Source organism: Oncorhynchus nerka, linkage group LG7 (genome assembly GCF_034236695.1).
Source record: "Oncorhynchus nerka isolate Pitt River linkage group LG7, Oner_Uvic_2.0, whole genome shotgun sequence".
NCBI lineage: Eukaryota > Metazoa > Chordata > Actinopteri > Salmoniformes > Salmonidae > Oncorhynchus > Oncorhynchus nerka.
In genome coordinates this window covers 83,781,192-83,910,306 of record NC_088402.1, presented here as the reverse complement: position 1 = coordinate 83,910,306, position 129,115 = coordinate 83,781,192, and the positions used below count along the sequence as shown (strand labels likewise).

Genomic DNA, 129,115 nt, shown 5'->3' with positions numbered 1-129,115 from the left:
CTGCTCTAACTTCCACCATTGCCTACCGTACTGCATAGAGATACTATTATATGGGCTACTGTACCTCTTGGAAGGTCTCATGTTTTCCTTCATGTGTCCTCTGGACTCTTTTGCCTCACAACATAATACTGGAAGAGACAAATGAATTTGAATACTGTCTTACATTCTTTGAATTTCCAGTTGTACATGCTCCTTAAATGAATTAGAAAATACTGTAAGTTACAATTTAAATTACAGTAAAGTGTATATATGTGACATGTAAGGATAACACTGTATTATGAAGCCAAGATCAATAATATAAAGAGCGATAGAAAAAAACTTTGGAATATGAAATTATGGGCAGAAAGACAAATTCAACTCACAAAACCAATTCATGTTGCCAATTATTTTAATGATTACTTCATTGACAAAGTGGGCAAACTTAGTCAGGAAATGCCAAAAATGAACATTGAGTCATCGTATTCATGCATTAAAAAATAATGAAAAAAGTATTTGTACTTTTTTTTTTTAATCTAAAGTTAGTGTAGGAGAGGTGGAAAATTTGTTATTGATCAATAATGATAAATCTGGTCGAGTTTGTCCTCAGGCCTGGAGGGAAGCCAAAGTCATTCTGTGACCCAAGAGTGGTAAATCAGCCTTTACTGGCTCTAATAGCAGACCTATCAGCTTGCTGCCAGCTCTTAGCAAACCATTGGGAACAATGGTGTTTGACCAAATACAGTGCTATTTCTCTGTAAACAATCTGACAGACTTCCAGCATGCTCATGTACTGCACTGACACCAATGACTGACGATTGGTTGAAAGAAATTGATAACGTTGTTGGAGCTGTATTGTTAGATTTCAGTGCAGCCTTTGATATTATTGACCATAACCTGTTGAGAAAACATATGTTTTATGGCTTTTCAACCTCAGCTCTGAATCCACTATATGACAATCTAATACAACTCAGAGGGTTTTCTTTAATGGAAGCCTCTCTAATGTAAAACATGTAGTAGTGTGGTGAACCGCAGGGCAGCTCTCTAGGCCCTCTTTTCTATTTTTACCAATGACCTGCCACTGACATTAAACAAAGCCTGTGTGTCCATATGCTGATTCACCCATATAAGTGTCAATAACCACAGCTAATGAAGTCACTGAAACCCTTAACAAGGAGTTGCAGTCAATTTTGGAATGGGTGGCCAGTAATAAACTGGTCCTGAATATCGTATTTGGTACAAATCATTCCCTAAGTTCTAGACCAATGCAAAATCTGGTAATGAATGCTGTGGTTGTTAAACAAGTTGAGACTAAATTACTTGTAGATTCAACGGTTGTAAAGATGGGGGAGAGGTCTGTTCATAATAAAGAATTACTCAGCTTTTTTGACACCACATTCCTAAAGCAAGGCCTGCAGGATCTAGTTTTGTCTAACCTTGATTATTTTCCAGTCTTGCAAAGAAAGACCTAGTTAAACTGCAGCTGGCCAAAAACTCAGCGGCACGTCTTGCTCTTCATTGTAATCAGAGAGCTAATATATATTCACTGCTCAAAACATTTTAGGGAGCACTAAAATAACACATCCTAGATCTGAATGAATGAAATATTTTTATGAAAATACTTTTTTCTTTACATAGTTGAATGTGCTGACAACAAAATCCCACAAAAATTATCAATGGAAATCAAATTTATCAACCCATGGAGGTCTGGATTTGGAGTCACACTCAAAATTAAAGTGGAAAACAACACTACAGGCTGATCCAACTTTGATGTACTGTCCTTAAAACAAGTCAAAATGAGGCTCAGTAGTGTGTGTGGCCTCCATGTGCCTGTATGACCTCCCTACAACGCCTGGGCATGTTCCTGATGAGGTGGCGGATGGTCTCCTGAGGGATCTCCTCCCAGACCTGGACTAAAGCATCCGCCAACGCCTGGACAGTCTATGGTGCAACGTGGCGTTGGTGGATGGAGCGAGACATGATGTCCCAGATGTGCTCAATTGGATTCAGGTCTGGGGAACGGGCGGGTCAGCCCATAGCATCAAAGCCTTCCTCTTGCAGGAACTGCTGACACACTCCAGCCACATGAGGTCTAGCATTGTCGTGCATTAGGAGAAACCTAGGGCCAACCGCACCAGCATATGGTCTCACAAGGGGTCTGAGGATCTCATCTCGGTACCTAATGGCAGTCAGGCTACCTCTGGCGAGCACATGGAGGGCTGTGCGGCTCCCCAAAGAAATGCCACCCCACACCATGACTGACCCACCGCCAAACCGGTCATGCTGGAGGATGTTGCAGGCAGCAGAACGTTCTCCACGGCGTCTCCAGACTGTCACGTCTGTCACGTGCTCAGTGTGAACCTGCTTTCATCTGTGAAGAGTACAGGGCGCCAGTGGCGAATTTGCCAATCTTGGTGTTCTCTGGCAAATGCCAAACGTCCTGCACGGTGTTGGGCTGTAAGCACAACCCCCACCTGTGGACGTCGGGCCCTCATACCACCCTCATGGAGTCTGTTTCTGACCGTTTGAGCAGACACATGTACATTTGTGGCCTGCTGGAGGTCATTTTGCAGGGCTCTGGCAGTGCTCCTCCTGCTCCTCCTTGCACAAAGGCGGAGGTAGCGGTCCTGCTGCTGGGTTGTTGCCCTCCTACGGCCTCTTCCACGTCTCCTGATGTACTGGCCTGTCTCCTGGTATCGCCTCCATGCTCTGGACACTACGCTGACAGACACAGCAAACCTTCTTGCCACAGCTCGCATTGATGTGCCATCCTGGATGAGCTGCACTACCTGAGCCACTTGTGTGGGTTGTAGACTCCGTCTCATGCTACCACTAGAGTGAAAGCACCGCCAGCATTCAAAAGTGACCAAAACATCAGCCAGGAAGCATAGGAACTGAGAAGTGATCTGTGGTTATCACCTGCAGAACCACTCCTTTATTGGGGATGTCTTGCTAATTGCCTATAATTTCCACCTGTCTATTCCATTTGCACAACAGCATGTGAAATGTATTGTCAATCAGTGTTGCTTCCTAAGTGGACAGTTTGATTTCACAGAAGTGTGATTGACTTGGAGTTACATTGTGTTGTTTAAGTGTTTATTTTTTTGAGCAGTGTATATACTATGCATGCAAGTCTCTGTTGGCTAAGAGTTGAGGAGAGAATAGCTGCGTCACTTCTTTTTATGAGAAACTTTGAGTTGAGAATTTCAAATTGTTTGCATAGTCAACTTACACACAGCTCTGACACACACACTTACCCCACCAGACATGCCACCAGGGGTCTTTTCACAAATCCGTAACAAATTCAAGAAAGTGTACAGTATTTTATAGAGCCATTATTGAATGGAACTCCCATCTCATATTGCTCAAATGAAAAGCAAACCTGATTTCAAAAACAGCTAAAGCAACACCTCACGGCACAACGCCTCTCCCCTATTTGACCTAGATAGAATATGTGTATGTATTGATATGTAGGCTGTTTGTGACATTTTTTCATTGATGTAGTTCTGTCCTTGAGCTGTTCTTGTCTATTAATGTTCTGTTTTATTTCATGTTTTGTGTGGACCCAAGGAAGAGTAGCTGCTGCATTCACAACAGCTAATGGGGATCCTAATAACATACCAAAATGATCATGCTAGCACATGTGGCACACTATCCCTCATATAATATGACATTTAGGCAGTCTAGATACAAAATTTGGAACAGAAATGCAATGGTTCATTGGATCAGTCTAAAACTTTGCACAGTCACTGATCAAGTCTAAATTGCACCTGGGCTGGAATAATACATTATGGCACTTCTCTTGCATTTAAAACATGGTACAAAAAGATACAAAATAATGTTTTTTTTTTATTTGTGTTATCTTTTACCAGATCTATTGTGTTATATTCCACGACATTCCTTTCACATTTCGATAGACTTCAAAGTGTTTCCTTTCAAATGGTACCAAGAATATGCATATCCTTGCTTCGGGGCCTGAGCTACAGGCAGTTAGATGATGCTGTCATTTTAGGCAAAAAATAAATAAAAAAGAGGTTTTAAACCTATTTGTACTCTCTTGGCAACTCCGAACAGTCATTGTCATGTGAAACAGATACAGTACACAGTGCATTTGGAAAGTATTCAGACTTTTTCCTCATTTTGTTACGTTAAAGCCTTTCTAAAATTTATGGAGAAAAAAAATTCCCCCTCAATCTACCCAATAATAATAATAATAATACCCAATAATGACAAAGCAAAAACAGATTTAGACATTTTTGCTAATTTATTACAAATAAAAAAACTGAAATATTACATTTACATAAGTATTCAGACCCTTTACTCAGTACTTTGTTGAAACACCTTTGGCAGTGATTACAGCCTCGAGTCTTCTTGGGTATGACGCTACAAACTTGGCACCCCTGTATTTGGGGAGTTTCTCACATTTTACTCTGCAGATCCTTTCAAGATCTGTCAGGTTGGATGGGGAGTGTCGCTGCACTGCTATTTTCAAGTCTCTACAGAGATGTTCGATCGGGTTCAAGTCCCTGCTCTGGCTGTGCCACTCAAGGACATTCCGAGACTTGTCCCGAAACCACCCCTGTGTTGTCTTGGCTGTGTGCTTAGGGTCGTTGTCCTTTTGGATGGTGAACCTTTGTCCCAGTCTGAGGTCCTGAGCGCTCTGGAGCAGGTTTTCATCAAGGATCTCTCTCTACTTTGCTCTGTTAATCTTTCCCTCTGTCCTGACTAGTCTCCCAGTCCCTGCAGCTGAAAAACATCCACACCGTATGATGCTGCCACCACCATGCTTCACCGTAGGGATGGTGCCAGGTTTCCTCCAGACGTGACACTTGGCATTCAGGCTAAATAGTTAAATCTTGGTTTCATTAGACCAGAGAATCTTGTTTCACATGATCTGGGAGTCTTCAGGTACCTTTTGACAAACTCGAGGTGGGCTGTCATGTGCCTTTTATTGAGGAGTGGCTTCCGTCTGGCCATTCTACCATAAAGGCCTGATTGCTGGAGTGCTGCAGAGATGGTTGTCCTTCTGGAAGGTTCTCCCATCTCCACAGAGGAAGTCTGGAGCTCTGTCAGAGTGACCATTGGGTTCTTAGTCACCTCCCTGACCAATGCCCTTCTCCCCCGATTTCTCTTGAAGAGTCTTGGTTGTTCCAAACTTCTTCCATTTAAGAATGATGGAGGCCACTGTGTTCTTGGGGACATTTAATGTTACAGAAATATTTTGGTACCCCTCCCTAGATCTGTGCCTCGACACAACCCTGTCTCGGAGCTCTACGGACAGCTCTACTTCAACCTCATGGCTTGGTTTTTGCTCTGTCAACCTTATATAGACAGGTGTGTGCCTTTCCAAATCATGTCCATTCAATTGAATTTACCACAGGTGGACTCCAATCAAGTTGCAGAAATGACTCAAGGATGATCAATGGAAACAGGATGCACTTGAGCTAAATTTTGAGTCTCATAGTAAAGGGTCTGAATACTTGGCCCCTTAGTTCCAGTGAAGGGAAATCTCAATGCAACAGCATACAATGACATTCTGGATGATTCTGTGCTTCCAACTTTGCGGCAACAGTTTTGGGAAGGCCCTTTCCTGTTTCAGCATGACAATGCCCCTGTGCACAAAGCAGGGTCCATACAGAAATGATCGGTGAGGAAGAACTTGACTGGCCTGCACAGAGCCCTGACCTCAGCTCCATCAAACACCTTTGGGATGAATTGGAACAACGATTGCAAGCCGGGCCTAATCGCCCAACATTAGTGCCCAACCTCACTAATGCTCTTGTGGCTGAATGGAAGCATGTCCCTGCAGCAATGTTCCAACATCTAGTGGAAAGCCTTCACAGAAGAGTGGAGGCTGTTATAGCAGCAAAGGGGGGGCCAACTGCATAGTAATGCCCATGGTTTTGGAATGAGATGTTCGACAAGCAGGTGTCCACATAGTTTTGTCCATGTAGTGTATATCCTGATGTTGTGGGTAGAATGCAAGGATATACACTGAGTATACAAAACATTAAGAACACCTGCTCTTTGCATGACAGACTGACCAGGTGAATCCAGGTGAAAGCTATGGTCCCTTCTTGATTTAACTTGTTAAATCCACTTACTTCAATCAGTGTAGATGAAGCGGAGGAGACCGGTTAGAGAAGAATTTTAAAGCCTGGAGACATTTGAGACAATGATTGTGTATGCGTGCAGTTCAGAGGGTGAATGGATAAGAAAAATATTTAAGTGCCTTAGAAGATGGTATGGTAGTATGTGCCAGGGGCACCAATTTGTGCCAAGATCTGCAACGCTGTTGTTTTTTTCACACTCAACATTTTCCCGTGTGTGGTTTCCATACATATATTTTGTCTAAAATGTAGAGTCCTATGGGATGTTCATTGAAGAGGTCAGGGACGAGGATGGTAAATGGGATCTTTATATGCCTCCTTGTCTGTGTACCTACAGACACAAAAGTAAGAAGTTCAGTCATCTATAGCTTTCAACATATTCTTATAGCATACATATTCTTACCTCTTCGTTGATTGATTTCCATTGAATTGTGTCCATTTTCTGTTTTAGAAAGATTTGCACAAATATGAAAAGATACCTGGTATCATCATAAAACAATATATATATTTAGGTCATACAAAGGGGTCATACAATTTAACTTAAATTGAGGAGATCTTAACATGTTTTCAGTTAAGTGCCTACACCTGCTGTCCTTTCAAATCCAAACGTTTCAGTTGGGCAGTTAGGTTCCTGCAAGAACCCCCACCAACTAAGGATGTTCCTCGATGAACCCAACCTCCTATGGGGTTCTTGGAAGAACCTTTTGGGAGGAATTTTCAGTGCCAAGAACCCTGAGTTTCTTCAAAGAACTTTGAGGATCTTAGAAGAACCTATGTTGAACCCCTAATTTTTAGAGTGTATTAATAAATAACCATGAATAATCCAAATGTGTGCTGATAAAACCATCCTTTATTATTGGTCGAGACAAGTCATTAAGATGGGCAAACTTGCATGCCTTTAAAATGTGTGATCTAATCATGTAATTGATGTGCTAATCCCTCCCACATCCAGCTACTGTATACATTGTGTCCACAGGAGGTCGGTGGCACCTTAGTTGGGGAGGACGGGCTCGTGGTAATGTCTGGAGCGGAATAGGTGGAACGGTATCAAATACGTCAAACACATGGTTTCCATGGTTTCCCTGTGTTTGATGCCATTCCATTGACTCCATTCCAGCCATCCTCCCACGTCCAACTAGACATTGTTTGTGTCATATGATCTGTTACTGTGTAAACTTAATGAGGGGACAGTCACTGTGATGTACAGTACCAGTCAAACGTTTGGACACACCTACTCATTCAAGGGTTTTTCCTTCTTTTGACTTTTTTTCTACATTGTAGAATAATAGTGAATACATCAAAACTATGAACAAATCAAATGTTAAACAAATCCAAATAAGATTTGAGATTTGAGATTCTTCAAAGTGGCAACCCCTGGCCTTGATGACAGCTTTGCACACTCTTGTCATTCTCTCAACCAGCTTCATGAGGAATGCTTTTCCAACAGTCTTGAAGGAGTTCCCACATATGCTGAGCACTTGTTGGCTGCTTTTCCTTCACTTTGCGGTCCAACTCACACCAAACCATCTCAATTGGGTTGAGGTCGAGTGATTGTGGAGGCCAGGTCATCTGTTGCAGCACTCTCACTCTCCTTCTTGGTAAAATAGCCCTTACACAGCCTGGAGGTGTGTTGGGTCATTGTCCTGTTGAAAAACAAATGATAGTCCCACAAAGTGCAAACCAGATGGGATGGCGTATTGTTGCAGAATGCTGTGGTAGCCAAAGGACAGATTTCCACTGGTCAAATATTAATTGCTTGTGTTTCTTGGCCCAAGAAAGTCTTCTTATTGGTGTCCTTTAGTAGTAGTTTCAAATGCTCAAATGCTTTAAGAAATTCCAGAAATCAACTTTTAACAAGGCACACCAGTTAATTTAAATGCATTCCAGGTGACTACCTCATGAATCTGGTTGAGAGAATGCCAAGAGTGTGCAAAGCTGTCATCAAGACAAAGGGTGGCTACTTTGAAGAATCTCAAATTTAAAATATATTTTAATTTGTTTAACACTTTTTTGGTTACTACATGATTCCATATGTGTTATTTCATAGTTTTGATGTCTTCATTATTATTCTACATTGTAGAGCATAGTAAGAAAAATAAAGAAAAACCCTGGAATGAGTGGGTGTGTCCAAACTTTTGACTGGTACTGTATATTTAGCCCAGAGTTGTGTGTGTGTATGTGTGTGTGTGTGTGTGTGTGTGTGTGTGTGTGTGTGTGTGTGTGTGTGTGTGTGTGTGTGTGTGTGTGTGTGTGTGCGTGTGCGTGTGTGCGTGTGTTATGCGGGGGGGGGGGGGGACCAGGGGGTAGTGTCTTATAAAGCTGGTGCCGTTACCATTCTCTCTCTGAGTTGCAGGGTATCAGCCATAGGAGAGTATCAGCCATAGGAGAGTATCAGCCATAGCCGTCTCCTTTCCTTCCTTAGTGCCACCACCTGGTTGGAGTTGAGCCCTGTAGACACCATGTCACATACAAGCATGGATCCAACCAAGATGGGTATCGGCCGGTCTGTCGCCGTGCTGACCTCAGGAGGTGATGCCCAAGGTAAGAAGTGTATGTGTGTGTGTCATCAGAGAGACAGTGTGGGTTTGTTTGTGTGTGTGTGACTGTGTGCGTCTGTACACATATTTGTGTGTGTGTGTACGTGTGCTTCAGTATTAGAAGTATTAGATGGTGATTGGGAGCATATACAGTCTGTTCTTTATTATGTCAACTTTACTAACCCAGCACCTGTTATTATGTCAACTTTACTAACCCAGCCCCTGTTATTATGTCAACTTTACTAACCCAGCACCTGTTAGTATGTCAACTTTACTAACCCAGCACCTGTTAGTATGTCAACTTTACTAACCCAGCACCTGTTAGTATGTCAACTTTACTAACCCAGCACCTGTTAGTATGTCAACTTTACTAACCCATCACCTGTTATTATGTCAACTTTACTAACCCAGCACCTGTTAGTATGTCAACTTTACTAACCCATCACCTGTTATTATGTCAACTTTACTAACCCATCACCTGTTATTATGTCAACTTTACTAACCCAGCACCTGTTAGTATGTCAACTTTATGAACCCAGCACCTGTTATTATGTCAACTTTACTAACCCATCACCTGTTATTATGTCAACTTTACTAACCCATCACCTGTTATTATGTCAACTTTACTAACCCAGCACCTGTTATTATGTCAACTTTACTAACCCATCACCTGTTATTATGTCAACTTTACTAACCCAGCACCTGTTATTATGTCAACTTTACTAACCCATCACCTGTTATTATGTCAACTTTACTAACCCATCACCTGTTATTATGTCAACTTTACTAACCCAGCACCTGTTATTATGTCAACTTTACTAACCCATCACCTGTTATTATGTCAACTTTACTAACCCATCACCTGTTATTATGTCAACTTTACAAACCCATCACCTGTTATTATGTCAACTTTACTAACCCAGCACCTGTTATTATGTCAACTTTACTAACCCAGCACCTGTTATTATGTCAACTTTACTAACCCAGCACCTGTTATTATGTCAACTTTACTAACCCAGCACCTGTTATTATGTCAACTTTACTAACCCATCACCTGTTATTATGTCAACTTTACTAACCCATCACCTGTTATTATGTCAACTTTACTAACCCATCACCTGTTATTATGTCAACTTTATGAACCCAGCACCTGTTATTATGTCAACTTTACTAACCCATCACCTGTTATTATGTCAACTTTATGAACCCATCACCTGTTATTATGTCAACTTTACTAACCCATCACCTGTTATTATGTCAACTTTACTAACCCATCACCTGTTATTATGTCAACTTTATGAACCCATCACCTGTTATTATGTCAACTTTACTAACCCAGCACCTGTTATTATGTCAACTTTACTAACCCAGCACCTGTTAGTATGTCAACTTTACTAACCCAGCACCTGTTAGTATGTCAACTTTACTAACCCAGCACCTGTTAGTATGTCAACTTTATGAACCCAGCACCTGTTATTATGTCAACTTTACTAACCCAGCACCTGTTATTATGTCAACTTTACTAACCCAGCACCTGTTAGTATGTCAACTTTACTAACCCAGCACCTGTTAGTATGTCAACTTGACTAACCCATCACCTGTTATTATGTCAACTTTACTAACCCAGCACCTGTTATTATGTAAACTTTACTAACCCAGCACCTGTTAGTATGTCAACTTTACTAACCCAGCACCTGAGTGTACAAAACATTAGGGACACCTTCTTAATATTGAGTTGCACCCCCTTTTCCCCTCTGAACAGTCTCAATTCGTCGGGGCATGGACTCTACAAGGTGTCAAAAGCGTTCCACAGGGATGCTGGCCCATGTTGACTCCAATGTTTCCCACAGTTATGTCAAGTTGGCTGTCCTTTGGGTGGTGGACCATTCTTGATACACACGGGATACTGTTGAGCATGAAAAACCCAGCAGCGTTGCAGTTCTTGACACAAACCAGTGCACCTGGCACCTACTAGCCTACCCCGTTCAAAGGCACTTAAATATTTTGTCTTGGCACACATACACAATCCATGTCTCCTGAGTGGCGCAGCAGTCTAAGGCACTGCATCTCAGTGCTAGAGGCGTCACTACAAACACCCTGGACCGAATCCAGGCTGCATCTGGGAGTCTCATAGGGTGGTGCACAATTGGCCCAGCATCGTCCGGGTTTGGCCGGTGTAGGCCGTCATTGTAAATAAGAATCTGTTCTTATCTAACTTGCCTAGTTAAATAAAAGTTTAATATATATATATTTTTTAAATGTCTCAATTGTCTCAAGGCTTAAAAATCCTTATTTAACCTGTCTCCTCCCCTTCATTTACAATGATTGAAGTGGATTTAACTAATGCCATCAATAAGGGATCATACATTTCACTTGGATTCACCTGGTCATTCTATGTCATGGAAAGAGCAGGTGTTCATAATGTTTTGTACACTCAGTGTACAAAACATTTTGCTGTTAATTAAATAACTTTTGCGGTTAAATTCCCATGTACCGAATAAATAATACAAGTTAAGTGAGTTTTCTTTTGCATTTTCAACTGTGCTAATGATTTTGTCACAAAAACGATTGCGTTATCAAGCTAATGTGATCACTGTGGTCTTGGCACGTGCACTCTAGCCAACAGCTGGCAGAGACAGTGCGGGTAGCCTACCTACGTTATGACATTATTAGGGGTAGGGGATATTATTTGTATTTGTCAAACGGCAGCCAAGCATCTATCATCATGACACCAGAATATGATGTATTTATTGGAAAGGACCATCAAGCTCATCACGTGCACTTTCACCACCCTGTGAAGTTCATCACGTGCACTTTCACCACCCTGTGAAGTTCATCACGTGCACTTTCACCACCCTGTGAAATTCATCACGTGCACTTTCACCACCCTGTGAAGTTCATCACGTGCACTTTCACCACCCTGTGAAATTCATCACGTGCACTTTCACCACCCTGTGAAATTCATCACGTGCACTTTCACCACCCTGTGAAATTCATCACGTGCACTTTCCCCACCCTGTGAAGTTCAAAAAGATCCCATCGTGTCCAACAAACAAATGATCTGTCGGCATTTATACAATTCTACCGAAATGTCCTGTTTCCATCACGGATGTTGTTATTTTTTATGCAGTTGTATTAGTTATGACACGCATAAAAACTGTGGATGGAAATGTGGTTACTCATACATATTCCAACAGTCATCTTCTGGATACTGTAGAGAGAGAGACATAGGCCTACATTTGGGCCTCTTGACGGGGTAAGGGCTGACTGGTCCTAAAGGCATTGTCTTGGGCCATTTCCCATGCGGCTGGAGGTGACAGAGCACATCATTTAGGTCCGAGCCTACACTAGCATTATTCTCTGATGTTGACTGACCTCCAGCTCTCTCGGTTGAACTGACACAGTGTCAAAGGAGTTTATATCAAACTCAACACCCTGAGTTGAACTAAGAGTTAGGGCTAGAGTTATTCTGTCTGAAGGGCTTCAAAAAGCATGCGTAAGGCAGACAAAAAACTGAAAGGGCAACTGAGATCAGCTATGCCAGTCAGATGCTGGAGGGGCTTGTGTTCTTGGTCGCTCAGTCCCAGGAGCCAGGTGTCAGTTGCAGATGGATGTCTTTGGCTTTTACCTTCACTGTGGTGGGCAGGGCAGGGAGGAGAACGTGATAAGTATAGTATGATAGCTATCCTGTACTCTTAGAGCCATGGGACTTTGGGACGTGTAGGCTGACATCCCATACAAATAACTGCACTTCTTGGCCATGATTTCACGCCCAGTCAACAGCTAGCATGTAAACAAAGATTTTTATACACTTGATCTCGGTTAACTGTGATTTGTTCAGATGCTCTATGTCCACAAGATATTATTATATAGTAGACTGCATCTTCCCCTAGCAGAGTTGCAGAATAATATGTCTAATTACTCTTTACACAACAGTGAATAGATATCCTGGTAATATCCTACGCCACTCTCTTCTTTCACTTGGTCCCTGAACAGTGGTGTACATTACAGTTTGTCTATAGTATGATGACTGATGTTAATATTGCTGACTTGTATCATTCCAATTCCAGGATTCCTAATGTGACCCCTGACCTTTTCCTTTGAGTCACTGTTGTCTCCCGCCTGTTCCTCCTCTGTCTTCCCCTCCGTCTCCCCCTTGTGATCCTATGTCCCCCCAAAAAATGTGGGTCTAATTTTAGACCTTCTGACCTTTTTGTGGAATGTCATGTTATGGAGGCTTTCTTCCACAGCTGCTCTGTTGAAACTAGAGACCATCCTGTCCATGCTTGTGTATGGAGCAACCACAACACACATAGACGCAAGGGTGCACACACACACACCGTGGCCTTTACAGTGTTCTGAGCATGGAGGGAATATAGAGTAGAGTCAGACAGATCTGTTTACAGACATGACACCCTCTCTATTCTCACTCTGAAAATATGTGCAGGAGCCATTTTGAATGTTGTAGCCAAAACACTCTGAACCCAAAACACAAATGTCAAGGGACTTGATACCCATATGTCCATGCTTGATAACACATGAAATTTATGTGTATAAAGCATTGACATATGGGTATCAAGTCACTCTGGAGCTATAAAAGTCACTTTAATGTGTTTAACCATGTGTCATGACTCTCCTGACAGTGGATCAAAGGACCCATCAGCTAGGCAAATGTTTGAAGATAGCCAGAACCTCTCTCTCCCACAAAAGAGGGATGGGGGGGGGCTATGCCAGTCTTGACACCTCTCCACTGGGTCGTAAATTTAGAGAGAACTTTCTCTTCCTTTCCCTGCAGTATTGGGAGACTGAAACGCTCTTTGTTACAGAGAGACTTTTGCCACCAAAACCTTTTTTCCAAGAGAGTGAACAATATTCATAAGATAGGAATGTTAAGAATGGTCCGGGGTGGTCTAAAGAATAATTCTGTCACATTGTTTATTATTTTGTGATGTCATTAATGATGGTATAACACAGTAACTGTAAGTTAGGAAGGAAACACATTATCTATCAAGTTTACATCTAAATGTTGTATAAAATATGTGATTACATATGAGAATACTTTTGTGAAGATAGCAATGTGATTTTGGCCTTCTAAATGAGGTAATTGTTTTTCATATAAACTTGTGCCCAGTCAGTAACCGCCTACCCTAATGAAGTCAGAAGAGCGTGTCAGCGTCATGGAACCGCCTTTCCGACCAGAGTGCTTAAAATGACAGAATTAACATATCAGACCAGCCTGATGGACAGTGTGAGCTGAACATTACGAAATGGTTTAAACTCTACAGACCAGCCTGACAGACAGCGTGAGCTGAACGTTACAAAATGTTTTCAACGTTTCAAATGGTTAAAACTACTAGCAGTGGCTACACAGTGGCTACACAGTGGCTAAAATGGTGAGACCTGTATATTGCCAGGATACTACTGGTGTGTAAAGTGATTGGCAGCTGAAGCCTGAATAATCAACCATTGATATCAAAAGACATGAGACGTTTGTCAACATGTTGAAATGGTGAGAAGCTCTGAAGCTCTCAACCTCAACACTAGAAGATAACTAAACACACCACTACCAGAGAAGCTCTACAAAGGACATTGTGACCTCTGGTGGACAAACCAGAGCCTTACAGACATCGACAACTTCACCATAGGAGTTGTCGAGTTCAACAGAGATGTAACAATGATCAAGGACAGCTACGCATAAATATATATAGCATTTCCAATACAAATGAGCGGTGGTTAGGGTGCTAATCTAAGTGTTGTCTCTCTTTGTCTCTCTCTATCTCTCTTTACTTACCCCTCACTCTCCATATGTGTTATAAGCTGTCATACCTTGTCTTTTTTTTACCCCCTTTTTTCACCCCAATTTCGTGGTATCCAATTGGTAGTAGTTACAGTCTTGTCCCATCACTGCAACTCCCGAAACACAACCCAACCAAGCCGCATTGCTTCTTGACACAATGCACATCCAACCCGGAAGTCAGACGCACCAATGTTTTGGAGGAAACACCGTACAACTGGCGCCCTGGTCAGCCAAACCCTCCCTAACCCGGACGACGCTGGGCCAATTGTGAGCCGCCCCATGGGCCTCCCGGTCGCGGCCGGCTGTGACAGAGCCTGGGCTCGAATCCAGGGTCTCTGGTGGCACAGCGAGCACTACGATGCAGTGCCTTAGACCACTGCACCACCCGGGAGGCCCCGTCATACCTTGTCAGTCCACTAGGGACATTTATCTCATGTAAGTGTGTATGTCTATTCTGTGTCATTATTTAGTTAGTTAATGAATACATTATTAAATCAATTTGTGCAGTACTGAATATTCAGAAGGGCTAAGGTTCTTGCGGATCCAAAGATTATGTGACGTTCAGAATGAGACTGATGAGGTAATCATTCATAATTGACTGTTATTTATGTAAGAGATATCTGTATCTGTATATCTTTAGAGTTTAAGTCGGGAAATAGTAACTCGTTAAACAACTTTTCCCGTGGTGCCCCAAATTCCTTGTCATATTGATGAGACCAAGGCGCAGCTTGATAAGCATACATTCTTCCTTTTAATGAAGGAAAAACACTAAACAAACTAACAAAGAAACCAAACGACCGTGACGCAATATAACACGAGTGCTGACAGGCAACTACACATAGACAATAACCCACAAAACCAAAATTGAAAATGGCAACCTAAATAGGATCCCCAATCAGAGACAACGATAAACAGCTGTCTCTGATTGGGAACCAATTCAAGCTCCCATAGACCTACATTTACCTAGACAATACCAAAACCCCATAGATATACAAAAACCCTAGACAAGACAAAAAACACACATACCACCCTCGTCACACCCTGACCTAACCAAAATAATAAAGAAAACAAAGATAACTAAGGTCAGGACGTGACATTCCTAATGAGTTAATTGTTACGTGATTAATTTAATCAAGTAACAATTAAACGTAGTTCATTTATAAAATAAATAACAGTTATCAGATTAATGATAGTCACGTCACAACAGATGACAACCCTGAATCCAAAGGTAAACTTGATTGTAAACTTGATTTAGTATTAAATGTTAGCATTGGTGAAAAGGGTTGTTTTATGCCATAACTACTGTACTGCCATTGTGAGCTGTGTGTGTGTGTGTGTGTGTGTGTGTGTGTGTGTGTGTGTGTGTGTGTGTGTGTGTGTGTGTGTGTGTGTGTGTGTGTGTGTGTGTGTGTGTGTGTGTGTGTGTGTGTGTGTGTGTGTGTGCGTGCGTGCGTGCGCCTGTGCCTGTGTGCGTGCGTGCGTGCGTGCGTGCGTGTGTGTCACTGTAAACTTTGACAAGCTATTCTTTTTTTGTGCAGTGTATTGACCCTCAGGGCAACACTTTACTGAAATGTGTAAGGCTTTATAACTTGTTATATACTTATATGAGCCTTCAGGCAGTCCTGACAATCCCATGTTTGTCTGTCTGTGTCTCTCAGGTATGAACGCAGCTGTGAGGGCCACAGTCAGAGTTGGTCTCTACACTGGAGCCAAAGTCTACTTTGTTCATGAGGTAAAGACATACAGTAGAATATAATACAATCACAATCACAGTTCTGTGATTCAAGTTTATACACTTGATAATGTGTTGTCTATCATTGCTGATCACCCATACTATAGTGTCTCCTACTATTAATTCATTCCTGATCTGACTGAAGGTTTAAGAAATTCACCGTCAAGAAATAGATTCTATCACAAACCACATAGAGAGCAAAGTTGTGTCGCTGTAGTAGCATGCTGTTGTCTCCCATTTCAGAAGGCAGTGTTCCTCGTGTGTGGGTGAAACCCCGTTGAAGATAATAGTTTGTATTCGTGTTGATGATGTGTGTCTCCAGGGTTACCAGGGTCTGGTGGACGGAGGAGACAACATCAAACTGGCCACCTGGGAGAGTGTGTCCATGATGCTGCAACTGGTGAGTCCTGTTATCAGACTCACACCCACTGATGCCAATACAGGAGTCAGGACACAACTGTCATAAACTCACTGTCTAGAGAGGGTATTACAGTAAATGAATGACAAGAAACCAAGAGTTCTGCTTTATTTGAATATTAGAGACAGATACAGACTCACAACCAAGAGTGTTCATAGATGATGATGATGACGATGATGCCTACTGTAACTAAGAGAGAACAGCGGTCGGCTCCAGTAACACAAACTGACCTCTGCGCCCACAGAGTATTTGGATAGAGTCGGGACCTGGCCAGGCGCCATGGGAAGATCAAAGCAGGGAGGAATTACAGAGCTGCTTCTCTTTCCTAATAGCCTGACATATTGTCAGTAACAGAACACAGTGTTCAAACCGACCTAATGTTGAGGTGCAGACGAGATGCAAGATGCACACGCTTCACTGAATGGCGTATAATGACATAATCAGAAAAATCCTTGATGTTTCGGCCATCAATTAACTATAGTATAATTACTGTAGTAAAATAAAACTTGTAGTACTATATTAATTAATGTAGTGTTTTGCAGACTGAACTATACTGTAGTAACTATACTGAACTATACTGTAGTGGGTGGGCGGGCGGGGGCGGGCGGGCAGGAAGGAAGGAAGGACTGGGTTCTGAACAGATAGTTTAGGGCTTCTGCTCTTTTCTATAACCTGTAGGAACACCATATATGGACTATACTTGCCATTTAGGTTTCTCAGTTATGCGTGACACAGATTGCTATATGGGGGGGGGGATTTGCAGGGTATAAACAAATGAAATACTGTAGTATTTACTATAGTTTAAAAAGTGTAGTGTTTTTACATATAATACTTTAGGATTTACTATAGTATTCTACAGTATTGCACCGATCTGAGGGACTTTGTCTTTCTTCTGATTCAATGAGTCTCTCTCTACCAGGGTGGCACGGTCATCGGCAGTGCCCGCTGCATGGACTTCAGAGCCAGGGAGGGCCGCATGAAGGCTGCCCTGAACTTGGTCAAGCTAGGTATCACCAACCTGTGTGTGATCGGGGGTGACGGTAGTCTAACCGGAGCTAACCAGTTCAGGACGGAGTGGTCCACTCTGCTGGTCGACCTGGTCAAAGCCGGTAAGGCTGACAAACCCCACGGGGACTATGGAAAACCCCTAAGAACTGGGAAGGGTCACAAAAAAATCTATGTCCACATGGAAACACTTCATTTAAATTGGATAATTCATTGAAATGGGATAGTTCATTGAGATTGGATAGGTCATTGAAATGGGATAGTTCATTGAAATGGGATAGTTCATTGACATTGGATAGTTCATTGAGATTGGATAGTTCATTGAAATGGGATAGTTCATTGAAATGGGATAGTTCATTGAAATGGGATAGTTTATTGAAATGGGATAGTTCATTGAAATGGGATAGTTCATTGAAATGGGATAGTTCATTGAAATGGGATAGTTCATTGAAATGGGATAGTTTATTGAAATGGGATAGGTCATTGAAATGGGATAGTTCATTGAAATGGGATAGGTCATTGAAATGGGATAGGTCATTGAAATGGGATAGTTCATTGAAATGGGATAGTTCATTGACATTGGATAGGTCATTGAAATGGGATAGGTCATTGAAATGGGATAGTTCATTGAAATGGGATAGGTCATTGAAATGGGATAGTTCATTGAAATGGGATAGTTTATTGAAATGGGATAGTTTATTGAAATGGGATAGGTCATTGAAATGGGATAGTTCATTGAAATGGGATAGGTCATTGAAATGGGATAGGTCATTGAAATGGGATAGTTAATTGACATTGGATAGTTCATTGAAATGGGATAGTTCATTGAAATGGGATAGTTCATTGAGATTGGATAGTTCATTGAAATGGGATAGTTCATTGAAATGGGATAGTTCATTGAAATGGGATAGTTCATTGAAATGGGATAGTTCATTGAAATGGGATAGTTCATTGAAATGGGATAGTTCATTGACATTGGATAGTTCATTGAAATTGGATAGTTTATTGAAATGGGATAGTTCATTGAAATGGGATAGTTCATTGAAATGGGATAGTTTATTGAAATGGGATATTTCATTGAAATGGGATAGTTCATTGAAATGGGATAGTTCATTGACATTGGATAGTTCATTGAGATTGGATAGTTCATTGAAATGGGATAGTTCATTGAAATGGGATAGTTTATTGAAATGGGATAGTTCATTGAAATGGGATAGTTCATTGAAAGTACAAAATGCTTCTTTATTATTAAGACCCAATACAGGGTTTATTTACTTAACCACTGATGCAGTTTCAGCATTCTTTGTCATTTCTTTTCACAATAAAACATTTTGAGCGATCCCAGATCCTTACATTCGTGGAATTGCTGTTGAATATAACTGACAGAAGTGTGGGACTTCTCTGTCTCCAGGTAAGATCAGTGATGACGAGGCCAAGACGTCGTCTCACCTCAACATAGTAGGCATGGTGGGTTCTATCGACAATGACTTCTGTGGCACAGACATGACCATCGGGACAGACTCCGCCCTCCACCGCATCATAGAGGTGGTGGATGCCATCACCACGACCGCACAGAGGTGAGGAGAGGAGAGGTCATCGCTGTCACACACGGTTTCTGTTGTCTCTTTGGCACCTGGTTTATAACAAAGAGGTTTCCTCTGTTGTTCTCCTCAGTCACCAGAGGACCTTCATCCTGGAAGTGATGGGTAGACACTGTGGCTACCTGGCTCTGGTGACTGCTCTGGCCTGCGGTGCTGACTGGGTGTTCATCCCAGAGATGCCCCCAGATGAGGGATGGGAGGGGCATCTGTGCAGAAGACTGGCTGATGTATGTTTACAATCACAGACTGACTGACACTAGCCTTCTGGACAGGATTCTCTTCTCGTCTTCTCTTCTCCTATTCTCCTCTTCTCTACTCCTCTTCTCTACTCTTCTTCTCTTCTCTCCTCTTCTTCTCTACTCTTCTTCACTTCTTCTTCTTTTTTTCTCATCCTCTTCTTCTCCTCCTCTTCTTCTTCTCCTCTTCTTCTTCTTCTCTTCTTCTCCTCCTCTTCTTCTTCTCCTCTTCTTCTTCTTCTCCTCATCTTCTTCTTCTCCTCTTCTTCTTCTCCTCTTCTTCTTCTCCTCTTCTTCTCCCCTTCTCCTCTTCTTCTTCTCCTCTTCTTCGCTTCTTCTTCTTCTCTTCTTCTCCTCCTCTTCTTCTTCTCCTCCACTCTTCTCCTCTTCACCTCTTATTTTCTATTTTCTTCTCCATATTGAAGTACTTTTTAAATACAACACATTACACCACAATCTTTCATTCCAGTTATCTGTTTCCACCCTTGGTACCTAATCACCAAACTGACGTATTGTGTCTCTGACAGCAAAGGGCCAGAGGATGTCGTCTGAATGTGATCATTGTGGCAGAGGGAGCTATGGGCAGAGATGGAAAACCCATTGGCTCTGAAGACATCAAGAAGGTCAGCAAGCTCTCCCTCATATTACTGTACCTAGCAGTTCAAATGGTTTTGTTTGCTTGTTTGTTAAGACCTCTTTTAGAGTAGTCTCGTCCACCAACCATTTCACTCTATGTGGGCAAGGTTACTTTTAGCCCATTTCCCAAATATTACCTCAGAGTTAAAGCATTAATATTCTACTGCGTTGTCTACCATGGGTTGAATAGGGTTAAACAGTCAGTTGCTAGCAGCTCTCTGTGTGTTTACATTTGTAGTTGGTGGAGAAGAATTTGGGCTTTGACACCCGTACCACTGTCCTGGGACACGTGCAAAGAGGCGGTACCCCCTCCGCCTTCGACAGAATCCTGGTAGGTCTCTCTCTCTCTCTCTCTCTTCTCTATTTCACCCTGTCTCTTTCACCCTCTCTCTCTCTCCCTCTCTCTCTCTCTCTCTCTCTCTCTCTCTCTCTCTCTATGCGTATGAGCAAAAGCATGTCTGACTGTGTAATGGTGTAATGTGATGTGTTTGTGTGTGCGTGTGCGTGTAATGGTGTTTGTGTGTGTGTGTTCTTCCCAATCCCCATTGCAACAGGATTTGTGTGGAGGCTCTGTTGGTGTGTGTGTGTGTCTCTCTGATGACGGTGTGTTGTGATTGTGTCTGACTGTGGTGTCTCTCTAATCCTGGTGTGTGTTCTCCCCCAGGGCAGCAGGATGGGTGTGGAGGCTGTGATGGCCCTGTTGGAGGCCACTCCAGAGACCCCAGCCTGTGTGGTCAGTCTGTCCGGTAACCAGGCTGTCAGACTGCCCCTCATGGAGTGTGTCCAAGTGGTCAGTATCAGTAACTAAGCCCCATCAACTGTTGTATGTGTGCCATTCTAATGTGTTCACCTATATCTGAGCACCCCCCCCCTCTCTCTGTCTCCTCAGACTAAGGATGTGACTACTGCCATGGCTGAGAATAGATGGGATGATGCTATCAAGCTCAGAGGAAAGTAAGAACACTAGCCTACTTTTACCAATCTAACAATGTCTTCCCTGTTACTGAAACTACTACATCCGAGTGGGATGTTACATCACTATTTTTGTTGGCCCTGTCCAGGAGCTTTGAAAACAACTGGAACACATACAAGATGCTAGCCCACATCAACCCTCCAGATACCAAGGTAAGGGACAACACCTACACAATTAACACAGGAGTTGCATTAAATTAGTTACAAAACTAGAGCACTAACAGATCAATATGTCACCATTCTCTCCTCTCCTCTCCTCTCCTCTCCTCTCCTCTCCTCTCCTCTCCTCTCCTCTCCTCTCCTCTCCTCTCCACCTCCACCTCTCCTCTCACCTTCTCTCCTCTCCCATTCTCTCCACCTCTTCTCGCCTCTTCTCACCTCTCCCCCTCTCTCCACATATCCTCTCCTCTCCCCTTCTCTCCTCCTCTTATCCACAACTTTTTTCCTCTTCTCTCCACCTTTCCTCTCCTCTTCTCTCCACCTCACCTCTTCTCTCCACCTCTCCTCTTCTCTCCACCTCTCCCTTTCAGAGCAACATTAATGTGGCCATAGTTAACGTCGGTGCCCCCTGTGCTGGTATGAATGCTGCCGTGCGTTCTGCAGTGAGGATTGGAATCATTCAGGGACACAATATGCTGGCCGTTCATGACGGGTTTGAGGGTCTCGCTCACGGAAATGTACGTACACATTACTAACTATGCACTGCACTCTACGCAGAGCCCATTCGTCTCAGCCTAAACTCCTCTATTGATCAGGGCCTGTACTCATAAATCATCTCAGAGTAGGAGTGCTGATCTAGGATCAGGTCCCTTTTGTCCATTTAATCCTATACATAATGGTATATAAGGCTCGGATGCTTTGTTGTTTACAGAACCAGGCCATCTATAATCTAAAGATAGAACAAGGCCTGGTACAATAATTATTGTCCAGTGAAGCTTGAAACCTCTGACCACTGATCTTTACCCCTTGACCAGATCGTGCCCATCACCTGGACAGGAGTGTCAGGCTGGACTGGGAAGGGAGGCTCTGAGTTGGGCACCAAGAGGTATTACATCATATCTCTTTTTCAACTCAGTTTGTATTGTCAACTGGGGTGGAACCAATGATTTATATATACACTAGATGACTGACAGGTGTCTTGTTTTGAAGCCACTGCGCCTCCATCTTGGCATCCCCTACCATAGTAAAAAAGTATATCTCTACTTGTTTTTACCATGTTTATTCTATTACAGACACCTTAATGCATACTTTTAAATTATTTTATGTGAGCTAAACATACAAATAAAAATGAAAAAATATATAAAAACATTTTCCTTATAGTATAATATTTTGAAAGTACTAATGTTACTGTCCCCACTGCAACAAAAAAAAACATTTTGTCCTTGAAACATTTAATTGAAATAGAGCTAGCCAGCTTGTAGTCCTAAAACACATAAATAAGTTACCTCTGATTTGTTCAGACATCCTAATGGCAAAATTGAATGTGGAAAAAAAATGTTTTTGAAAATAAGGTCTGAGGTTAAAACAGGCTTAGGAGATCTTATACGTTTTGCTCTATGAGATAATAGCAGTCAGTTAACATGACCTTTATGATGCCTTTATGTGATGTATGTGTTGTTCATTACTATGTACACTACCAGTAAAAAGTTTTAGAACATCTACTCAATCAAGGGGTTTCTTTATTTGTATTGTTTTCTACATTGTAGAATAATAGTGAAGACATCAAAACTATGAAATAACACATATGGAATCATGTAGGAACCAAAAAAGTGTTAAACAAATCTAAATATATTTTATATTTGAGATTCTTCAAATAGCCACCCTTTGCCTTGATGACAGCTTTGCACAGCATTTTCTCAACCAGCTTCATGAGGTGGTCACCTGGAATGCATTTGAATTAACAGTTGTGCCTTCTTAAAAGTACATTTGTGGATTTTTTTCAGTCTTAATGTGTTTGAGTCAATCAGTTGTGTTGTGACAAGGTAGGGGTGGTATACAGAAGATAGCCCTATTTGGTAAAAGACCAAGTCCATATTATGGCAAGAAGAGCTCAAATAAGCAAAGAGAAACGACAGTCCATCATTACTTTAAGACATGAAGGTCAGTCAATCCGGAAAATGTCAAAAACGTTGAAAGTTTCTTCAAGTGCAGTATGTCGTGGAAATTTCCTCTATATAAAAATAGAAAATAGTAAAAAATAAATAAAAACCATTGAATGAGTAGGTGTTCTAAAACTTTTTACTGGTAGTGTAAATTCCCCAAAATTCCCAAAAAGTGACGTTAGCTGATAAAAGATTATCTCATTGAACAAAATATTTGAAATCTCCTAAGCCTGTGTTTTCCACAGACCTTATTTTTCGCCGTTTATCCAAAAACTGCATTCAATTTTCTCATAGGCTTTGTCCAACGAACCGTGTCGGAGTTAGTGCCTACCAAAAGACGCCATTACTATTTCTCTCTATACTGTAGAATCCCATTCATTCCTATGGAGGACTGCTCCTACTTGGGAGTGTCAATATGACCGACTGTTGGCTTCAAAGCCTCTCATTGGCCAATACATATTATCAGCAATCCAGGGTTTATGTAAAAAATGTACAAATATTTTTTGAGCAGAGATTCAAAAAGATAAACCTTTCCCCTGCTTGTGAGTACTGTATATCACTGATGTTTCACACAATAACTGCTGTCTGCTTCTTCATTTGAAGAGTCCTGCCTTCTAAGTACATTGAGGAAATCAGCTTGACTATTGCTAAATTCAATATCCACTCTCTGGTAATAATTGGAGGGTTTGAGGTAAGAGTCCTAAGACTACCCCATCACATGCATGTCTTCTTTTTGATATGTGGTTGTCTTACCTACTTCAGAACATTAAATTGAAATTGATAAATGACTAAGGTGTCAATGTAATGTATAACCACAAAACCACAAAAGACAAGTAGTCCCGGTACCTCAGTCTCCCACTGCTGCACTTCCCCTCCTTTCACCTATCTCTCAAAATCAAATCAAATCAAATTGTATTTGTCACATGCTTCGTAAACATCAGGTCTAGTCTCTCCCCTCTCCTCCTGTCCCCTCCCCAGGCGTTTATGGGTGGTCTGGAGCTGGTGACAGCCAGGGAGAAGTATGAGGAGCTGTGCATTCCCATGGTGGTCATCCCCGCCACTGTCTCCAACAACGTACCCGGCTCCGACTTCAGCATCGGAGCTGACACCGCCCTCAACACCATCACCTCGGTGAGTACCGTAATACATCAACACCCTCACATAGGTCAGTACTGTAATACACCATCACCTAGGTCAGTACTGTAATACACCATCACCTAGGTCAGTACCGTAATACACCATCACCTAGGTCAGTACCGTAATACACCATCACTTAGGTCAGTACCGTAATACATCAACACCATCACCTAGGTCAGTACCGTAATACACCATCACCTAGGTCAGTACTGTAAAACATCATCACCTAGGTCAGTACTGTAAAACATCAACACCATCACCTAGGTCAGTACTGTAATACACCATCACCTAGGTCAGTACCGTAATACATCAACACTCTCACATAGGTCAGTACTGTAATACACCATCACCTAGGTCAGTACTGTAATACACCATCACCTAGGTCAGTACCGTAATACATTAACACCATCACCTAGGTCAGTACCGTAATACACCATCACCTAGGTCAGTACTGTAATACACCAACACCATCACCTAGGTCAGTACTGTAATACACCAACACCATCACCTAGGTCAGTACTGTAATACACCATCACCTAGGTCAGTACTGTAATACACCATCACCTAGGTCAGTACTGTAATACACCATCACCTAGGTCAGTACCGTAATACATCAACACCATCACCTAGGTCAGTACCGTAATACACCATCACCTAGGTCAGTACTGTAATACACCAACACCATCACCTAGGTCAGTACTGTAATACACCAACACCATCACCTAGGTCAGTACTGTAATACACCATCACCTAGGTCAGTACTGTAATACACCATCACCTAGGTCAGTACTGTAATACACCATCACCTAGGTCAGTACCATAATACATCAACACCATCACCTAGGTCAGTACCGTAATCCATAAACACCATCACCTAGGTCAGTACTGTAATACACCAACACCATCACCTAGGTTAGTACCGTAATACAACAACACCATCACCTCGGTGAGTACCGTAATACATCAACACCATCACCTAGGTCAGTACTGTAATACACCATCACCTAGGTCAGTACCGTAATACATCAACACCATCACCTAGGTCAGTACCGTAATACATCAACACCATCACCTAGGTCAGTACCGTAATACAACAACACCATCACCTCGGTGAGTACCGTAATACATCAACACCATCACCTAGGTCAGTACTGTAATACACCAACACCATCACCTAGGTCAGTACTGTAATACACCATCACCTAGGTCAGTACTGTAATACACCAACACCTAGGTCAGTACTGTAATACACCATCACCTAGGTCAGTACTGTAATACACCATCACCTAGGTCAGTACTGTAATACACCAACACCTAGGTCAGTACTGTAATACACCAACACCATCACCTAGGTCAGTACTGTAATACACCAACACCTAGGTCAGTACTGTAATACACCAACACCATCACCTAGGTCAGTACTGTAATACACCATCACCTAGGTCAGTACTGTAATACACCATCACCTAGGTCAGTACTGTAATACACCATCACCTAGGTCAGTACTGTAATACACCATCACCTAGGTCAGTACCGTAATACATCAACACCATCACCTAGGTCAGTACCGTAATACACCATCACCTAGGTCAGTACTGTAATACACCAACACCATCACCTAGGTCAGTACTGTAATACACCAACACCATCACCTAGGTCAGTACTGTAATACACCATCACCTAGGTCAGTACCGTAATACATCAACACCATCACCTAGGTCAGTACCGTAATACATCAACACCATCACCTAGGTCAGTACCGTAATACAACAACACCATCACCTCGGTGAGTACCGTAATACATCAACACCATCACCTAGGTCAGTACTGTAATACACCAACACCATCACCTAGGTCAGTACTGTAATACACCAACACCTAGGTCAGTACTGTAATACACCATCACCTAGGTCAGTACTGTAATACACCATCACCTAGGTCAGTACTGTAATACACCAACACCTAGGTCAGTACTGTAATACACCAACACCATCACCTAGGTCAGTACTGTAATACACCAACACCTAGGTCAGTACTGTAATACACCAACACCATCACCTAGGTCAGTACTGTAATACACCATCACCTAGGTCAGTACTGTAATACACCATCACCTAGGTCAGTACCGTAATACACCATCACCTCGGTCAGTACTGTAATACACCATCACCTAGGTCAGTACCGTAATACACCATCACTTAGGTCAGTACCGTAATACATCAACACCATCACCTAGGTCAGTACCGTAATACATCAACACCATCACCTAGGTCAGTACCGTAATACACCATCACCTAGGTCAGTACTGTAAAACATCATCACCTAGGTCAGTACTGTAAAACATCAACACCATCACCTAGGTCAGTACTGTAATACACCATCACCTAGGTCAGTACCGTAATACATCAACACTCTCACATAGGTCAGTACTGTAATACACCATCACCTAGGTCAGTACTGTAATACACCATCACCTAGGTCAGTACCGTAATACATTAACACCATCACCTAGGTCAGTACCGTAATACACCATCACCTAGGTCAGTACTGTAATACACCAACACCATCACCTAGGTCAGTACTGTAATACACCAACACCATCACCTAGGTCAGTACTGTAATACACCATCACCTAGGTCAGTACTGTAATACACCATCACCTAGGTCAGTACTGTAATACACCATCACCTAGGTCAGTACCGTAATACATCAACACCATCACCTAGGTCAGTACCGTAATACACCATCACCTAGGTCAGTACTGTAATACACCAACACCATCACCTAGGTCAGTACTGTAATACACCAACACCATCACCTAGGTCAGTACTGTAATACACCATCACCTAGGTCAGTACTGTAATACACCATCACCTAGGTCAGTACTGTAATACACCATCACCTAGGTCAGTACCGTAATACATCAACACCATCACCTAGGTCAGTACCGTAATCCATAAACACCATCACCTAGGTCAGTACTGTAATACACCAACACCATCACCTAGGTTAGTACCGTAATACAACAACACCATCACCTCGGTGAGTACCGTAATACATCAACACCATCACCTAGGTCAGTACTGTAATACACCATCACCTAGGTCAGTACCGTAATACATCAACACCATCACCTAGGTCAGTACCGTAATACATCAACACCATCACCTAGGTCAGTACCGTAATACAACAACACCATCACCTCGGTGAGTACCGTAATACATCAACACCATCACCTAGGTCAGTACTGTAATACACCAACACCATCACCTAGGTCAGTACTGTAATACACCATCACCTAGGTCAGTACTGTAATACACCAACACCTAGGTCAGTACTGTAATACACCATCACCTAGGTCAGTACTGTAATACACCATCACCTAGGTCAGTACTGTAATACACCAACACCTAGGTCAGTACTGTAATACACCAACACCATCACCTAGGTCAGTACTGTAATACACCAACACCTAGGTCAGTACTGTAATACACCAACACCATCACCTAGGTCAGTACTGTAATACTTCAACACCATCACCTAGGTCAGTACTGTAATACATCAACACCATCACCTAGGTCAGTACTGTAATACATCAACACCATCACCTAGGTCAGTACTGTAATACACCAACACCATCACCTAGGTCAGTACTATAATACATCAACACCATCCCCATTACATCACCAACATCTGGTTTGTGTTTAGTAGGGAGAAAATGTTTTGAAACTGTGAGATGCTGTACCTGAGCTTGTCCCGTAAGAAAACAAATGTTAAATTCTCCATTACAAAACATTTTCCTATGATGTGAGTCACACATCACATCAACCAACTCAATGCCACAGTCCAAACCATAACTACCACATTCTGTAACACCTGTGAGACCTGCTTAAAATGTATGTAATGTCTGTCTTCAACTGAAGCAGTTTAATATGTGCTTAAACTGTCATCAAATTAATCATCACTATGCCCCTATCCTCGCTACGCTCACTTTTGCTTCTTCCCTCTCTCCCCCTCTCTTGATTCCTGATTCCCCTATAACAGACCTGTGACAGGATCAAGCAGTCAGCAGCAGGCACCAAGCGTCGTGTGTTCATCATTGAGACCATGGGAGGGTACTGTGGTTACCTGGCTACCATGGCAGGTCTGGCTGCAGGGGCGGATGCTGCTTACATCTATGAGGACAAGTTTGGAATCAGGGACCTCGAGGTGAGATGATGGATACTCTCTCTCTCTTTTCTCTCTCTCTCTCTCTCTCTCTCTCTCTCTCTCTCTCTCTCTCTCTCTCTCTCGCTCTCTCGCTCTCCCTCTCTGATGACATTGAGAGCTTTAGACACCGTGTACATAAAGAACACTACAGTATGCTAGCTGGTGAAAATCTTTGGGCCAGTTTCCCAGACACAGATTAAGTTTAGTCCTGGACTATCCCATATATATATATTTTTTAACGACTATAGTGTACTATTCACTGTAGTGTTTCTGTGGACTTGACTGTAGTATTCAGTGCAGTATACTGTAGTATGTACAGTTAAATATAGTATAATTACTGTAGTAAAATAAAACGGTAGTATTTTTGCAGACTATACTAGTAGTTACTGTAGTGTTTTTGTTTTATTATCTTTGACATAGAAGTGGAGGCTTTCTCCTTCAGGAAACCTACTGGAAGAGCATCTTTCCATTACCTGTTGGTAGTTAGGACTGGGGTCTGAACAGATAGTTCAGAGATTCAGCTCTTTTCTATAACCTGTTGGTAGTTAGGACTGGGGTCTGAACAGAGAGTTCAGAGATTCAGCTCTTTTCTATAACCTTTAAGAACACAATATATGGTCTATACTTGCATGTAGGTTTCTCACACAGATTGCTATATGGGGGAGGGGGATTTGCAGGGTATATACAAATTAAATACTGTAGTATTTACTATAGTTTAAAAAAGTGTTGTGTTTTTGCGGACGTTACTGTAGTATTTACTACAATTTATTTTCGCATATAATACTTTCGTATTTACTATAATATTCTACAGTATACTACAACATTTTATAGTAAGTACTACAAATGATCGAGGGATACTACAGTGTGTACACTACAGTGTGTACACCTTAAAAAATATATATACATATTTTTTTGAATATTGGTTTCCATGTGTTTGATGTCATTCCATTTGTGCCGTTCCTGACATTATTATGAACTGTCCTCCCCTCAGCAGCCTCCACTGGTGTGTAGTATAGTACTCTGCAGTATACTACAGTTTACTATATAATTCTATAGTAAGTACTATAGTATACAATAGTATACTTTTACTATAGTAAAATATAGTATTTTTTGGGGCGTCAGGTAGCCTAGTGGTTAGATTGTTAGACTAGTAACTGAAAGGTTGCAAGATTGAATTCCTGAGCTGACAAGGTAAAAATCTGTCGTTCTGCCCCTGAACAAGGCAGTTAACCCACTGTTCCTAGGCTGTCATTGAAAATAAGAATTTGTTCTTAACTGACTTGCCTAGTTAAATAAAAGTTTTTAAAAATGTGAGCACTGTAAATCTTCATTGAACATGATTTCTAGTCCAGGACAAGGCTTAATCTGTGTCTGTTAAACCAACACTTTTCCTATATATGATATATAATTATTGACGATACATCTATATAAAATCAATCAAAATAAAATAAAATAATATTTGTGACATGCGCCGAATACAACAGGTGTAGTAGACCTTACCGTGAAATGCTTACTTACAAGCCCTTAACCAACAATGCAGTTTTAAGAAAATAAAGTTAAGAAAATATTTACTAAATAAACTAAAGTAATTTTTTTACGTTAAATGAAAAGTAACACAATAAAATAACTATAATGAGGCTATATATAAGGGGTACCGGCACTGAGTCAATGTGTGGGGGTACGTTCGACCCTCCTTTTCCTGTTGTCCACGATCATCTTCTTTGTCTTGCTCACGTTGAGGGAGAGGTTGTTGTCCTCCCACCACACTGCCAGGTCCTGACCTCCTCCCAATAGGCTGTCTTATCGTTGTCAGTGATCAGGCCTACGGTACCACCGTAGTGTCGTCAGCAAACTTAATGATGGTGTTGGAGTCGTTCTTGGCCACACAGTCGTGGGCGAGCAGGGAGAACAGGAGGGGACTAAGTATACATTATATAAATGTTTATAGGATTCCTCTATATAAAAGTATACATGATATGAATGTGACTGACTGGCTCCGGTTTACAGATGAACGTAGAGCATCTCGTGCAGAAGATGAAGACAGACGTGAAGAGAGGTTTGATTCTCAGGTGGGTTTCATTCAAGCATTCATTAATTTATTTATTCAGTAATTTATTCATTTATTTATCTTTTTATTCATTCATTCATTCATCTAGATCTCAATCTGCCATACTTGTTCTTTTCCAAAACTCTCTCCCTCCCACCCTCATGTTACATTTTTGGCATTTAACAGATGCTCTTATCCAGAGTGATTTCCTTAGTGGGCCCATAAAAAGTTAAATGGGTTTCCATTGTATTTTCAACTCTACAAATTGCTGTCACAAAAACGGTTGTGTTATATAGCAAATGTGCCCTCTCTGGTTGCAATTGCGCTCTAGCCAACAGCCCGCAAATACAGGCTAGCCTACTGTACATGATGAGATTATTAGGCATAAGAGCTAGATTCATTTTGTTTGTCAAACGGCAGCATCATGACACCAGAATATGATGTATTTATTGGAAAGGACCATCAAGCTCATCACGTGCACTTTCACCACCCTGTGAAGTTCATCACGTGCACTTTCACCACCCTGTGAAATTCATCACGTGCACTTTCACCACCCTGTGAAGTTCATCACGTGCACTTTCACCACCCTGTGAAGTTCATCACGTGCACTTTCACCAGCCTGTGAAGTTCATCACGTGCACTTTCACCACCCTGTGAAGTTCATCACGTGCACTTTCACCACCCTGTGAAGTTCATCACGTGCACTTTCACCACCCTGTGAAGTTCATCACGTGCACTTTCACCACCCTGTGAAGTTCACCACAATTTATTTAATCTGTAGACTAATAAACTGTATGCTTTCCCCAATCATAGTGGGAGGACCACACAATACAGTTGAAGTCAGAGGTTTACATACACCTTAGCCAAATACATTTAAACTCAGTTTTTCACAATTCCTGACATTTAATCCTAATAAAAATTCCCTGTCTTAGGTCAGTTAGGATCACCCCTTTTTTTAATGTGAAATTTATTTCAGGTTTTATTTATTTTATCACATTCCCAGTGGGTCAGAAGTTTACATACACTAATTTACCATTTGGTAGCGTTGCCTTTAAATTGTTTAACTTGGGTCAAACGTTTCGGGTAGCTTTCCACAAGCTTCCCACAATACGTTGGGTAAATTTTGGCCCATTCCTCCTGACAGAGCTGGTGTAACTGAGTCAGGTTAGTAGGCCTCCTGACAGAGCTGGTGTAACTGAGTCAGGTTAGTAGGCCTCCTGACAGAGCTGGTGTAACTGAGTCAGGTTAGTAGGCCTCCTGACAGAGCTGGTGTAACTGAGTCAGGTTTGTAGGCCTCCTGACAGAGCTGGTGTAACTGAGTCAGGTTTGTAGGCCTCCTGACAGAGCTGGTGTAACTGAGTCAGGTTTGTAGGCCTCCTGACAGAGCTGGTGTAACTGAGTCAGGTTTGTAGGCCTCCTGACAGAGCTGGTGTAACTGAGTAAGGTTTGTAGGCCTCCTGACAGAGCTGGTGTAACTGAGTCAGGTTTGTAGGCCTCCTGACAGAGCTGGTGTAACTGAGTCAGGTTTGTAGGCCTCCTTGCTCGCACACACTTTTTCAGTTCTGCCCACAAATTTTCCATGGGAATGAGGTCAGGGCTTTGTGATGGCCACTCCAATACCTTGACTTTGTTGTCCTTAAGCCATTTTGCCACAACTTTGGAAGTATGCTTGGGGTCATTGTCCATTTGGAAGACCCATTTGCGACCAAGCTTTAAGTTCCTGACTGATGTCATGAGATGTTGCTTCAATATATCCACATAATTGTCCTCCCTCATGATGCCATCTATCTTGTGAAGTGCACCAGTCCCTCCTGCAGCAAAGCACCCCCACAACATGATGCTGCCACGCCCGTGCTTCACGGTTGGGATGGTGTTCTTCGGCTTGCAAGCCTCCCCCTTTTTCTTCCAAACATAACGATAGTCATTATTGGTAAACAGTTGTATTTTTGTTTCATCAGACCAGAGGACATTTCTCCAAAAGTACGAACTTTGTCCCCATGTGCAGATGCAAACTGTAGTCTGGCTTTTTTATGGCAGTTTTGGAGCAGTGGCTTCTTCCTTGCTAGGCAGCATTTCAGGTTATGTCGATATAGGACTCGTTTTACTGTGGATATAGATACTTTTGTACCTGTTTCCTCTAGCATCTTCCCAAGGTCCTTTGCTGTTGTTCTGGGATTGATTTACACTTGTCGCACCAAAGTACGTTCATCTCTAGGAGACAGAATGCATCATCTTCCTGAGTGGCATGATGGCTGCGTGGTCCCATGGTGTTTATACTTGCATACTATTGTTTGTACAGATGAACGTGGTACCTTTAGGCATTTGGAAATTGCTCCAAAGGATGAACCAGACTTGTGGAGGTCTACAATTTTTTTCTGAGGTCTTGGCTGATTTCTTTTGATTTTTCCATGATGTCAAACAGAGGTACTGAGTTTGAAGGTAGACCTTGAAATACATTCAGAGTTACACCTCCAATTGACTCAAATTATGTCAATTAGCCTATCAGATGCTTCTAAAGCCATGACGTAATTTTCTGGAATTTTCCAAGCTGTTTAAAGGCACAGTCAACTTAGTGCATGTAAACTTCTGACCCAATGGAATTGTGATACAGTGAATTATAAGTGAATTACTCTTTCTGTAAACAATTGTTGGAAAATTTCATTTTGTCATGCACAAAGTAGATGTCCTATCTGACTTGCCAAAACTATAGTTTGTTAACAAGAAATTTGTGGAGTGGTTGAAAAACAAGTTTTAATGACTCCAACCTAAGTGTATGTAAATTTACGACTTTAACTGTATATCAGTGACCCCAAGTTTACATCAGTATCATGGTTATTATATGAATATTTGCTCATTAAGGCATTTCCACCCCTATTTCACACATAATACATTTTACCTACTCAAAACAATCCCACCATCTCTTTGCCCAAACGAGAAAACCCTTGAGCGTCAGCCCCGCCTCCATAGCCATCTTTCATCGAGGATTGTCATGTGTATCCTTAGCAGGAGTCCTTAGCAGGATAGTTTTAAACCCCTTTAATGCGTAGATGGAAACCTGGTTATAGTAAGCAAACAATTCCTCCATAAAGCAGCTATCAGCAAAGTCAGTGCTCGTGCTCTGTATCCTGTTTGTGGTCAGGAATGAGAACTGCAATGCCATGACAATTCAACTGTAAATATACAGTATATTCATGTTTTGATCTCATCTGTACTCCTTTCGACTGTCTTAGGGATGAGAACTGCAATGCCATGCCAATTCAACTGTAAATATACAGTATATTCATGTTTTCCTCTGTCTCAGGAATGAGAAATGCAATGCCAACTACACTACAGACTTCATCTTCGCCCTCTATTCTGAGGAGGGCAAAGGTGTCTTCGACTGCCGCAAGAACATCCTGGGACACATGCAACAGGTCAGCTAACAGTCTGCTCACAAATGGCACCCTATTCCCTTTATAGTGCACTACCTTTGACCAGGGCTGTGTTCAAAGAAGTGCTCTAAGTTTCAATTAATTACAAGAGTGCTCCTAGTTGGGGTTAATTGCATTTCAAGTAATTCAATTGAGAAAGTAATCTGAAATTCCAATTTTCCCTTATTACTTATAAAACTTAACCAGAACATGAAGTACATAAACTTTAGTTGAGTAATCCAACCTCAACTCTCCCCTCCCCTGTCCTCTACTCTCCCCTCTCCCTCTCTCCCCCTTGTCATCCACTCTCCCCCTCTAAATCTCCCCTTTCCCCCTCTGACTCTCCCCTCCCCTGTCCTCCCATCTCCCCCTCTAACTCTCCCCTCTCCCCTTCTGACTCTCCCCTCCCCTGTCCTCCACTCTCCCCTCTCCCCTCTAACTCTCCCCCTTGTCCTCCACTCACCCCTCTCCCCTATAACTCTCCCCTCCCTGTACTCCACACTCCCCTCTCACCCCTCTAACTCTCCCTCCCTCCCCTGTAATCCACTCTCCCCTCTCCCCCTCTAACTCTCTACTCCCCTGTCCTCCACTCTCCCCCTCTAACTCCCCTCTCCCTCTCTAACTCTCCCTCCCCCCTCCCCCCACCTTTGTCCTATTCCCTCTCGCCAGGGCGGAACCCCGACACCTTTCGACAGGAACTTTGGTACAAAGATGGGCTCCAAGGCTGTTCTGTGGCTCACAGAGAAACTCAAGGAGATGTACAGACATGGTAAGACAGGCTGTGGGGTGTCACCATTTAAAAATACTGAGATAAAGGAATGAGAGGCATATTGCTGCACCCAAATACACATCGTTTTGAATTCACTCTTTAAAAAAATGGTTCCAAAAGGGTTCTTTGGCTGTCCTCATAGTAGAACCCTTTTTGGTTCCAGGTTGAAATATTTGGGGTTCCATATAGAACCCTCTGTGAAAAGGGTTCTACCTGGAACCTAAAAAGGGTTATTCAAAGGGTTCTACAATGGGGACTGCCGAATAACTGTTTTAGGTTCTAGATAGAACCCTTTTTGGTTCCATGTAAAAACCCTTTTCACAGAAGGTTCTACATGGAACCTAAAATAGTTCTACCTGGAACTAAAAAGAGTTCTACCTGGAACCAAAAAGGGTTCTTCAAAGGGTTCTATTATGGGGACAGCCAAATAACTGTTTTAGGTTCTAGATAGAACCTTTTCTTCTAAGAGTCTAGTTTTTACCTGCTGATACCAGTTGTTAGTTTGTCTCATTGAGTATAACGCCATGTGACCCCATCTGTCACCCTGCCTTCTCTCTCCTCCAGGTCGTATCTTCGCTAACACCCCAGACTCTGCCTGTGTGCTGGGCATGAGGAAGAGAGCACTGACCTTCCAGCCGTTGGCTGAGCTTAATGAACAGACAGACTTCGAGTAAGATCCTTTCATTCTCAGAGATTTCTTCTTAGAAACCCAAGGCACTATGACGCTAAAACATGAGAGTGGCAGTTGCTGACTGTTGCTCACTCTCCTCAACATTAATTGAGTTATACTTTAACACCCTGTTCATACTGATCCACAGTTCAAGTGGATATTGTGAGTGCATATCCTCAACTAATATCTGTTTGGAAAAGGAACATTCCCTCTTCTCTTTCTGACTACATCGCTGTTTTCACATTATGTATGTAGACATAATGGTATGTAATGAATTAAAGGTAAAAAAAAGTGGTGGTGTCCCTTTAACATCCCTCTTACCCCCCTCTGCTGTCCTGTCCAGGCACCGCATCCCCAAGACATCGTGGTGGCTGAAGCTGAGGCCCATCATGAAGATCTTGGCTAAATACAATATCAGCCTGGACACATCTGAGCATGCCCACATGGAACATGTGATCAAGGAGAGGGTGTCGATGCCCGCACCACTGATGAAGAAGCACAAGGAGGAGGTAGAGGAGGAAGAAGAATAGGGGGAAGATGAGGAGGAAGAGGAAGAGGAAGAAGAGTCATTTATTTTTATTACATTTATGTGTGTTTTACATTTATGTTTCTGGATTAATGAATCATCTGAACCAGAGTTACATTATTTTGTGCCCGTTGTTTCCTTTCTGATCTCCTTGGTCTTCTCAACCATTTTTCCTCACGTACTCTTTCTTCACGTCTTAATCAGTTAACTCAGTGGGCTTCCCTGCTCTGGGAGCCAGTTTTGCCTTTCTTCAAGAATTAAACACTTGTTACTATTTTGACTCTTGTGATTTATTTTTCCATGGTTTACAGTATTTTAATGCTTTTCCTCTCCAATAAAACAAAAGTGCAATATAATAACATTAGAATCATAACATCATCTTAAAAAATAGGTTCAATGTTTTAAGGGGAGAATTGGCTTGTGGCCGTCTTGCAAAATAGAGAACTCACTCAGCATTCAGAAGCTAAACGTGATGATATGCAAAGGAGGGACGCACCCAAAGTTGCATGTGTTCTCACATCTCACCCAAACTTGTCAAAGAGGGACCTCTCCATCAGACAGACAACCTAACCTCAGGATTCCTTCTCCGTGCCCTCCTACTTCTACTGTCACCTTGGTACTGTATCTTTACATTCATTACCTTTAGGATGTACTTTGTTGTCAGGACCTTGCCTCAATGTTCACTTCACCTGGGAAGTCCCTGATGTCCCCAGCCTGTCTTGCAGAAGGAGATTCCAGAACTGGGAGACAGAAAAGTGGTGCCATCCAGGTTTGTCAGTAATTTTTACGACTTAAAGTGCAACTCAAGTCCGAATCCAGCCGACTAAAAGTCACAAGGACACTACTGTAACCCGACTCTTTATCATCGAACTCATGAAACCTCAAGAGCAGGTGACAGACCTGTCATACTAATGGGCCTGTTCAGAAGCTCTCAGGTATGAGATTGTAACATGTCTGTCAAACTTTTCAATTGTTCTTAGTTGAAGAAAACTTGGGCTCACTGGTCAAATCGTGTTGGTTAGGAGTAGGAAACAATATAATTGGCTGCTTTGTAAATATATTGCTAAAACTTAAGAGTGTCTTTGGGACTGTTTTCATATATTTTTGAAAATTGTATATTTTATGAAAAAGTACATTAAACAAACAACATGAATGTATCTCATGCTGAGTAGCATCTGAAACAGTGTGGTGACCCTCTCTCTGTGAAGAGGAACTGAAACTAGAATAACAAGAGTGTAAAACTGTTGAAGACAGCACCTCTCTCTCTCTCTCTGTTGCTCTCTCTCTCTACCTCTCTCTCTGTCTCTGTCTCTCTTACCTCTCTCTCTGTCTCTGTCTCTCTCTGTCGGTTTTCTCTCTCTCTGTGTGTGTCTCTCTCTCTACCTCTCTCTCTCTGTCTCTGTGTGTGTCTCTCTCTACCTCTCTCTCTCTCTCTCTCTCTCTACCTCTCTCTCTCTGTCTCTGTCTCTCTACCTCTCTCTCTCTCTCTCTCTCTCTCTCTCTACCTCTCTCTCTGTCTCTGTCTCTCTCTGTCGGTCTCTCTCTCTCAATTCAATTCAAGGGGATTTATTGACATGGGAAACATGTGTTTACATTGCCAAAGCAAGTGAAATATATAATAAATACAAAATGAACAGTAAACATTACACACACAAGATCCAAAAGAATAAAGACATTTCAAATGTCATATTATGGATATATACAGTGTTGTAACGATGTACAAATAGTTAATGTACAAAGGGGAAACTAAATAAACATAAATATGGGTTGTATTTACAATAGTGTTTGTTCTTCACTGGTTGCCCTTTTCTTGTGGCAACAGGTAACAAATCTTGCTGCTGTGATGGCACACGGTGGTATTTCACCCAGTAGATATGGGAGTTTATCAAATTTGGATTTGTTTTCGAATTCTTTGTGGCTCTGTGTAATCTGAGAGAAATACAGTGCAAAGTATTGGAAAGTATTCAGAATCCTTTCCATTTTCCCACATTTAAAAAAAAAAAGTTATATATTTTTTCCCTCATAAACCTACACACAACACCCCGTCATGAGGAAGTGAAAACATGTTTTTAGAAAAAAAAATATATATATATACCATATTTACATAAGGATTCAGACCAATTGGTAGGAGACTCAAAATTGAGCTCAGGTGCATCCTGTTTCCAAGTATCATCCTTGAGCTGTTTCTACAACTTGATCAGAGACCACCTGTGGTAAATTCAATTGATTGGACATGATTTGGAATATGGTCCCACAGTTGACAGTGCATGTCAGAGCAAAAACCAATCAATGAGGTTGAAGGAATTGTCCATAGAGCTCTGAGACAGGATTGTGTCGAGGCACAGATCTGGGGAAGGGTACCAAAACATTTCTGTAGCATTGAAGGTCCCCAAGAAGACAGGGGCCTCCATCATTCTTAAATGGAATAAGTTTGGAACTACCAAGACTCTTCCTGAGCAATCAGGGGAGAAAGTCCTTTGTCAGGGAAGTGACCAAGAACCCGATGGTCAATCTGACAGAGCTCCAGAGTTCCTCTGTGGAGATGGGAGAACCTTCCAGAAGGACAACCATCTCTGCAGCACTCCACCAATCAGGCATTTATGGTAGAGTGGCCAGATGGAAGCCACTCCTCAGTAAAAAAAAACATGACAGCCCGCTTGGAGTTTGACAAACAGCACCTAAAGGACTCTCAGACCATTTTTTTTGTTTATCTATTTATGTATGGAAATTTAAAAATATATATTTTTTTATCAAATGTGTTTTTGTTTTATATATATTTTTAATTATACATTCATTTTTAATTTATTTCATTTATTTGAGGTATTTTCTTAAAACTGCATCGTTGGTTAAGGGCTTGTAAGTAAGCATTTCACTGTTGTTTCCGGCACATGTGACAAATCAAATTTGATTTTAGATTCTCTGGTCTGATGAAAAAAAGATTGAAATCTTTGGCCTGAATGTCAAGCGTCATGTCAGGAGGAAACCAGGCACTATCCCTATGGTGAAACATGTTGGTGGCAGCATCATGCTGTAGGGATGTTTTTCAGCTGCAGGGACTGGGAGATAAGTCAGGACCGAGGGAAAGAGGAATGGAGAAAAGTACAGAGAGATCCTCCAGAGCACTCAGGACCTCAGACTGGGGCGACGGTTCACCTTCCAACAGGACAACGACCCTAAGCACACAGCCAAGACAACGCAGGAGTGGCCTTGGGACAAGTCTCTGAATTGTGACTTTAATAACTCTACCTACATGTACATATTACCTCAATTACCTCGACTAACCAGTGCCCCTGTACATTGACTCTGAACCAGTACCCCCTGTATATAGCCTCCACATTGACTCTGAACCGGTACCCCCTGTATATAGCCTCCACATTGACTCTGTACCGGTACCCCCTGTATATAGCCTCCACATTGACTCTGAACCAGTACCCCCTGTATATAGCCTCCACATTGACTCTGAACCGGTACCCCCTGTATATAGCCTCCACATTGACTCTGAACCGGTACCCCCTGTATATAGCCTCCACATTGACTCTGAACCAGTACCCCCTGTATATAGCCTCCACATTGACTCTGAACCGGTACCCCCTGTATATAGCCTCCACATTGACTCTGAACCGGTACCCCCTGTATATAGCCTCCACATTGACTCTGAACCGGTACCCCCTGTATATAGCCTCCACATTGGCTCTGTACTGGTACCCCCTATATATAGCCTCCACATTGGCACTGAACCGGTAACCCCTGTATATAGCCCCGCACATTGACTCTGAACCAGTACCCCCTGTATATAGCCTCCACATTGGCACTGAACCGGTAACCCCTGTATATAGCCCCGCACATTGACTCTGAACCGGTACCCCCTGTATATAGCCTCCACATTGACTCTGAACCGGTACCCCCTGTATATAGCCTCCACATTGACTCTGAACCGGTACCCCCTGTATATAGCCTCCACATTGGCTCTGTACTGGTACCCCCTATATATAGCCTCCACATTGACTCTGAACCGGTACCACCCTGTATAAAGCCTCCACATTGACTCTGAACCGGTACCACCCTGTATAAAGCCTCCACATTGACTCTGTACCGGTATCCCCTGTATAAAGCCTCCACATTGACTCTGTACCGGTACCCCCTGTATAAAGCCTCCACATTGACTCTGTACTTGTACCCCCTGTATATAGCCTCCACATTGACTCTGAACCGGTACCCCCTGTATATAGCCTCCACATTGACTCTGAACCAGTACCCCCTGTATATAGCCTCCACATTGACTCTGAACCGGTACCCCCTGTATATAGCCTCCACATTGACTCTGTAACGGTACCCCCTGTATATAGCCTCCACATTGACTCTGAACCGGTACCCCCTGTATATAGCCCCGCTATTGTTATTTACTGCTTCCCTTTAATTACTTGTTTTTCTTATCTCTTACTTAAAAAAAAAGTTTTTACCTGTTGAGGTCTACACCGTCTACATCATCTACAAGACCCTGCTAGGTAAAGTCCCCCCTTATCTCAGCTCGCTGGTCACCATAGCATCTCCCACCTGTAGCACATGCTCCAGCAGGTATATCTCTCTAGTCACCCCCAAAACCAATTCTTTCTTTGGCCGCCTCTCCTTCCAGTTCTCTGCTGCCAATGACTGGAACGAACTACAAAAATCTCTTAAATTGGAAACACTTATCTCCCTCACTAGCTTTAAGCACCAACTGTCAGAGCATCTTACAGATTACTGCACCTGTACATAGCCCACCTATAATTTAGCCCAAACAACTACCTCTTTCCCAACTGTATTTAATTAATTTATTTATTTTGCTCCTTTGCACCCCATTATTTTTATTTCTACTTTGCACATTCTTCCATTGCAAAACTACCATTCCAGTGTTTTACTTGCTATATTGTATTTACTTTGCCACCATGGCCTTTTTTGCCTTTACCTCCCTTCTCACCTAATTTGCTCACATTGTATATAGACTTGTTTTTTTTTACTGTATTATTGACTGTATGTTTGTTTTACTCCATGTGTAACTCTGTGTCGTTGTATCTGTCGAACTGCTTTGCTTTATCTTGGCCAGGTCGCAATTGTAAATGAGAACTTGTTCTCAACTTGCTTACCTGGTTAAATAAAGGTGAAATAAAAAATAAAAAAATAAAACACCTGTTGTATTCAGTGCATGTGATAAATAAATTTAGATTTTTATTTTATTTGACTTTATGTACAGTATGCTGTTCTATGTGATTAGACATACTTAGGCCAGGCCAGTGCATAAAGTCTCAATGAAGCTTATTTGCTGTTCTTTTACACGGTTTTCTCTCTAACTCTATTTTCAAAATACAGTTCTGAGTTCTATTGAAACACCAGTCAGCCATTCGTTCTTACCTGACAGACAGCCACCTGCATGATGGCGTCAAAGCCTGATTCTGGGTTGTCTAGGTTACTGGAGATGCTCTGCTTGCTCACCTAAAGGCGTGACACAGAAGAGGAAATTAATAAAGGACTGACATGTCAATACCTTGAACCAATGGTGCAGGACAGAAGAAGAAGAAGTAAAATAAGACAAAAAGAAGAAGAAGAAGCCTGGAGTTGGAAGTGATGTTCTACAAGGAATTCAAAGTCGTAAGTAACTCTGCTGGCTCACCTTTCTCTCAAACTCTTCAACGTCCTCAGTGAGCTTCAGTACATGTTTGAAGCTGAAGGCAGGCTGGCAGGGGCTCTTGTACCCCTCGTTGCATGGGTTGGCCAGTTTGGCCTCCACTGTACTGACGTAGGGTTCCACCACCTTATCCACAAAGGAACCAAAGCCTGAGGGGATAGAGAAACACTATGAGGGCTAGAGTTTTGACCCCAAGTGTGAACCTCATCCCCAGGCTCAACTGCTGCAGCCGGCTGATGGATGAGATTAGCCTGAACCTGACAGGGATTGTCAACAGGTTCTGATCGGATCAGGCATAAACTTTCAGTCCAAATCAAAACGGTAAAGTGGGCAAACTTTCCTCTGCATGAATTGGTTGAGTTGGGCTGATGGGTGAATTGTATGCTCTGTTCAAGGGTCATATAATCTTACCGGTTGACGTGAAGTGATGGAGCTGAGATGCACAGACACAAGAAGTTTGAGAGCAACACCTTCCAAAGCCCCATAATGGCTGGACAGTGACACTCACCTATCCTGACAGCACTGGTGATGTTCTTCATGGCAGTGGCCACCTCCCGTCCCAGGTTCCTAATGTTCTTCAGGTCATCTTTCATGGAGAAAGACAGGTCCATCAGGTAGTACAGGTCTATGGGATAAACCTCTGCACGCCTGAACCTCACCTCAAATGACTGGGGCATGCCTGGGATTTAAACAGAAGAGGGTGAGAAGAGGAAAAGGGATCAACCATCAAATGTGCATGTGATTGATCAAAGGAGCATTGATCAAACATAACATATTTTATACTTACTTAGGCCTTGGGCTATCAACAATCAATATCATATTGTATGAGATAGTAATATTAGCCTAAGATAAGTTATACTTGCAAAGTAAAATGTCCTCTGATTTCCCTATAATAATCAGTGGACCAATCAGTGGGGATAATGTGTAGAAGTTTAAATCCTCACCAGAACTGGTTGTTCTCCTGTTCTAATGACCTCATTTCAACCTGTTTTGTCTGCTGTCTACAGTCTTCACTGACTCAGGTGTGTGTGTGTGTGTGTGTGTGTGTGTGTGTGTGTGTGTGTGTGTGTGTGTGTGTGTGTGCCTGCCTGCCTGCCTGTGTGTGTGTGAGTCCTCAGTCCCTACTCTCTTAGGAAAAATAAATTGCTATCTAGAACCAAAAAGAGTTCTTCAGCTGTCCCCATAGCAGAACCCTTTGAAGAACCCCTTTTGGTTCCAGGTAGAACCTATTTGGGTTCCTTGTATAAACCTTTCCATGGAGGGTTCTACATGGAACCTAAAATAGTTCTACCTGTAAACAAAAAGGGTTCTCCTATGGAGAAAGCCGCAGAACCATTTTGGAATCCTTTTTTCTAAGAGTGTACCGACTCTAAGAGTGTGCCTTCCCGGCTTCCGTGCGTCCATACGTGTAAGTCCTAAGGCCTCACCGACTCTTAGCTTAAGGTGGAGGTTCTGTGGCTCTAGCTGGACCCCGGTCCCCATGCATGTCTGCAGAGACATGTGGGTCCCACTGCCAAGGATGTAGGTGGAGAAGAGCGAGAACCGCACGTTGAACTTTAAACTACATCTCAAGTTCTGCTTTTCTCTGTTGCTCGCATTATATTATATGCGTCTTACATATTAGTTATCAAGGAAGTCTAATAAAATGATTTTATTTCTTGAGGTAAGCATCTTTTATTGTTTTAAATGTAGGCCGGACAACATACTCGCGAGTCGCCAGTGACTAGTGATAGTGGTTTTGTGATCATATGTATCAATCAGTGGTTGGAATGAAAAACATTTATGTGAATTGACCACGAATTAAATTGGTTTCCAATGGCTTATGTTTATGAGTCTTTCGGGTTCGGGGTTTGTGTTGTGCCAATGCTTACATAACGGAAACAAATGTAACACTTTCTTTTAGGCGTTTGATACATACCACATTCGGTTGACATTTGTATTATTGATGTACTGTATTTCAGTAAATGTTGAGACTGTAATCCTGAATAAATGTGATTAGTTACATGATGGTTATTTTATTTGACCTTTTATTTAACTTGGCAAGTCAGTTAAGAACAAATTCTTATTTTCAATGACTCATAGGAACGGTGGATTAACTGCCTTGTTCAGGGGCTGAACGAAAGATTTGTACCATGTCAGCTCGGGGATTCGATCTGGCAACCTTTTGTTTACAAGTCCAATGCTCTAACCACTAGGCTACCTGTCTGCTACATTCTGCTGCCAATGCTAAATAATTGCATAGTACAATTGTTAAACCAATTTGCAGCATGCACAATTTCAATGATTTTCTAATTAACTCGGTGAACTGAGTCAATCTAGAACATAAATTCAACCGGATTTGGGTTTGTTTTGTTTTCAGTATGTGTAAATGCAAATGGGGTCATGTGTATTTCCCTTGTTGGATGGGGCCAATCAGAGGATATACCCGTAAAGAGAACATCCTGCTTTTATCAGTGTGTATGTATCACTGTGTATGGTGTAATGTACAGTTACATACATCATGTACATCTATTTAATGTTGTCTTGGATTGGAACGGCTTTATATATGCATTTTTCAATCCATACGTTCCATTGTATTTCCTGGGCCCCTGTTCCAAGGTCACCTCCAAGGGCGCAGGTCTGAACCCCAATGCCAAGGTGTGGCAGGCCCCTGCCGATGGCCCCGACGGAGCACAGTGGCCCCCGGCTGACATCACTGAAGGTGAGAAATAACATATAATACTATATACCGTTTAATAACATATAATATTACTGTATATACCATTTAGCAGACTTTTAGCCAAAGCAACTTATTGTTGCGTGTAAAGTACATATAAAATAAAAAGTATATTTTGCTCCAGTAGGAATTGAACCCACAACCCTGTCGTTGCTGGTGTGTTTGTCTGTCTGTGTCTCTCAGGTATGAACGCAGCTGTGAGGGCCACAGTCAGAGTTGGTCTCTACACTGGAGCCAAAGTCTACTTTGTTCATGAGGTAAAGACATACAGTAGAATATAATACAATCACAATCACAGTTCTGTGATTCAAGTTTATACACTTGATAATGTGTTGTCTATCATTGCTGATCACCCATACTATAGTGTCTCCTACTATTAATTCATTCCTGATCTGACTGAAGGTTTAAGAAATTCACCGTCAAGAAATAGATTCTATCACAAACCACATAGAGAGCAAAGTTGTGTCGCTGTAGTAGCATGCTGTTGTCTCCCATTTCAGAAGGCAGTGTTCCTCGTGTGTGGGTGAAACCCCGTTGAAGATAATAGTTTGTATTCGTGTTGATGATGTGTGTCTCCAGGGTTACCAGGGTCTGGTGGACGGAGGAGACAACATCAAACTGGCCACCTGGGAGAGTGTGTCCATGATGCTGCAACTGGTGAGTCCTGTTATCAGACTCACACCCACTGATGCCAATACAGGAGTCAGGACACAACTGTCATAAACTCACTGTCTAGAGAGGGTATTACAGTAAATGAATGACAAGAAACCAAGAGTTCTGCTTTATTTGAATATTAGAGACAGATACAGACTCACAACCAAGAGTGTTCATAGATGATGATGATGACGATGATGCCTACTGTAACTAAGAGAGAACAGCGGTCGGCTCCAGTAACACAAACTGACCTCTGCGCCCACAGAGTATTTGGATAGAGTCGGGACCTGGCCAGGCGCCATGGGAAGATCAAAGCAGGGAGGAATTACAGAGCTGCTTCTCTTTCCTAATAGCCTGACATATTGTCAGTAACAGAACACAGTGTTCAAACCGACCTAATGTTGAGGTGCAGACGAGATGCAAGATGCACACGCTTCACTGAATGGCGTATAATGACATAATCAGAAAAATCCTTGATGTTTAGGCCATCAATTAACTATAGTATAATTACTGTAGTAAAATAAAACTTGTAGTACTATATTAATTAATGTAGTGTTTTGCAGACTGAACTATACTGTAGTAACTATACTGAACTATACTGTAGTGGGTGGGCGGGCGGGCGGGCGGGCAGGAAGGAAGGAAGGACTGGGTTCTGAACAGATAGTTTAGGGCTTCTGCTCTTTTCTATAACCTGTAGGAACACCATATATGGACTATACTTGCCATTTAGGTTTCTCAGTTATGCGTGACACAGATTGCTATATGGGGGGGGGGGATTTGCAGGGTATAAACAAATGAAATACTGTAGTATTTACTATAGTTTAAAAAGTGTAGTGTTTTTACATATAATACTTTAGGATTTACTATAGTATTCTACAGTATTGCACCGATCTGAGGGACTTTGTCTTTCTTCTGATTCAATGAGTCTCTCTCTACCAGGGTGGCACGGTCATCGGCAGTGCCCGCTGCATGGACTTCAGAGCCAGGGAGGGCCGCATGAAGGCTGCCCTGAACTTGGTCAAGCTAGGTATCACCAACCTGTGTGTGATCGGGGGTGACGGTAGTCTAACCGGAGCTAACCAGTTCAGGACGGAGTGGTCCACTCTGCTGGTCGACCTGGTCAAAGCCGGTAAGGCTGACAAACCCCACGGGGACTATGGAAAACCCCTAAGAACTGGGAAGGGTCACAAAAAAATCTATGTCCACATGGAAACACTTCATTTAAATTGGATAATTCATTGAAATGGGATAGTTCATTGAGATTGGATAGGTCATTGAAATGGGATAGTTCATTGAAATGGGATAGTTCATTGACATTGGATAGTTCATTGAGATTGGATAGTTCATTGAAATGGGATAGTTCATTGAAATGGGATAGTTTATTGAAATGGGATAGTTCATTGAGATTGGATAGTTCATTGAAATGGGATAGTTCATTGAAATGGGATAGTTCATTGAAATGGGATAGTTTATTGAAATGGGATAGGTCATTGAAATGGGATAGTTCATTGAAATGGGATAGGTCATTGAAATGGGATAGGTCATTGAAATGGGATAGTTCATTGAAATGGGATAGTTCATTGACATTGGATAGGTCATTGAAATGGGATAGGTCATTGAAATGGGATAGTTCATTGAAATGGGATAGGTCATTGAAATGGGATAGGTCATTGAAATGGGATAGTTCATTGAAATGGGATAGTTTATTGAAATGGGATAGGTCATTGAAATGGGATAGTTCATTGAAATGGGATAGGTCATTGAAATGGGATAGGTCATTGAAATGGGATAGTTCATTGACATTGGATAGTTCATTGAAATGGGATAGTTCATTGAAATGGGATAGTTTATTGAAATGGGATAGTTCATTGAGATTGGATAGTTCATTGAAATGGGATAGTTCATTGAAATGGGATAGTTCATTGAAATGGGATAGTTCATTGAAATGGGATAGTTCATTGAAATGGGATAGTTCATTGACATTGGATAGTTCATTGAAATTGGATAGTTTATTGAAATGGGATAGTTCATTGAAATGGGATAGTTCATTGAAATGGGATAGTTTATTGAAATGGGATATTTCATTGAAATGGGATAGTTCATTGAAATGGGATAGTTCATTGACATTGGATAGTTCATTGAGATTGGATAGTTCATTGAAATGGGATAGTTCATTGAAATGGGATAGTTTATTGAAATGGGATAGTTCATTGAAATGGGATAGTTCATTGAAAGTACAAAATGCTTCTTTATTATTAAGACCCAATACAGGGTTTATTTACTTAACCACTGATGCAGTTTCAGCATTCTTTGTCATTTCTTTTCACAATAAAACATTTTGAGCGATCCCAGATCCTTACATTCGTGGAATTGCTGTTGAATATAACTGACAGAAGTGTGGGACTTCTCTGTCTCCAGGTAAGATCAGTGATGACGAGGCCAAGACGTCGTCTCACCTCAACATAGTAGGCATGGTGGGTTCTATCGACAATGACTTCTGTGGCACAGACATGACCATCGGGACAGACTCCGCCCTCCACCGCATCATAGAGGTGGTGGATGCCATCACCACGACCGCACAGAGGTGAGGAGAGGAGAGGTCATCGCTGTCACACACGGTTTCTGTTGTCTCTTTGGCACCTGGTTTATAACAAAGAGGTTTCCTCTGTTGTTCTCCTCAGTCACCAGAGGACCTTCATCCTGGAAGTGATGGGTAGACACTGTGGCTACCTGGCTCTGGTGACTGCTCTGGCCTGCGGTGCTGACTGGGTGTTCATCCCAGAGATGCCCCCAGATGAGGGATGGGAGGGGCATCTGTGCAGAAGACTGGCTGATGTATGTTTACAATCACAGACTGACTGACACTAGCCTTCTGGACAGGATTCTCTTCTCGTCTTCTCTTCTCCTATTCTCCTCTTCTCTACTCCTCTTCTCTACTCTTCTTCTCTTCTCTCCTCTTCTTCTCTACTCTTCTTCACTTCTTCTTCTTTTTTTCTCATCCTCTTCTTCTCCTCCTCTTCTTCTCCTCCTCTTCTTCTTCTCCTCTTCTTCTTCTTCTCTTCTTCTCCTCCTCTTCTTCTTCTCCTCTTCTTCTTCTTCTCCTCCTCTTCTTCTTCTCCTCTTCTTCTTCTCCTCTTCTTCTTCTCCTCTTCTTCTCCCCTTCTCCTCTTCTTCTTCTCCTCTTCTTCGCTTCTTCTTCTTCTCTTCTTCTCCTCCTCTTCTTCTTCTCCTCCACTCTTCTCCTCTTCACCTCTTATTTTCTATTTTCTTCTCCATATTGAAGTACTTTTTAAATACAACACATTACACCACAATCTTTCATTCCAGTTATCTGTTTCCACCCTTGGTACCTAATCACCAAACTGACGTATTGTGTCTCTGACAGCAAAGGGCCAGAGGATGTCGTCTGAATGTGATCATTGTGGCAGAGGGAGCTATGGGCAGAGATGGAAAACCCATTGGCTCTGAAGACATCAAGAAGGTCAGCAAGCTCTCCCTCATATTACTGTACCTAGCAGTTCAAATGGTTTTGTTTGCTTGTTTGTTAAGACCTCTTTTAGAGTAGTCTCGTCCACCAACCATTTCACTCTATGTGGACAAGGTTACTTTTAGCCCATTTCCCAAATATTACCTCAGAGTTAAAGCATTAATATTCTACTGCGTTGTCTACCATGGGTTGAATAGGGTTAAACAGTCAGTTGCTAGCAGCTCTCTGTGTGTTTACATTTGTAGTTGGTGGAGAAGAATTTGGGCTTTGACACCCGTACCACTGTCCTGGGACACGTGCAAAGAGGCGGTACCCCCTCCGCCTTCGACAGAATCCTGGTAGGTCTCTCTCTCTCTCTCTCTCTCTTCTCTATTTCACCCTGTCTCTTTCACCCTCTCTCTCTCTCCCTCTCTCTCTCTCTCTCTCTCTCTCTCTCTCTCTCTATGCGTATGAGCAAAAGCATGTCTGACTGTGTAATGGTGTAATGTGATGTGTTTGTGTGTGCGTGTGCGTGTAATGGTGTTTGTGTGTGTGTGTTCTTCCCAATCCCCATTGCAACAGGATTTGTGTGGAGGCTCTGTTGGTGTGTGTGTGTGTCTCTCTGATGACGGTGTGTTGTGATTGTGTCTGACTGTGGTGTCTCTCTAATCCTGGTGTGTGTTCTCCCCAGGGCAGCAGGATGGGTGTGGAGGCTGTGATGGCCCTGTTGGAGGCCACTCCAGAGACCCGGCCTGTGTGGTCAGTCTGTCCGGTAACCAGGCTGTCAGACTGCCCCTCATGGAGTGTGTCCAAGTGGTCAGTATCAGTAACTAAGCCCCATCAACTGTTGTATGTGTGCCATTCTAATGTGTTCACCTATATCTGAGCACCCCCCTCTCTCTGTCTCCTCAGACTAAGGATGTGACTACTGCCATGGCTGAGAATAGATGGGATGATGCTATCAAGCTCAGAGGAAAGTAAGAACACTAGCCTACTTTTACCAATCTAACAATGTCTTCCCTGTTACTGAAACTACTACATCCGAGTGGGATGTTACATCACTATTTTTGTTGGCCCTGTCCAGGAGCTTTGAAAACAACTGGAACACATACAAGATGCTAGCCCACATCAACCCTCCAGATACCAAGGTAAGGGACAACACCTACACAATTAACACAGGAGTTGCATTAAATTAGTTACAAAACTAGAGCACTAACAGATCAATATGTCACCATTCTCTCCTCTCCTCTCCTCTCCTCTCCTCTCCTCTCCTCTCCTCTCCTCTCCCTCTCCTCTCCTCTCCTCTCCTCTCCTCTCCACCTCCACCTCTCCTCTCACCTTCTCTCCTCTCCCATTCTCTCCACCTCTTCTCGCCTCTTCTCACCTCTCCCCTCTCTCCACATATCCTCTCCTCTCCCCTTCTCTCCTCCTCTTATCCACAACTTTTTCCTCTTCTCTCCACCTTTCCTCTCCTCTTCTCTCCACCTCACCTCTTCTCTCCACCTCTCCTCTTCTCTCCACCTCTCCCTTTCAGAGCAACATTAATGTGGCCATAGTTAACGTCGGTGCCCCCTGTGCTGGTATGAATGCTGCCGTGCGTTCTGCAGTGAGGATTGGAATCATTCAGGGACACAATATGCTGGCCGTTCATGACGGGTTTGAGGGTCTCGCTCACGGAAATGTACGTACACATTACTAACTATGCACTGCACTCTACGCAGAGCCCATTCGTCTCAGCCTAAACTCCTCTATTGATCAGGGCCTGTACTCATAAATCATCTCAGAGTAGGAGTGCTGATCTAGGATCAGGTCCCTTTGTCCATTTAATCCTATACATAATGGTATATAAGGCTCGGATGCTTTGTTGTTTACAGAACCAGGCCATCTATAATCTAAAGATAGAACAAGGCCTGGTACAATAATTATTGTCCAGTGAAGCTTGAAACCTCTGACCACTGATCTTTACCCCTTGACCAGATCGTGCCCATCACCTGGACAGGAGTGTCAGGCTGGACTGGGAAGGGAGGCTCTGAGTTGGGCACCAAGAGGTATTACATCATATCTCTTTTTCAACTCAGTTTGTATTGTCAACTGGGGTGGAACCAATGATTTATATATACACTAGATGACTGACAGGTGTCTTGTTTTGAAGCCACTGCGCCTCCATCTTGGCATCCCCTACCATAGTAAAAAAGTATATCTCTACTTGTTTTTACCATGTTTATTCTATTACAGACACCTTAATGCATACTTTTAAATTATTTTATGTGAGCTAAACATACAAATAAAAATGAAAAAATATATAAAAACATTTTCCTTATAGTATAATATTTTGAAAGTACTAATGTTACTGTCCCCACTGCAACAAAAAAAAACATTTTGTCCTTGAAACATTTAATTGAAATAGAGCTAGCCAGCTTGTAGTCCTAAAACACATAAATAAGTTACCTCTGATTTGTTCAGACATCCTAATGGCAAAATTGAATGTGGAAAAAAAAATGTTTTTGAAAATAAGGTCTGAGGTTAAAACAGGCTTAGGAGATCTTATACGTTTTGCTCTATGAGATAATAGCAGTCAGTTAACATGACCTTTATGATGCCTTTATGTGATGTATGTGTTGTTCATTACTATGTACACTACCAGTAAAAAGTTTTAGAACATCTACTCAATCAAGGGGTTTCTTTATTTGTATTGTTTTCTACATTGTAGAATAATAGTGAAGACATCAAAACTATGAAATAACACATATGGAATCATGTAGGAACCAAAAAAGTGTTAAACAAATCTAAATATATTTTATATTTGAGATTCTTCAAATAGCCACCCTTTGCATTTGAATTAACAGTTGTGCCTTCTTAAAAGTACATTTGTGGATTTTTTTTCAGTCTTAATGTGTTTGAGTCAATCAGTTGTGTTGTGACAAGGTAGGGGTGGTATACAGAAGATAGCCCTATTTGGTAAAAGACCAAGTCCATATTATGGCAAGAAGAGCTCAAATAAGCAAAGAGAAACGACAGTCCATCATTACTTTAAGACATGAAGGTCAGTCAATCCGGAAAATGTCAAAAACGTTGAAAGTTTCTTCAAGTGCAGTATGTCGTGGAAATTTCCTCTATATAAAAATAGAAAATAGTAAAAAATAAATAAAAACCATTGAATGAGTAGGTGTTCTAAAACTTTTTACTGGTAGTGTAAATTCCCCAAAATTCCCAAAAAGTGACGTTAGCTGATAAAAGATTATCTCATTGAACAAAATATTTGAAATCTCCTAAGCCTGTGTTTTCCACAGACCTTATTTTTCGCCGTTTATCCAAAAACTGCATTCAATTTTCTCATAGGCTTTGTCCAACGAACCGTGTCGGAGTTAGTGCCTACCAAAAGACGCCATTACTATTTCTCTCTATACTGTAGAATCCCATTCATTCCTATGGAGGACTGCTCCTACTTGGGAGTGTCAATATGACCGACTGTTGGCTTCAAAGCCTCTCATTGGCCAATACATATTATCAGCAATCCAGGGTTTATGTAAAAAATGTACAAATATTTTTTGAGCAGAGATTCAAAAAGATAAACCTTTCCCCTGCTTGTGAGTACTGTATATCACTGATGTTTCACACAATAACTGCTGTCTGCTTCTTCATTTGAAGAGTCCTGCCTTCTAAGTACATTGAGGAAATCAGCTTGACTATTGCTAAATTCAATATCCACTCTCTGGTAATAATTGGAGGGTTTGAGGTAAGAGTCCTAAGACTACCCCATCACATGCATGTCTTCTTTTTGATATGTGGTTGTCTTACCTACTTCAGAACATTAAATTGAAATTGATAAATGACTAAGGTGTCAATGTAATGTATAACCACAAAACCACAAAAGACAAGTAGTCCCGGTACCTCAGTCTCCCACTGCTGCACTTCCCCTCCTTTCACCTCTCTCTCAAAATCAAATCAAATCAAATTGTATTTGTCACATGCTTCGTAAACATCAGGTCTAGTCTCTCCCCTCTCCTCCTGTCCCCTCCCCAGGCGTTTATGGGTGGTCTGGAGCTGGTGACAGCCAGGGAGAAGTATGAGGAGCTGTGCATTCCCATGGTGGTCATCCCCGCCACTGTCTCCAACAACGTACCCGGCTCCGACTTCAGCATCGGAGCTGACACCGCCCTCAACACCATCACCTCGGTGAGTACCGTAATACATCAACACCCTCACATAGGTCAGTACTGTAATACACCATCACCTAGGTCAGTACTGTAATACACCATCACCTAGGTCAGTACCGTAATACACCATCACTTAGGTCAGTACCGTAATACATCAACACCATCACCTAGGTCAGTACCGTAATACACCATCACCTAGGTCAGTACTGTAAAACATCATCACCTAGGTCAGTACTGTAAAACATCAACACCATCACCTAGGTCAGTACTGTAATACACCATCACCTAGGTCAGTACCGTAATACATCAACACTCTCACATAGGTCAGTACTGTAATACACCATCACCTAGGTCAGTACTGTAATACACCATCACCTAGGTCAGTACCGTAATACATTAACACCATCACCTAGGTCAGTACCGTAATACACCATCACCTAGGTCAGTACTGTAATACACCAACACCATCACCTAGGTCAGTACTGTAATACACCAACACCATCACCTAGGTCAGTACTGTAATACACCATCACCTAGGTCAGTACTGTAATACACCATCACCTAGGTCAGTACTGTAATACACCATCACCTAGGTCAGTACCGTAATACATCAACACCATCACCTAGGTCAGTACCGTAATACACCATCACCTAGGTCAGTACTGTAATACACCAACACCATCACCTAGGTCAGTACTGTAATACACCAACACCATCACCTAGGTCAGTACTGTAATACACCATCACCTAGGTCAGTACTGTAATACACCATCACCTAGGTCAGTACTGTAATACACCATCACCTAGGTCAGTACCATAATACATCAACACCATCACCTAGGTCAGTACCGTAATCCATAAACACCATCACCTAGGTCAGTACTGTAATACACCAACACCATCACCTAGGTTAGTACCGTAATACAACAACACCATCACCTCGGTGAGTACCGTAATACATCAACACCATCACCTAGGTCAGTACTGTAATACACCATCACCTAGGTCAGTACCGTAATACATCAACACCATCACCTAGGTCAGTACCGTAATACATCAACACCATCACCTAGGTCAGTACCGTAATACAACAACACCATCACCTCGGTGAGTACCGTAATACATCAACACCATCACCTAGGTCAGTACTGTAATACACCAACACCATCACCTAGGTCAGTACTGTAATACACCATCACCTAGGTCAGTACTGTAATACACCAACACCTAGGTCAGTACTGTAATACACCATCACCTAGGTCAGTACTGTAATACACCATCACCTAGGTCAGTACTGTAATACACCAACACCTAGGTCAGTACTGTAATACACCAACACCATCACCTAGGTCAGTACTGTAATACACCAACACCTAGGTCAGTACTGTAATACACCAACACCATCACCTAGGTCAGTACTGTAATACACCATCACCTAGGTCAGTACTGTAATACACCATCACCTAGGTCAGTACCGTAATACACCATCACCTCGGTCAGTACTGTAATACACCATCACCTAGGTCAGTACCGTAATACACCATCACTTAGGTCAGTACCGTAATACATCAACACCATCACCTAGGTCAGTACCGTAATACATCAACACCATCACCTAGGTCAGTACCGTAATACACCATCACCTAGGTCAGTACTGTAAAACATCATCACCTAGGTCAGTACTGTAAAACATCAACACCATCACCTAGGTCAGTACTGTAATACACCATCACCTAGGTCAGTACCGTAATACATCAACACTCTCACATAGGTCAGTACTGTAATACACCATCACCTAGGTCAGTACTGTAATACACCATCACCTAGGTCAGTACCGTAATACATTAACACCATCACCTAGGTCAGTACCGTAATACACCATCACCTAGGTCAGTACTGTAATACACCAACACCATCACCTAGGTCAGTACTGTAATACACCAACACCATCACCTAGGTCAGTACTGTAATACACCATCACCTAGGTCAGTACTGTAATACACCATCACCTAGGTCAGTACCGTAATACATCAACACCATCACCTAGGTCAGTACCGTAATACACCATCACCTAGGTCAGTACTGTAATACACCAACACCATCACCTAGGTCAGTACTGTAATACACCAACACCATCACCTAGGTCAGTACTGTAATACACCATCACCTAGGTCAGTACTGTAATACACCATCACCTAGGTCAGTACTGTAATACACCATCACCTAGGTCAGTACCGTAATACATCAACACCATCACCTAGGTCAGTACCGTAATCCATAAACACCATCACCTAGGTCAGTACTGTAATACACCAACACCATCACCTAGGTTAGTACCGTAATACAACAACACCATCACCTCGGTGAGTACCGTAATACATCAACACCATCACCTAGGTCAGTACTGTAATACACCATCACCTAGGTCAGTACCGTAATACATCAACACCATCACCTAGGTCAGTACCGTAATACATCAACACCATCACCTAGGTCAGTACCGTAATACAACAACACCATCACCTCGGTGAGTACCGTAATACATCAACACCATCACCTAGGTCAGTACTGTAATACACCAACACCATCACCTAGGTCAGTACTGTAATACACCATCACCTAGGTCAGTACTGTAATACACCAACACCTAGGTCAGTACTGTAATACACCATCACCTAGGTCAGTACTGTAATACACCATCACCTAGGTCAGTACTGTAATACACCAACACCTAGGTCAGTACTGTAATACACCAACACCATCACCTAGGTCAGTACTGTAATACACCAACACCTAGGTCAGTACTGTAATACACCAACACCATCACCTAGGTCAGTACTGTAATACTTCAACACCATCACCTAGGTCAGTACTGTAATACATCAACACCATCACCTAGGTCAGTACTGTAATACATCAACACCATCACCTAGGTCAGTACTGTAATACACCAACACCATCACCTAGGTCAGTACTATAATACATCAACACCATCCCCATTACATCACCAACATCTGGTTTGTGTTTAGTAGGGAGAAAATGTTTTGAAACTGTGAGATGCTGTACCTGAGCTTGTCCCGTAAGAAAACAAATGTTAAATTCTCCATTACAAAACATTTTCCTATGATGTGAGTCACACATCACATCAACCAACTCAATGCCACAGTCCAAACCATAACTACCACATTCTGTAACACCTGTGAGACCTGCTTAAAATGTATGTAATGTCTGTCTTCAACTGAAGCAGTTTAATATGTGCTTAAACTGTCATCAAATTAATCATCACTATGCCCCTATCCTCGCTACGCTCACTTTTGCTTCTTCCCTCTCTCCCCTCTCTTGATTCCTGATTCCCCTATAACAGACCTGTGACAGGATCAAGCAGTCAGCAGCAGGCACCAAGCGTCGTGTGTTCATCATTGAGACCATGGGAGGGTACTGTGGTTACCTGGCTACCATGGCAGGTCTGGCTGCAGGGGCGGATGCTGCTTACATCTATGAGGACAAGTTTGGAATCAGGGACCTCGAGGTGAGATGATGGATACTCTCTCTCTCTTTCTCTCTCTCTCTCTCTCTCTCTCTCTCTCTCTCTCTCTCTCTCTCTCTCTCTCTCTCTCTCTCGCTCTCTCGCTCTCCCTCTCTGATGACATTGAGAGCTTTAGACACCGTGTACATAAAGAACACTACAGTATGCTAGCTGGTGAAAATCTTTGGGCCAGTTTCCCAGACACAGATTAAGTTTAGTCCTGGACTATCCCATATATATATATTTTTAACGACTATAGTGTACTATTCACTGTAGTGTTTCTGTGGACTTGACTGTAGTATTCAGTGCAGTATACTGTAGTATGTACAGTTAAATATAGTATAATTACTGTAGTAAAATAAAACGGTAGTATTTTTGCAGACTATACTAGTAGTTACTGTAGTGTTTTTGTTTTATTATCTTTGACATAGAAGTGGAGGCTTTCTCCTTCAGGAAACCTACTGGAAGAGCATCTTTCCATTACCTGTTGGTAGTTAGGACTGGGGTCTGAACAGATAGTTCAGAGATTCAGCTCTTTTCTATAACCTGTTGGTAGTTAGGACTGGGGTCTGAACAGAGAGTTCAGAGATTCAGCTCTTTTCTATAACCTTTAAGAACACAATATATGGTCTATACTTGCATGTAGGTTTCTCACACAGATTGCTATATGGGGGAGGGGGATTTGCAGGGTATATACAAATTAAATACTGTAGTATTTACTATAGTTTAAAAAAGTGTTGTGTTTTTGCGGACGTTACTGTAGTATTTACTACAATTTATTTTCGCATATAATACTTTCGTATTTACTATAATATTCTACAGTATACTACAACATTTTATAGTAAGTACTACAAATGATCGAGGGATACTACAGTGTGTACACTACAGTGTGTACACCTTAAAAATATATATACATATTTTTTGAATATTGGTTTCCATGTGTTTGATGTCATTCCATTTGTGCCGTTCCTGACATTATTATGAACTGTCCTCCCCTCAGCAGCCTCCACTGGTGTGTAGTATAGTACTCTGCAGTATACTACAGTTTACTATATAATTCTATAGTAAGTACTATAGTATACAATAGTATACTTTTACTATAGTAAAATATAGTATTTTTTGGGGCGTCAGGTAGCCTAGTGGTTAGATTGTTAGACTAGTAACTGAAAGGTTGCAAGATTGAATTCCTGAGCTGACAAGGTAAAAATCTGTCGTTCTGCCCCTGAACAAGGCAGTTAACCCACTGTTCCTAGGCTGTCATTGAAAATAAGAATTTGTTCTTAACTGACTTGCCTAGTTAAATACAAGTTTTTAAAAATGTGAGCACTGTAAATCTTCATTGAACATGATTTCTAGTCCAGGACAAGGCTTAATCTGTGTCTGTTAAACCAACACTTTTCCTATATATGATATATAATTATTGACGATACATCTATATAAAATCAATCAAAATAAAATAAAATAATATTTGTGACATGCGCCGAATACAACAGGTGTAGTAGACCTTACCGTGAAATGCTTACTTACAAGCCCTTAACCAACAATGCAGTTTTAAGAAAATAAAGTTAAGAAAATATTTACTAAATAAAACTAAAGTAATTTTTTTACGTTAAATGAAAAGTAACACAATAAAATAACTATAATGAGGCTATATATAAGGGGTACCGGCACTGAGTCAATGTGTGGGGGTACGTTCGACCCTCCTTTTCCTGTTGTCCACGATCATCTTCTTTGTCTTGCTCACGTTGAGGGAGAGGTTGTTGTCCTCCCACCACACTGCCAGGTCCTGACCTCCTCCCAATAGGCTGTCTTATCGTTGTCAGTGATCAGGCCTACGGTACCACCGTAGTGTCGTCAGCAAACTTAATGATGGTGTTGGAGTCGTTCTTGGCCACACAGTCGTGGGCGAGCAGGGAGAACAGGAGGGGACTAAGTATACATTATATAAATGTTTATAGGATTCCTCTATATAAAAGTATACATGATATGAATGTGACTGACTGGCTCCGGTTTACAGATGAACGTAGAGCATCTCGTGCAGAAGATGAAGACAGACGTGAAGAGAGGTTTGATTCTCAGGTGGGTTTCATTCAAGCATTCATTAATTTATTTATTCAGTAATTTATTCATTTATTTATCTTTTTATTCATTCATTCATTCATCTAGATCTCAATCTGCCATACTTGTTCTTTTCCAAAACTCTCTCCCTCCCACCCTCATGTTACATTTTTGGCATTTAACAGATGCTCTTATCCAGAGTGATTTCCTTAGTGGGCCCATAAAAAGTTAAATGGGTTTCCATTGTATTTTCAACTCTACAAATTGCTGTCACAAAAACGGTTGTGTTATATAGCAAATGTGCCCTCTCTGGTTGCAATTGCGCTCTAGCCAACAGCCCGCAAATACAGGCTAGCCTACTGTACATGATGAGATTATTAGGCATAAGAGCTAGATTCATTTTGTTTGTCAAACGGCAGCATCATGACACCAGAATATGATGTATTTATTGGAAAGGACCATCAAGCTCATCACGTGCACTTTCACCACCCTGTGAAGTTCATCACGTGCACTTTCACCACCCTGTGAAATTCATCACGTGCACTTTCACCACCCTGTGAAGTTCATCACGTGCACTTTCACCACCCTGTGAAGTTCATCACGTGCACTTTCACCAGCCTGTGAAGTTCATCACGTGCACTTTCACCACCCTGTGAAGTTCATCACGTGCACTTTCACCACCCTGTGAAGTTCATCACGTGCACTTTCACCACCCTGTGAAGTTCATCACGTGCACTTTCACCACCCTGTGAAGTTCACCACAATTTATTTAATCTGTAGACTAATAAACTGTATGCTTTCCCCAATCATAGTGGGAGGACCACACAATACAGTTGAAGTCAGAGGTTTACATACACCTTAGCCAAATACATTTAAACTCAGTTTTTCACAATTCCTGACATTTAATCCTAATAAAAATTCCCTGTCTTAGGTCAGTTAGGATCACCCCTTTTTTAATGTGAAATTTATTTCAGGTTTTATTTATTTTATCACATTCCCAGTGGGTCAGAAGTTTACATACACTAATTTACCATTTGGTAGCGTTGCCTTTAAATTGTTTAACTTGGGTCAAACGTTTCGGGTAGCTTTCCACAAGCTTCCCACAATACGTTGGGTAAATTTTGGCCCATTCCTCCTGACAGAGCTGGTGTAACTGAGTCAGGTTAGTAGGCCTCCTGACAGAGCTGGTGTAACTGAGTCAGGTTAGTAGGCCTCCTGACAGAGCTGGTGTAACTGAGTCAGGTTAGTAGGCCTCCTGACAGAGCTGGTGTAACTGAGTCAGGTTTGTAGGCCTCCTGACAGAGCTGGTGTAACTGAGTCAGGTTTGTAGGCCTCCTGACAGAGCTGGTGTAACTGAGTCAGGTTTGTAGGCCTCCTGACAGAGCTGGTGTAACTGAGTCAGGTTTGTAGGCCTCCTGACAGAGCTGGTGTAACTGAGTAAGGTTTGTAGGCCTCCTGACAGAGCTGGTGTAACTGAGTCAGGTTTGTAGGCCTCCTGACAGAGCTGGTGTAACTGAGTCAGGTTTGTAGGCCTCCTTGCTCGCACACACTTTTTCAGTTCTGCCCACAAATTTTCCATGGGAATGAGGTCAGGGCTTTGTGATGGCCACTCCAATACCTTGACTTTGTTGTCCTTAAGCCATTTTGCCACAACTTTGGAAGTATGCTTGGGGTCATTGTCCATTTGGAAGACCCATTTGCGACCAAGCTTTAAGTTCCTGACTGATGTCATGAGATGTTGCTTCAATATATCCACATAATTGTCCTCCCTCATGATGCCATCTATCTTGTGAAGTGCACCAGTCCCTCCTGCAGCAAAGCACCCCCACAACATGATGCTGCCACGCCCGTGCTTCACGGTTGGGATGGTGTTCTTCGGCTTGCAAGCCTCCCCCTTTTTCTTCCAAACATAACGATAGTCATTATTGGTAAACAGTTGTATTTTTGTTTCATCAGACCAGAGGACATTTCTCCAAAAAGTACGAACTTTGTCCCCATGTGCAGATGCAAACTGTAGTCTGGCTTTTTTATGGCAGTTTTGGAGCAGTGGCTTCTTCCTTGCTAGGCAGCATTTCAGGTTATGTCGATATAGGACTCGTTTTACTGTGGATATAGATACTTTTGTACCTGTTTCCTCTAGCATCTTCCCAAGGTCCTTTGCTGTTGTTCTGGGATTGATTTACACTTGTCGCACCAAAGTACGTTCATCTCTAGGAGACAGAATGCATCATCTTCCTGAGTGGCATGATGGCTGCGTGGTCCCATGGTGTTTATACTTGCATACTATTGTTTGTACAGATGAACGTGGTACCTTTAGGCATTTGGAAATTGCTCCAAAGGATGAACCAGACTTGTGGAGGTCTACAATTTTTTCTGAGGTCTTGGCTGATTTCTTTTGATTTTTCCATGATGTCAAACAGAGGTACTGAGTTTGAAGGTAGACCTTGAAATACATTCAGAGTTACACCTCCAATTGACTCAAATTATGTCAATTAGCCTATCAGATGCTTCTAAAGCCATGACGTAATTTTCTGGAATTTTCCAAGCTGTTTAAAGGCACAGTCAACTTAGTGCATGTAAACTTCTGACCCAATGGAATTGTGATACAGTGAATTATAAGTGAATTACTCTTTCTGTAAACAATTGTTGGAAAATTTCATTTTGTCATGCACAAAGTAGATGTCCTATCTGACTTGCCAAAACTATAGTTTGTTAACAAGAAATTTGTGGAGTGGTTGAAAAACAAGTTTTAATGACTCCAACCTAAGTGTATGTAAATTTACGACTTTAACTGTATATCAGTGACCCCAAGTTTACATCAGTATCATGGTTATTATATGAATATTTGCTCATTAAGGCATTTCCACCCCTATTTCACACATAATACATTTTACCTACTCAAAACAATCCCACCATCTCTTTGCCCAAACGAGAAAACCCTTGAGCGTCAGCCCCGCCTCCATAGCCATCTTTCATCGAGGATTGTCATGTATCCTTAGCAGGAGTCCTTAGCAGGATAGTTTTAAACCCCTTTAATGCGTAGATGGAAACCTGGTTATAGTAAGCAAACAATTCCTCCATAAAGCAGCTATCAGCAAAGTCAGTGCTCGTGCTCTGTATCCTGTTTGTGGTCAGGAATGAGAACTGCAATGCCATGACAATTCAACTGTAAATATACAGTATATTCATGTTTTGATCTCATCTGTACTCCTTTCGACTGTCTTAGGGATGAGAACTGCAATGCCATGCCAATTCAACTGTAAATATACAGTATATTCATGTTTTCCTCTGTCTCAGGAATGAGAAATGCAATGCCAACTACACTACAGACTTCATCTTCGCCCTCTATTCTGAGGAGGGCAAAGGTGTCTTCGACTGCCGCAAGAACATCCTGGGACACATGCAACAGGTCAGCTAACAGTCTGCTCACAAATGGCACCCTATTCCCTTTATAGTGCACTACCTTTGACCAGGGCTGTGTTCAAAGAAGTGCTCTAAGTTTCAATTAATTACAAGAGTGCTCCTAGTTGGGGTTAATTGCATTTCAAGTAATTCAATTGAGAAAGTAATCTGAAATTCCAATTTTCCCTTATTACTTATAAAACTTAACCAGAACATGAAGTACATAAACTTTAGTTGAGTAATCCAACCTCAACTCTCCCTCCCCTGTCCTCTACTCTCCCCTCTCCCTCTCTCCCCCTTGTCATCCACTCTCCCCTCTAAATCTCCCCTTTCCCCTCTGACTCTCCCCTCCCCTGTCCTCCCATCTCCCCCTCTAACTCTCCCCTCTCCCCTTCTGACTCTCCCCTCCCCTGTCCTCCACTCTCCCCTCTCCCTCTAACTCTCCCCCTTGTCCTCCACTCACCCCTCTCCCCCTATAACTCTCCCCTCCCCTGTACTCCACACTCCCCTCTCACCCCTCTAACTCTCCCTCCCTCCCCTGTAATCCACTCTCCCCTCTCCCCCTCTAACTCTCTACTCCCCTGTCCTCCACTCTCCCCCTCTAACTCCCCTCTCCTCTCTAACTCTCCCTCCCCCTCCCCCCACCTTTGTCCTATTCCCTCTCGCCAGGGCGGAACCCCGACACCTTTCGACAGGAACTTTGGTACAAAGATGGGCTCCAAGGCTGTTCTGTGGCTCACAGAGAAACTCAAGGAGATGTACAGACATGGTAAGACAGGCTGTGGGGTGTCACCATTTAAAAATACTGAGATAAAGGAATGAGAGGCATATTGCTGCACCCAAATACACATCGTTTTGAATTCACTCTTTAAAAAAATGGTTCCAAAAGGGTTCTTTGGCTGTCCTCATAGTAGAACCCTTTTTGGTTCCAGGTTGAAATATTTGGGGTTCCATATAGAACCCTCTGTGAAAAGGGTTCTACCTGGAACCTAAAAGGGTTATTCAAAGGGTTCTACAATGGGGACTGCCGAATAACTGTTTTAGGTTCTAGATAGAACCCTTTTTGGTTCCATGTAAAAACCCTTTTCACAGAAGGTTCTACATGGAACCTAAAATAGTTCTACCTGGAACTAAAAAGAGTTCTACCTGGAACCAAAAAGGGTTCTTCAAAGGGTTCTATTATGGGGACAGCCAAATAACTGTTTTAGGTTCTAGATAGAACCTTTTCTTCTAAGAGTCTAGTTTTTACCTGCTGATACCAGTTGTTAGTTTGTCTCATTGAGTATAACGCCATGTGACCCCATCTGTCACCCTGCCTTCTCTCTCCTCCAGGTCGTATCTTCGCTAACACCCCAGACTCTGCCTGTGTGCTGGGCATGAGGAAGAGAGCACTGACCTTCCAGCCGTTGGCTGAGCTTAATGAACAGACAGACTTCGAGTAAGATCCTTTCATTCTCAGAGATTTCTTCTTAGAAACCCAAGGCACTATGACGCTAAAACATGAGAGTGGCAGTTGCTGACTGTTGCTCACTCTCCTCAACATTAATTGAGTTATACTTTAACACCCTGTTCATACTGATCCACAGTTCAAGTGGATATTGTGAGTGCATATCCCTCAACTAATATCTGTTTGGAAAAGGAACATTCCCTCTTCTCTTTCTGACTACATCGCTGTTTTCACATTATGTATGTAGACATAATGGTATGTAATGAATTAAAGGTAAAAAAAAGTGGTGGTGTCCCTTTAACATCCCTCTTACCCCCCTCTGCTGTCCTGTCCAGGCACCGCATCCCCAAGACATCGTGGTGGCTGAAGCTGAGGCCCATCATGAAGATCTTGGCTAAATACAATATCAGCCTGGACACATCTGAGCATGCCCACATGGAACATGTGATCAAGGAGAGGGTGTCGATGCCCGCACCACTGATGAAGAAGCACAAGGAGGAGGTAGAGGAGGAAGAAGAATAGGGGGAAGATGAGGAGGAAGAGGAAGAGGAAGAAGAGTCATTTATTTTTATTACATTTATGTGTGTTTTACATTTATGTTTCTGGATTAATGAATCATCTGAACCAGAGTTACATTATTTTGTGCCCGTTGTTTCCTTTCTGATCTCCTTGGTCTTCTCAACCATTTTTCCTCACGTACTCTTTCTTCACGTCTTAATCAGTTAACTCAGTGGGCTTCCCTGCTCTGGGAGCCAGTTTTGCCTTTCTTCAAGAATTAAACACTTGTTACTATTTTGACTCTTGTGATTTATTTTTCCATGGTTTACAGTATTTTAATGCTTTTCCTCTCCAATAAAACAAAAGTGCAATATAATAACATTAGAATCATAACATCATCTTAAAAAATAGGTTCAATGTTTTAAGGGGAGAATTGGCTTGTGGCCGTCTTGCAAAATAGAGAACTCACTCAGCATTCAGAAGCTAAACGTGATGATATGCAAAGGAGGGACGCACCCAAAGTTGCATGTGTTCTCACATCTCACCCAAACTTGTCAAAGAGGGACCTCTCCATCAGACAGACAACCTAACCTCAGGATTCCTTCTCCGTGCCCTCCTACTTCTACTGTCACCTTGGTACTGTATCTTTACATTCATTACCTTTAGGATGTACTTTGTTGTCAGGACCTTGCCTCAATGTTCACTTCACCTGGGAAGTCCCTGATGTCCCCAGCCTGTCTTGCAGAAGGAGATTCCAGAACTGGGAGACAGAAAAGTGGTGCCATCCAGGTTTGTCAGTAATTTTACGACTTAAAGTGCAACTCAAGTCCGAATCCAGCCGACTAAAAGTCACAAGGACACTACTGTAACCCGACTCTTTATCATCGAACTCATGAAACCTCAAGAGCAGGTGACAGACCTGTCATACTAATGGGCCTGTTCAGAAGCTCTCAGGTATGAGATTGTAACATGTCTGTCAAACTTTTCAATTGTTCTTAGTTGAAGAAAACTTGGGCTCACTGGTCAAATCGTGTTGGTTAGGAGTAGGAAACAATATAATTGGCTGCTTTGTAAATATATTGCTAAAACTTAAGAGTGTCTTTGGGACTGTTTTCATATATTTTTGAAAATTGTATATTTTATGAAAAAGTACATTAAACAAACAACATGAATGTATCTCATGCTGAGTAGCATCTGAAACAGTGTGGTGACCCTCTCTCTGTGAAGAGGAACTGAAACTAGAATAACAAGAGTGTAAAACTGTTGAAGACAGCACCTCTCTCTCTCTCTCTCTGTTGCTCTCTCTCTCTACCTCTCTCTCTGTCTCTGTCTCTCTTACCTCTCTCTCTGTCTCTGTCTCTCTCTGTCGGTTTCTCTCTCTCTCTGTGTGTGTCTCTCTCTCTACCTCTCTCTCTCTGTCTCTGTGTGTGTCTCTCTCTACCTCTCTCTCTCTCTCTCTCTCTCTACCTCTCTCTCTCTGTCTCTGTCTCTCTACCTCTCTCTCTCTCTCTCTCTCTCTCTCTCTCTCTACCTCTCTCTCTCTGTCTCTGTCTCTCTCTGTCGGTCTCTCTCTCTCAATTCAATTCAAGGGGATTTATTGACATGGGAAACATGTGTTTACATTGCCAAAGCAAGTGAAATATATAATAAATACAAAATGAACAGTAAACATTACACACACAAGATCCAAAAGAATAAAGACATTTCAAATGTCATATTATGGATATATACAGTGTTGTAACGATGTACAAATAGTTAATGTACAAAGGGGAAACTAAATAAACATAAATATGGGTTGTATTTACAATAGTGTTTGTTCTTCACTGGTTGCCCTTTTCTTGTGGCAACAGGTAACAAATCTTGCTGCTGTGATGGCACACGGTGGTATTTCACCCAGTAGATATGGGAGTTTATCAAATTTGGATTTGTTTTCGAATTCTTTGTGGCTCTGTGTAATCTGAGAGAAATACAGTGCAAAGTATTGGAAAGTATTCAGAATCCTTTCCATTTTCCCACATTTAAAAAAAAAAAGTTATATATTTTTTCCCTCATAAACCTACACACAACACCCCGTCATGAGGAAGTGAAAACATGTTTTTAGAAAAAAAATATATATATATACCATATTTACATAAGGATTCAGACCAATTGGTAGGAGACTCAAAATTGAGCTCAGGTGCATCCTGTTTCCAAGTATCATCCTTGAGCTGTTTCTACAACTTGATCAGAGACCACCTGTGGTAAATTCAATTGATTGGACATGATTTGGAATATGGTCCCACAGTTGACAGTGCATGTCAGAGCAAAAACCAATCAATGAGGTTGAAGGAATTGTCCATAGAGCTCTGAGACAGGATTGTGTCGAGGCACAGATCTGGGGAAGGGTACCAAAACATTTCTGTAGCATTGAAGGTCCCCAAGAAGACAGGGGCCTCCATCATTCTTAAATGGAATAAGTTTGGAACTACCAAGACTCTTCCTGAGCAATCAGGGGAGAAAGTCCTTTGTCAGGGAAGTGACCAAGAACCCGATGGTCAATCTGACAGAGCTCCAGAGTTCCTCTGTGGAGATGGGAGAACCTTCCAGAAGGACAACCATCTCTGCAGCACTCCACCAATCAGGCATTTATGGTAGAGTGGCCAGATGGAAGCCACTCCTCAGTAAAAAAAAAAAAACATGACAGCCCGCTTGGAGTTTGACAAACAGCACCTAAAGGACTCTCAGACCATTTTTTTGTTTATCTATTTATGTATGGAAATTTAAAAATATATATTTTTTTATCAAATGTGTTTTTGTTTTATATATATTTTTAATTATACATTCATTTTTAATTTATTTCATTTATTTGAGGTATTTTCTTAAAACTGCATCGTTGGTTAAGGGCTTGTAAGTAAGCATTTCACTGTTGTTTCCGGCACATGTGACAAATCAAATTTGATTTTAGATTCTCTGGTCTGATGAAAAAAAGATTGAAATCTTTGGCCTGAATGTCAAGCGTCATGTCAGGAGGAAACCAGGCACTATCCCTATGGTGAAACATGTTGGTGGCAGCATCATGCTGTAGGGATGTTTTTCAGCTGCAGGGACTGGGAGATAAGTCAGGACCGAGGGAAAGAGGAATGGAGCAAAGTACAGAGAGATCCTCCAGAGCACTCAGGACCTCAGACTGGGGCGACGGTTCACCTTCCAACAGGACAACGACCCTAAGCACACAGCCAAGACAACGCAGGAGTGGCCTTGGGACAAGTCTCTGAATTGTGACTTTAATAACTCTACCTACATGTACATATTACCTCAATTACCTCGACTAACCAGTGCCCCTGTACATTGACTCTGAACCAGTACCCCCTGTATATAGCCTCCACATTGACTCTGAACCGGTACCCCCTGTATATAGCCTCCACATTGACTCTGTACCGGTACCCCCTGTATATAGCCTCCACATTGACTCTGAACCAGTACCCCCTGTATATAGCCTCCACATTGACTCTGAACCGGTACCCCCTGTATATAGCCTCCACATTGACTCTGTAACGGTACCCCCTGTATATAGCCTCCACATTGACTCTGAACCGGTACCCCCTGTATATAGCCTCCACATTGACTCTGTACCGGTACCCCCTGTATATAGCCTCCACATTGACTCTGAACCAGTACCCCCTGTATATAGCCTCCACATTGACTCTGAACCGGTACCCCCTGTATATAGCCTCCACATTGACTCTGAACCGGTACCCCCTGTATATAGCCTCCACATTGACTCTGAACCGGTACCCCCTGTATATAGCCTCCACATTGACTCTGAACCAGTACCCCCTGTATATAGCCTCCACATTGACTCTGAACCGGTACCCCCTGTATATAGCCTCCACATTGACTCTGAACCGGTACCCCCTGTATATAGCCTCCACATTGACTCTGAACCGGTACCCCCTGTATATAGCCTCCACATTGGCTCTGTACTGGTACCCCCTATATATAGCCTCCACATTGGCACTGAACCGGTAACCCCTGTATATAGCCCCGCACATTGACTCTGAACCAGTACCCCCTGTATATAGCCTCCACATTGGCACTGAACCGGTAACCCCTGTATATAGCCCCGCACATTGACTCTGAACCGGTACCCCCTGTATATAGCCTCCACATTGACTCTGAACCGGTACCCCCTGTATATAGCCTCCACATTGACTCTGAACCGGTACCCCCTGTATATAGCCTCCACATTGGCTCTGTACTGGTACCCCCTATATATAGCCTCCACATTGACTCTGAACCGGTACCACCCTGTATAAAGCCTCCACATTGACTCTGAACCGGTACCACCCTGTATAAAGCCTCCACATTGACTCTGTACCGGTATCCCCTGTATAAAGCCTCCACATTGACTCTGTACCGGTACCCCCTGTATAAAGCCTCCACATTGACTCTGTACTTGTACCCCCTGTATATAGCCTCCACATTGACTCTGTACCGGTACCCCCTGTATATAGCCTCCACATTGACTCTGTACCGGTACCCCCTGTATAAAGCCTTGCTATTGTTATTTTACTGCTGCTCTTTCATTATTTTTTTATTTTTTTTGGGGGGGGGGGGGTATTTTTCTTAAAACTACATTGTTGGTTAAGGGCTTGTAAGTAAAAATGTCACTGTAAGGTGAAAGAGCCCGGACTGGAACCCGATAGAACATCTCTGGGGAGACCTGAACATAGCAGTGCAGTGATGATCCCCATCCAACCTGACAGAGATTGAGAGGATCTGCAGAGAAGAGTGGGAGAAACTCCCCAAATAGAGGCGTGCCAAGCTTGTAGCGTCATACCCAAGAAGACTTGAGGCTGTAATCGCTGCCAAAGGCGCTTCAACAACGTACTGAGTAAAGGGTCTGAATACTTCTGTAAATGTGATATTTGAGTTGTTTTTTTATTATATACATTTGCAAAAATGTCTAACCCTGTTTTTGCTTTGTTATTATGGGGTATTGTGTGTAGATTGATGACGGGGGGACAATTTAATCCTTCATTTTGGGTCAATCACAGGGTCAGGTATTCTGCTACAGTGTACTCTCTGTTTAGGGCCAAGTAGCAATCTAGTTTGCTCAGTTTTTTTGTTAATGTGTCAAGTAATTATCTTTTTGTTTTCTCATGATTTGGTTGGGTCTAATTGTGTTGGTCTGGGGCTCTGTTTGTGTTTGTGAACAGAGCCCCAGGGCCAGCTTGCTTAGGTAACTCTTCTCCAGGTTTGTCTCTCTGTAGATGATGGCTTTATCATGGAATGTTTTGGAATCACTTCCTATTAGGTGGTTGTAGAATTTAACGGCTCTTTTCTGGATTTTGATAAATAGCGGGTATCAGACTAATTCTGCTCTGCATGCATTATTTGGTGTTTTTCATTGAACACGGAGGATGTTTGTTCAGAATTCTGCATGCAGAGTCTCAATTTGGTGCTTGTCCCATTTTGTGAATTCTTGGTTGGTGAGCGGACCCCCAGACCTCACAACCATAAATGGCAATGGGTTCTATAACAGATTCAAGTCTTTTTTTGCCAGATCCTAATTGGGATGTCAAATGTTATGTTCCTTTTGATGGCGTAGAATGCCCTTCTTGCCTTGTCTGTCAGATCGTTCACAGCTTTGTGGAAGTTAAATGTGGTGTTGATGTTTAGCCGAGGTATGTACTGTATCGTTTTTTGTGTGCTCTAGGGCAACAGTGTCTAGATGGGATTTGTATTTGTGGTTCTGGCTTTAATATTTTTACATTGCCAAAGCAAGTGAAATAGATAATAAACAATAAAATGTCTCTCTCTCTCTCTCTCTCTGTATGGGCAGACAATGAGAAAGGTGTGGCTGGCTGTGGTGGTTCTTCTGATACACTTCACTGAGCTGAGAGGATCTATGGGTAAGTGGCGATGCACATAGCAAATGGAGAACCCATCCTCTGAAAGGGTGTGTTTTTCACAGACAGACTGCATGCCTCTGTGTCCATGCTCTCTAGGCCTGGATGGAAGATGCCTGTCTAAGCCCACCTGCACTGAGTGTCTGAGAAGCCTTGGCTGTGCCTGGTGTAAACAGAAGGTTTCTCAATATGTTATTATTTTTTACATTTGTTGAGAACATTCTACCAGGCTTTGAATTACTTTGGTGTGGGTTACACTCAAAACAAACCTCCATAGCAATAACATAGTATGTACATACACTATGTATCAACAATATTCATATTAGTCCACAGATCCTTTACACGCCTCTCTATTCAAGCAGAAACTTTCAAGCCATCTGTCAAAGTTGTGTTCTGTTGACCTCTGACCTGCAGGATTTCCTGGCGCAAGGGGAGCCAGACGAGCGTCGCTGTGACAGGGAGGAGGCACTGAGAAAGAGACACTGCTCTGACGGACAGGTCCTGAACCCCCAGCCTGCAATACGGAGCAGGGCAGAGGAGCCAATGGGGACCGGGGTCCAGCTAGAGCCACAGAACCTCCACCTTAAGCTAAGAGTCGGTGAGGCCTTAGGACTTACACGTATGGACGCACGGAAGCCGGGAAGGCACACTCTTAGAGTCGGTACACTCTTAGAAAAAAGGATTCCAAAATGGTTCTGCGGCTTTCTCCATAGGAGAACCCTTTTTGTTTACAGGTAGAACTATTTTAGGTTCCATGTAGAACCCTCCATGGAAAGGTTTATACAAGGAACCCAAATAGGTTCTACCTGGAACCAAAAGGGGTTCTTCAAAGGGTTCTGCTATGGGGACAGCTGAAGAACTCTTTTTGGTTCTAGATAGCAATTTATTTTTCCTAAGAGAGTAGGGACTGAGGACTCACACACACACAGGCAGGCAGGCAGGCACACACACACACACACACACACACACACACACACACACACACACACACACACACACACACACACCTGAGTCAGTGAAGACTGTAGACAGCAGACAAAACAGGTTGAAATGAGGTCATTAGAACAGGAGAACAACCAGTTCTGGTGAGGATTTAAACTTCTACACATTATCCCCACTGATTGGTCCACTGATTATTATAGGGAAATCAGAGGACATTTTACTTTGCAAGTATAACTTATCTTAGGCTAATATTACTATCTCATACAATATGATATTGATTGTTGATAGCCCAAGGCCTAAGTAAGTATAAAATATGTTATGTTTGATCAATGCTCCTTTGATCAATCACATGCACATTTGATGGTTGATCCCTTTTCCTCTTCTCACCCTCTTCTGTTTAAATCCCAGGCATGCCCCAGTCATTTGAGGTGAGGTTCAGGCGTGCAGAGGTTTATCCCATAGACCTGTACTACCTGATGGACCTGTCTTTCTCCATGAAAGATGACCTGAAGAACATTAGGAACCTGGGACGGGAGGTGGCCACTGCCATGAAGAACATCACCAGTGCTGTCAGGATAGGTGAGTGTCACTGTCCAGCCATTATGGGGCTTTGGAAGGTGTTGCTCTCAAACTTCTTGTGTCTGTGCATCTCAGCTCCATCACTTCACGTCAACCGGTAAGATTATATGACCCTTGAACAGAGCATACAATTCACCCATCAGCCCAACTCAACCAATTCATGCAGAGGAAAGTTTGCCCACTTTACCGTTTTGATTTGGACTGAAAGTTTATGCCTGATCCGATCAGAACCTGTTGACAATCCCTGTCAGGTTCAGGCTAATCTCATCCATCAGCCGGCTGCAGCAGTTGAGCCTGGGGATGAGGTTCACACTTGGGGTCAAAACTCTAGCCCTCATAGTGTTTCTCTATCCCCCTCAGGCTTTGGTTCCTTTGTGGATAAGGTGGTGGAACCCTACGTCAGTACAGTGGAGGCCAAACTGGCCAACCCATGCAACGAGGGGTACAAGAGCCCCTGCCAGCCTGCCTTCAGCTTCAAACATGTACTGAAGCTCACTGAGGACGTTGAAGAGTTTGAGAGAAAGGTGAGCCAGCAGAGTTACTTACGACTTTGAATTCCTTGTAGAACATCACTTCCAACTCCAGGCTTCTTCTTCTTCTTTTTGTCTTATTTTACTTCTTCTTCTTCTGTCCTGCACCATTGGTTCAAGGTATTGACATGTCAGTCCTTTATTAATTTCCTCTTCTGTGTCACGCCTTTAGGTGAGCAAGCAGAGCATCTCCAGTAACCTAGACAACCCAGAATCAGGCTTTGACGCCATCATGCAGGTGGCTGTCTGTCAGGTAAGAACGAATGGCTGACTGGTGTTTCAATAGAACTCAGAACTGTATTTTGAAAATAGAGTTAGAGAGAAAACCGTGTAAAAGAACAGCAAATAAGCTTCATTGAGACTTTATGCACTGGCCTGGCCTAAGTATGTCTAATCACATAGAACAGCATACTGTACATAAAGTCAAATAAAATAAAAATCTAAATTTATTTATCACATGCACTGAATACAACAGGTGTTTTATTTTTTTATTTTTTATTTCACCTTTATTTAACCAGGTAAGCAAGTTGAGAACAAGTTCTCATTTACAATTGCGACCTGGCCAAGATAAAGCAAAGCAGTTCGACAGATACAACGACACAGAGTTACACATGGAGTAAAACAAACATACAGTCAATAATACAGTAAAAAAAAACAAGTCTATATACAATGTGAGCAAATTAGGTGAGAAGGGAGGTAAAGGCAAAAAAGGCCATGGTGGCAAAGTAAATACAATATAGCAAGTAAAACACTGGAATGGTAGTTTTGCAATGGAAGAATGTGCAAAGTAGAAATAAAAATAATGGGGTGCAAAGGAGCAAAATAAATAAATTAATTAAATACAGTTGGGAAAGAGGTAGTTGTTTGGGCTAAATTATAGGTGGGCTATGTACAGGTGCAGTAATCTGTAAGATGCTCTGACAGTTGGTGCTTAAAGCTAGTGAGGGAGATAAGTGTTTCCAATTTAAGAGATTTTTGTAGTTCGTTCCAGTCATTGGCAGCAGAGAACTGGAAGGAGAGGCGGCCAAAGAAAGAATTGGTTTTGGGGGTGACTAGAGAGATATACCTGCTGGAGCATGTGCTACAGGTGGGAGATGCTATGGTGACCAGCGAGCTGAGATAAGGGGGGACTTTACCTAGCAGGGTCTTGTAGATGATGTAGACGGTGTAGACCTCAACAGGTAAAAACTTTTTTTTTAAGTAAGAGATAAGAAAAACAAGTAATTAAAGGGAAGCAGTAAATAACAATAGCGGGGCTATATACAGGGGTACCGTTACAGAGTCAGTGTGGAGGCTATATACAGGGGGTACCGTTACAGAGTCAGTGTGGAGGCTATATACAGGGGGTACCGTTACAGAGTCAGTGTGGAGGCTATATACAGGGGGTACCGTTACAGAGTCAGTGTGGAGGCTATATACAGGGGGTACCGTTACAGAGTCAGTGTGGAGGCTATATACAGGGGGTACTGTTACAGAGTCAGTGTGGAGGCTATATACAGGGGGTACCGTTACAGAGTCAGTGTGGAGGCTATATACAGGGGGTACTGTTACAGAGTCAGTGTGGAGGCTATATACAGGGGGTACCGTTACAGAGTCAGTGTGGAGGCTATATACAGGGGGAACTGTTACAGAGTCAGTGTGGAGGCTATATACAGGGGGTACCGTTACAGAGTCAGTGTGGAGGCTATATACAGGGGGTACCGTTACAGAGTCCGTGTGGAGGCTATATACAGGGGGTACCGTTACAGAGTCAGTGTGGAGGCTATATACAGGGGGTTCTGTTACAGAGTCAGTGTGGAGGCTATATACAGGGGGTACTGTTACAGAGTCAGTGTGGAGGCTATATACAGGGGGTACCGTTACAGAGTCAGTGTGGAGGCTATATACAGGGGGTACTGTTACAGAGTCAGTGTGGAGGCTATATACAGGGGGTACTGTTACAGAGTCAGTGTGGAGGCTATATACAGGGGGTACCGTTACAGAGTCAGTGTGGAGGCTATATACAGGGGGTACCGTTACAGAGTCAGTGTGGAGGCTATATACAGGGGGTACCGTTACAGAGTCAGTGTGGAGGCTATATACAGGGGGTACCGTTACAGAGTCAGTGTGGAGGCTATATACAGGGGGTACCGTTACAGATTCAGTGTGGAGGCTATATACAGGGGGTACTGTTACAGAGTCAGTGTGGAGGCTATATACAGGGGGTACCGTTACAGAGTCAGTGTGGAGGCTATATACAGGGGTACCGTTACAGAGTCAGTGTGGAGGCTATATACAGGGGGTACCGTTACAGAGTCAGTGTGGAGGCTATATACAGGGGGTACCGTTACAGAGTCAGTGTGGAGGCTATATACAGGGGGTACCGTTACAGAGTCAGTGTGGAGGCTATATACAGGGGGTACCGTTACAGAGTCAGTGTGGAGGCTATATACAGGGGGTACCGTTACAGAGTCAGTGTGGAGGCTATATACAGGGGGTACTGTTACAGAGTCAGTGTGGAGGCTATATACAGGGGGTACCGTTACAGAGTCAGTGTGGAGGCTATATACAGGGGGTACTGTTACAGAGTCAGTGTGGAGGCTATATACAGGGGGTACCGTTACAGAGTCAGTGTGGAGGCTATATACAGGGGGTACCGGTACAGAGTCAGTGTGGAGGCTATATACAGGGGGTACCGTTACAGAGTCAGTGTGGAGGCTATATACACGGGGTACCGTTACAGAGTCAGTGTGGAGGCTATATACAGGGGGTACCGTTACAGAGTCAGTGTGCGGGGGCACCAGTTAGTCGAGGTAATTGTGGTAATTATGTACATGCAGGTAGGGTTATTAAAGTGGCTATGCATAGATAATAACATACAGTAGCAGCGGCGTATGGGGGGGGGGGGTGCAAATAGTCTGGGTAGTCATTTGATAAGCTGTTCAGGAGCCTTATGGCTTGGGGGTAGACCCTGTTTAGAAGCCTCTTGGACCAAGTCTTGGCGCTCCAGTAGAGCTCGCTGTGCGGTAGCAAAGAGAACAATCTGACTAGGGTGGCTGGAGTCTTTCACAATTTTTAGGGCCTTCCTCTGACACCACCTGGTATAGAGGTCCTGGATGGCAGGAAGCTTGGCCCCGGTGATGTACTGGGCCGTACGCACTACCCTCTCTAGTGCCTTGTGGTCGGAGGCCGAGCAGTTGCCATACCAGGCAGTGATGCAACCCGTCAGGATGCTCTCGATGGTGCAGCTGTAAAACCTTTTGAGGATCTGAGGACCCATGCCAAATCTTTTCAGTCTCCTGAGGGGGAATAGGTTTTGTCGTGCCCTCTTCGCGACTGTCTTGGTGTGCTTGGACCATTTTAGTTTGTTGGTGATGTGGATGCCAAGGAACTTGAAGCTCTCAACCTGCTCCACTACAACCCCCTCGATGAGAATGGGGGTGTGCTCAGTCCTCCTTTTCCTGTAGTCCACGATCATCTCCTTAGTCTTGATCACGTTGAGGGAGAGGTTGTTGTTGTCCTTGCACCACACGGTCCCTACCACACGGTCCTCCCTATAAGCTGTCTCATCATTGTCGGTGATCAGGCCTACCACTGTTGTGTCATCAGCAAACTTAATGATGGTGTTGGAGTTGTGCCTGGCCTTGCAGTCATGGGTGAACAGGGAGTACAGGAGGGGACTGAGCACACACACCTGAGGGGCCCCCTTGTTGAGGATCAGTGTGGCGAATGTGTTTCCTACCCTTACTTCCTGGGGGCGGCCCGTCAATCCTAGTCAGCACAGTCTAAGTCATTGTTTCTATATACTGTAATATTGTATGTACTGTATATGTAGTTTAAAACCCTCCAACCAACCTGTCTGTAGGATGACATTGGCTGGGGTAATGCAACTCGTATCCTGGTCTACACCTCAGACGATACCTTCCACCTGGCAGGTGATGGGAAGCTTGCTGGGATCTACCAACCTAACGACGGGAAATGCCACCTGAATAGCAATGGGCTCTATAATAAGGACACCGTTTATGTGAGTGAACCCTATGTCCGTCCCTAGGAAGCTATCTCTTCTCACAAACCAACCTCCACACAAATGTATTTTAGGACTATCCCTCAGTTGGACACCTATCTCAGGTCATATCTGCCAATAACATCAGGCTGATCTTTGCAGTGACAGACCAGCATATTCAAAACTATGAGGTAAGGAATTCAGTTACTGAAGACTTGAGTTTGCTCCCTTAGCCAATGTCTAAAACTTTTGGTTACTGTGTGCCCTAATGAACATGACCCTCAAACTCCTTTTCTGAACCCCCATCCCAGGCACTCAGTGAGATGATCCCCCAGTCGGTGGTGGGCCTCCTGGAGGATGACTCCAGCAACGTTGTTCAGCTCATCTCTGAGGCCTGCAACGTGAGTCTATTTATACCTACTGCACAAACCCAACTATGGCATTTCAGTTGTACTGAAAGGTTCATGATGACCTCCTCCACTGATGTCCTCCTCAGAACCTATCGTCCTCCATCCTCCTGGAGCACCGTGACGTCCCACCAGGCCTGGGGGTCTCCTACAGCTCCCACTGTGGTGATGACAGGCTAGCTCAGGGGCAGGACAGAGGGGAGTGCAGTGATGTCAGAACCAATCAACAGGTAAAGCAACTGGCAGGTTAAATACTGTGGCAGTAGCAACGTCCTCTAATAATGCCCAGTGAACTGTATACTCAAAAAGCACCGTCAATACACTGACTCAGAAAAGCCACGGTTAAATTCTAGATTTGCACTTAGTCATCCACTACAGTTAACAAAAATGTGGTACAGCATGTGGAGACCCAGGGGACCAGACAAATAAAAAACTGTTTTTATGAACCCTATTGATCATTCTACTGTATAGGTCAATTTCACAGTTACTGTGACCAGCTCGAGCTGTCTGTCCAAGACAGAGTCTTTCATCATCAAAGTGCAGGGTATCAATGAAGAGCTGAGGGTTACCGTGGAGACGCTGTGTGACTGTGACTGTCAGGACTCTGAGGAACAGTCATCCCAGTGTCATGGCAATGGAACATTCCACTGTGGTATCTGTAGGTAGGTAGTGGCACCCAACTTACAGCCGTGTTGATTTTCACTATCTTCAGCATTAAGTTGTGTATTGAAGAGGGACATTTCATCATCTTGCTGCTGTATGTTGGTTGAAATTGATGTGGTGCAGACATCAGTGCTTTGTTGAAACCAATAACCTTGATCTTTGGGTCTAGGCCGGGTTGCTGCAAAGGTCTTTGCGACAACTGTTGATGTTAAAATGGCTTTGAGAATACATTTGACTTATAGAATCACTGTGTGAAGGCCAAAAGCTGAATCGCGTTGGCTCTATTTTTAACAGAAAATTTGCATTTTTATTTAATTACATTGTCCTCCAAGAGTTGCTGAATCTCCTCTCTACTTGACCATGGTTGTTTTACAGCTGTGATTCAGGACACACAGGCCAGCGTTGTGAGTGTGAAACACAGCCGGACAAAGACACCAGTATGGCCTTAGAGACCCTGTGTTCACCTGCACAGACAAACAGCACAGGCACACCACTGTGCAGCGGCCATGGGAGCTGTGTGTGTGGCCAATGTATCTGCTGGGGCCAACACAGGGGCCAACACTGCCAGTGTGACGACATTAGCTGTAACCGTCACAACAACATGATCTGTGGCGGTAAGGGAAAGTTAGGTTTAGAATGGGGGTGTTTAAAATGTCCTTTAGAATGTGTTTATCACCTGGTTTCACTGCTTTTTCTTCTCAACAACTTTAGTTTAATATGCTGAAAATGATTATCCTATCTGCCTCAAAAGAGCTGGAGAGGGTTTTTAGTACAGTCTGTATTGAGATGATTAACGCCCCTGTATGTGTTCTGTCCGTGTATATGTCTGTTCTGCAGGTAATGGGAGGTGTGACTGTGGTAACTGTGAGTGTTTCCACAACTACACAGGCCCTGCATGTGAATGCTCTATCCTCACAGATCAGTGCCAGACCAGTAACGATGGAATCTGCTCTCACCGAGGACAGTGTGAATGTAATGAATGCCATTGTCACCCTGGTTTCTTTGGCAGCCACTGCACCAAGCCCCTGGCACCATGTGACACATACCGGTGAGATAAACCTGATGTACTATATATGCCACATAGCAGATGCTTTTATCCAAAGCAACTTGTATGTAATCCCAGAGGGAATTGACCCCACAACCATGGCACTCTTACCAATAGAGCTATATAGGACATTTTATCTTCCAAATATTAGTCCATGATCATTTCAACATGTGCAACGTATTGCTTTAGCTACAGTTTTGTTTCCACACTATTACTATTAGTTGGTTGCTATATACTGTATATTTGAGTATGAAGGACCAAATAAAAAATGTTCCTTGGTGCGTGTTTCAGGGCCTGTGTTGCTTGCATGTTACTTGAGTCAGCCATAAACGTGTGTCACCATCCCTGTGGCTCTGCCAAGCCTATCCACATCATTGGGACTCAATCATTCACCTGTCAGGATGATACTGTACGTTTTAATGTGGAACTCATCATAAATACTGGTGACATCTTTGTCTACTACACAGATACTCCAAGTAAGTTTTATATTGTCAAACTGTAAATTATAGAATAACTTTATTTTCCCCATAGAGAACTTCCGTATATTATCCGAAGCCAATCCTAAGCAACACCCCTTGGTAATAAATTGTGTCTTTTTTGTTTCTTGTCTTGTGGTGTCTTCCTAAATTCATGAAAGGAGGGATTGACCCATGGATTATAAACATGGGGAAGGCAGTGGTAGGAATCGTTTTACTGGGTGTCATCATGATAATAATTTACCGGCTGATGTTAGAAGTGTCCTACCAGCGGGAGCGTAGAAGGTTCCTGAAGGATAAGGAAAATATCTGCTGGGAAGACGTGAGTATAAGAAAAGAGAGAAAGGGACAATTATAATATGCACCATCCAAAAGCACAGTCAAAAGTAGAAAAAGGCAGCACGAGTGTGATTCAAAGTTTGAGGCATTTGCTGACCCTTTGAAGGACAAAAACTATGTTGATGGGTTGCTAGGTTTGTGTTTTTTCCTACATTTTTTATTTATTTATTACAGACTCAAAATCCACTGTTCCAAGAGGCCAAGACAACATTCACCCACCCCATGCATGTGTTGGAGCCAGATGCAGATTGTGCTACATCAACCTTTGGAAAATAAAACAAATGTGATGTGGTCTATTATGGCTCAGCTGAATTGTTGTAGGAGATATGATACTTGGTGGGATTTTTATGTGGCTGAAGATTTTTTGTTTATTAAATGTACATGTGAAAGAACCCAAGGAAAGTGGTGTTCTACTTTGTGTATGAATAGTAGCTTTCATAATCCTGCCAAAATGTAGAACATCACATCACACTATATCCAGTGATCCTCTGATATGAAATCAATGGTTTAGAAACGTTATAGCTACTCCCCCCAAAATGTGTTGCCATTCTTTGATAAAACGTACAAAATGTATTGTAGCCTACAATAAAAGTACAGTATTTCAAGAAAGAAAAGACGCTACTTTGTTTATCCGTTTGTCAACCGGAAACAGAAAATACGAACGTTCCTAAGGTCATTTGCAGCTCGCAGTGTGAGTCGGGACGGTGGCGCCCTTTACCAATGTCTGCCTGCTCTTAGGAAAGGTGCGTGTCCGCTTCGGTCGCCCGGCTAGGAATGCGCCTTTCGGCTTTGACGCTTGTTAAATATTGGGGGAAGAAACATTAGTGACAAAGGTGGTTGGTAAAAGTAGATGCATGCTCTGGCATAGTTTTCGTCTGTAGTATATTGTCGTGCGAAGTTGATTCACCAATGTTGATTAATATCTAGCTGACTAGCTAGCTAAGTAGGATAGCTTACTTGCTAGCCCTGGCTGTTTAGCTAGCTATCTTTTGGTGTTGGCTAAACAAGTCTAGCAGGAGATAACCCGATTGATTGTAGACAGCAACCTGTACTTTGAGAGACGAGGGGGTGGAACACGGGCCGGGGGGTTGGGAGGAAAACGACGGGGGAGACGTGAGCCAAGAGCGGCCGATGAGTTCGGACCAGGGCGGAGAGCCGCGGCTGCTGCAGGAGGAGGCTGATCCGGGGCCGAAGACCTGTGGGGAGCAAGAGACACCACTTGGGATCGGGGGAGGATCAGGCGGCATGGTGAGTTGCGGCCTCTAACGCCTACTAGCTAGCTAAGCTAACGTTAGCTAGTCTACACACACCATCCCCCTGCCATTGCCATCTCGTCCCACCAACTTGATTTGTCGCCTGCCGTCATTGCCCTTCTCTAAATAGGGTCATGCTCCAGTCATAGGCTGAGGCCAAGAATATTACCTAATGGTATTACCATATTTTCTGCAAGCTACCAATCTGATTCACATCGAGAAATTGACTGAGATGATTTATGGCTAACGTTACCATATGTTTTGCTGAATGATTGATTCGCTGTCGCTAGCTAAAAGCATTAATATATTGTTTGACGCGTTCTTAACTATGTCATTTAAAATTAGAGTAATGAGTAGTCCCCCAATAACTTAATTTGCCAGCTAAGCTAAATAGCCAAACTAACGTTTTTCTGCCAGTTTAGTCAGCTAACGTTAGCTACTTTGGCAGCGATTGAATTTGCTAGCTTAACAGCCAAGCTAGGAAATGTAGCAATTTGCTGAGTAATCATTATGCAGTGACAAATGTCAATATTTATTATACTATCGATTGGAGATGGCAGGCACGGATATCGCCCAACTAGCTGTGCAACCTCACCAGTAAGCACATTTACCGAATTAAAACTAGCATAATCTCGCCAGACTCTAACTAGCCAACTAACTTGCATTGCAAATACCCGGCCTATGCAGCACAGCAAATATCAGCCGACTTTAAAAACTGGGGCTAACGAGATACAACCAGCAGTAAACTAGCTATCTAGCGAACACTGCACATATGTCGAGATTAATCCGAGTTGTTTCGCTAGACCGAGACTGCTTTCACTGAATTCATGTGTACAGTGTAATGTTTGTTCCATATCACAATAATTGTGAAACCACTCAATCATGAACAGGATATATTGAGATGTGACAGCTGCTATTGCTAGGAGTAGACTACGAGAAGGGTAGATCAATTGTGTAGCAGGTGGTCACTAGGAACGACCCCCAGTGGAAGGGTGCCTTTAGTATTATTTATTTACACGTGCCACTACCTACCTACAGTGAAACAAGAGCAAATTAAATTTGACACCCCTGGCTACGGCCTATTGTCTCACACCTACTCAACATAATTGACAGCTCAACAAGAGATTTCTACGCCTGGTTGGGATTAGTGCCGAGATTTTGTAAAAATCCATCCAATCCTTTATTAAAAGTGTATCGCCTGGGGATCCGCACATGCTCTCGGGAAGATAACTCATTTTCGGATGTTCTATCGATTCTGGAACACTGGGAAGAGGGGGGAAGTGGCACGTGCCTCAAGATATCATTAGAGATGTTGAAGTGCTCACCAGCAGGGGTAGCAGGAGTAACACTCCTTTTTATTTTTGTCGGGTTTGAGATTGACAAGGCTGTCTACCAACAGCCGTTCTGGATTTGGGTTGGCGGTAAAGCGTGCGGAAGAGAGCGCGCTCTCTGCAGAGACATGTGGGTCCCACTGCCAAGGATGTAGGTGGAGAAGAGCGAGAACCGCACGTTGAACTTTAAACTACATCTCAAGTTCTGCTTTTCTCTGTTGCTCGCATTATATTATATGCGTCTTACATATTAGTTATCAAGGAAGTCTAATAAAATGATTTTATTTCTTGAGGTAAGCATCTTTTATTGTTTTAAATGTAGGTTCGGACAACATACTCGTGAGTCGCCAGTGACTAGTGATAGTGGTTTTGTGATCATATGTATCAATCAGTGGTTGGAATGAAAAACATTTATGTGAATTGACCACGAATTAAATTGGTTTCCAATGGCTTATGTTTATGAGTCTTTCGGGTTCGGGGTTTGTGTTGTGCCAATGCTTACATAACGGAAACAAATGTAACACTTTCTTTTAGGCGTTTGATACATACCACATTCGGTTGACATTTGTATTATTGATGTACTGTATTTCAGTAAATGTTGAGACTGTAATCCTGAATAAATGTGATTAGTTACATGATGGTTATTTTATTTGACCTTTTATTTAACTTGGCAAGTCAGTTAAGAACAAATTCTTATTTTCAATGACTCATAGGAACGGTGGATTAACTGCCTTGTTCAGGGGCTGAACGAAAGATTTGTACCATGTCAGCTCGGGGATTCGATCTGGCAACCTTTTGTTTACAAGTCCAATGCTCTAACCACTAGGCTACCTGTCTGCTACATTCTGCTGCCAATGCTAAATAATTGCATAGTACAATTGTTAAACCAATTTGCAGCATGCACAATTTCAATGATTTTCTAATTAACTCGGTGAACTGAGTCAATCTAGAACATAAATTCAACCGGATTTGGGTTTGTTTTGTTTTCAGTATGTGTAAATGCAAATGGGGGTCATGTGTATTTCCCTTGTTGGATGGGGCCAATCAGAGGATATACCCGTAAAGAGAACATCCTGCTTTTATCAGTGTGTATGTATCACTGTGTATGGTGTAATGTACAGTTACATACATCATGTACATCTATTTAATGTTGTCTTGGATTGGAACGGCTTTATATATGCATTTTTCAATCCATACGTTCCATTGTATTTCCTGGGCCCCTGTTCCAAGGTCACCTCCAAGGGCGCAGGTCTGAACCCCAATGCCAAGGTGTGGCAGGCCCCTGCCGATGGCCCCGACGGAGCACAGTGGCCCCCGGCTGACATCACTGAAGGTGAGAAATAACATATAATACTATATACCGTTTAATAACATATAATATTACTGTATATACCATTTAGCAGACTTTTAGCCAAAGCAACTTATTGTTGCGTGTAAAGTACATATAAAATAAAAAGTATATTTTGCTCCAGTAGGAATTGAACCCACAACCCTGTCGTTGCTGGCACCCTACCTAAGAATCATAATCATATTTGGTTTATATAATACTTTTCCAAATGTTCAAATCGCTTTTACATTGTAAGGGAATTTCATCTTATCCACCAAATCAATTCAATAAACTTTATTAGTCCACGATTAGTTATTATTGCTGACAGCAGGAAGCACCTACCAATATATATACTGTACCATACATGATATCAATGCCACATGTACTGAAATCTATAGGCCTGTTTTTATTGAGAACATAATCTCTCTTTATTGAAAAGGGCCAAGAGGGTGCAGCAGGAGACATGTAGGAAGTCAATCATGGGGAACCCTGTTGCACCCTCTTTCAGTCCCAGTGCAGGCCTCTAGGGTGTTAGGATCTCAAATGGGAGACTAAATATTCTTACACTATTATTCTCATAACTAATAAATCTAATAATAATGGTGCCCCTGTCGCTCCCACTCTCTCCCATCCAGGTTATTCTGAGTCTGTGCCCTCCACCGGTTGTAAACCGTACAGGGTAGGCTTCACCACCCTGGAGGACAGCAGCTCCTCCGCAGCAGCCACAGCTGAGATCACTGTGAACGGCATGGATCCTCCAGACCTGGCCTTTACCCCTGCTGAGACTACAACTGGGACCTTGGGTTAGTTATAAAGCATGGTGGACTAAACTACAGTACCCATAATCCACCACAAGATTAAGGCTGTTAGTCTAATTATATCATAGCCACAAGGCTGTATGTTTCTCACTGACAAATTACAACACTGTTACAAATGCATTATCCGGGCAGACCTCTTACATATGTCTTTTCGGGCCTCATGTAATTATCTGACATTATTGCATACTCACTGAACACATGTTGGTTTGAAGGGGAGACCAAGCTGACAGAGGAACAGCCCCTCTCGTCAGAGAACCTGACAGAGTCCCTCAAGAAAGAGCTGGAGTTCTACTTCTCTCGGTGAGGACACATGTTTTAGGTTAGGTGTTCTACCTCTAGGTGAGCGTAATTGTTCCTATGCTTGAAATGGGAGAAACTACCTGAACTTGTCCAATAACTGCTTGTATTTTTTTAGTTGCAAAACATTTTACTACATTATGCCCTGCTGAATGACCCAGAGTCTTGTGGTTTTTGGATAAGTGATTTTAATGAGTGTATTCCTTCGAATACGTGTGCATGGTTGATAGCATGCATCTTTTACGATTTGACCTTAGTCCCTCGTTTGTTGTGTAGGGAGAACCTGTCCAAGGACCTATACCTGATGTCCCAGATGGACAGTGACCAGTTTGTCCCCATATGGACCATCGCCAGCATGGAGAGCATCAAGGCCCTCACTACTGACATGGAGCTCATCCTGGACGTGCTCCGATGTAAGGGGACTAAACCTTTCTTTTATTTGTGTTTTTTCCTACTTTTCTTGGAACCATGTAACTTGGTCCCAAATCTGTTTTTTTGTCTGTTCTTGCCAACTCCTATGGTAATACCGTGACCATAGGAGTTGGCAAGACTGCACAAACAGTTCTGTGACCGCGTGGGCTTGTGATCAAATGGTAGGGATTTTTTAAACGCACCTAGGGCAATGCGTTTATGCCCCGCCCCACACTACAATGCTAGTTACTGTATGTGGATCAATAATGATGTCATTTGTGTCCCTGAGCCTGACATGCTTGTGGTTCTCAGCCTCTCCAATGGTTCAGGTGGATGAGCAAGGAGAGAAGGTGCGCCCTGATCACAAACGCTGCATCATCATACTGAGGGAGGTTCCTGAGACGACACCTGTAGAGGTAAGACAACCATGTCTGTCATGTTATAATCAATATACAACCATGTTACAGGCATTGTCTTATTGAAAAGGGTGAATTGGTGTAAGTACACCTCCGTCAGTCACATTTGCTGTATTTAATCACATTTTTCTTCTTTGTTCCCTAAGGAAGTGGAGGCTCTCTTTAAAAGTGATGACTGTCCGAAAGTCATTAGTGTAGAGTTTGCGCACAACAACAACTGGTACATCACATTCCAATCTGACACTGATGCTCAACAGGTAAGCTGGATCTGATTGGTTTATAAAGCAGTGTTAAGGCTTCTGATTGGTGTAATGGGCATTAAGCTGTTATCAGAATTACTTCCTGTCTGAGTCTTTCTGTCCTTTTCAGGCACACAGATATCTAAGAGAAGAGGTGAAAACATTTCAGGGAAAACCTATCATGGTGAGTTGCATTATAACACTATCAATCACTTGCGAATTAAGTCTGCAATTTCCCCCAACTAGCACATCCCTTTATTGATCTCTTCTCCCTTCCCAATTATGTTGTGAAGCAAAAGACACATTTCACAAGTAAAAAAAAAACGTTCCACTCCTTCCTTCCAGGCGAGGATAAAAGCCATCAACACATTCTTTGCTAAGAATGGCTACCGTAGCATGGACAGCAGCCTGTACACAGCCCAGCAGTCTGCCCCAACCCAGACCCAGTACAACCCTAACCTGTACATGCAACACGTGTACAGCCCTCAGCAGCAGTACCCTCTCTACGGCATCGTACCACAGACCTGGACAACCTCTCCTACACCCTACTTCGAGACTCCTCTGGTGAGCATCGTAAACTTTATCCTTTTAAATGGTGTTATAAATAATATGGAAAATATTTGGTGAGATGCAGAACGCTATAAACTAATCCCAGTAAATTGTGTTAACTGTAATTTCATTCATTTATATAGGTTAGTCTTGGTAACTTCTCTTGTACATGAGGTGACATTTACAATTAAAAAAATACATGAAGTTATTGCTTATTCAACATTGATCTGTATAAAGGGGATTGCTGTACACTGCGGCTGACCCTGTGCTTCCAACCCATCTGTGTGTGTTAGGCTGATCAGACAAAAGGGATAAATTCTGTTGTCTAAGAAATAAATGAAATTATTATTTCCCCATCTCTTCAGGCACCATTTCCCAACAGTGGCTTTGTGAATGGATTCAGTTCTCCTGGACACTACAAGACTGGCAACAACTCCCTCCACATAACTCGCCCCTTCAACAGAAACCGGTACGTTGAAAGTTGGTCTAGTATTCTCTGAAGTACAATGAGTTTCTTTCTGTGGGTGAATCTGCTTCGAATCCATGATTTCCAGTTTGTGAGTGGGGTAAATGGTTAAACCATAGGAACATTGGTGACTTGAAAAGGACTTTGATATTTTGTTTTTAATTCTCTGTAGAGCAAGGCTTCAGCCACACAAAAATTGTAGATTGGGAATGTTTTTTTAATTCAAGATTATCTATCAAAAGCACACAGTATGTCTGCTGTTAACTTTATGCTGCTCATCCAAAAAGGGTTGACTTGGGTTGAACTTTTGACTGACAGTTGATGAATGCATATATAAATGAATTAATGTTCATGAGTCTGTGGCCGTAAGATATACAGTGCCTTCGGAAAGTGTTCAGACCCCTTGACTTTCTCCACATTTTGTTACGTTACAACCTTATTCTCAACTTTATTAAATTAACAAAATTCCTCATCAATCTACACACACTTTTATTTTATTTCACCTTTATTTAACCAGGTAGGCAAGTTGAGAACAAGTTGTCATTTACAATTGCGACCTGGCCAAGATAAAGCAAAGCAGTTTGACACGTACAACAACAACACAGAGTTACACATGGAGTAAAACAAACATACAATACCCCATAATGACAAAGCGAAAACAGGTTTGTAGAACCTTTTGCAAAATTATTAAACATTTAAAAAAAAAAAGCAGGGCCTCCCGAGTGGTGCAACGGTCTAAGGCACTGTGTCACAGTGGTAGCTGTGTCCCTACAGATCCTGGTTTGATTCCGGTGTCGCAGCCAGGCGCGACCTGGAGACCCATGAGGCGGTGCACAATTGTCCCATTGCGCTCTAGCGACCAGCTGTATGGTGTTTTATTCTGACATGTTGGTGCGGCTGGCTTCCGTGGTTGTGTTTCAGAGGACACACGGCTCTCGACCTTTGCCTCTCCCGAGTCCGTACGGGAGTTCGAGCGATGGGACAAGACTGTAACTACCAATTGGATACCACTGGGGAGATAAAGAGCAAAAACTGTAAAACGGATAACATATTTGCATAAGTATTCAGACTCTTTGCTATAAGACTCAAAATTGAGCTCAGTTGCATCGTGTTTCCATTGATCATTCTTGATATGTTTCTACAACTTGATCGGAGTCCACCTGTGGTAAATTAAATTGATTGGACATGATTTGGAAAGACACACACCTGTCTATATACTGTAAGGTCCCACAGTTGACCGTGCTTGTCAAAGCAAACACAAAGCCATGAGGTCGAAGGAAAGGTCTGTAGAGCTCAGAGACAGGATTGTGTCGATGCACAGATCTGGGGAAGGGTACCAAAACATTTATGCGGCATTGAAGTTTCCCAAGAACACAGTGGCCTCAGTCATTATTAAATGGAAGAAGTTTGGAACCACCGAGACTCTTCCTAGAGCTGGCTGCCCGGCCAAACTGAGCAATCGGGGAGAGGGGCCTTGTTCAGGGAAGTGACCAAGAACATGGTCACTCTGACAGAGTTCTTAAAGACTCAAATCATGAGAAACATGATTCTCTGGTTTGATGAAACCAATATTGAACTCTTTGGCCTGAATGCCAAGCGTCCTATCCGGAGGTAACCTGGCACCACCACTGCAGTGAAGCTTGGTGGCAGAATCGAGCTGTGGGGATGTTTTTCAGCGGCAGGTACTGGGAGACTAGTCCGATTCGAGGGAAAGATGAACAGCGCTGTCCTTGATGAAAACCTGTCCAGAACACTCAGACTGGGGCGAAGGTTCACCTTCCAACAGGACAACGACCCAAAGCACACAGCCAAGACAATGCAGAAGTGAGTGGCTTCGAGACGAGTCTCTGAAATTTCCTTGAGTCGCCCAGCCAGAGCCTGGACTTGAAACCCTATCGAATATCTCTGGAGAGACCTGAAAATGGCTGTGCAGCAACGCTCCCCATCCAACCTGACAGAGCCTGAGAGGATCTGCAGAGAAGAATGGGAGAAACTCCCCAAATGTGCCATGCTTGTAGTGTCATACCCAATAAGAATCGTGGCTGTAATCGCTGCCCAAGGTGCTAAAACAAAGTACTGAGTAAAGGGGTCTGAATACTTATGTAAATGTGATATTTTATTTAAAATAACCATTTCTAAACCTCTTTTTGCTTTGCCATTATGGGGTATTGTGTGTGTGTGTGTGTGTTGATTTTAGAATAAGCCTGTAACTTAATGTGGACTAAGTCAAGGGGTCTGAATACTTTCTGAATGCTGTGTATATGCCATTTAGGCTTCCATAAAACCAAAGAGGATGCATTTCAATATGAGTAGTTTATGGGTATTACTGACTGAACCGCTCCCTGTTCTCTTACGGTCTGTCCCCACAGTGTCCCCCTCTATTCAAGAAAGAAAGTAGTAAATACCTTCAGGTACAGCCATTATACTGTCTAGAATCAGCTTCATCGCTTTGTCAGTTCATAACAGTTCAGTTTTAACCCATCTCTTACCATACCAGTCGACAACCTAATGGCAAAATCTAGAACTGGGCCCAAGCCTTGGCTCTAAGAGCAAGATTTGTCCATTCATAACATCTTATAGCAGTTTATAACAGTACAGCTCATTAATTTTACCGTAATCAATGTTAAGATACAGTATGTTCTTGCATAATGAAAAGCTAGAATTTGTTAACTCATTTGACCTAACTTATGTTTAGACGCTGTTTATATGAGCGATTCTAAATGGGCCAGATCATAGTTAGGCTAAGTGACCTAGCAAGCCCTCCATTTAGTCAACTGTTCTCTCATCATCCTGACCATCCATCCATCTGGTTTCTTTTCATCATTTATCTCTTAAGTTTAATTTAGATGTTTCATTATTAGAGCTGTACTTTGGTAATGTAGTCATGTTACCAAATACATATGTCCTTTACTAAGAAGTGAGTGAGATCCTATGACATCTGATTCATATGATGACTGTATAAATAAGACCACTTGCTGCTGTAGCCAGGGCAATGGAGATTTGGTCAGTCCAAAATATTTGGCTGGTACATTTTAATTTGTCAACTGCCATTTCAACCTGAATTAAAAAGTAATCTCATTTGAGCTGGAGAACTGGTACGGGAAACCACTTGTTAATATTGTATGGTGGTTTACATTGAGAAATGCATCCACTGCTTTTTAACAAATAAGCTCAGCAAAAAAAGAAACATCCGCTCACTGTGAACTGCATTTATTTTCAGCAAACTTAACACGTGTAAATATTTGTGTGAACATAAGATTCAACAACTGAGACACAAACTGAGCAAGCTCCACAGACATGTGACTAACAGAAATGGAATAATGTGTCCCTGAACAAAGGGGGAGGTCAAAAGTAACAGTCAGTATCTGGTGTGGCCACCAGCTGCATTAAGTACTGCAGTGCATCTTATCCTCATGGACTACACCAGATTTGCCAGTTCTTGCTGTGAGATGTTACCCCACTCTTCCACCAAGGCATCTGTAAGTTCCTGGACATTTCTGGGGGGAATGGCCCTAGCCCTCACCCTCCAATCCAACAGGTCCCAGACGTGCTCAATGGGATTGAGATCCGGGCTCTTTGCTGGCCATGGCAGAACACTGACATTCCTGTCTTGCAGGGTATCGCACACAGAACAAGCAGTATGGTTGGTGGCATTGTCATGCTGGAGAGTCATGTCAGGATGAGCCTGCAGGAAGGGTACCACATGAGGGAGGAGGATGTCTTCCCTGTAACGCACAGCGTTGAGATTGCCTGCAATGACAACAAGCTCAGTCCGATGATGCTGTGACACACCGCCCCAGACCATGACGACCCTCCACCTTCAAATCAATCCCTCTCCAGAGTACATGCCTCGGTGTAACGCTCATTCATTCGATGATAAACGCGAATCCGGCCATCACCCGTGGTGAGACAAAACCGCAACTCGTCAGTGAAGAGCACTTTTTGCCAGTCCTGTCTGGTCCAGCAACAGTGGGTTTGTGCCCATAGGCGACGTTGTTGCCGGTGATGTCTGGTGAGGACCTGCCTTACAACAGGCCTACAAGCCCTCAGTCCAGCCTCTCTCAGCCTATTGCGGACAGTCTGAGCACTGATGGAGTGATTGTGCATTCCTGGTGTAACTCGGGCAGTTGTTGTTGCCATCCTGTACCTGTCCCGCAGGTGTGATGTTCGGATGTACCGATCCTGTGCAGATGTTGCTACACGTGGTCTGCCACTGCGAGGACGATCAGCTGTCCGTCGTGTCTCCCTGTAGTGCTGTCTTAGGCTTCTCACAGGACGGACATTGTAATTTATTGCCCTGGCCACGTCTGCAGTCCTCATGCCCCCTTGCAGCATGCCTAAGACACGTTCACGCAGATAAGCAGGGACCCTGGGTATCTTTGTGTTTTTCGGAGTCCGTAGAAAGGCCTCTTTAGTGTCCTAAGTTTTCATAACTGTGACCTTAATTGCCTACCGTCTGTAAGCTGTTAGTGTCTTAACGACCGTTCCATAGGTGCATGTTTAATAATTGTTTATGGTTCATTGAACAAGCATGGGAAAGTGTTTTAAACCCTTTACAATGAAGATCTGTGAAGTTATTTGGATTTTTTACAAATTATCTTTGATAGACAGGGTCCTGAAAATGGGACGTTTCTTTTTTTGCTGAGTTTACATTTGTAAGAATCCGACCATAGCAGGAACACACAATGAAAGTGTCACGTTCTATTGTACTCTTATGCAAACACTGGTTGGACCTTAAGACGAAAACATTGAAGTTCATAGAGGAAGTGCAGGCTGTAGAGATTAGGTCTGGTGCGCTCCTCTCATTGAATTTATTTATATATATCTATATCTGTCCTGATGAGCGCTAAGTTTGAGATCTGAAGGTCTTCAAGTATGGATTGGAAAAAACAAACCAATGGAAGGAAGAGGAAGTATTGTAATCTCTTACCAAGTTCATCTTTTTGTGGTTTTCTTTGCTTGCCTCTGTATTTGTCATCAGGAGTTGGCCAACATACTGCATGCTATTATTTTATTGCCCACCACATATTCCCGTCCCAGTTGTGCCAAGATTAGCCTCTAACTCTGGGTCGTATTCATTAGGGCACACCGGAGCAAAACGTTTTGCAACAGAATTACATTTTTCTTTTTGGTTTAGTACTGGAAGTCCCTCCCTGTTTGTCAGTTTTCTGTTTGGGTCCTATTGAATACGACCCAGATGTATCTAAACCTGGTCGGATCTGTTATCACATCTCCTTCGTCCTCCAGGAACCATGTGAAACCCCAGGTGGGGAGACCAGGTGAAGTGACCCCTACATCTGTGGCCCCTGTCCCCCTGGAGAGCTTGACTGGCCTGAGGAGCCCTCAGCCCCCCACCACCAACCCTGGGCCCCTCCAGACCCCTCCGGACCCGACCTCAACCTTCCCCCACCTCTCCTCCACCTCCTCGGACCCCAATGATGACGGAAGCATGTCTGTACGCGGAAGGTGAGCCTGACACTATTATTAACCTTGGTGTTTTAACTGGTAAAAATTCTCTGGACCTGATGTTTTGACGTAACAGGCAGTGAGATATTGTTCCCCCCTATTGGAACAATGAAGTTGGGTTTTTGAAGTGGTGAATTCCTCTGAGTCATCTCAGACCTAGTGATGACAACTTGATGCACAGGAGGGAAATCAGGCTGTGGAGCGAGAATGGTTTTGGGATTCTTTCTCCTCTACCTCTGCTCCCCCTCTCTACCTCTGCTCCCCCTCTCTACCTCTGCTCCTCCTCTCCCCGAAGCTATTATCTTCTACACCTGTCCCGATGAGGGCTAAGATTATGAGATCTGAAGGTCTGAGATGGAGAATGTAAAACCAATCAGTTTACAGAGAACCAAGTGTACAAATTTCAGCACCATCTCTAAAAGAGAAGCATCTCTTCTGTCCTCCATTACAGAAGGACGACATACAGAGGCACGCGAAGGAGGAGAGAGGATGAGCGGATCACGGTAACGTTACGAAATTAACTAGAGTAACTATGTAGAGTTGGCTTTTGCATAACGTATTTAATTAGGACCAACCCGGTTATCTACTTCCTGGTGCATGTCTGTTGTTTTTAAGCTTATGGTTTAATGTCTGTTACATTGTGTGGATGTACATTGAGTTTTATGGTGCAAAATGAGTTTCCTCGTTGAGGGCATTAACATGTTCATAATGTTCTCTCTTGGTCCTTCCAGAGACCCGTCCCTCTGGCTGAGGTAAAGGTGGCGCCCCCTAAGTTTGACCTGGCTACTACTAGTTTCCCCCCGCTGCCGGGCTGTGTGGCCAGTACCCAGGGAGAGCCCCTACTGGAGAACAGGATGTCTGACGTGGTGCGAGGACTGAACAGGGACAAGGTAAACACTGGATCCCTGTGGTTGTTCATACCTTAATACTGAGATGGATACAATTAACTTAGACTGTTGTATAAATCACACTTTGACACATCAATGGAAAATGGGAGTTACACATGCAGATCAAGTCATATGCTCACTTCAGTGTGCCCTCCTCTCTGTAGACAACGGAACTAGCCAACAAGGAAGTGAGTGCTGGCCCAGCCTCAGCCCCAGGACATGAGGAGGTAGTGTCTGTCTCTAGTCTTGTTCAGCCTACAGCCAAACTTGCTGTACACCCTCAAGCACCCCCCGCCCCTGTCCCAGCCCCCAGGTAAGGAAACAGGCTGGAGTCTGCTCATTTTTGGGGGGGGTCAGTTCTGTCATTTCACGTACTCTTTGTTTAGAGACTAAATGAATACCTACGAGTGGAAAGTATTCTACTTCTTAGGCCTATCAGCTGGTCATTCTGCTCATCAGCATTTTCATGTAAAGGTTGAATTGACTAGAATCATGATATGTAGAGGTCAAACAGGGAGGTACAGGTCTGCCTCAGTCCTAATGGTGTTTTTAATTTTCTTCTGTAGCGTACCACATCAGGAGAAGAAGTGGGATAGAGTGGCAGAGCCCTCAGCCCCCAAAGTCACGCCACATAGACGTGCTATCTCTGGGGCCAACCCAACCGGACCCCCCTCCACACAGCCAGCTGTGTCTGGCCCCAAGCCCCAAGCCAGAACAGTGTCCTCTACACCAGTTACACCGAGCACCCTGGCCTCCACCACCACCACCACCACTACTACTACCAATGCACCACTTGTAAGACACCATGGCTTATACTGGACCTCTACTCTAGCCATTTACACATGATTTGGATCTGTGTTACATAACAATTGCTTCTTTGTCTTATGAAATGTAATTCATTTCCCTTCTCTGACCTTAGCCCAAATATCTACATCTAACTCTTTAAAAAAAAATCTCTCCTTCAGGAGCCCCGCAAGCTCAGCTATGCCGAGGTGTGCCAGCGAGCCCCCCCTCCAGGCCCCCCAGCCTCGGCCTCATCCACACCAACCCAGCCGCTGCGTGAGCAGCGTGTCAACAAAGCAGAGGAGCCAGGATCCAGCTCCACCACCAGCCCAGACGACCACACCAGGGGAGATCGGCAGGACAAGGCCCAGGAGAGGGATGGGGGCTGGGAGTGCAAGGAGAGCCGACCACGTGACCGTGACCATCGAGACCGTGACTCCCGGGATGGACGGTACTATCGCAACAATGGACCCCCCAGACAGGGGGGCTCTGGGGGCCTCAAGTTCCATGAACAGAGACGGGGTCCCCAACTGGCCCGACGCAGCTCCCCCCAAGGATGCCCCCGACACACTGGCAAAGAGCAGAACATCCCCCCGGTATCGCCAAAGTAAAACTTCTGATATGACTGATGAAAACAAACAAACAAAAGTGTGATATATATATATATATATATATATAAAGAAAATCAATGCATATAAAAGTAACAACCTTAGTGGTAAACCCCCCCCGCCTCCTGGAACATTGTCCCAGAGAAAGAAAGAAAAGCTTTGTTATTGAAGTTAAAATGGAAGCCTGGTGACATCCAGGAGAAAGAACCAACATCTAAACAAGTATCGCCCTACTTTCGGAGTGATTTGAAAAAGGAAAAAATATATCATTTAGGCCTCGTAAACAAATCTATTATTAGCCGAATTTAAAAACAGTGATTTATTTGGAGTTAGTTTCCTTTGCCTCTCTGCTGGGGAGAGGTTGTACACTGGGCCCTGTATTAAGGCCCTCTACATTTTTTAGATTTTAAACAATAGATGTTGGTCTACAAGGAACATATGCACTAAAGAACTTAACATACATGCATATGTTGTGTACATAACAAAGATATCACTAACAACGACTAGTTTTTTTTTTTTTTTGCTGTACGTTCGTCAAGGATGAATGACTGACTGAAATAAGATGTGATTGATTGAGATCAGTTTTTTGCTTTGTTTTGTTGCTAAGCAAACAGATTGGAACAGAGTGCTACAGTTCAGTTCATTGGTTTTCATGGAACAAATGAACAAAGAATCAACTACCTGAAATTGGCCAGTTAGACATGATCCTCTTAATAATGTTTATTCATGAAAAATGTTAATGATATGAGCGTTGTTAATGATTGGCTCACCTATGTTATCAGTAAAGAATTCAACCAAAATAATTGGTAATAATGAAGTTACAGTTGTATGCCCCGCCCCCCCCAGCTGTCTATGTGGCATATACAGGTAACTGCCAAAATAAAGGAAACCCCAACATAAAGTCTCTCTTAATAGGACATTGGGCCACCACGATCTGCCAGAACGGCCTCAGTGCACCTTGGCATCATAGATTCTCCAAGTGTCTGGAACTGTATTGGAAGGATGTGACACCATTATTCCACAAGAAATTCCTAATTTGGTGTTTTGTTGGTGGTGGAAAACGCTGTCTCAGGCGCCACTCCAGAATCTACTATAAGTGTTTAATTTGGTTGAGATCTGGTGACAGCCATGGCATATGGTTTACATTGTCAGTGCTCTGTGGATGGGGGCATTGTCATCCTATATTGGCATAGCCATGGTAGCCAAAATAATGGCCTGGCCAGTACTTATTTATTCAACCTTAATTGTGATGGGATGTTAATTGCTTAATTAACTCAGGAACCACACCGGTGTTGATCTCATTTATTTAAGTGTTTCCCTTATTTTGTCAGCTAACTGTATGTGACTCTGCTTTGTTGTTGCAAACTGAGGTCCACTTGGGGTAAGAGCATTCCTCAGCCTGTTTAGATCGCAGTTTCCTGTTCATTTTCAAGTTATTTCATCTCTTATATTCATTTCCTGATATATTTGTATTTGGAAACCTAGGAAATGTATATGTTGATGGGTGCCAGTCTGTTTCTGCCTTTACTTATGGAATTGTCATGTTTGGCTTGACATTGACAACAATGGGGTTGGTAAGAGCACAAATAGATCTGGGACCAGGCTGAAAGGTTGACACGGTCAAACCTGACTGCTTAGGTTGACAAGTGCGCCTGAATGGTCTTGGCAAGATCTGTTTGGTTTCTCCCCACATCAATGCAGGATATTCAGGTTTAGCAACTCATTTTTGTGTATTGTAAAAAATAAATTAAAAAAATATTGTTTAGAAGTATCAGATTGAGGTAGGGGTAGTGCAGTGTTTCCCCAAACTCAGTCCTCCCCTGGGTGCACGTTTTAGTTTTTATCCAAATGCCACACGGCTGATTTCAAATAATCAAAACTTGATGATGAGTGTCATTTCAATTGGCTGTGGCGTGCTAGGGCAAAAACCAAGATGTGCTCCCGGGACTGGGTTTGGGAACCCTGGGCTAAAGCGTGCTGTTAACAGAGATGGATTTAGCTATCCTATATAGTAGATTTGGCAGCCAAGTAAAGGGTTAAACAATCAGACCATTTTCATGTGCTATGTGCCAGCTGCCTATAGTTCTAGTTGACGTGGTAGGGTAAGCTTTCTGTGTCCCAAATGGCATCCTAGTCCCTATATAGTGCCCTAACTTTTGACCAGGGCCCTCGTCGAAAGTATTGCACTATATAGGGACCAGGATGCCATTTGGGACGAACACTAGTTGAAAGGTCGGCTTAGTAATGTAGTCCTTCAGGGGGTAAACTCTTTGTCCCAGTTGAACTGAAGAGGTGTCGTATCCTATGCTGTATGGTATTATTATTAACCCTTTGCTAGAGCCGTGTGTGGACGAATGTATTGGTTCTAATGCTGAACATCCAGAGGAAGGGAGGCTGACTTTTGTCAAAGATGTTATCTACCACCATATTGTTTATTTTTAGGGGGAGTTTGCAGTTCTAAAATTGGATAAAAACAGACAGAAATTTGACATGGGGATTTTCAGTTTGGACTGTACCACATTATTTTACTTAAATTGTATTTATTTTAATCCTACTGTTGGTTGGCTGGTTTCCCCAAGGTGTGTGTGTGTGTGTGTGAGTGAGAGCGAATTGGCAAAGAAGCACGCAGATGATGACATTGTATATTGTTTGAGATTTCAGCTGAGAGAAATACTTGATGCATTGACTTTGGGTTTCGTAATGCGGTTTATAATTGAGTTAATCACTCACTGAGGCTGTATTCATGAATGAGTTGTGAGCAGCTAGGGATGTAGTGTGGTGATGCACTAACTTGTTTTTAAAAAGAATCTTACTGTTCAAGTAGTGTGAAAGACTTTTAGAAGCATATGGTAATGATATTAATGTTGACAAGCTTGAGAATCTACAGGAATAGTTTTTTTTCTCTTTTTTTTTCTTTTTTTCTCCATAATGTTTTCAGTAGAATTCTTCTGTAAATTTGAGGTGGCAACAAGCAAATATAGCAACGGATTGATTTTAAGTGTTTGAGACACTAAATTCTAGAACTCTGTATGAAACGTCACCCCAAAAAAATAAATTATTTTGATTTGGCCTTTTGAGTTCTGTTTTTTTATTTTTTTGTGTGTGTGATTTATCAAAGTATGTTATGTTCCTAGTCCAGGCACTATACGTCTGGAATAACCAAGATTAGTCTCATGTCTGGATTACGGCAACTCTGTGCTGGCTGGGCTCCTAGCTCCCGTGCCATCATACCCCTGAAACTCAACCAGAATGTCACAGCGTGCCTGTTGTCAACCTTCCCAAGTCCCCCCGCTCCTTTGCATTCACCGCTGTCTCCCAGTAGAAGCATCCAGTTTCAGAGCCTGATGCTTGCTTACTGTGCAGCAACGGTTACAGCCCCTTCAGTTTATGGTCAAACCTACACCCCAACAAGAACGCTCCATTTTGAGTCTCTCTGAATAAGAGTGCTAAATGTTAATCATATGTTGTGCACTCACACGATTACAACATTGACGATCTATTCTGACCATCTAAGCTTAAAAGAAAACAGACTGACAGTTTGAGAACTGTCCTAGATCATACATATTGTTTTCATTTGTGAATTTCTCATTGATAACATGCGTAGGTGTATTTTGCATGTGAGGGGAACATGTCCCACCCAATATTCCAGATGGCTATTCTGCTATAAACCGTTGTGACGGAGCAGTTTGTTTTCCTATTTGTCTTTAACTTTTGAGTGGTGGAGCTTTCAGGACGTTCACAAACCGCACAGGACAGGTTAGAAAGGAGCGTGACATTTGAAAGCAATGTAGATTTTCTATACTACACACTTATTACCAGATCACAAAACCGTTGATGCATTTCAGTCAATACAAACCATTAATCCTTCAGATTGAAGTTTGGGCTACCCAATTTGACATCTTTGTTATTTAAATCTTAAATCCGTAAACATGGGCACCCTCAGATATTATCCTGACCAACTTGCCCTCCAAATACACCTCTGCTGTTTTCAATCAGGATCTCAGCGATCACTGCCTCATTGCCTGCATTCGCTATGGGTCCGCGGTCAAACGACCACCCCTCATCACTGTCAAACGCTCCCTAAAACACTTCTGCGAGCAGGCCTTTCTAATCGACCTGGCTCGGGTATCCTGGAAGGATATTGACCTCATCCCGTCAGTCGAGGATGCCTGGTTGTTCTTTCAAAGTAATTTCCTCACCATCTTAAATAAGCATGCCCATTTAAAAAAAAAAATAGAACTAAGAACAGTTATAGCCCTTGGTTCACGCCAGACCTGACTGCCCTTGACCAGCACAAAAACATCCTGTGGCGGACTGCACTAGCATCAAATAGTCCCCTCGATATGCAAACTTTTCAGAGAAGTCAGGACAATACACGCAGTCAGTCAGGAAAGCAAAGGCTAGCTTTTTCAAACAGAAATTTACACCCTGTAGCTCTAACTACAAAACGTTTTGGGAGACTAAAGTCCATGGAGAATAAGAGCTCCTCCCAGTTGCCCACTGCTCTGAGGCTGGGAAACACTGTCACCACCAATTAAATCCACCATAATTGAGCATTTCAAGAAGCTGTCTCTACGGCTGGCCATGCTTTCCTCCTGGCTACCCCAACCCTGGCCAACAACTCCGCAGCTACTTGCCCAAGCCTCTCCAGCTTCTCCTTCACCCAAATCCAGATAGCAGATGTTCTGAAAGAGCTGCAAAACCTGGACCTGTACAAATCAGCTGGGCTAGACAATTTGGACCCTCTCTTTAATTATCCACCGCCATTGTTGCAACCTCTATTTACCAGTCTGTTCAACCTGTCTTTTGTATCGTCCGAGATCCCTAAAGATTGGGACGCTGCTGCGGTCATCCTCCTCTTCCAGGGGGTGACACTGTAGACCCAAACTGTTAGACCTATATCCATCCTGCCCTACCTTTCTGAAGTCTTCGAAAGCCAAGTTAATAAACAGATCACTGACCATTTCGAATCCCACCGTACCTTCTCCGCTGTGCAATCCGGTTTCCGAGCTGGTCACGGGTGCACCTCAGCCACACTCAAGGTACTAAACGATATCATAACCACCATCGATAAAAGATTGTACTGTGCAGCCGTCTTCATCGACCTGACCAAGGCATTCGACTCTGTCAATCACCATATTCTCATCAGCAGGCTCAACAGCCTTGGTTTCTCAAATGACTACCTCGTCTGGTTCACCAACTACTTCTCAGACAGATTTCAGTGTGTCAAATCGGAGGGCCTGTTGTCCGGAACTCTGGCAGTCTCTATGGGGGTACCGCGGGGTTCAATTCTCGGGCCAACTCCTTTCTCTATATATCAACGATGTCGCTCTTGCTGCGGGTGATTCCCTGATCCACCTCTACGCTACATATTCGTCTCCAGACCCACTGGCTCCAGGTCATCCATAAGTCTATGCTAGGTAAAGCTCCGCCTTATCTCAGCTCACTGGTCACGATAACACCCACCCGTAGCACGCGCTCCAGCAGGTATATCTCACTGGTCATCCCCAAATCCAACACTTCCTTTGGCCGCCTTTCCTTCCAGTTTTCTGCTGCCAATGACTGGAACTAATTGAAAAAAATCGCTAAAGCTTAAGACTTATATTTCCCTCACTAACTTTAAACATCAGCTATCTGAGCAGCTAACCGATCTCTGCAGCTGTACATAGCCCATCTGTAAATAGCCCACCCAATCTACCTACCTCATCCCCATATTGTTTTTATTTACTTTTCTGCTCTTTTGCACACCAGTATTAATACTTGCACATCATCATCTGCTCATCTATCACTCCAGTGTAAATTTGCTAAATTGTAATTACTTTGCTACTATGGCCTATTTATTGCCTCACGCCATTTGCACACACTCTATATAGACTTTATTTTTTTATATTGTGTTATTGACTGTACACTTGTTTATTCCATGTGTAACTCTGTGTTGTTGTTTGTGTCACACTGCTTTGCTTTATCTTAGCCAGGTCACAGTTGTAAATGAGAACTTGTTCTCAAACTAGCTTACCTGGTTAAATAAAGGTTAAATAAAATAAAAAAGACAAAAATTTAGGGCATTTAATTATGTAATGGCAGTAAGGTCAAATCCATGTTTAATCAAATAATTTCTACACTTGTTTCTGATAGCTTGATTGTCTGTTATTACTATTTTAAAACTAAGGGTAGTAGATCTAGAGAAAATATTATTTTCATTTGAATAAAAAAATTGTTTTAGACTAGCAGTACCCAGAGGAAGGAGGCTATATCTCGCCGGTCCCTGGCACAAAAACGTTGAATGGTTTCCTTACCATGAAAGCAGTCTAAGCAGACAGGCCAGTTATGGACCTAAACTGAAACACTCATGAAAATATGAAGGTATTGTACAAGTATACAGTGCATTTGGAAAGTATTAACACATTTTGTTACGTTACACAGCCTTATTCTAAAATGTATTGAATATTTTTTCCCCCTCACCCATCTACACTCAATACCCCATGAAGACAAACTGAAAACATGTTTTTAGAAACTTTTGCAAATGTACAAAAAAAAACAAATACCTTATTACCTATATTGATTGCTAAGTGACTCGAAATTGAGTTCAGGTGCATCCTGTTTCCATTGATCATCCTTGATGTTTTTACAACTTGATTGGAGTCCACCTGTGGTAAATTTAATTGATTGGACATTATTTGGAAAGGCACACACCTCTCTATATACTGTAAGGTCCCACATTTGACAGTACGTGTCAGAGCAAAAACCAAGCCATGAGGTGAAAGGAATTATCCGTAGAGCTCCGAGACAGGATTGTGTTGATGCACAGATCTGAGGAAGGATACCAAAAAATTTCTGCAGCATTGAAGGTCCCCAAGAACACATTGGACTCCATCATTCTTAAATGGAAGAAGTTTGGAACCACCAAGAATCTTCCTAAAGCTGGCTGCCCGGCCAAACTGAGCAATCGGGGGGGAAAGGGTCCTTGGTCAGGGAGGTGACCAAGAACCCGATGGTAACTAACAGAGCTCCAGAGTTTCTCTGGGGAGATGGGAGGAACCTTCCAGAAGGACAACCATCTCTGCAGCACTCTACCAATCAGGCCTGTATGGTAGAGTGGCCAGACGGACGTCACTCCTCAGTAAAAGGCACCTAACAGCCTGCTTGGAGTTTTCCTAAAGGACTCTCAAATCATGAAAAACAAGATTATCTGGTCTGATGAAACCAATTCAGGCCTGAATGCCAAGCGTCAAGTCTGGAGGAAACCTTGCACCATCCCTACGGTGCAGCATGGTGGTGGCAGCATCACGCTGTGGGGATGTTTTTCAGCGGCAGGGACTGGACGACTAGTCAGGATTGAGGGAAAGATAAACAGCGCAAAGTACAGAGAGATCCTTGATGAAAACCTGCTCCAGAACACTCAGGACCTCAAACTAAATGTGTTTTACCTCATTTCTACCAGCATGTTAAATGTGCAGCCAGAGGAAAAACTCTAGACCACCAGTACTCCACACACAGAGACGGGTGCAAAGCTCTCCCTCGACCTCAATTTGGTAAATCTAACCATAATTCTATCCTCCTGACTCCTGCTTACAAGCAAAAATTAAAGCAGGAAGCAGCATTTACTCGGTAAATTAAAAAGTGGTCAGATGAAGCAGATGCTAAGCTACAGGAATGTTTTTCTAGCACAGACTAGAATGTGTTCCGGGATTCTTACGATGGCATTAAGGAGTACACCACATCAGTCACTGGCTTCATCAATAAGTGCATCGATGACGTCGTCCCCATAGTGACTGTACTTACATATCCCAACCAGAGCCATGGATTATAGGCAACATCCGCACTGAGCTAAAGGATAGAGCTACCGCTTTCAAGGAGCGGGACTCTAACCCAGAAGCTTATAAGAAATCCCGCTACTCCCTCCGACGAACCATCAAACAGGCAAATGGTCAATACAGGACTAAGATCGAATCGTACTACACCGGCTCTGATGCTCGTCAGATGTGGCAAGGCTTGCAAACTATTACAGACTACAAAGGGAACCACAGCCAAGAGCTGCCCAGTGACACAAGCCTACCACACAAGCAAAATTACTTCTATGCTCGCTTCGAGGCAAGTAACACTGAAACATGCATGAGATCATTAGCTGTTCCAGACGACTGTGTGATCACACTCTCCACAGCCAATGTAATACCAACATGTTTCAAGCAGAACACCATAGTCTCTGTGCCCACGAACACTAAGGTAACCTGCCTAAATGACTACCGACCCGCAGCACCATGAAGTGCTTTGAAAGGCTGGTCATGGCTCATATCAACACCATTATCCCAGAAACCCTAGACCCACTCCAATTTGCATACCGCCCCAACAGATCCACAGATGATCCAATCTCTATTGCACTCCACACTGGCCTTTCCCACCTTGACAAAGGGAACACCTACAGTTGAAGTCGGAAGTTTACATTCGACTTAGCCAAATACATTTAAACTCAGTTTTTCACAATTCCTGACATGTAATCCTTGTAAAGATTCCCTGTCTTAGGTCAGTTAGGATCACCACTTTATTTTAAGAATGTGAAATGCTAGAAAAATAGTAGAGTGATTTATTTCAGCTTTTATTTCTTTCATCACATTCCCAGTGGGTCTGAAGTTTACATACACTCAATTAGTATTTGGTAGCATTGCCTTTACATTTTTTAACTTGGGTCAAACGTTTCGGGGAGTCTTCCACAAGCTTCCTACAATAAGTTGGGTGAATTTTGGCCCATTGCTCCTGACAGAGCTGGTGTAACTGAATCAGGTTTGTAGGCCTCCTTGCCTCACACACACTTCTTCAGTTCTGCCCGCAAATTGTCCATTGGATTGAGGTCAGGGCTTTGAGATGGCCACTCCAATACTTTGACTTTGTTGTCCTTAAGCCATTTTGCCACAACTTTGGAAGTATGCTTGGGGTCATTGTCCATTTGGAAGACCCATTTGTGACCAAGCTTTAAGTTCCTGACTGATGTCATGAGATGTTGCTTCAATATATCCACATAATTGTCCTCATGATCCCATCTATTTTGTGAAGTGCACCAGTCCCTCCTGCAGTAAAGCACCCCCACAACATGATGCTGCCACCCCCAGGCTTCATGGTTGGGATGGTGTTTTTCTGCTTGCAAGCCTACCCTTTTTTCCTCCAAACATAACGATGGTCATTATGGCCAAACATTTATATATTTTTGTTTCATTATACCAGAGGACATTTCTCCAAAAGTACGATCTTTGTCCCAATGTGCAGTTGTAAACCATAGTCTGGCTTTTTATGGCGGGTTTGGAGCAGTTGCTTCTTCCTTGCTGAGCGGCCTTTCAGGCTATGTCGATATAGGACTTGTTTTACTGTGGCTATAGATACTTTTGTACCTGTTATCTCTAGCATCTTCACAAGGTCCTGTGCTGTTGTTCTGGGATTGATTTGCACTTTTTGCACCAAAGTACGTTCATCTCTAGGAGACAGAACGCGTTTCCTTCCTGAGCGGTATGACGGCTGCGTGGTCCCATGGTGTTTATACTTGGGTGCTATTGTTTGTACAGGTGAACGTGGTACCTTCAGGCGTTTGGAAATTGCTCCCAAGGATGAACCAGACTTGTGGATGTCTACAATTTTTTTTCTGAGGTCTTGGCTGATTTCTTTTGATTTTCCCATGATTTCAAGCAAAGAGGCACTGAGTTTGAAGGTAGGCCTTGAAATACATCCACAGGTACACCTCCAATTGACTCAAATAATGTCAATTAGCCCATCAGAAGCTTCTAAAGCCATGACATCATTTTCTGGAATTTTCCAACCTGTTTAAAGGCACAGTCAACTTAGTGTATGTAAACTTCTGACCCACTGGAATTGTGATACAGTGAATTATAAATGAAATAATCTGTCTGTAAACAATTGTTGGAAAAATGACTTGTGTCATGCACAAAGTAGATGTCTTAACCGACTTGCCAAAACTATAATTTGTTAACAAGACATTTTTGGAATGGTTGGAAAACGAGTTTTAATGACTCCAACCTAAGTGAATGTAAACTTCTGACTTCAACTGTATGTGAGAATGCTATTCATTGACTACAGCTCAGTGTTCAACACCATAGTGCCCTCAAAGTTCATCAATAAGCTAACGACCCTGGGACTTAACACCTCCCTCTGCAACTGGATCCTTGACATCCTGACGGGCCACCCCCAGATGGTAAGGGTAGGTAACAACACATCCGCCACGCTGATCCTCAACATGGGGCCCCCCAGGGGTACATGCTCAGAACCCCTCCCTTACTACTTGTTCTGCGCGGCAGGACACGACTCAAATGCCATCATTGAGTTTGCAGATGACACAACAGTGGTAGGCCTGATCACCGACAACAACAAGAGAACCTATAGGGAGAAGGTCAGAGACCATGTGGTGCAAGGACAACAACCTCTCCCTCAAAGGACATGATTGTCGCTCTTGCTGCTGGTGAGTCTCTGATCCACCTCTACGCAGACGACACCATTCTGTATACTTCCGGCTCTTCTTTGGACACTGTGTTAACAACCCTCCAGGCAAGCTTCAATGCCATACAACTCTCCTTTCGTGGCCTCCAATTGCTCTTAAATACAAGTAAAACTAAATGCATGCTCTTCAACCGATCGCTACCTGCACCTACCCGCCTGTCCAACATCACTACTCTGGACGGCTCTGACTTAGAATACGTGGACAACTACAAATACTTAGGTGTCTGGTTAGACTGTAAACTCTCCTTCCAGACCCATATCAAACATCTCCAATCCAAAGTTAAATCTAGAATTGGCTTCCTATTTCGCAACAAAGCATCCTTCACTCATGCTGCCAAACATACCCTTGTAAAACTGACCATCCTACCAATCCTCGACTTTGGCGAAGTCATTTACAAAATAGCCTCCAATACCCTACTCAACAAATTGGATGCAGTCTATCACAGTGGAATCCGTTTTGTCACCAAAGCCCCATATACTACCCACCATTGCGACCTGTACGCTCTCATTGGCTGGCCCTCGCTTCATACTCGTCGCCAAACCCACTGGCTCCATGTCATCTACAAGACCCTGCTAGGTAAAGTCCCCCCTTATCTCATCTCGCTGGTCACCATAGCATCTCCCACCTGTAGCACACGCTCCAGCAGGTATATCTCTCTAGTCACCCCCAAAACCAATTCTTCTTTGGCCGCCTCTCCTTCCAGTTCTCTGCTGCCAATAACTGGAACGAACTACAAAAATCTCTGAAACTGGAAACACTTATCTCCCTCACTAGCTTTAAGCACCAACTGTCAGAGCAGCTCACAAATTACTGCACCTGTACATAGCCCACCTATAATTTAGCCCAAACAACTACCTCTTTCCCAACTGTATTTAATTTATTTATTTATTTTGCTCCTTTGCACCCCATTATTTTTATTTCTACTTTGCACATTCTTCCATTGCAAAACTACCATTCCAGTGTTTTACTTGCTATATTGTATTTACTTTGCCACCATGGCCTTTTTTGACTTTACCTCCCTTCTCACCTCATTTGCTCACATTGTATATAGACTTATTTTTCTACTGTATTATTGACTGTATGTTTGTTTTACTCCATGTGTAACTCTGTGTCGTTGTATCTGTCGAACTGCTTTGCTTTATCTTGGCCAGGTCGCAATTGTAAATGAGAACTTGTTCTCAACTTGCCTACCTGGTTAAATAAAGGTAAAATAAAACAATTGTGGACTACAGGAAATGGGGGGCTGAACACGCCCCCATTCTCATTGACGGGCTGTCGTGGAGCATTTTGAGAGATTCAAGTTCCTTAGCGTCCACATCACCAACCAAATAACATGTTCCAAGCACACCAAGACAGTCGTGAAGAGGGCACAACAAAACCTATTCCCCCTCAGGAGACTGAAAAGATTTGGCATTGGTCTTCAGATTCTCAAAAGGTTCTTCAGCTGCACCATCGAGAAAAATAAAATATATGGTCTTTGTCTCTCAAAATTATTGTAACTTTAAAAATCTAAATGAAAATAATTCAAATCTAAAAGTTTAAATAAAGGTTAAATAAAACAATTATAATAATTAAACCAAAGAGCACCCTTAGATCGTGGGAAAATGCTGCACTTGACAGTTGCCCTGTAATCATTCCGATGGTGAATGGCTAAGCCTGTAACGCTATTGCAGAGATGTTGATATTACCGGTCGCATTTGATATGGTGAAAACAATGTGTGCGGAGGCAGAGACACAAACTCACAACAATAACTTTGTCAGATAACACTGTGAAACAAATAATTGATGCTATAGCTAGCAGTCAAAAGGAAACTGAAGAAAAAACAACTGAAAACTCCCCACCATATGCTCTCTAAATGGAAGTTAGCTGTGAGGGACAACATGCCCATGCATTGACTTTTGTTCACTATATGTCGGCCCGGGGATGTTAGGACGAGGACAAATGGTTCTGTATCAGTGATGTTCAGTGTGCTGCGAGGCTATATTGACGAAAAACAGATTCCAAATGAGCGAATGGTGGTATTTTGTACAGATGGGGCTCCATCTAGCACGGGGCGGTGGGCAGGACTATGCACTCTAGTTATGAATGTGTCTCCCAATGCTATACGGACGCCTTATATGACACACCCGCTGAGCTATAATGAATACACCGAGAGCAACTGGCGGCAAAAGAGCTGAGCGCAGAACTCGGAGATACTCAGCAGTTAAGATTTGTAAATTACATCGCGCGCGCCTGTTCGCGAAACTATGTGGATATATGTTCTATTTCACACCGAGGCTCGGTGGTTATCGAGGGAATATGTTTTCGAATTGAGAGAGGAACAGTTGTCATTCGCAATGGATGTAAAAAATAAAAAAAACAGTTTGCTGACTTTCTGTGTAATGAAAATAATGTGTATCCTTGCCTATGTAAATGTCATATTTGGGAAACTGAACGCAAGGATGCAAGGGAAATACAAAAACAAAAAAAATATACAGATTAGTGACCGAATCAGCGAAACCCATTTGACTGTGATCCTTGCTCAGTTGTGTAGTATCTGGGATCTACATCTGTTTATATTAGTTACTGTGCTGTTACTAAGCAGTAATGCATTACGGCAGTGTTACGTTACTACACCTAATAGGAAATGCACATGCGCACTGGAATGCCGGGAACTGTAGAGCACGAGGGGTTTTTGACTAAAGGACAACTAACTGTACTCCCGTCTCCTGCCTGGTCATTTCTCCACAACACAAATATTACAGTGGCGACGAGGATGGGATTAAACTACATAAACGGACATTGCTTGAAGGGAAGAATGTTGCGTGAGTAATGAAACTCAATTTTTTTTTAATGTAATTCGTCAGTTATTTTTTATTTTCTTTCGCCAGTAGAGTAGGCTAAACACTGCTAGCACTGCTAGTATAGTATTCAGGAGCTGCCAAGTAGCAAGACTATTGGAGTCCAGAATAGCGACACTGCCCTCTGGTGGTTAAATAAAAGAAACTGTCATTGAACCCATTGAAATTAGGCGATCTCAGTGGAGAAATACGGAGTGAGAATGAAACGCAGCAAGTGTGAGTTCCTCAAGGACTCAGTGGAGTATCTCGGATACAAGATTGATGCACAAGGCCTGCACCCAACCAACTGCAAGTTGGAAGCAATCGTAAACGCTCCAGCACCCACAAATATCTCAGAGCTGAGGTCATTTTTGGGGCTCCTGAACTATTACGGAAAGTTTGTGGCAAACTTGTCCACATTGTTGCATCCGCTTCACCAACTGCTGCAGGCCGATACAAAGTGGAATTGGTCCCCACAATGCGAAGAAGCATTCAAGACTTGCAAACAGCGTCTGCTAAAGAGCAAGTGGCTTGCCCACTATAACACAGAGATGAAGCTGAGACTCGCGTGTGATGCATCTCCATACGGAGTAGGAGCCGTCATCTCACATGTTCTACCATCAGGTGAAGAACACCCTATTGCATTTGCATCACGGACTCTGTCACCAAGTGAGAAAAATTATGCTCAAATTGAGAAGGAAGCCCTGAGCATAATATTCGGAGTGAAGAAGTTTCACAAATACCTCTACGGAAGGAAGTTCCAACTGCTGACAGATCACAAGCCTCTGTTGGCCATCCTTGGACCAAAATCAGCTATACCAACCCTTGCGGCACTTCGAATGCAACGTTGGGCTCTGATATTGTTAGCCTACGACTACGAGATTGAGTACAGACGATCCAGTGATCACGCAAATGCCGATGCACTATCGAGACTACTGTGCAGTAGTGACTCCGACAGTGAAGATGATAGAGCAGTCTTCCAGATCTCTCTCATTGATGAACTGCCCATATCTGCTTCTGACATAGCAGAGGAAACAAGGAAAGACCCAGTGCTTTCCAAAGTCTTGGACTTAACATTAGGCGGTTAGCCAACCTTCGTAAATGACGATAACCTTCGTCCATTCATCGACAAGAAAGACCAGTTGTCCACTGATCAAGGGTGTGTTCTGTGGGGATCAAGGGTGGTGGTACCTCACAAATTCCAGAGGAGACTACTATCTGACCTACATGAGGGACATCCAGGGATCACTCGAATGAAAGCACTCGCTCGCAGTTATCTGTGGTGGCCTGGACTGGATCAGGACATTCAACAGCATGTAGGCCACTGCTCACCTTGTGAAGCTGTTCGCAACAAGCCTGCTGCTGCACCTCTTCATCCATGGTCCTGGGCTGCTACACCTTGGGAACGCATCCGTGTGGATTACGCCGAAATTGACAAGCAACATTTCCTTGTTGTCGTCGATGTCCATTCCAAGTGGATGGAAGTGTTCCCTACTCAACTGACCACAGCTGAGAAGACCATCAATCTTCTCAGACACCTGTTTGCATCCTTTGGACTAGTCAAGGAGCTCGTATCGGACAATGGCCCTCCGTTCACGTCAAACGATTTTGAAATGTTTCTCAAGAACAATGGAGTAAGGCACATCCTGTCACCACCTTACCATCCGGCATCAAACGGAGCAGCGGAGAGAGCCGTGCAAACCTTTAAGAAGGCCTGGACTAGACTCGAGGTTCAGTCTGTGCCCATCCACCAAAGGCTTCCCCGGTTCCTGTTTACTTACCGTAACACACCACACACAGTAACGGAATGTACACCAGCTGAACTGTTTCTGAAACGCCAACCACGTACCCGCCTGACATTGTTGAAACCAGACTTGTCAAGCACTGTGGCAAAGCACCAGCTACAGCAGAAGAAAGCTCATGACAGACACTCAAAGACTGTCAGAGAATTCAAAGAGGGAGAGAGGGTGATGGTACGTGATTTCAGACACCCCAAGCGCCTGTGGAACTCAGGTGTGATCTTGCAACGCAGAGGACCTTTGACTTACCAAGTCCAAATTGGTCATCGCCAGGTCAACGTTCATGTGGATCATCTGCTACGGTCCAACGCCCCAGCAGAGACATACCGAGAGAACAAGAACAATAACGACCCCCAGGACTATTCTCCTGACTGTGGACGTACGGGAGAGACAGAGCCTGACCTTCCACCCGAAGCTGGCCCACCACAGGAAGCCCAGGAGGAGCGGAGATATCCTATTCGACAGCGAAGGGCACCTCAAAGGCTTGACCTGTGAGTTGAGCTGGTTAAGGAGGTAACGGACAGTAAAACAAACACTTTTAATATGTCCTAGATAAAAGGGAAGAAAAAGGACATTACCTGGGTTAGTTATTAGGACACAAACTTCATCTTCGGGGCAGAATAATCCCCTGGATTTGTGCTGGGCTCTGAAAAGTCTGCTTCAACCCAGTAGTTGAAAAATGTTTAAGAATGCATTGTTCAGATATTGCATTAGTAGTTACCTAACATATTTACCTTGTTCTCTGGGAGTTAAACACTATGGGGGAGGAGTGTAGTATCTGGGATCTACATCTGTTTATATTAGTTACTGTGCTGTTACTAAGCAGTAATGCATTACGGCAGTGTTACGTTACTACACCTAATAGGAAATGCACATGCGCACTGGAATGCCGGGAACTGTAGAGCACGAGGTGTTTTTGACTAAAGGACAACTAACTGTACTCCCGTCTCCTGCCTGGTCATTTCTCCACAACACAAATATTACAAGTTGACATGCAAGTAAGTGACATTGAATGCTGCAGACAACGCATTCACGGCTCACTATGGAGGAGTTTTGGATCCTGACAAAAACGGAATACCTCCGAGCATTACAATTTATGGTAATCTGATTCAGTGCTCTCCTCTGCATTAAAAACAAATATCGATCCAGGTTGGACGTGACAGCAGAAATGAGGTGCGCACTGTCGATCACGCCCACTGAGACATACATCCCAGTGTTGCCAACTAATTTTCAGGGTAAATTGCTATAGGCAGGTTGATTTGTTGTTAAAAGTTGCTAAATTACGCGGTGATGTCATTGAGCGATAACGTAAAACTGCGTCATTACGTTGATTACGCAATAACGTTTCTCAAATAGACTGGCCATCTCGGCAAAAAATGGGATTTGACGTTTTTCAGGTACAGACTCACTCTTTTCTGTACAATTTTGATTTAGACATGTTGATTGATGTTGTAAGTTCTGTTCAAGATCAAACATTTGTGACCTGCTATATTCATTGGGTTTGGCTCGTCGAACCCGCACTACTGCTGCTGCAGTCAGCCAACAATGATTTGCAATTTGCAGGCCTGCTGCTGGCTGTGCACGAGCTGAGCGCCTGCTGGTCACGTCACTCACAATGCACTTTTGCAGCTGTGCAGTGTGTGACAGACAAAATCGTTTTGGAGTCATTTAGAGGGAAAATGCGTGCATTTTAGCGTTTGAGTCACTGTTCAAAAGTTGCTAAAAGTTCCAAATACATTTTTAAAAGTATCTCAATTTGTTGCTAGGTGCTGTTTGAAAAAAAAGTTGCCAGGGTAGACTGAAAAGTTGTTAAATCTAGCAACAAAATTGCTAAATTGGCATCACTGCAAGACACACACACCCATCTCATTAGTTGTGGTGAGATAAGATACATTATGTCAGACTACTTTGTAGTTGACTGTCATAGTCCCACATTAGAAGTATGTGATGTTTTCTCAACTCACCAATCAGAAATACTGTTCATGTTTTTCAACTGACTGCCAAAGCCCACAATAAAAAGTTGGCTGTTAATTACATAATTGTTTTTCACATGGTTGGGGTCGTGAGAATTTTAAGATATCAAAATGGGGTCCCCTGGGTTAGGGTAGGAGTATGCCACCTGTTTTTTCATACAAACACTCAGCATAGAATACTGAGTTTTCTGATGCAGTGCTTATTTATGCAATAAAACACACGAATACAGTGTTTCAATAAAATAAAATATTAGAGAAATGCACCATAACAAGCAGTAAACATTTAAATCAGTACAAAATCTACAATTAGCAAAGTCTTATGATATATAATCTAAGATTGCTGATAATTAACTAATTACACAATTATCCAAAATGTGCTACTAGAACTTCTAGCTGATTGACATTAGTACCACGTTTAGTGCCATTTTATGTGTTTGAGGTAAGGTGGTGTGTGTATATAGACATTTTTTGGGAAAAAAATAACTATGATTTCCAAACGCTTTTATAAAGGCAAGTCTTTTACATTTCTTCTCATAAATCAATACATACACATTTATGAAGTACTGCTTAATTAATTGTCATAGCAACACATAAGAAGTCACAATAACAAAGGCATAACAAAATAGAAGATTCCAAAGAAAATCATTTTTACAATCCTGTTTAAAATGGCAAACACCCTTACTAGTTAATTGACCTTGACCAACTGCAAGAAGTGCAGAAGCTGTCTGAAGTGAGGCCATTGACACAACTCACCTCATTGTTAAGCCACAGGTCCACACTAAGGAACTAAAGGAAAACTGGTATCACCAGATGTGGTGCTGGTGGTTAGGAACACCCTGAGTTTTTATTGTAATGGTTCGGCCTGTTGTAGACAACCTGGCTAAAAACGATGGCGTTGTTGTGTGTGAGAAAGTTGTCGGTCAGCTGGACAGAGAAGGCGGAGAGCTGCTGATGGCATATGTTGCTGCTGGGCCCTGGGGTGTCCAGGGGGGGGTCTGGGGCAGGGGCTCACATCAGATCTAGAGAGGAATAGAGAAAAATAGGATGATGTTTGGAGAGAGGATTGGATGGAGAGAGGGGCAGAAGGAAAGAGGCGAGAGAGGGTGGAGGGGTAGAGAGAGACAGGTGTCGATGGATTAAAAAACACCTTAACTGATATTGTAGTTCAATCTACTACCTCGTTGTCCTGGTCGGCCGTAGAAGCTCTCTCCTTCCAGGCACTAAGGTTGAATTGCTGGATGTTGTTGCACTTGATGGGTGTGTTGCCTCCCTTAGGGATGAGGAAGGGGTCACGTGACACGGCTGTAATGCCAGTGTTGTCACAGATGATCTGAGCCAGAGATACATTTCTCAGGGCCTTCCTCTGTGCCGAGGTGAAGACGCCTGGGTTTTCATACCATAGCCTGGGGATCAACAAGCGATAAGAGACACATACTATGACAGACAAACACACACTGGACCTTTAAAAACAGTAATAAACTGCACTCTGGCAGTGCTATGTCAAATACCTTACATGATGCAGGTCAGTCAAACTCACTCACTCGCTCACTCACTCACTCACTCACACACACACACACACACACACACACACACACACCTGTCTCCCTGGCGGATCTTCTGGAACTGGGTGGCGATGAGGCAGGCGAAGAGAGGCCCGACGCGGCCCCTGTGTACGAAGGGTTCAGCCACGCCCCCCATCCACACGTCAATGTTATCTGGGGTGCCGTAGAGCTGCAGCAGTCTGAAGGCCAGGTCTGTGTTGTTCAGAACCACGGCCAGCTCGCCCAGGTTACTAGGTGTTGAGAGCCCACAGAATTTACGCCAAGCGTTGTAATCTAGGTTAGGGAAGAGAAAGGAAGTAATAAGTGAATGGAACTGACCAATAGAGATACAGTATATGGAAGACGAGAGGAATTCGAAAGATGATTGATTTTGTGTTAACAGCCAAAGGATATGAGTTTAATGGTATAGGTGTGTTTATCTGTGGTATCAGGGTAACTGTATAGATGTGTTTATCTGTGGTATCAGGGTAACAGTATAGATGTGTTTATCTGTGGTATCAGGGTAACTGTATAGATGTGTTTATCTGTGGTATCAGGGTAACAGTATAGATGTGTTTATCTGTGGTATCAGGGTAACAGTATAGATGTGTTTATCTGTGGTATCAGGGTAACAGTATAGATGTGTTTATCTGTGGTATCAGGGTAACTGTATAGATGTGGTATCAGGGTAACATTATAGATGTGTTTATCTGTGGTATCAGGGTAACAGTATATATGTGTTTATCTGTGGTATCAGGGTAACTGTATAGATGTGGTATCAGGGCAACAGTATAGATGTGTTTATCTGTGGTATCAGGGTAACTGTATAGATGTGGTATCAGGGTAACATTATAGATGTGTTTATCTGTGGTATCAGGGTAACTGTATAGATGTGGTATCAGGGTAACAGTATAGATGTGTTTATCTGTGGTATCAGGGTAACAGTATAGATGTGTTTATCTGTGGTATCAGGGTAACTGTATAGATGTGGTATCAGGGTAACAGTATAGATGTGTTTATCTGTGGTATCAGGGTAACAGTATATATGTGTTTATCTGTGGTATCAGGGTAACTGTATAGATGTGTTTATGTGGTATCAGGGTAACAGTATAGATGTGTTTATCTGTGGGATCAGGGTAACTGTATAGATGTGGTATCAGGGTAACAGTATAGAGGGACAATGGAAGGTGTGTACCAGGCAGGCCATGGTCACGTCCACGCTGCATGTTGAGGGAGCCCAGGTCCAGAGCCAGATGGTTTATAAACTGGAAGAGTTTCTCCCTCAGAGCATCCACCATCATGTGGTTCTGGGTGTTCAGCTTAGCAGGGTGACCCACCAGACCACGGATAAGAGGGTCGATACCACCTAAAGGAGGGCAGACAAAGAATAGGATGTAGTTTTTTTTTACCTTCCCCCCCATCATAGACTGTTATAAACGTGGTGGTTCAAGCCCTGAATGCTGATTGGCTGACAGCCATGGTATATCAGACCGTATAACACAGGCATGACAAAACATTTAGTTTTACTGCTCTAATGACGTTGGTAACCAGTTTATAATAGCAATAAGGCACCTCGGGGGTTTGTGGTATATGGCCAATATACCACGGCTAAGGGCTGTATTCAGGCGTTGCATCGTGCATAAGAACATCCCTTGGCCGTGGTATATTGGCCATATACCACACCCCATCATGCCTGATTGCTTAATTAATAATCCAGAGAGTGAATTAGTTTACAACTGGCAGAGGGGTCTGCAAAGGATTCCTATGTGACCCACCACCACTCACCCTCAAACACCAGCCTCCAGGGGGTGAAGAAGGCCTTGAAAAGGGGCACGCTGGGGAACATGGGATTCTCCTTGTTGTTGATGTCCAGGCGGGACAGCGTGGGCTGGATGGCCAGATGGGCAAAGCGGTACGCTGCTGTCGCAAACACGTTGGCAATGCTGGGATCAATCGTCTCGTTGTAGCCAGGGTAACGGCCGAGCTGCCGGGCCATGGTGTCTGGGCCCACGATGTGCGGCAGGTAGTCCCTGAACACAAACACCTGGGAGGGAGGGAGTCTGTTACTGGTACCTGGGTGGTGAATAGAGTCTGTTACTGGTACCTGGGTGGTGATATCAGTCTGTTACTGGTACCTGGGTGGTGATATCAGTCTGTTACTGGTACCTGGGTGGTGATATCAGTCTGTTACTGGTACCTGGGTGGCGATATCAGTCTGTTACTGGTACCTGGGTGGTGATATCAGTCTGTTACTGGTACCTGGGTGGTGAATAGAGTCTGTTACTGGTACCTGGGTGGTGATATGAGTCTGTTACCTCCTGGGTGGTGATATCAGTCTGTTACTGGTACCTGGTTGGTGATATCAGTATTTTACTGGTACCTGGGTGGTGATATGAGTCTGTTTCCTCCTGGTTGGTGATATCAGTCTGTTACTGGTACCTGGTTGGTGATATCAGTATTTTACTGGTACCTGGGTGGTGATATGTGTCTGTTACTACCTGGTTGGTGATATGAGTCTGTTACTGGTACCTGGGTGGTGATATCAGTCTGTTTCTGGTACCTTGTTGGTGATATCAGTCTGTTACTGGTACCTGGGTGGTGAATAGAGTCTGTTACTGGTACCTGGGTGGTGATATCAGTATTTTACTGGTACCTGGGTGGTGATATCAGTATTTTACTGGTACCTGGGTGGTGATATGTGTCTGTTACTACCTGGTTGGTGATATGAGTCTGTTACTGGTACCTGGGTGGTGATATCAGTCTGTTACAGGTACCTGGGTGGTGATATCAGTCTGTTACTGGTACCTGGTTGGTGATATGATTCTGTTACTGGTACCTGGTTGGTGATATCAGTCTGTTACTGGTACCTGGTTGGTGATATAAGTATTTTACTGGTACCTGGGTGGTGATATGTGTCTGTTACTGGTACCTGGGTGGTGATATCAGTCTGTTACAGGTACCTGGTTGGTGATATGAGTCTGTTACTGGTACCTGGGTGGTGATATCAGTCTGTTACGACCTGGTTGGTGATATGAGTCTGTTACTGGTACCTGGTTGGTGATATCAATCTGTTACTGGTACCTGGTTGGTGATATCAGTCTGTTACTGGTACCTGGTTGGTGATATCTGTCTGTTACTGGTACCTGGGTGGCGATATCAGTCTGTTACTGGTACCTGGTTGGTGATATCAGTCTGTTACTGGTACCTGGTTGGTGATATCTGTCTGTTACTGGTACCTGGGTGGTGACATCAGTCTGTTACTGGTACCTGGGTGGTGATATGAGTCTGTTTCTCTCTCTGGTTGGTGATATGAGTCTGTTACTGGTACCTGGGTGTAGGCGCCCATGATCTTGCGAGCCTCCTGATAGAGTGTCTCACCGTCCCAATGTGGGTTGAGACGAAGCAGGGCACCGGCCAGACGGTTGTGCTCACGCAAGAACATTGTGTGAATGGATGTCAAAGCTATGTTCTCATCCACACGAACATCACCTGGCAGACAGAGACATACAGGTGAGACCAGAGCCTTACAGGTGAGACAAGAGCCTTATAGGTGAGGCCAGAGCCTTACAGGTGAGACCAGAGCCTTACAGGTGAGGCCAGAGCCTTACAGGTGAGGCCAGAGCCTTATAGGTGAGGCCAGAGCCTTACAGGTGAGGCCAGAGCCTTACAGGTGAGGCCAGAGACATACAGGATGAGGCCAGAGACATACAGGTGAAGCCAGAGACTTACAGGTGAGACCAGAGCCTTACAGGTGAGGCCAGAGACATACAGGATGAGGCCAGATACATACAGGTGAAGCCAGAGACTTACAGGTGAGACCAGAGCCTTACAGGTGAGACCAGAGCCTTACAGGTGAGGCCAGAGACATACAGGATGAGGCCAGATACATACAGGTGAAGCCAGAGACTTACAGGTGAGACCCAAGCCTTACAGGTGAGGCCCGAGCCTTACAGGTGAGACCCGAGCCTTACAGGTGAGGCCCGAGCCTTACAGGTGAGGCCCGAGCCTTACAGGTGAGGCCCGAGTCTTACAGGTGAGGCCAGAGACTTACAGGTGAGGCCAGAGACATACAGGTGAGGCCAGAGACATACAGGTGAGGCCATACAGGTGAGGCCAGAGACATACAGGTGAGGCCAGAGACATACAGGTGAGGCCAGAGACTTACAGGTGAGGCCAGAGACTTACAGGTGAGGCCAGAGACATACAGATGAGGCCAGAGCCATATAGGTGAAGCCAGAGACTTACAGGTGAGAACAGAGGCTTACAGGTGAGGCCAGAGACATACAGGTGAGGCCAGAGACATACAGGTGAGGCCAGAGACATACAGGTGAGGCCAGAGACATACAGGTGAGGCCAGAGACTTACAGGTGAGGCCAGAGACTTACAGGTGAGGCCAGAGCCTTACAGGTGAGGCCAGAGACATACAGGATGAGTCCAGATACATACAGGTGAAGCCAGAGACTTACAGGTGAGACCAGAGACTTACAGGTGAGGCCAGAGACTTACAGGTGAGGCCAGAGACATACAGGTGAGGCCAGAGACATACAGGTGAGGCCAGAGACATACAGGTGAGGCCAGAGACATACAGATGAAGCCAGAGACATACAGGTGAGGCCAGAGCCATACAGGTGAGGCCAGAGACATACAGGTGAGGCCAGAGACATACAGGTGAGGCCAGAGACATACAGGTGAGGCCAGAGACTTAAAGGTGAGGCCAAATAGTGATTGAGATGAACATCATATACATTGTCTTTCTGTATCCGGACAACTATTGTACATGGGAAGTCAAAGAATTCCTCTGGTCAAAGTTCTATCGCTTTTTGTCATTCTGTGTCTTAGACTTTAACTTAAATATACATTGGTCTACTCTTTGGACAAATGGAGTTGAAAGGCTAACCTGCAACGAAGCAGGGCACCTCCTTGGCATTGGTGTCGTTGGTGATTCTCCTGCGGGTGGCACACATGTTCCCCTTCACGTTAGTGAAGGGAAGAAACTCACGTCCATTGTCTGTGAACTCTTTGTTGATACGTAGCAGGCCTCCATCATTGGTGAGGTCACGTAGGTCACGCACCAACCCCTCCTCAGAGCCGTACACCTGCCCCAAGTCCAGGAAGGCATTCAGGGCATTGATCTGCTCCCTCCTGTTGGCCATGTCACCGAAATTGAAAGCAGACTTTCCTGTGCCGCACACAGGCGCTGATCGGAAGACCGGGATGCAGCTGTCTGGGCCAGTGGGCAAGCGTGGGTCATTGAGAGGAATCTGGTCATGGAGGAAAAGACAAGACAGGTTGAAGAACTAATAATCCAGGGACCATGGATCGAAAAGGGCCAGATATCCAGGGGGGTGCCTGTTGTAAGTGTTAGGCTGTGGGATGTGATGTGAGAGCTGTGACTGACCTGGATGGGGAAACAGGGTTCGGAGCGTTCACAGCTCTCATCACAGTCCAGGCCGTTGCTGAAGGCGCGGATGCTGGGGGAGGAGGGCGTGAATGTCAGGTCATGGTCGTTCCACTGGCCAAAAATAGTGACCATGTGTGTGAACTCGCGATCGCTCTCTACACTGGCGTCATTGGTTGCCAGGATACGGTTAGAGACCTCCCTTACCTGCACACATGGAGGGAAGCAGGGCAGAGGGAGAACAATGAAATACAATTATGTTACTTTATATCTAACTTGTGGTGAAATAGTGGCAGTTATTGCAACTATGTCTATGTATTTTCATCATACCAGAGGGAGCACAAAGTTGTTGAAGCTCCTATTTGGGTCCCAGCTTTTGGGTCTAGAGACCCCATCGTCATACTGAGCAGGCAGCCAACGAGTGAAGGGGGTGTTTGAGGCTCCCAGACGAGGAGACTTCCTAATAAGAAGGAAGAAAATACAAATCAGAATAGAGAAACCTCGCTTGAGAAACTCAAGGTACAGGTAACTGCCAAAATAACGGAAACACTTGAGTAAATGAGGGATACAAAGTATATTGAAAGCAGGTGCTTCCACACAGGTGTGGTTCCTGAGTTAATTAAGCTATCAAAATCCCATCATGCTTAGGGTCATGTATAATAATGCTGGGCATGCCATTATTTTGGCAATTATTTTGGCAACCATGGCTATGCCAATATAGGATGACAATGCCCCCATCCATAGAGCACTGAATGGTTTGATAAGCATGAAAACGATGTAAACCATATGCCATGGTTGTCAGTCACCAGATCTCAACCCAATTGAACACTTATGGTAGATTCTGAAGTGGCGCCTGAGACAGCGTTTTCCACCACCATCAACAAAACACCAAATGATGGGATTTCCCTTGGAAGAATGGTGTCACATCCCTCCAATAGAGTTCCAGACACTTGTAGAATATATGACAAGGTGCTCTGAAGCTGTTCTGGCAGATCGTGGTGGCCCAACGCCCCTATTAAGACACTTTATGTTGGTGTTGCCTTTATTTTGGTAGTTACCTGTATAAAGCTACATCTCCTGCAGCCTATGACTGTATAGCCAGACCTCAGACCTACACTGATTGCACTTCCTTTTATATTCCACCCTATACAACTACTGTGCACAAGGCTTTCAAATTGTTGTGTCAAAGTATTAAAGCCGCCATGCCCTGGTGCTCTCACAGGTTGTTGCAGACGCTGGTGGCTGTGCGGTACTTGTTAACGTTGGGTATGGTGCGGCAGGAGGGCTTGCTGACACGAGCGGCACAGCCAGTGACCCGTGCAATGGTGTCTAGCTCCTGTGGTGTGAGGAGGTCTGAGAAACAAGAGATAAGGAATAATGTGAAATATGTGTTTGTGTGTGGATGGGTGTATGCGTGTGTGTCTGAGTGTATGTGTGTTTGTGCGTATGTATATTTGTGTGCAACTGACCTGTTGCATTGAGCGAACGTTTGTGCAGCCTGTGGGTGCGGTGGACTTTCTCATGGATCAGCCTCAAGGTGTTCTCCAGGTAGTCTGCAGACCGAACAGCAGAGCGCGTGTCCCTGGCAGGCTGCTTCAGGAGACGCAGGATATCTGAGGGCCTGATGGACTGTCCACGCACTCTCTCCAGACTCCTAAGGAATGGACAAGCACAGTGGTGTAAAGTACTTAAGTAAAAATACTTTAAATTACTACTTAAGTAGTTATTTGGTGTATCTGTACCTTACTTTACTATTTATATTTTTTGACTACTTTTACTTCAGTTCATTCCTAAAGAAAATATGTACTTTTTACTCCATACATTTTCCCTGACATTCAAAAGTACTTGTTACATTTTGACAGGAAAATTTTTAATTCACACACTTATCAAAGGAACATCCCTGGTTGTCCCTACTGCCTCTGATCTGGCTGACTCACTAAACACAAACGCTTGGTTTCTAAATGATGTTGGAGTGTGTCCCTGGCTATCTGTAAATAAAAAAGAAAATGGTGCTGTCTGATTTGCTTAATGTAAGGAATGTAAAATGATTTATACTTTTAGTACTTAACTATATTTTACATTTTCTTTTGATACTTAAGAATATTTAAAACCAAATACCTTTGGACTTTTATTCAAGTAGTATTTTACTTGGCGACATAATTTTCTGTTAAGGTATCTTTATTTTTTACTCAAGTATGACAATTGGGTAGTGTTTCCACCACTGGACAAGCATGTGATTGAGTTTTGAACAGAAACAAGCTCCTGCAGTTGAATTAAAATCTTTGTACACTGGCAGATTTATTGTACGAATCATAAGAACTTATGAGAAATAGAAATAGTGAACCTATTATTTTCTAAAGGAAATACAAAAGGTATTTCTTCGACTGAGTGAGACAATTGTGCTAGTTGCATACGGAGTAAGACACTAGTGCTGGTCATTTCATTTGATCCAATTTACAAAGACAGAGATGATTGACTACATTTGAAGAGATCAACTGTCAGGTTTACTCACTTTTCTCTGGAGTACTTGTAGGCTTCATCTACGAGTCTCTTTGCCTCCTCTATTGAACTGTGAATGAAAGGGCCACCCAAACTTTCCTGTGTGGACAGTGCTGGCTGGATGAACATCATGCACAGCCCCGATATCAGGAGGGAGGGAAACGGCTTCATCTCTAGAAAGCAGAAAGTTTATCAGTTTATCATCCTTAAAAAAACATGCTGCTCTCTTCAATGTAATGAGCAAGTATTTTGCTTCTAGCTGTTTTACAAATTGTGAGAGAACTACAGAGACTTCTCAAAGAATAATAATCATATTAAAATAATCATATTAAAAACTAGGGCAGTCAGAGTAAATCTGCTAACTCGAGTTAACTTTATATCATTTTATTGCACTGTTTTTTTTATTGTGATTAACCGCATTGTCTGAAAACATTGAAAATGCACTGAAAACATCTGTAATACATAATCTATACAGATAACAACAACAATAAATGTAAAAAATAAGTTGACATTGAGGTTAACGAAAGTGTGCTTTCTAAATGTACCTAATTTTGCTTACCGTTACTTACCAAATCAAGACGTCAATATTCTTGTAATATTTTTTTTGTATGAAAAAATACAGCTTAGTTTGATCAAATTCTGAATTTGCGATTAATCGCAGCAAATGTAGCGATTAAATCAATTCAATGTTTGAATAATTTGACATCTCTGTTAATAACACATTCATGCATGGATCAGAATTACCAGGGTTAACAGAACAACTCAAATATAACCTGATGATCAGACCAGACAAGGGAAACATACAGCAAATGTATTTTATTCAATCATACCTTTGTTTGAACAACTCTTGTTGTGAAGTAAAATCGTCTGAAGATAGTCCTCTCTAACAGTTCTATTTATAGTCAATGTTACAAAGCCCCACCCCTATTATCTGACATTTTATTTTTATTGAACTAACTACCAATGATGACATCATGCAACTTCCTTCTTCCTTTTGCCTTGACCAAATCGATCATTAACTGATCGTATTATTTAATGTGCTACTTTTGAGTCAGTCAAGGAAAATGGTAAATGCTTACTCTATATTCTAGCCAGCTGTTTCCTGCTAGAACCCTTTTGCAGCATCATGAGTTAAATGATTGTGATGGTTATGCCTGCATGGTCTATGGTCTGGGCTTACAAGAATGAATGAATGACTTTATTTTGAGCTGCTGTGTACTCAGAGCTTCTCGGTAATGGCGCACTTACAACCAGTACAATTTATACAAGTTCACCGCTCTTTTTAAAAATATCTAGAACCTTAATTAATTAAAGGGTTTTTTGCCTTTCCCCATGGGAGAACCCTTTAAAGAACCCTTTTAGGTTCCATGTAAAAACCTTTTCCACAGAGGGTTCTACATGGAACCCAAAAGGGTTCTACCTGAAACCCAAAATAGTTTCAAAGATTGCAGCTTCACGATATTTGAATTAGCGAAATTGACATCATGCAACAGACTTGTGCATTGTAATTTAAATATGTGCTAGGATTGTATCGGAAGTCACAAACTTTACTTTTGTCAAGTCAAATTGGTCCATTGGGTAGAACCCCAGAGCTAGCTATAGTCTGTTGAAAAACCTCCACAGGGAAGTTTTGAAATATAACATATATTCACTTGACTAACTTCATTTCAGAGACGGTGCCAGATCATTTCCTTGTATGCACTGCAGCATTTTTTGTTCTTTGTGTAATGGTAAGAGGAAATACCAAGGGAATATTTGACCTGTGACGACAGTGTGTTCCGTGATAACCCATCTGATTATCAGGGTTTGTGTCTGGGAAGGGGATGACCATTCACTCGTCTCAAACAATGATACTACAATATGTTTCAGAACACAAGATATAGTTTTGTTTTACCTGGCTGATTACTGCAGTTATTTTTTCAGTCACTTTGGCGAATTTACAGAACTCTATGCACAAACATCAAAATAGCCAATTTTAGCCTCTACACCTTAGGCAGTATTGCTTCCATGGCCTATCCTGCCATATGGGGGACAAAATATATTTGGTTTCTTGCACCGATGCAAACCAACACAGTGATTTCAAGAATCAATGTACAGTTGAAGTCGGAAGTTTACATACACTTTGGAGGTTGGAGTCATTAAAACTCGTTTTTCAACCACTCCACAATTGACTTGTTGACAAACTATAGTTTTGGAAAGTCGTTTCAGACATTATTTGATTCAATTGGAGGTGTACCTGTGGATGTATTTCAAGGCCTACTTTCAAACTCAGTGCCTCTTTCCCAGAATAACAGCAAAGGACCTTGTTAGGATGCTGGAGTAAACAGGTATAAAAGTATCTATACCTACAGTAAAAACGAGTCCTATATCGACATAATCTGAAAGGCCGCTCAGCAAGGAAGAAGCCACTGCTCCAAAACCGCCATAAAAAGCCAGACTACGGTTTGCAGCTGCACATGTGGACAAAGATCGTACTTTTGGAGAAATGTCCTCTGGTATGATGAAACAAAAATAGAATTGTTTGGCCATAATGACCATCGTCATGTTTGGAGGAAAAAGGGTGAGGCTTGCAAGCTGAAGAATTTCATCCCAACCGTGAAGGACAGGGGTGGCATCATCATGTTGTGCGGGTGCTTTGCTGCAGCGGGTGCTTTGCTTTGTGCACTTCACAGAATAGATGGCATCATGAGGAAGGACAAATATATGGATGTATTGAAGCAACATCTCAGGATATCAGTCAGGAAGTTAAAGCTTGGTCGCAAATGGGTCTTCCAAATGGACAATGACCCCACGCATTCTTCCAACGTTGTGGCAAAACGGCTTAAGGACAACAAAGTCAAGGTATTGGAGTGGTCAGCACAAAGCCCTGACCTCAATCCCATAGAACATTTGTGGGCAGAACTGAAAAAGTGTATGCGAGCAAAGGAGGCCTACAAACCTGACTCGGTTACACCAGCTCTAATTGAGTGTATGTAAACTTCTGACCCACTGGGAATGTGATGAAAGAAATAAAAGCTGAAATAAATAATTATCTGTACTATTATTCTGACATTTCACATTCTTAAAATAAAGTGGTGATCCTAACTGACCTGAAGACAGGGAATTTTTACTATGATTAAATGTCAGGAATTGTGAAAAACTGAGTTTAAATGTATTTGGCTAAGGTGTATGTAAACTTCCAACTTCAACTGTATATACCTTGAACCCTATACTTTTTATTTGATTTAATCTTTATTTAATGACGGCCTAGGAACATTGGGTTAACTGCCTGTTCAGGGGCAGAACGACAGATTTGTACCTTGTCAGCTCGGGGGTTTGAACTTGCAACCTTCCGGTTACTAATCCAACGCTCTAACCACTAGGCTACCCTGCCGCCCCACTTAAGGTAGTATATGGCCCAAGAAGGGGGTCATTAGTGAGATAACAGTCATATTACTTGGCTGCTTCTCTTTCATTATTTCATTATTTTATTTAGTGATTATAGCCCTCTCGCTTCGCCACTTCCTTCTGCTGAAACTATGTCCTCGAAACAGTGCCCCTCTGTATGTAACCCCTGTTTCTGATGCTGTCTGGACAGAAATATTATGACATTACATAGGCTTTTGGTTCAGACAGCATCAGATACATGGTCTACACCTACTGAGACAGAGGGGGGCTGTTTCACTGTCCAGACAGCATCAGATACATGGTCTATACATACTGAGACAGAGGGGGCGCTGTTTCACTGTCAGACTGCATCAGATACATGGTCTATACATACTGAGACAGAGGGGGCGCTGTTTCACTGTCAGACTGCATCAGATACATGGTCTATACATACTGAGACAGAGGGGGCGCTGTTTCACTGTCCAGACTGCATCAGATACATGGTCTACACCTACTGAGACAGAGGGGGCGCTGTTTCACTGTCAGACTGCATCAGATACATGGTCTATACATACTGAGACAGAGGGGACACTGTTTCACTGTCCAGACTGCATCAGATACATGGTCTACACCTACTGAGACAGAGAGGCACTGTTTCGCTTGCTTAGATGCTTTATCTGAGATTGATGTGTCTTTCTGTCGGCGCACGTCGCGGTCAAATAAATGATCAGTATTTTATTAGAACATGGAAAAAAGTGCGGTAGCATGGGCCAGGCCCCCAAATAGCCTCCAATAACAGCGGATCTGACATCATCCCCACAGTAACTGTACATACCTATCCCAACCAGAAGCCATGGATTACAGGCAACATCCACATCGAGCTAAACTCTAGAGCTGCTACTTTCAAGGAACGGGAGAATAATCTGGATGCTTATAAGGAATCCTGCTATGCCCTCAGATGAATCATCAAACAAGCAAAGAGTCAATACGGGATTAAGACTGAATCCTACTACACCAGCTCTGACACTCGTCGGATGTGGCAGGGCTTGAAAACTATTACGGACTACAAAGGGAAACCCAGACACAAGCTGCCCAGTGACGCGAGCCTATCAGACGAGCTAAATGCCTTTTATGCTCGCTTCGAAGCAAGCAACACTGAAGCATGCGCGCGAGCACCAGCTGTTCTGGATGACTGTGTGATAATGCTCTCGGTAGCCGATGTGAACAAAACCTTTAAACAGGTCAACATTCACAAAGCCGCTGGGCCAGACGGATTACCAGGATGTGTATCAAAGCATGCGCGGACCAACTGTCAAGTGTTTTCACTGACATTTTCAACGTCTCCCTGACCAAGTCTGTAATACCTACATGTTTCAAGCAGACCACCATAGTCCCTGGGCCCAAGGAAGCAAAGGTAACCTGCCTAAATGATTACCGCCCCGTGGCACTCATGTTGGTAGCCATGAAGTGCTGGCTCACATCAACAGCATCCTCCCAGACACCCTAGACCCACGCCAATTTGCATGCAGACCCACAGATGACGCAATCTCAATCGCACTCCACACTGCCCTTTCTCACCTGGACAACAGGAACACCTATGTGAGAATGCTGTTCATTGACTACAGATCAGTGTTCAACACCATAGTGCCCACAAAGCTCATCACTAAGCTAAGGACTCTGGGATTAAACACCTCCCTCTGCAACTCGATCCTGGACTTACTGACGGGACGCCCCCAGGTGGTAAGAGTAGGCAACAACACGTTGGCCACGCTGATCCTTAACACGGGGGCCCATCAGGGGTGTGTACTTAGTCCCATCCTGTGTTCCTTGTTCAACCACGACTGCATGGCCAAACACGACTCCAACACCATCATTATGTTTGCTGACGACACAACAGTGGTAGGCCTGATCACGACAACGATGAGATGGCCTATAGGGAGGAGGTCAGAGAACTGGCAGTGTGGTGCAAGGACAACAACCTCTCCCTCAACGTGATCAAGACAAAGGAGCTGATTGTGGACTACAGGAAAAGGCGGGCCGAACACGCCCCCATTAACACCGACAGGGCTGTAATGGAGCGGGTCGAGAGCTTCAAGTTCCTTGGCGTCCACATCACCAACGAACTATCATGGTCCAAACATACCAAGACAGTTGTGAAGAGGGCACAACAAAACCTTTTCCCCCTCAGGAGACTGAAAATATTTATCATGGGTCCCCAGATCCTCAAAAGGTTCTACAGCTGCACCACCGAGAGCATCCTGAACGGTTGCATCACCGCCTGATATGGCACCTGTTCGGCATCTGACCGTAAGGCGCTACAGAGGGTAGTTTGAACGGCCCTGTACATCACTGGTGCCAAGCTTCCTGCCATCCAGGACCTATATAATAGGCGGTGTCAGAGGAAAGCCCATAAAATTGTCAGAGACTCCAGTCACCCAAGTTATAGACTGTTTTCTCTGCTACCACATGGCAAGCGGTACTGGAGTGTCAAGTCTAGGACCAAAAGGCTCCTCAACAGCTTCTACCCCAAAGCCATAAGACTGCTGAACAGTTCATAAAATCGCCACTGGACAATTTACATTGACCCCCCCCCCCTTTTTGTACACTGCTGCTACTCGCTGTTTGTTACCTATGCATAGTCATTTCGCCCCCACCTACATATTACCTCAACTAGCCTGTACCCCGCACACTGACTCGGTACCGGTGTCCCCTGTATATAGCCTCATTATTGTTATTCTTATTGAGTTATTTTGTATTATTACTTTTTATTTTAGTCTACTTGGTAAATATTTTCTTCTTCTTGAACTGCACTGTTGGTTAAGGGTAAGTAAGCATTTCACAGTAAAGTCTACATTTGTTGTATTCGGCGCATGTGACAAATAAAGTTTGATTTGATTTAACCAAACTGCTCAACACTGATAAGTACTTAAACTTTGCAATATACAGATTTGGTTATCTACATAGTTTGATAACTGCTGATCACTAAAATTCAATATTTTTAAAACACGAATGAATAAACTGCCATCAATTTACGTTGGAAGGTAAAACCAAATGATGTATGGATGTGTCTGTAAATACTACATCATCGTCCATCAGCCAGTGTTCTTCAACAGGACATTCTCCATCAGCCAGTGTTCTTCAACAGGACAAAGTAGAAAGACTGCCATGTGCTACCATTATAGTGTAGTGTAAAATGCACTGCTCAAATACAGGTTGTATATAACAATATATAAACTGGGTGGTTCGAGCCCTGAATGCTGATTGGCTGACATACTATGGTATATCAGACCCGTATTCCACTTACATTGATAATCAGTTTATAATAACAATAAGGGACCTCCGGGGTTTGTGGTATATGGCCAATATACCACGGCTAAGGGCTGTATCCAGACACTCTGCGTCACGCCTAAGAACATCCCTTAGCTGTGGTATATTGGCCATATACCACAACCCCTTGTGCCTTATTAATTAATATTCCACTCGTCTGAATTTAATTTAGACACAGTAAGCCGATTGAATTTTGGCAAGCAGAGAGACGTGATACTGTATCAGTTGACAAGTCACATAGAAAATGTGATCATTTACAATGTTGCATGGGGCAGAAATGGAATACACACATTGTGCTAGCTAGACCAATATGTTTGTACAGTATACTGTCTTTAAAATACTTCCATTTCTGAATATTTGTAATGAATTTAAGACGGGGGCCTTACAAGTGCTATGCGTTTTGAGTTTTGTACTAAGAACTTTGAAAATACACCACTTGCATGTGAAAAATGTGCCAGTTTTTGAAAGACAGTGAATCTAATTTTCTGATAAACTCTTCACCTTTCTTCTTGCACAACAAGGAAATGTACCAAGGTTATACAATGGGGAAGTTGATAGCTTTGAAAGAAAATGAATGGAGAAGTAATGAATAACCAGCAAGCAATTACGACAGAGATACGGTATGGGGCAACCTGTTTGTCAAACATCTCATTCCAAAATCATTGGCATTAATATGGAGTTGTTCCACCCTTTGCTGCTGTAACAGCCTCTACTCTTCTGGGAAAGCTTTCCACTAGATGTTGGAACATTGTTGCGGGGACTTGCTTCCATTCAGCCACAAGAGCATTAGTGAGATTGTGCACTGGTGTTGGGCGATTAGGCCTGGCTCACAGTCAACTTTCCAAATCATCCCAAAGGTGTTCAATGGGAATGAGGTCAGGGCTCTGTGCAGGCCAGTCAAGTTGTTCTACACCGATCTTGACAAACCATTTCTGTATGGACCTAATGTTGTGCACGGGGGCATTGTCATGCTGAAATAGGAATGAGCCTTCCCCAAACTGTTGTCACAAAGTTGGAAGCACAGAATCGTCAGTCCAACGGCGACAAGCTTTACGCCACTCCAGCCGACGCATTGAGCATGGTGATCTTAGGCTTGTGTGTTGCTGCTCGGCCATGGAAACCTATTTCATAAAGCTCCTGACGAACAGTTATTGCGCTGACATTGCTTCCAGAGGCAGTTTGGAACTCGGTATTGAGTGTTGCAACTGTGGACTGACAATTTTTACACGCTTCAGCACTCGGGGTCCCATTTTGTATGACAGGGTGAAGTTGAATCTGGTAAAGAAAAGAGCCCACCTTGCTTGGCTCGGGTTCAGTCGCATCGCTGTCCGCATGTACTCCAGGGTCCAATGGTCGGTTCCGAAGAGAAACGGGTCCGTGGAGCCCTCCAGCCAGTGTCTACAGTCCTCTAATGCTAACTTCACCACCAGGAGCTCCCGGTCGCCAACATCATAGTTCCTTTCTACAGGATGCAGCTTTTTAGAGCAGTAATACAATCAAGGCACGGCATTGGACAGGGAGAGCTCTGCAGTGCTGATTTATGACATCTGAATGTGCATTAGATGGCAACAAGATCATATTGTACAGCAATTTCATCAGGTAACATGAATACAGAGCCAGCGAGAGCTGGTTAGAATAGGATTTGAGGCCAAAGGTCTGTGTAACCAATAGAGAGTCAAAGTCCAGAGTGTGGGAATATAAACATAGTCTGTCTCACGGTGGGTAAAGAAAGTTTGTAGTCAACAAAGTATGCAAGAGTCATGAGGCAAATAGCAAAATAGTCAAATGCACAAGAAAAAAATTAAATATATAATGACTTGGGGTTAGCCATTATAAGTTCAGAGTCACTCGCCCCAACAGTCGGGAGAAAGGGTTGAGTGTGGTGGGGTACCTGTACCAGACAGGGGGAGACAGGCCAGGGCAGACGGTGAACAGAGAGGGGTGAGTGTGGTGGGGTACCTGTACCAGACAGGGGGAGACAGGCCAGGGCAGACGGTGAACAGAGAGGGGTGAGTGTGGTGGGGTACCTGTACCAGACCGGGGGAGACATGCCAGGGCAGACGGTGAACAGAGAGGGGTGAGTGTGGTGGGGTACCTGTACCAGACAGGGGGAGACAGGCCAGGGCAGACGGTGAACAGAGTGGGGTGAGTGTGGTGGGGTACCTGTACCAGACAGGGGGAGACAGGCCAGGGCAGACGGTGAACAGAGAGGGGTGAGTGTGGTGGGGTACCTGTACCAGACAGGGGAGACAGGCCAGGGCAGACGGTGAACAGAGAGGGGTGAGTGTGGTGGGGTACCTGTACCAGACAGGGGGAGACATGCCAGGGCAGACGGTGAACAGACACCTGTACCAGACAGGGGGAGACAGGCCAGGGCAGACGGTGAACAGAGGGGTGATACCTGACCAGACAGGGGGAGACAGGCCAGGGCAGACGGTGAACAGAGAGGGGTGAGTGTGGTGGGGTTGAACCAGACAGGGGGAGACAGGCCAGGGCAGACGGTGAACTGGGGTGAGTGTGATGGAGGTACCTGTACCAGACAGGGGAGACAGGCCAGCAGACGGTGAACAGAGAGGGGTGAGTGTGGTGGGGTACCTGTACCAGACAGGGGGAGACAACCAGGGCAGACGGTGAACAGAGAGGGGTGAGTGTGGTGGGGTACCTGTACCAGACAGGGGGAGACAGGCCAGGGCAGACGGTGAACAGAGAGGGT

At 43.2% G+C, this 129,115-nt stretch overlaps 5 protein-coding genes and 1 pseudogene across 10 annotated transcripts; 4 read left to right on the top strand and 2 right to left on the bottom strand.

Moving 5' to 3' along the window:
• The first annotated feature begins 8,432 nt into the window (after positions 1–8,432).
• Positions 8,433–36,164, top strand: LOC115105631 (ATP-dependent 6-phosphofructokinase, muscle type-like). Its single transcript, XM_029627864.2, has 21 exons — positions 8,433–8,627; positions 16,079–16,152; positions 16,475–16,552; positions 17,490–17,679; positions 18,987–19,152; positions 19,250–19,403; positions 19,940–20,035; positions 20,287–20,379; positions 20,713–20,838; positions 20,938–21,002; positions 21,110–21,173; positions 21,551–21,697; positions 21,995–22,065; positions 23,726–23,813; positions 24,101–24,253; positions 28,304–28,468; positions 30,476–30,537; positions 33,817–33,928; positions 34,595–34,694; positions 35,259–35,364; positions 35,708–36,164. The coding sequence occupies exons 1-21, from the start codon at positions 8,546–8,548 to the stop codon at positions 35,892–35,894; spliced, it is 2,379 nt and encodes a 792-aa protein (XP_029483724.1). The 5' UTR covers positions 8,433–8,545; the 3' UTR covers positions 35,895–36,164.
• A 5,019-nt stretch (positions 36,165–41,183) lies between these two features.
• LOC135572665 (integrin beta-7-like) lies at positions 41,184–43,052 on the bottom strand. Its single transcript, XM_065021097.1, has 4 exons — positions 42,980–43,052; positions 42,061–42,231; positions 41,538–41,701; positions 41,184–41,359 (listed from the first exon to the last, which is right to left on the bottom strand). Exons 1-4 carry the CDS (start codon positions 43,050–43,052, stop codon positions 41,261–41,263), a joined length of 507 nt encoding a protein of 168 aa, XP_064877169.1. The 3' UTR covers positions 41,184–41,260.
• A 1,399-nt stretch (positions 43,053–44,451) lies between these two features.
• Positions 44,452–63,770, top strand: LOC135572587 (ATP-dependent 6-phosphofructokinase, muscle type-like; annotated as a pseudogene).
• Positions 63,771–64,022: 252 nt separating this feature from the next.
• On the top strand, positions 64,023–78,944 carry LOC115105630 (integrin beta-7-like). 5 transcript variants are annotated; one of them, XM_065020888.1, is made up of 17 exons: positions 64,023–64,265; positions 69,301–69,370; positions 69,467–69,546; positions 69,782–69,965; positions 70,718–70,888; positions 71,249–71,412; positions 71,591–71,671; positions 75,263–75,421; positions 75,496–75,591; positions 75,712–75,801; positions 75,897–76,037; positions 76,279–76,469; positions 76,846–77,084; positions 77,308–77,518; positions 77,807–77,991; positions 78,153–78,313; positions 78,505–78,944. In XM_065020888.1, the coding sequence occupies exons 1-17, from the start codon at positions 64,173–64,175 to the stop codon at positions 78,604–78,606; spliced, it is 2,418 nt and encodes an 805-aa protein (XP_064876960.1). In that variant the 5' UTR covers positions 64,023–64,172; the 3' UTR covers positions 78,607–78,944. The 5 variants fall into 5 exon arrangements, with proteins under 5 accessions (XP_064876960.1, XP_064876962.1, XP_064876964.1 ...); XM_065020892.1 differs by having other exon boundaries at positions 64,051–64,112; XM_065020889.1 differs by lacking the exon at positions 64,023–64,265 and adding an exon at positions 64,282–64,430.
• A 73-nt stretch (positions 78,945–79,017) lies between these two features.
• Positions 79,018–96,251, top strand: LOC115105629 (la-related protein 4-like). Of its 2 annotated transcripts, none has more exons than XM_029627862.2 (16): positions 79,018–79,578; positions 82,145–82,247; positions 82,877–83,044; positions 83,272–83,359; positions 83,633–83,769; positions 84,080–84,183; positions 84,330–84,440; positions 84,553–84,606; positions 84,768–84,986; positions 85,337–85,440; positions 90,685–90,903; positions 91,355–91,406; positions 91,635–91,793; positions 91,955–92,103; positions 92,357–92,585; positions 92,756–96,251. In XM_029627862.2, exons 1-16 carry the CDS (start codon positions 79,462–79,464, stop codon positions 93,182–93,184), a joined length of 2,442 nt encoding a protein of 813 aa, XP_029483722.2. In that variant the 5' UTR covers positions 79,018–79,461; the 3' UTR covers positions 93,185–96,251. The 2 variants fall into 2 exon arrangements, with proteins under 2 accessions (XP_029483722.2, XP_029483723.2); XM_029627863.2 differs by lacking the exon at positions 79,018–79,578 and adding an exon at positions 79,616–81,207.
• Positions 96,252–110,539: 14,288 nt separating this feature from the next.
• Positions 110,540–120,617, bottom strand: LOC115132512 (myeloperoxidase-like). Its single transcript, XM_029665241.2, has 13 exons — positions 120,540–120,617; positions 119,723–119,882; positions 118,680–118,864; positions 118,431–118,563; positions 117,541–117,670; positions 117,211–117,417; positions 116,710–117,073; positions 115,141–115,301; positions 113,598–113,856; positions 113,008–113,178; positions 111,869–112,106; positions 111,449–111,674; positions 110,540–111,290 (listed from the first exon to the last, which is right to left on the bottom strand). The coding sequence occupies exons 2-13, from the start codon at positions 119,878–119,880 to the stop codon at positions 111,285–111,287; spliced, it is 2,238 nt and encodes a 745-aa protein (XP_029521101.2). The 5' UTR covers positions 119,881–119,882; positions 120,540–120,617; the 3' UTR covers positions 110,540–111,284.
• Between the last annotated feature and the right edge of the window lie 8,498 nt (positions 120,618–129,115).

What these genes read in the sequence shown, in the direction of transcription:
- LOC135572665 (XM_065021097.1), bottom strand. Translation starts at nt 43,052, where the DNA reads ATGTCTCTGCAGACATGCATGGGGACCGGGGTCCAGCTAGAGCCACAG. An exon ending in CACCAGTGCTGTCAGGATAG is followed by an intron (nt 41,702 to 42,060) that starts GTGAGTGTCACT and finishes CTATCCCCTCAG; the next exon opens with GCTTTGGTTCCTTTGTGGAT. An exon ending in TTGAAGAGTTTGAGAGAAAG is followed by an intron (nt 41,360 to 41,537) that starts GTGAGCCAGCAG and finishes TCACGCCTTTAG; the next exon opens with GTGAGCAAGCAGAGCATCTC.
- LOC115105630 (XM_065020888.1), top strand. Translation starts at nt 64,173, where the DNA reads ATGTTCACTTCACCTGGGAAGTCCCTGATGTCCCCAGCCTGTCTTGCA. An exon ending in TTGAAGAGTTTGAGAGAAAG is followed by an intron (nt 71,413 to 71,590) that starts GTGAGCCAGCAG and finishes TCACGCCTTTAG; the next exon opens with GTGAGCAAGCAGAGCATCTC. An exon ending in CTACTACACAGATACTCCAA is followed by an intron (nt 77,992 to 78,152) that starts GTAAGTTTTATA and finishes AATTCATGAAAG; the next exon opens with GAGGGATTGACCCATGGATT.
- LOC115105629 (XM_029627862.2), top strand. Translation starts at nt 79,462, where the DNA reads ATGAGTTCGGACCAGGGCGGAGAGCCGCGGCTGCTGCAGGAGGAGGCT. An exon ending in CTGAGACGACACCTGTAGAG is followed by an intron (nt 84,184 to 84,329) that starts GTAAGACAACCA and finishes TTGTTCCCTAAG; the next exon opens with GAAGTGGAGGCTCTCTTTAA. An exon ending in GAGAGGATGAGCGGATCACG is followed by an intron (nt 91,407 to 91,634) that starts GTAACGTTACGA and finishes TGGTCCTTCCAG; the next exon opens with AGACCCGTCCCTCTGGCTGA.
- LOC115132512 (XM_029665241.2), bottom strand. Translation starts at nt 119,880, where the DNA reads ATGAAGCCGTTTCCCTCCCTCCTGATATCGGGGCTGTGCATGATGTTC. An exon ending in ACCAGCGTCTGCAACAACCT is followed by an intron (nt 117,671 to 118,430) that starts GTGAGAGCACCA and finishes CCTTCTTATTAG; the next exon opens with GAAGTCTCCTCGTCTGGGAG. An exon ending in GGTGCCCTGCTTCGTTGCAG is followed by an intron (nt 115,302 to 116,709) that starts GTTAGCCTTTCA and finishes TCTGTCTGCCAG; the next exon opens with GTGATGTTCGTGTGGATGAG.
- LOC115105631 (XM_029627864.2), top strand. Translation starts at nt 8,546, where the DNA reads ATGTCACATACAAGCATGGATCCAACCAAGATGGGTATCGGCCGGTCT. An exon ending in CCGCCTTCGACAGAATCCTG is followed by an intron (nt 20,380 to 20,712) that starts GTAGGTCTCTCT and finishes GTTCTCCCCCAG; the next exon opens with GGCAGCAGGATGGGTGTGGA. An exon ending in AAGAGAGGTTTGATTCTCAG is followed by an intron (nt 30,538 to 33,816) that starts GTGGGTTTCATT and finishes CCTCTGTCTCAG; the next exon opens with GAATGAGAAATGCAATGCCA.